We start from the raw sequence: 144,179 nt of genomic DNA, 5'->3' as shown, positions 1-144,179 counted from the left end.
TTCAATCAGCATCTGTAACCAAACATAAACAATTGAACAACTAAACATAATAACTAATGAATACATGTTAGAAAAAACATGTAAAGAAAAACATATGTTGATATCTCCTCCTCTATTTACTATTATATGTTGCGTTACTTTACCGAGGATCAGCTGGTCAACATGTCTGCTTATTATGCGCTTATCATCTAGCTGAGCTTCGTATATTGTCCTTGCTTTTTTATTTAGTCATTGGCCCAAGTACCACTTGGATGATCCATTGACGTATTCCCGAGCTTGCACTTTATGTCCAACTTTATTAAACTACATGACACTGTATCACTACCTGAATTAGACGTTTGATCGAACTAAGTGTGACCTTTTCCATTCGTGGAGCAGGGAAATAACTATAGTAATATCATAACAAGTATGCTTGTATTATTACATGTCATGAAGAAAGAGGAATTTAAAAATTTTGTATAAATGTGCAAGATGTTTCTGCAAGTGGGTGTATGGAATATATATTTTTTAATTGCGGATTTGAGTCACACTTGTGTTGCTCTACCACCCGAAAAAAAACTTTAACGCTAGGTCCAGACCACCCTGTATATTTTTTCCTTTGAGAGTAAAGAAGGGATTTATTGAAACCTAGACTTTACTTTATTACAGACAATGTTAAAATCATGAGAAAGATTCACATTCTCTTAGGAGATATTTCAGTAATATATCTGTAGGTGAAATGTCTTGGTCTTATACCTTACAGCGCTGGTTCTTTAGCCCGCCGACAAACGACAACGCCGTAACGCTGTAACCCTGTAACGCTCTAACGCTGTAACCCTGTATCGCTGTAACGCTGTAACGCTGTAACCCTGTAACGCCCTAACGCTGTAACCCTGTATCGCTGTAACGCTGTAACGCTGTAACGCTGTAACCCTGTAACGCCCTAACGCTGTAACCCTGTATCGCTGTAACGCTGTAACCCTGTAACCTGTAACCCTGTATCGCTGTAACGCTGTAACCCTGTAACCTGTAACCCTGTATCGCTGTAACGCTGTAACCCTGTAATCTGTAACCCTGTATCGCTGTAACCCTGTATCGCTGTAACGCTGTATCGCTGTATCGATGTATCGCTGTAACGCTGTATCGCTGTATCGCTGTAACGCTGTAACGCTGTAACCCTGTATCGCTGTAACCCTGTAACCCTGTATCGCTGTAACCCTGTATCGCTGTAACGCTGTATCGCTGTAACGCTGTATCGCTGTATCGCTGTATCGCTGTAACGCTGTAACCCTGTATCGCTGTAACCCTGTAACCCTGTATCGCTGTAACGCTGTAACCCTGTATCGCTGTAACCCTGTAACGCCGTAACGCTGTAACGCTGTATACTGTGAGAACGTCTGGTCAGGTAGGCTTACTCTATATTTTCCAGTCGACTACAGTAGAAGTAGTTTGACTTGACCTTGACCCTGAATCTGGGAGGAACCCAAACCTTGGAGAAAGCGGAGTTTGGTATAACGGTCTAGACTGTAGTTAAAACAGTATTTCAACTCCGTTAGATCCAATCTGACACGAGATTTTCTTGGAATATAGAATATCTCAATCACCGAAAATTAAAACAGGACCTGGAACCGGTTGATGTGTACATTGAAACAATTGTCGAAAAGAGACTACATTGCGGGAAGTATGTTTTAAAGTTAACTGAAGTGTTTTGGGATTACGCCTGTTTACGCCCTGCTGAATTAAACATTATTGAAGAGTCTGTATTTACTTTGAGACAAATAGTAATATAGCATACGGTATAAGACAAATGGGTCGCGTATACTCAGTATTCCTCTTTGTACATAAGGCTTAAAACTAAAAACCACGTAAGCACCGAGTTGGAACGAGTTTAAACTAGTTTTAGAATCAATAACCTGCATACAAAACAGTGCTAGTGCAAACTTGTGCTCGTAAATAATTAGCTAACTGCTACAACTAAACTGTACAAGAACATGGTTTACTGCCCTTGTAAACCTTGTTTGTGTGCTGTTAAGGGCTAAGTTTTTAGTAATGAAAGTATATTGAGCTAAAAGACTAATAGGCATTTAAAAGGTATCAAACAACTGTAAAATGTTTTAACTGGCGTCTGAGGATCAATTGGATTACACACGCGATAATACGATAGTCTCTAATTTTACATAACTACTAAGGTAGTCTAAAATAATTGATTCACATTGTTTTAATAAGTTGCTGAATGTTGGAACTTTACCAAAATCCAAATTGCAGGACACAGTTTTTACCTCATAAAGGATATTAAATAAACTAAGCAAATGCTGTGCAATTAATTAGGTTTTTTTGTGGGAGGTAGATCTGTTCTTTAAATTTTGCATCTTACAATTCGATTATTATAAGGCCAAAATAAATCAGGATATTTAATAAATAGGTAGTTAATGATATAAGTGATGAAGTATGTAAATGTCTTCATCAGGTTAATTTAAAAGTGTAGAAATCCACAAAAACAGATTAGCAAATATTCAATAACTTCGTATGCGTTTAAAGTAGACTGATTTTATATTTTGCCTCCTTCATTAATTGGCAAATATTTTCTATGTCTATTCTACAAGGTCGAGCATATTTTATATTCATAAGAGTACTATTCTCAAGCCACGTAGATTCTTTATTAATTGCACCTCTGGTTAGGGGTTTTGCATGTTTAATATCTATTGTTATTGATTGTAAGTAATGGAAGGCGGGTTTTCGAAGAAGGTCATAGATTTTGAAAAATATTTAAAAACAAATAATTATAGTACCTGAAAAAGATTGAACGGTAAGTAATGTTTTTGTTTGTTACACTTGATCCTAGATTATTTTGTTAATAAGGTAGATGGAAGGTAGCTAGATTTTCTGTGTTTGTTGTATACATAGTAGGCCTATGTATACAAGGATGAATACAATTATCCCAACTCATAATTGATGGTTATGGAGATCACAGTACAGACAATTACCTTACACACCTCTTATACAGTTTCATACTGTGGCTTAGCTTGTTGGATATCAGAGGAGGCCCAACAGGGGCTGTAAGCTCCTAGGGAGTCCTCCGAGGGCGGACCTTCGGTTAGAGATTATTATTAAGAGGGTACCACCCGCCGGCTATATTACAACGTAATCATTGTCCTACAAAAAAGAACATCATGGCATTATAAAGTGTTCATCGAGTTGAAATTAACTGAAAGTTAAAAATTAAAAGGTTACAATACCTGATGATGGTACCTGGTTTGATGATGGTATAGTAATACCGAAACGCGTTATCCTGTTGGATGATCAAGGACCACTACAGGCAGTCTGCAGGTATTGTAACCTTCTTATTTTGATTTGCATAAAGTGGCCTAGAAAGACAACTACCACATGATAACTGTTAAGACTTTTACAAAGATCCAAACTATGCACTGGATGAACTGAAACTTTGTAATTGTTTTTTAAAGTACTTACAAAATAATTTTGAAAATCAGTAAATTAGTCTTTTTCACATGTGATTTTAGCTTCTAATTGATAGTTAAAATTAGTTTTCCCCCACCTATTGCAAGCTATGGCATGTTAAGAGCACAAAAAGCACACAATCATTGGAAACAAATTCGTTTTAGAATGTTGAGAGCTTTTAACCCCCTTAATAATTTACATTGTTGGAGAACTCTATTCTAGAAAACCATTCTTTTATCCTGAATCATGAAATAACACAAAACAAATGTAGTTTCAAAATTCAACTCGATTATTTGTATCATTCATAGGATGAAATTAATGAAATATTGGTGGGAGTACATAGCCTGGCAACTACTACTCTCAGTGATACCTTTGCGTATCCGTTGTCACGTAACAGGTAAGTACCCATAGTAACTACAATAGCCAGCTCTCCCTGGTGTGGGTGGCTGGAAGCGGATACAGAGCCAGGGTGACGGCCGCGGTCGGGGAGAGTGCGAAGTACTAGGTCATTGCCAGTGAAAGGTCGCTCCACTTCATGATGCAACAACTTTCCCCTGCCATGACGCCGCGCCGGTTCCGGACATCGTACGGCGGATAGTAGATATGCGGTGAAAATCTCTGAATGGGCTGTGGTTGTGATATGCTCTTCACACGACTGAGCTGAATAGAGTTTCAATCAGGGTAGAAAACCGTTACTTCTCACAAACTAGATCAGATGATGCGAGTGACCTTTAGGAATCATTTTATTCACGAGAATTTTAAGAGAGATTATTTCTCTTAGAGTCCTTCGAACTCAGTTTTGTTGTAAACAGCTGGCGTGTTGTTGGTAAGTGAGTTTTAACCATCGAGCACATTTTTGTATTATGTGCTCGATGGATTGGTGGGTTTTCAAATCAATATGTGTGACATGAAAATGAATTAAAAATGGGAACTGGATTGAGAAGGAGGTTCTCTAATCCAGTAAGTGTGGTAATTCATAACGGAGTCTTACATTTTTATCAAACAAGTTGGTTAGCTTAAATATGGTTCAAAATCGTAGTTTTGAGTAATACAAACTATAGATTTGATCACACACTTAAAACAGGTCGTTGGACCGAGCGAGTTTATGAGCTCCACTAGTGGTACAGCGGTGAATACTACGTGCGTGCATACAGATAATGTTTGAGGTTTTGTTTACGAATTCAAAGTATGGTGGTTAGTAATCAAAATGGAGTTGTCACGGATAGTTATGGTTATTACATAGCCGGAGAATAATAAAGTAAACAAATAACAAATAAACATAACACATGATAAACTGCATCTGTTGTTCCCTTACAACAATATAGTGAATGATAAAATAATGAACAGTTTTATATTTTAGCTGTATTTTAATTTCAACATGTCCCAACATTGATTAAGGCTTACCTGGGTAGGTAAAAACGCACATTTCAAACACTCTTTTGTATAGCTATTCATTTTTAATACAAAGACTCCCTTGCATGTTTTTAACGCTCTTCAACATTATTGAATTAATACAATTAAAATAAATAGTAATATATGCTTGCGTGGTATAACCTACCTGTAATGTTAATTAGAATGTTTTGGTTTGATAATTGATAATTGATACTTGTAAGAATAAATAAAACAGTACTTAAACCATATAAGGTAAACGCACCAGTAGCTGACAGTATAAGAAACTATACGCACTTAATAATCCGTAGTTTTGAATAAATAGGAACTAAAGAGATATACCGATTTTTATGTGATTCTAAATTTAGTGTAGTTTTCAAATTTGTCATACAAAAAGGGTTTTTTAAATATATTTTATAACATTTTTAAACTTAATTCAACCTTTGTACGTGTTCCAGTGGCTGACAGTGAAAAAAGTGCTTGTACCAGTAGCTGACAGTCAGTTGTCCCAGTAGCTGACACTGGAACTATACATGTACTAGCTGCTAAACCTAAGGGTTTTATAATTTATAAGACGAATAAAATCTAACTTAATAATTAAATTATAAAATCATGTAAAACGTTATTAAGAAAATTTATTTTACATATTTTAAAATAAAAAATATTTACATTAAAAATATATATATATATTTTTATTTATATTAAAAACATATATACATTTTTTTAGATAATTTGGCTTATTAATTAAAAAATTAAAATCATTTTATAAAAATGTGAGATTACATAAATTATAAATAGCATGCAAATTTCGATGGGTAAAACCAATTTAATATTGTGCAAGTAGCAAATATCCCCTGTCAGCTATTGGAACTTGTATGGCTTTTGCGTACCAAAGCCTGACATTGATATAATTTTTAATCCAAAACCCCTAACACCCCAATTTTATCATGAAATTGTCAACAAAGGTATAATTGATAAAAATAATGAGCCTAATCATTAATACTATTTAAGAAATTTAGCGAAATGACTAAAAACCAAACTTACCTTCTTAACAATTTCATTAAGGGAATCGACTAAATGTGATGTGTACAGACAGGGTCGCTTTCAAACCACCACCATTCAGCGAGTATGGGCTAAATTTCACTGATTTTTTTGTAAACAAATCAAGAATAAACGTATGTTCTTCTAACAATGCAATCATGTGTAAATATTTTTAAGAGACCACATTATAATGTAAAGAAACTCAAACTGTCAGCTTTTGGAGCACTGTCAGCTACTGGTGCATTTACCTTAAGTATTTTTTATGATTGCCTAAATAGATTAGGTATAAATCAATTTAAAAAATCCTAATTTCTCTTAAAATGTAATTAATACATGTATTCATGAGTAAAATAGGATATGTTTGGAATGAACGGTAATTATTCTGAACATTATTATTTATGAACTATTCCTTCGTTACTTACTTATTGTGTAAAAATATTTGTAGAGTTTTGAAATTATTTAAGGTACAAATCAAACAGCTGTTTACGAAATAGGCCTAGTTGAAACTTTGATTTGCTGCTCGGCGGGTGCTTACGACTATATATCTCATAAGGCATATAATAATATGGCTGGTGTTTTTTTGTGTGATGAAGGTACAGAGGCCATCTCAAGTAATTACGTCTTCACTTAATTTATATTTAGGTTAAAATAACCACTTATAGGTGTGTTGCTTAGAACAGTAAAGTAATATAAACTCACCCTGCGAGCACCAGAGCAAGCACAAACCATGCATGGCCCGCGTGATCGAACATATTTTACAATAAGAGGTTCAGGAGTTGGTTTGTATAGAGGACGAGAGCCTTGCAGACTACGTAGCTCCACTCCGCTAGGTCCTCTAGGTCGCACTAGGTCCTCTCCGCAAAAATCGTTAAACATGTACATATTTCAGCTGCTTGTATACGAAAATATGTAAAATAATGTATGGTCACGGTTCAAGTAGCAAAAGTATTTGTCTACATTATCCTGAGTAAATATCCTATAAGTTGAACCCATAAGGGCAGCGGAATAGTTTTAGTTGGTTCAGATATTATACAGTTAGGCTAAAGGAAACAGATAGGTTTATAAACAATTATATGAATTAGGAAAGTTCCTATGCCATACATACATAATCAATTTGTCTCTTAAATTTTCATTGATGTAATTTATTTTTGTGATGTTTTATAAAACTATAGCTAGTTGTAAAATCTGTAGTTTTAAGGATTTACTACACATTCACCTTTTATTTTAATTTACTATTTCAAACTTTTTTCGTATACATGTTTAAAGTATGTTTTCTTAAAACATAAACATACAATATCACCACAGCAACAATAAAATATCACTGTGTGCACTGAAATGCCACATTAACAGTCAAAGCACAGTTTGAAAGCAGCATTCCTTAGTTTTGTCGTGTTTCCAAAACTCTCGGACTTGGCCACACGGCCAAAATGCTTATCTAGAGAAATGCTAGAAGTAGGATACCTGAACTATCAGTCTAGTGGATGATAGTTCACAGGGAATTTATTTTTACACTTTACTCAAAGAATCCGAGAGATATCACATTTTACTTAAAAGTTTATAAATTAGGCCTATTGTTTGGTATTCACAAAACTGTGCATATACAAAGTTGCATATACAAATAACTTGTGTAACAAAGACATACACAAACCTAACTTGATATAAAAAGTGAAAGGGGTATGAAGTGTTGTATACTACCTTAAGTTACAATTGTACGTTTGTTTTCCTCCAAAAACGGCTCGTTTTTATGTATATTATTATAACTATTTTTTTATGACGAAATACAGTTTAGAGAAAATAGCCTTAAGATAAATATTTTTAATGAAAACAAATCTGTGTTGATTTTTATAACTTATAAGGTTTGTGTGAATAATCTTACAAAGAACTGAATATTGGACAATGCGTTGTTATTATTGTGAACATTGTTAGTTCACTGTGTCAGAGTTATTATTCAATAAACGTTGAAACTGAGGCCTGTAATTACATTTGACCTGAATAAAAGCTTGGCCCCCAGATACTATTGTATCTTCTTGTACTTCATATATTGTATACTTAAACCAACCCTTGGCGATTTCTGTAAACGGAACTATACTTTTAATTGAATCCTTGTGCTATCTGAGAGGATTCATTCAAGTTATATACGTCTCCATGAAGTTAGCATTGAGCTGGCGGCATTGTAATGATATATTTTACTAACGATCTGAAAACATGTCACGTTTGGATGAAGTCGTTGACAATCATTAGAAGGTTGGTGTAATCATCCTCCTTAGTTTGTATAAAGAAGGATGGCTCAGTTTTGATTTTGAACAACCCATGCACTTGCATACCTAGTTCTAAGCTATGTTGCTTTGTGGAACCCAAGTTGAGATTCGTCTTATTCTTCCTAGGCCTAGATCTAATAGAAAGGCAGCTTCGAATCACCGTCAAGAAATAACCTCAACCGCAGTGGAAATAGAGAAAGGGGTAAGTTAGCGAGAGAGATGTCCTCTGCCTGTACAGTGTACAGGTATCGGAGAAAGCTCACGTAGGATAAGGAACAGTTCTGGCAGTGTCGGCTAGCGGCTAGCATATAAACTACCTCTACCTCTATCTCTCTCTCTCTCTCTCCCTCCCCCCCTCTCTCTCTCTCGCCTGCTTTGTATGGGATGACCATGGCTCATGATGGGTTCACGTCCCCTTTACCACCTGTACTATATCGTCGTTACTGATAGTCACGTATATGAGACATCTGGATGTGATATCACGTACCTTCACCGCATGATGTATATGCGTTACTCCTATTCAATTGCTAGTTGTTGATTGCATATGGTTTCCCTTTTGTTTGGTGGTTTGGTTTGGATTTTTTCTATTTATTTAAGTAAAACCAACTACTGCCATATTATACCTTATTGTTTTTACCTCTCATTTTAAAATATTTTCAAATCCATAGGGGTTTATCTAAAACTGCCCTTTCACTTTATGCGTTACTTGAGCTAGTAGATTTAATGTTCAACAACTCTTAAACTCCTCTTCAACCAATCAACTCTCAGAGAATAAAATAAATTAAATGGTTAATTAGTCTCGTTAAATAGTGGGTAACTTCAATCTGAAGTGGGCCTTGAATTGAGAGGCTCTTGTTAGCTACGTTTGACCAAATCCCGTGTCTTGTGAGCCGTGTGGTGTGGGGGTGCTAATTATCTACCGGCCTACGGTGCTGTGACGAGGCTAACATTTAAAAGAAATGAATTTTAAGTATTAGAGTACTTGCATGAATGTTGAATTAAAGTAAAAAGAAAGCAAACAAAGTTTCCGACCAAGCGTAGCATTCCTGTTAAAATTCCAACTGTAAAATCAAGACCATTTAATACAATAAAATCTTGATTTTAAATAAGATACACAAAACAAAATGTAGGTTGTATTAAAGTTTAAGTTAGACACTTTGGTCACAGACACTCTCTTGTATGTGCTTTTCTGCCTGGTGGTTCTTCTTGGTGGATTTCGTCAAATCGTGGAATGCCTAATTACAGAATGAGTAATATTTAAACATATATAAAATCTACATGACTTAGCACAGACACAACAGTAATTCAAAATGCAATAATGCAATTTAATAAATACTATGCTTAAATATTTGTACCAATTAAAAAAAAGACACCTAATTAATTTTTTCGATCACAAAACAATTTTCAAAAAAGCTATTAACATTAATAGCAAGAACATTTTAGGAAAATTAGTTACGGCGTAAATACGCGTATATTGTACATAAAATAGTTTTTTGGCTGGAGATGAGAGTAAAGTTATTTATGCAATATGGTTAGGTATTAAAGAAAAAACTCCAATATCTTCTGTTTCATATCCAACTACTGTTTTTATCTCAAATACCCCGCCAAAGCAAACCTGCAGACTAGGAGGATTTCCATTTGCCTAGTTGGATTTTTACTCAAATATACTTTCAACATGTCATACTTATTCCCTAGGCTTATTTAAACATTAGTTTAATGACTACTTAGGTTTGCTGCTACAGGGAAGGTAATAAAGTGTTTTTATGGTTCAATCTTAATAAGTATAGTATGAAATAAATAAATTTTCCAAATTTAATAAAAAAAGTGTTCATGTACAAACTAACTACAGCAGTTTACTTATTCTCCATAAGAATAACATGCGAATTTGTAATTTGCAGTTTTTATTTTCCTTTAACGGTCAAGCGCATAGTAACGCTTCAATATACTACTAGTGTACATGTTGCTCGAATTCGAGCAATTGTAAAGTATTAAAGGAGTTATTTCAAAATGAATAACAGTCATATTTACAATGAGTTTAAAAGAGTCAACTCAAAGATTACCGGTGTGTAAGTTAACTCAGCCCATGTTTATCTTCGTTATTGAAAAACCTAAAGCATTCCGGCCGGTTGTACAGGCAACACAGGTCATTGATAGAGGGCCAATAATTGAGAACGCAAAGTTGTTTTGGGGTAGGGTTAGGGCGCATTTGTAACCTAATAGTTGAGATTGTCCAGGGTCAGGTGCTGACTGTGATGAGAAGCCTATTACGTGCCACTGTTCTGTAGCTGCGGTCGTTATCACAATTACGCCTCCTGTCTGTGTTTCGTTGTCGTCGCGTCGGAGGCATTTAAAAGAAAAAAAAACAACAAATAAACAAATTATAGCTACACAAAACAATATATGCACAAATTTAAGTTACAATCATGCTAACACGATCCGTCATAGCGACACAAAACAACGATAAAACACAAATTTAAGATACAACACAACCATACTAACACGATCCGTCTTAGGGGTTATGTTTGCACAAACTCAAATAGTAAATAAATGAACTCAATGCGTTTCATTGAATTGAAAAATAAATAACAGCAATTAAATTATACAGCTGATCAAAATGTAAACAATTGTGTTCTTCATAAGAATAACATGGGAACTTTCAAAGCCACTGGGGCAGAGCCCAAGGGACTTTTGCAAAAATGTAAGGCCAGTTTGCAAATGTACGCGACACGCTCTTTCCAATGAGACGTCAATGGATAAAATCGGTTTAGAAATGGCGAAGGAGTTGAACCGACAAAGTTTTATGTAGCGTATTAATTATATAGATTACAGTATTTATAATTACTAATATATTAATGAATTTTTAAAGTTCTGGTGGAAAGAATGGTTTGGAAAGAAACTGCAAAAGTTTATGTTTTTATGGTGAAAATTGGGGAAATCCCAGTTTTACCACATTAAATTCACCATAAACCCCGTTCTCATACTCCGATCAGACAGGTTCTGAAACTAGTTCAAATAAATGTAGATTTACAGTTTTTTTTTAATTTCATCAAAATCGGTCCCGGGTCCAGTCTTACCACGAGACCTACGATAATAGCTTATTCCCTATATGGGAAATTCGCTAAAATGACTAAAAAATTATTAATGTCATGTCACCGATTCCCGTTCCTAACAAGTCAAAAGAAACCTAAACTATGATTCAGATGAGGAATTTCAAGCGGTCCTACATTTCACGGCGTGGTTTAACTATGCAATTCACGCATTTCGCGGCTCACAATGACTGGTTCCAAAGCAGCAGACGTCACGCATAAACCACACTTGGCTATTGTCGGAGAGATTGGGTTGGTTACTGGTTAGGCTGGGAAAACATCAGCAGTTATAACAGACCCTTATTCTTAAACTCATTACTGCTCACTCTTCATACTCACAATGGGGTTTGGGTGATAGGACTGTAATCGGAAGCAAATAATTTACAACTGCTTGTGGTCATCATTACTCCAAGATTGCAAAACAAATGGAGTTTGAATGTTGGACAAGGAATTCTTTAATTTGCATATAGTTTAAACATTTGATGATTGTATGATACCAGTCACAAATAATATTACAGTAATATTAAATAACCTAAATTTGCCTGATAAGATTTTTACAAACATATTTCACTAAACAAGGCATATTTTAAAATAACATTAGCTTTGACGAGTGCTTTGGGTTGTTCCTACGGGAAGGCAACAGTGTTTTATCGATAAAATGCCAATAGTATGGAATGAAATAAGTAAATTTGATCAAATGTGATCAAAATGTATACATAAACATTTAAAATACAACATTTCCCATTTCCTCTATCAGAATAACATAAGCATTTAAAATGTAAAGATTTTTGGAACTTACTTTGTATTTAGTTTTGTACAGAAATGCAAAGAATACAAAAATGCAATATATAAATGCAATATATGCAATTCATATGTATATTTAGCGCTGTACATGTTGGCTGCAATGAAAATTGGACATTTCCATGTTGTAAGAGTAAACTTGTAAAAACCTTGATAAAAAAATCATTAAAATCCCATAATACTTTCTTTCCATCATCCTATATTGCTGGTGCACGAACTCAATCAAGGGGGGGGGGGGGGTACACTTATTATAGGATAGAATATAGAATAGTGTATTTTTCCTCTGGGGACATCAAAATGAAAAAGTAAATCGGTCACGTGTCTATGTCTTTCCGTGTCATCTAATTTGATAACTAATTCCCCATAGGAAAATTCGCAAAAAAATAAAGACAAGTTTTCGCATATTTTTCTAGACCTTTATTATTAATTTACCATTTACTATACAAGGTTAAAAATTTGCTGTGATAAAATAAAGCAGGGTTTTCATACGAACTCTCTTCATAAATGTATAACTCAAGATATTTAAAGTTAAAGATAGTGCTACCACATACAGTATTACAGTTCTCAAATATAAGACCTTTGCTTGGATTCAATATGCACAAGCAACTTCAATCCAGTTAATAGTAGTTTAAGCAACGATTGCGTAAAGATAGTGTTAACGACACGAGTACAAAATTATACCTGTAGGTACAAGCCTTGGCGAGTGCCTTAAAAACTTCTACGAATGTTGTTAACACTATTTTACCTTCAACAGTGTTTTCATTACTAAAAATCACTATTCATAATTTCTAAGAGAGGTTAAGTTTTCGTTTATAACCTCTCATTGCCACTGACAGTGATGCAACGAAACATTGTACCAAACATTAATTATACCTCCCAACAATTAAATTAACCTAAACAGCTGATTAGTTGAAGTTCAAATAATTACAACTGTACTTATTCTCTCTCAATCCTTGAACCTCATTGGTCCGTTACTTGTGTTGTTATGAGTAAAACTATGCTGTTATGAAAGGAAACAATGCTGTTGTAGGAAAATCATCTATTCTAAGAACTGAACTGAAACGGCTACTTTAACGGTAGTAGGTAAAATTATTTTACAGTTGATATGTTATTTCCAACAGTGTAGGCTATTCTGTATGACAACCAACACGCCACTCGGTCAGTGATATCGCACTGAGGACAGAGGACGGTGGACCGCACGGTTAAGGCAATATCCCTAGTCTATCATTACCTCCAGTGGCTACCTCACTCATCTCACTAGAGATTGTATCTCTATCTCAGCTGCTCACGGAGATACTGTATCTCATCCTGTTATCTTGTTGCGGTCTAAGGTCAATACAGCTTCATGGCTACCGCACTATTTTCCTCATTCTACTGCTTGTGGTCACGCCGAGTCTGTACAGTACCTACAAACCTACTAGATGATACCCCACCTACCTGTCGCTCCACTAAATAATTTCTTTATCTTCTTAACAGTATGCTTGATACATTCTTCATCAACCAATTTAATCACTCATAAAATAAAGACTCTCGAGGAGCTCAAGAGTAATTATAATTGTTATAATCTAATTAAAACTATAATTATTCATCTACAGAGTGGTCATAGATTATTGTACAAATTTTAAGATTACATAAATAAATAACCAAGCAACTTAAAAACATGAGAATTGTTTTATTAAATAGCAAATTCAAAACAGTTGTATACGGTAACTGCAAAAAATTGATTATATTTGTCAGCAATTATGAAAATTCGTTTTAAAAAGACTGTAAAATCACCTGAACTGTTATTGTAAGTTATGTTTCTTCAGAGAATACGGCCGTACTCTAAACAAAGCCTTCATTGCACAGTTATTACAGATATGCTTTCATAAAACCAAAGACTTTGCTTTTTATTGCACACTAGTAATTTTGTTACTTAAGTCAGTTTAAGGTTTGATTCGACAAATGTTCTACACAGATCCATTGTTGAAATAAAAACATAACTTACGCTCACAGTTTGGGTGATTTTTACACAATTGTACACATTATAGCCCCTTTTAGGGAATTTCCTTATAGGAAGTAGCAATTACCGTAGGTGGCACGGTAAGACCTAGTCCCGGGACCGATTAACTTTTCATTTTGATGTCACCAGAGACCAAAAACACAATTCGTTAAAATTTTTATATGTGTATATATGTATATGTATATGTGAGTGAGTCCGTGAACACGATAGCTTGAGTACGGTAGTTTTCATCCGATTTTGATAAAATTTAGTTTGAAGGTGTAAGGCGGGATAAACCTGAAAGAGTTCGCGATCTAGCATGATCGGACCATGGGATCGGGGTTTTATGGGTTAAATTTGGTTTTTCTCATTTTTGACCCTCAAAACATAAAATTTCCCAAATATTCTTTAATAGCTTAAAAAACAAACAATTGAGCATATCAACGTGTTTTTGTACTTTTATTGGTTACGGAGAAAACTTAAAAAAATGTAAATTTAAAATTTCCATGTTATTCCGGGTGGTTAATACCGCAATGGAATTAGTAGCGCTAGAAATATTTATATTTGTTAAAAACAAAAACAAAAAAAAATGTAAATTTTGTTTGTTAAATTTTTGTGAATCAATTGGAGTTTTGCAAACTTGGCGAGGCCAAGATTTTGTATTATCACAAATAAATATATTTGAATTTGAATTTGAATTCCTATGGAGAATATTGTAAAATGTTGTAGTTTGCTTGTTTATGGATATATTTCGATCAAACTTGGCAAAAATATTGATTTTATACTAAGCTACAATTATTTTACCTAAAACACACTTTATTAGTTTCCTTGAAGCAGCAAACCTAGGTACTCGTTGAACCCAATGTAATTTAAATAGATCAACTCAGCAAAATGGAAATTCGCTTAGACGGCAGGTTTGCTGCGGTGCGAGTATTTATAATTAGTGACATTTTTATAATGATTTTTCTGCAGTTACTGTATAAAACTGTTATAAATTTGCTATTCAATGAAACAATTCCCATGTTTCTAAGTTGCTTGGTTATTTGTTTATATGATCTTAAAATGTGTCCAATAATTTATTGGATGTACATCAAGCTGTAGATCCACTATCTAGAAAAAATTATGGCTTTTTTGGATGAGAACAAGTTTCTCAGGGATGAAACACTCCATCCATTAATATACATAGGCTACAACCATGTATATATGTAGAACAACGAAAATGGGGAATAGGGAAAATTAAGAAAAAGTGGCGCATGTTTTCATAGCATATTAAGGAGGATTTCGTGAAGTAAGATTTTGTGTATTTGAATCTACACAGACGATCTTAGTATAACTTGCTACAACTAAACAAACATATCTTTTTGTTATATTGGTGGTTAATACAAACTGTATTCAATTAAAAGGAAAAGTTTATTCATAACAACGTGACAAAGAAATACATATAGATTGAAAATGACAAACTCGCTTGAATGTTGTTGGTTGGAAAACTGATATTGTTATTTTTTTCTTACATAATTTGAAAACTACACTTTTAGTATGATAAAAAATTTAATTTGTTAATCTGTTTTTCCAATATTGTTTTTAGTTTAATTAATCAATTCATAAAAGTACAAAGCACTATTATGTGTCTGAAGAGCGGTTATAGCTATGTAACCCTAATATTCCTCAAACACTCATGAGTACATATTCGGTTGAATGATAGCAAAGAAAACACAAATTGTTATAAATAAAACTGTTTATTACATCTATGTCAAGATAGCTTACATCTCATCTACAATACATTCGTTTTGTCTTGATTCTTCAGAGAGCGAGTCTTGTTGTTGATCCTACGTATGAATCCTTCGCATCAGGATTTCTAAAAGAAAAACTAGAATGTAATTAGTACATCGTTGAAATTATATTATATTATTAGGATGGGTTAGTATTAAAATAGGAAACTTTTAACTTGATAATGTTAATTGCTGTAGAAAATATGAATGTAATTCATTTATAGTAAAATTTAATCTTTCAATGTCTTAAAAATCCTTATGAAAATTCACGTACCGGCGATAATCAAACCTATTAATTAAATGGATTATCAATACATTGTAACTGGCTGTTATGATAGGACATAGGAGGTAGTGTATGCGAGTGACGGACAGTGGTAAACGTTATATCGCACTGCACTTACTGGGAGATTTACCTGATCCAAGCAGGACTAACATTAATTTGTTTCAACAAGGCAGGATAGGTAATCTCATCACTAACGTGGAGTCCAGATTGGAGCTCTCTTGCTACTTTGGTTATCAATTTATCATTGAGTATGACGAGGACGAGTACACATGAGTCTAAACTTAAGATAGCCTTAAGTATTTTAGCAACCCATATCTAGTTAATTTCATATACTCATTCTTACGGATGAAATATTTTATGGGAAAATGTAGTTCCTAACATGAATTGTATTGGCTTTGATATATTTGAAATAAGTTTGAACAGGTTATTTTTTTTAATAAAGCTTATATTTGAAATGCATATGTTGGATTCTAGAAAAAAAACAATGGCTTGGGTAGTAATAACCTTATGTTATTACTCGCACGAATATTTGACAACCGACTCTTGATCTGTGGCCTTAAATCCAAGTGGCATACCAGCACATTTATAATTCGTTATCTACGGTTCATACCAAGCCATACATTTAAAACTAAATGTATACTCATCATCATAAAGGAATTGAATCCACCCAGACGATTTAGTGTAGCATGATACCACTTAGCATAAAGTGCTTTCTTTGTTGTTAGCTTTATATTATATTTCAAACATATAGTTGATTTAAATCTTGAATAATCTGTAATTTTTCCAAACCACTGAGCCCATTTATACACTATACATTTTAGAGGAGTATTTCTTAGTAGGCCTACTCCATTTTTATGAAACAAGAGCATTACTTCTTTATCCACTAAAATGTAATCAAATTACATTTTAAAAACTATTTCGCATTTACAAAAAAAATTAAGAAGTAAAATATAGGCTACACTAAAAAAATGTTCAAATAGTTCTTTCATTAAGCAAACTAGCTGTTACCCACTACTGGCTTCACCCTGTTTGACTTCATAAGTATTAATGAAATGATTCATTGTTAAGCTGAAATAAACAAAACAGAATACAGTAATACAAACAAATAAGTACTGCTGAGGTATTTTTAACATTAGGTACATGGAAAATTCTCTTTAGAAAGGAATTACGACCTTAAATGGCAGTTTGGCAATTTATGAAATAATGGATAGTTTTGCGCAAGGTTTCTCGTCATGACGAACATTTTAAGTATATGGTTTATGGGGGTGTGACTTGTAGTTTTCTCAAACGTTCATGGGTACTTTGGGTTTTATATATAGAAGATGTAGCCTAAAAAAATATGAACAAATGCGTGATAAACAAACTGTAAGATATGAGACAGACTAACTGCTTTACTAATCAGCTGTTGTTGCATCGGCTCAGTTAAGTATGTTACGTTTGAAGTTACCGACTAACGGTCTGGGCTTTTATGATCTCTTGGAAGATCGGTGGAAGGAGACTGGGAAGATGAATCGCCGCAGATTAGCATAAGGCCCCACCTATCATCTACATAATTCAGTAAAGCATGTGCGTACTTTCTAAACTTGAACATTCTGCAACCGACCCTACTTGTGATTTGGCATGCATCATGATTATTTTGCAAAAATACGAAAAAAAATTAATATCAATAATTTTATCACACTTAAATACGTAATATCATAATTTGTGACTTAAAAGGTTTTATAAGCTTATTAGAAGATGCCAACTATGATAATTTACCTGTTTTAGAAACACATCCGTATCCATATCTTCTATTCACGATGGTTTTGAACACTGTCTATAGCCATATAAAGTCCTTCACTGCAAATCGCAGCAACTGAAATAAGACAAAACATATTTTATAACTAAAAGACATACAATTTATCTCCACAGACCTACTAGAAATAACTTTATTTTTAGGAATAAATTATTTAAAATGTGTATGTACATAATTGTAATTTCTTATGTACCAACGTTAATTAAATAATGCATTTAAAATTCAGTATACGGAAATTAGTAAGAAAATTTGAAAAAAATAATTAGATTATTAGGTTCAAATGATAGAACACAACCAGCACAAAAAGGCAAAAAGCAATACCGTTGAATGAATTCATTTGATCAGAATTTTTAACCATTAGAAATAAACAGTATAAGCAATATGACACATACTTTCTCCCTTTATCTGGTCAACAACGCTTATCGTGGGTAAGCGATGGGAGGAGTAACTATGATATTTTAAAGGAAAAATCAACAGTAACTTTTGAACAGCAATTTTTCAGCATTGGGAGTTAAAAGGACTACAAACTACAAACTTTTTCTTAATCATTCGAGCTGATTTGACAAAATTCGTGTTTTGTGAAAATCACAATAACAAACCCAATTTACCAAAAAATAAAAACTATTTAAATGACATCTATTATCCAGATGACACCATAATTTGTTACACTAACATGTGGGCTATCATACTTTTAAAATTAACAAATGAATTCAATTATGTTTTAGAGAATCACTGACGACTAAACGAAAAATACATGATCCCTTAAAGAGCAGCAGACAATAATAATAAAAAAAAACCTTTAGCGTTTGGGCAGATGAATTGGTTTTAAAGTATTTGAAAAGTTGTAAAGAACAATTTATTTTTAGAAAAGAAACCAATTGGAATAAAGGAAACTTCCTTTACTAGAGTGATACAATTCTGAACATATTACTTGTTTCTCTCATAATTGCTTTTTGATATGTAACGGCACTTCCGAAAGTGTTACACGTGAGGAAATTGAGCTTTGGCAATTTTGAGGTCACCGAACTGTTTTAGGAATCTAGTTTGCCGTGGACCAATTAACAGAGGGTAACGGTTCGCCATATTTCAGGCCAGCGTTGTTCAGAATTCGCAGAAAGATTTGCGCGACGCTGCCAAGCCGACCACGCTATCTCTGAGCGAGAGTTGAATCTGTAATTAGTGTGAATATGCTGCATTCCTACGAAATCTGGAGGAATCACTCCCCTGCAATATGACGTAGAAAGTCTGGCCGAGCGAGTGAACATGACTTCGAAGGTAATGGGGCACGGGGGGCCAGGAAAACTAGACGATGTGCAGGTTCGTTTAAACAAATCGAACAAATCAACCAACTAGAATCGATACGATAAAAAGTATGTTTGGTGTAAACAATTATTACTTATTGATCTATAAACATACAATCCATACAATCTGTACTGTAACTCACAAATAATATTGGGCATATTAATGACTATAATTTATAGAATGATTAATGTAAGTGCAGGGTTGCCTTAAGGGAGTTTTGTTGTTTTATATTTAGCAAAATATCCCGAATCTAATATATAAAATATTGTATACTATAGTGAAGAAATGGTAAAACAGTTACCATAAAACTCTTTCAGGGAAAAGAAAAAGTTCTAACCGTACGTATGAACACTCTAAGGTCGTTCTAGCCATGAGTAAATTTGACGATTTAAAGGAAATACGGAATTTAAAAATACTTCCAGCACAGGTAACCTGCAGAGTAAGCGAATTTCCATTTACCTGGCTAGATTTCCACTAACATATTCCCTTAAAATTGTCAGGCGTATTTTCTTTTTCAATAGCATTATTAATTTTAATGAGTACTTAGGTTTGCTGCTACAGAGAAGGTAATAACTTAAGCAACATGTTTTTTACTTTTTTGTATCCTCTTTTTTATCCCTGTGTAATATATTGCAATGCAAACTTATACCTTGGTATAATGGTTGGTATGATAAGAAATGCAATCAACATTTTATTCTAAGGACCGTCCTTAAATTTAAAACAGTATTTTAAACAGTCTAACCTTTGGGACGCTCTGGCATAAGGCATATCCTTCGACACCATCTTTGCCCTTTCTCTTCTAGGAAGTAAACTTCTAGTTTTACTATTTCAGTTAAGCACTTTTTCATCTTGTATTTTAAGTCCATCCAAAGTTGTAAAGACGAAGAAGTAGAGTCCTTCTACGATGGTGTCTAATTCTGTAACGAATCAATGATTTGCTAAAGGTAAATTATGCTCAAAGAGTTTTAAACATTACTCCATTTATAAGGTAGGTTGATTTTTAATTGTGAGAAAATCTGAGCTTCATTAAGTTTTTCAAACACTTTGGCAGCATATTGAAATTTTTTACCGATTAGCTTCCTTTAAAATTACTTTCTTAACTTATTAAATCCCTAGCTGCCATACCCGTGCTTAACCATGAGAAGGGAACGCTTAAGAGAATAATAATAATGTTCTATAGATCTGCTGTATGAAAAGTAATTAACTCATAAATAGACAATGTCCACAATTTTGATAGGGCACGAAAAAATCATTTTCAAACACGTGGTTTATATAAATTTGTCAATTCTAATATTAACTGTATTAACTGGAAACTTTGCAAGTCACCAGGGCAAAGCTCTTAAAGAGTATTAAAACGAATAAATGACAATGGTCATTTTAAGGCTGGAGTATTTTAATTCTATTCAGAGGGAAAATCAGCTCAATTAGTCAAGTAGTTTTCACGTTATTGGCATACTCTAAACAGTCTAAACTATCACATCTATAATATTAGTCCCTTCCATCCGAGCAGTTGACTTGATCAGTAATCCAATAAAAGTATTTACAGGGCACTCCGTTTCCCAGACATAATTTTTGGGGATAAAAAACATAAAACACATTATTATGAAATTTTGAAAAACAGAAAGCTATACAAGTTGATGAATTATGCACTTAAAAAATAAAACTGCCCAATTCGCACAATATCACAAACTATTTATTATATTAAAAACATAAACATAACTGTAAACAATCCTTCTTTGAGAGTTCTCATTTTATATCACAGCTTTTTGTTGTGGCATATTTAAAATTAGCTATTGTTCTAAAAAAAAAAAAAAAAACAATTTTAAGGCTGTACCCTGTTGGTAAACCTTGCAATTTTTTAAATGCTATTAATGTTATCATATGACTTGTTTAGTCAACCTGATGCCAAGATTTCTTCAAACAACCACATAAACGTTCACATATACAGGGTGAGTTTCTACTGACCGTGTTAACTTCGCCAGTGGGTTCTACTCACTAAAAGGAACAAAAAAGTTCCTATAAACCCATGTCCGATTTTCGACCGTTTGGCTGTTTTGGGGGATTTTGTGTTTTTCTTATTTTATTAGACTTTGCTCCACAATTTATGTAATAAAAACTTAACCAATTACTTTAGAGAGTTATAGTTAAAATCATTGGAAAGAACATTAAATTTGCTATAAATCAAAGGTTTCATTCAACAATTATACCATTACATGGTCCACGTTATAACCAAAATAAAGTAAAAATGTCATTAAATTAATTAATTACGATAATTTTCATGTGCCTCCTTTGATACATAAACCTCCATTTATGCAATGTTGAAATGCATAAAAAACTTGGCATTTTAATAATCTTTCAAATGATGATATGCTATTCAATACTATTATTGATATAAATCAGTGAGAAATTACTAATAAACTACAATAAAACACGGATTACAGATTTTGTTTTTTCACAGTTTTACTGTTAATAATAATTACTGTACAGTATACTCCATGATGTATTTTATTGAACTATCTGATAAAATTTGTACATTATTTTAACTTTTAAATATTTATTAAAATTATCTGATATAATGAAATTTATAAACTCAAGGTTTTTCACATTTTCAAAGATGTAGTATGTTTGATTCTTAAATGCTGAGTAATTAGTTTTACCTTGTGCTTGATTAAGTCAGCTTTTATTGATTTGTCATCTATAGCTAGATAACTCAGCTGCTTGAACATCACCTTGTTGAGTAATTTGCTGTTTTAACTTTCCAAGTCAATTAAGAGTTTTTCAACATTTATTAAAATATGGAGCCCTTTACCAATCAAGATTATGCCAACATGATGAATACAGTAATTATTATTATTTTAAGCCAAATTTAAGCTACATTTATTGAGTATTTTCAAGATATGCGTAATAGTAGATTGTAGGAAATTTTATTCTCTTTCGGAATATTACCTTCCACTTTGGTCGATTTCCTCACCATTTAAAAGTTATTTGCAAAAACGTCAAGTAACCTCCAAATTTTTAGTGGTAAAAAAGTTGGAGATTACTTTTTAACTTCGTACAATTAAATCTACAGTTCTGTTGGATCGATATTGTTAAATGATGTGTCTTTGGAAGGCATAAACTCTTTGAGCTGCTTTTTCGTTTGATGTGTATTTTGTAGCAGTAAGTTTAATAGTATAAAAATTATAAAGCATTAAAAATGGGTCCATCATTTAGAATAACCCTGTAGTTTAAATTGCAGGAACTCTTGATATTCTAACAATTATTTAATAATCAAACTACTATAATAAAAAAAAATATATTTCAAATATAATGTCCATACAAACATAAAAAAACTAAATAATTGTAATAGAAATATTTTTAAATCGTTTTATTTTACAATTCCAATAAAAGTACCTAACAGGTTTTCAATGCAGAACCAAATATTTATTAGGACAATTGCTGAAAAATTAACCATCGTGTCTGAAATGAGTATTTACATTCCTTTGATACTTTTTTGTACTTATTTGAACATCGCAAATATAAATTTCTGGTACAATTACCATTCTAAAAATTGAAAGATATTATGGTAATATACTTTATTAAATCAATGCTTTGTATTTGTTATATTTTTTTTCTCCGAAACTTTTATGTTTTCATATTCAGATTATAAAAATAATTTTAAATCTTAACACATTCGTATAAGCCTGAAAGTTATTTCTGCGAGTCGTGTTTGGTTAAATATACACAATTGGTATTAAGTTTTTTTCCGCATAGAATAAAATGTACTATATTATAGACATTCAAGTTGATCGCGAGATTCCACTCTTTACACTATTTTTAATGTAAAAAATGTCTAAGGTATTCAGTAAGTAACATGTCAAATGATGTGATGAAGCTTACCTGTCTGACATGATGTCACCCGAAGACATGGTGGCGGCCGCGGCGGCGCGGCGTGGCGGGCAGCGTGAGGTTTCACTGGGCGGGATCCTGCGCCAGGAGGAGGAAGGATGTACGATCAAGGCCAAGGACAGGCCCAGCCCCACACCCCTCTCCCCTCCACACACACGCACTCCCTGACACATATACTAGTTTCTCCGGTAAAGAATAATCAATCGCCATAGGTATTTCGGAGGAAATAAAAGGTGGGAGCTGGTAAGAGTGGTAACAGTCAGAGCAAAACGGTGTTCGAGGATGGTGCGTCCGGGGTTTGTGGTTATAGCGGTGTTGTGCGGTATAGCGGTGGCTGCGGGTTACCCGGCAGCGCCGGAGACCGTGACCGGGGGAGAAGCCGACACGTGGACCGATGGAGTGGATAGGGTATATCGGTTCCTACAGGGGTGCGGTGAGAAGGACATGTCTTTGTGCATCAAGATGAGAGCGTTGACGTTCGTGGACCGCGCCTTGAGGCGTCCTGACGACATCTCCCTGGTGGACGGTGTCAAGCTGGTGCACACCTCTGGAGACAGCTCACGGGACTTGAACGGCCGCGCTCTGTCCGAGGCCGAGCTGGACGCTTCTCTGCCCGCCGACGCTGAGCAGCGCGACGCCCAAGTGGAGACCCTACTGGTGGACCGTGTAGCCAGGTTCCTGGAGTCTCACACTCTGCAGCTCAAGGTCCCTGACTCTACCATCTCCGACGTCAGGAAATCCCTTGATGAAGGTTAGTAAACTATGTTATCAATACAATTGGCTAAACAATATTGATCGCTCTTACAACTTAGTTTAGACATTTATAATTTTTTAAACTTTAAATTTGATTTATTATGGAAATATAAAAAAAAAAACTATGCCAAAAATTATACACCAGTTATTGGTCCTACTATTTAAAACCATTGATGATTTATAAGCTAAATTAAATGGATTGCTGTGATTAAATTATCTCTTAGGATTTCCGAGGTATTCCGTGAATTTAATTACAATATCTTTTACCATAAGTAAATATAAACTTTCCAATATTAAACATTGATTTATTATACCTTGTTATCAGTATGGCAAATTGAATTTACTTGTCATTACAATTGACTCAAAGCTGATTTACTTCAAAGGTATCAGGACTTGTATTTCAAAAGAGTGCTCAAATTAAAAAAACAAACTATTTTCATTGATTAAAAAAATGAAACAAATAGTATAAGAAGTTTATGGACTACAAAAGAACAGAAACCTACAAAGTTTAACACTTGCACATAATATTGCATTACTATCAGGAACAAAAAGTACGTCTAAAATACCTTTGGGAAAAGCGTATTTTTTTTATAAAGAACAGTGTGAAGAGAATGGTTTAGATCAATGGAGTTTAGTAGATTCCAAATTTAAACAGTTTCTTTCTCATGAGAAGTCAAAGTAACACGTTTCCTATAAAATATTTTTACTTGGCCAATTTGGCTGCTGTACAGTTTTGTATGTTAGTTGTCTCTGGTTAATCAGATCTCGGTTTGAATTCTAATGTCTGGAATAAGTATGCTATCAGTCCAGTAGAGTCGCCGTGTCGGCTGTAGTACAGGTGGTCGGCCTCCACATACGTTAGACCGTAACGCGGTGATATGTCGACCGGTAGCAATTAACTGTTGCGGTCTGTGCTGTAGCCGGTCAAGGGCAGGTCGGCGACCGGTCACTGTCACACATCCTCACACACACACACGCACTCATACATCTCACATGTCATGTAGACAGATCATCGACCTGGATTAATCATGACATGAGAATTGAAACCTAGAAGTATAAACTACAAACAAAGATCATCATTTAACTATGTTGGAGGGATAATATGAATGTCCTTAACATATTTTAAGCAAGGATTTATGGAGGAGGGCTAACTAGACAAATGTAGGCTTTTAAGGGATGGTTTACATATTTGGAGACGGATATAATTGGTTTCCAAATAAATCGTATTTTCAACCCTGTAGATAAAGGGCATGGCGATTGCTTAACTAACGATTTCCGTAATTGTATTGCAGCTCGTGGCAAGAAGAAGAAGGCGGCCAAGATCCTCCTTCCCCTCTTGTTGCTGCTGAAGCTGAAGGCCGCCGCCCTCATCCCCTTGGCTCTGGGAGCCCTCGCACTGCTGGCCCTCAAGGCTCTCATCGTCGGCAAGCTGGCACTCGTGTTGGCCGGTCTGATCGGTCTGCAGAAGCTGCTCGGCCAGAAGCAGTCCACACAGAGCTACGAGGTAGTAGCTCACCCTCACTACACGGAAGAGCACGGCCACGGCTGGGGACGCTCGGCCAACGACGCCCACGACCTGGCCTACCGAGCCTACAAGGAACCTTCCAAACAAGAGTAGAGTCTATCCATCTCCCTTCTATCTTATGTACAAATAGAGTAAGTCGTGTGGCCGCCACCAGAACCAAAGCTACTCAACACGAACATCACCCTTACCCACCTCTCTGTTTCTGTCGAGAAGCGAGAGAGTGAGGCACAAGACAATTAGTGTTAGGAACATCACCTCGTAATAGTACCATACATACCAACCATTCACTTTCACGGAATTGTACGTTACGTCACTTGAAATACTCGACAACAAACCCTACAACCATCACACAATAGACTGAAACTACCGATAACACTCACTGGATAGCGAACCAAAGATAAACACCACTTACAGCCACAAACCTCGAGCCGTAACAACAACTACTCCTCTCATCTTACTTTACTTCACCTCACTTCACTTCACTTACCTCAACCACTTCACTGCGGCCACTCTTATCGTAAGGGCTCTTTAATTTATTTTTTATTTAATGTTATTTATTGGATTAACCGTTATTCTTGTTTGGCTGTTGACGCGACTGGACTGACTGTAGGCTACCGCGTAGCTAAGGCTGCTAGTCACGACCTCTCATTCTCAGTTGTTAATACTTGTAAGTACTTGTGTACTACCCAGGAACGAATATCTCGCATTATAAGTTTCAATAGTTGCATATTGTGATTAGTCTTTGTACTTTACTTTACTTGTACTGTTACTCGACTTTGAATGCCAACCTGTAAATATTTTGTTAGTTGTTATTATAAAATGTGAATACTGAACTTTGATTCATTTACCTACTTTCCTCTTTCTCTGTAATCATATAAATTTAACCAATTTATTAATTAAATAAGATTTAGTGACAACATCATTGTTACAGATATTTTTGTGTGTTTTAGTTTGATTAACCTAATAGTTCAAGGTTAGATCAAATTATTTAGGTACACTTTCTAATTCGTTTAGTGACAGCGTCACTTAAATTTTAAGTTCAGGAATCACAAACACTTTCATGTGAATATTTGAACACAGTTACGACAAAACTTATTCACTCAAGACAAAATCGCAGTTTTAGAATGTTATGAAATAGCAAGAGTAGTAAAAAATAAGTCAATTAACGAAATAAGAAGCTATAGAACTCTGTGTTTTCATACTCGTCCATCATAATATGTTCAACGAATATCTATATAGGCCTATAGCATTAATTTCGAAGGAGTTATTTTGTGAACAGAACTCCTCCTAGAGTCTTTAATCGATTTTGACGTTTTTGGTGTCATTGTTTAAATCACTCAGCTTTGCTCACCACAAAATGAGCTCAATGGGGGGGGGGGGGGGGGGCTCAAAGGGCTTTCAATTAAGACCCTAAGAGTTTGGTGGAATTCCTGTATTAGTGTTTGGTAATTCTAGACAATCATTGCCCAAGACTGTACCAAATTATAGACACACTTTTTCAGTTTTAAAATAAAACGGAAATAGCATTCAGTGAAACAACAGCAAAATGAGAGTTAATAATTCTTTTTCTCATTTGGTAAATTTATAAAATGGCGTAGGGATAGCAAAAACTTATTTAGGCCCTGATATTATACAGATACCTACTGAAAAAGTAGGTAGAGGATCTAATGTTTATTTTAAGTATGGGAATAAAAAAAAAACTAAATAATTATTCATGGTTTAGATATTGATCGACTCATTAACACAGTGCAGGACGAAGATTGCTTATAATTGAACAATAGTGTAGTATCTATGATCCCAGGACTTGAGAAAGTTTAGATTGAATATCCATACGGTAAACAGGAAAACATCGATGCCCGACAGAATATTAAATAGTTTGTACCAATACTGTATATTGTCTCTTGTCTAAGTAAACTGTCACCGCATTGGCTATTACAAAACATCAAGGATCGTGTTTTAAACATACTATCAAATTTATCGATAAATGGAACGTAGTTACATGTGAAATATTTGCGTAAGCTTTAGAGACTGTAAGGTTTTGACTGGTTTTCCAAGTAAACCTAAGCAACGAACTATGATACCCAAAGCAAATTTGAAGCCAAAGTACTGACATTCTTAATTCAATGAACAAAATTTTTGGTAATTTCAGCTATAGCTATGGCACTAAAGCTCAGAGCTAGCTCTTAGCTAGGGTTTATTATTACCTTTACTGCATTTTCACATTTTTATGCGGTTGCAAGTCAGGGAAATTCCATTGGAGAGCTTGAACTATTTTTGTAAAACACTAATAAAGGTCACATCCCGAAAAGTTATAATATACTTAAATAAACCTAAATATTGTGAGAGAGCTTTTATTAACAGAACAAGTACTTCCAAAAGATAGGTGCCGGTACATTTAATAAGTCGAATCTGATAATTTAACATAACATAATTTAGAGAGCTATTTATTGTTAATTCATTCCGTGTTAAAATAAATACTGTAATAATTAGCAATTGTTCGATTTCGAGCAACGGATTTAGTTTGTTTTAGTCGGATTTTGTTGGTTATTAAAATCTCTGACGGACACATAAAACCCAAAATTATTGTGTTACAGTATTATCTAGCCAGGTGTGTTGATTACATAGGAAATTAAAAAATAATACTGATATAATTTCTTGCAAATGTAAGTGAGTCTGGGATCAGCCCCCAATGTTAACGAAAGTTCTTTTGATTTCCATGATTACCAAAAGCTTAGCAATGTTAAATGTGGTAATCATTTGAAATTAATACGATTGAATCCGATATTCGTCAAGTCCTTTAGTTGTCCGCACTCTTAAAATATGACGAACACAGGTCTTAGTAAGATTTATGTAGACCAACCACACTTGTCATTCCTTTAACAATCAATAGACAATCATTAGGAAATAAGTTTCTATTAGGATGTCAGCAGTAAATAAACACATTGTAATTTCTGCTAAAGCGTATAATATTAGATATTTATGTTACCGCAACAACAGTTATAGTCTATATTATATGTATAGGTAGATGGGTTGCATATAATGGTTACATTCCAGTACAGACAGACGCCATCTTCCTTGCACAGCCCTTCAGTACCACAATGTTGGCACCCTCAGACACAGAGGCACTGCCTGTGATGTTGCGATACAGCCCTTCTATCCAGTTGTTAGCCAGCGCCCACAACCCTCCATGACAGTCTTCCTGCAGATCGTTAGGTGTTCGATACCAAGCGTCATCTCGCAACACCAACCTCTGGGTTTGAGGAGTCAACCCTTTACGCCTGTGAAAGCTGAAGGTTAATCTTACAGTAGTACATGTCACACCAAGGCTGTGCATTCTAGAAACCGTGTTTTAGATTCCGAAACGTCTTGAAATTACCGCAGAGTTCCTTGGCTAGTGAATGCTATGTTAAACCATGCGCTATAAATATGAAAAAAAAATCTCGAACAAAAATCTTCAAACTATAAAAAAATTACTGCATTTATTTTTTCCCCAAGTTAGTTATTATGGTTGCTAAGAATGAAAGAGTATTTTCCTTCAACAACACCCATGTATTTCACTAGCACTACCAGTACCACCCTCCTGATTCCCAAAGTAATAGAGACGTGACATGGCTTGGTTATCCTATATATAATACGAGTAAAGTTTGAATAATTGTCAACTAGATCTGGGAATCGGCCCTAACAAAAACGTTTATATTTACGGAATAACTACGTTCTGTGTCAAAAATAAGTTCTAGACTAGTGGTATAGCCAGGAAAAATCTATTTTTGCCATAATATGAGTACAAACTTTTGAAAATTTAACATGGGCCTTATGAGAAAACATTCCCCCATAATTGTAATTTTGTTTACATTTTAAGACATAACGTGACGTTCTGTACCCACGGGCACCTCAGCTTGCGCATGCGCAGAAAGCTCTTGAAGCACTTTCCGAGGTCCAGGTGACTGTTACTTCTGAATCTGTGTGTATTGATTCATTGATTGGCTTCTGACATACAATTTTGTCAACTTGTGACAGAGAGAAAGAGAACGACTCGACTTTGCTCCAGTTCATTAAATCGTTTGATGTATAAGAATTTGTATTATATTATACAACTTGAGAGAGTAATGAGTTTTTAATCCATGACAAAACTATTCTTATATAAGCCTCAGCCTCAGCTTTATTACTGTTTATTTAATACTTTTGCCAATATAAAAGAGCGATATATCTTATTTTTTATATTTTTAATGGTTTTAATAATAATTGTCATCACTAAATTACTCTTTTCGTTGGTTGTCGTGTCGTGTCGTTGTCAATAATGTCGTCTGATTCTGACTGATGTTACACTGAATCGGTCATAGGGAAAATAATGAATTGTAACCTAACTTACTACTAGCACCAACTAAGAGTATTGCAATTAGCAGTGTGGGATGATTGCACTGGATAATTTAGCTATCTATTTCAGAAAAATAAAATTTAAAATAGATCAAACACTAGTATTTGTTCTAAAGTTTAAGCCGTATTGAGATGGATCCTTTCAGGTTATCCTAGCCTGAACAACTGGGTTAGTAACTTAGCTTGACTTGGTTGTTCATCCATGTTTTGTTTATAATCAATGCCTATAGTCCTCGCCACACTAAGTTGAGGCAGCCAAAGGCCGTACGTACTAGATACACGCCGTGCGGCTTTGGGCTGCCTCAACTTAAGGCCCCCTTCACACTGGGCCACCATGGTGGTGACACTGGTGGCGACACCATGGTGGCTACGTTACATTAGCATTGATTTAAATGGGACATCTTCACACTGAGCTTTGGTGGCGCGTTTGGCCGCGCGACCAGAAATGCGGTGGCTCGGGGTTGCGATTTTCAGAGACACCAGTCTGGTGGCGCCACCACGTCGTACCATGGTTTCTTATCGGACTGTTCACATTGGAGCGACTGGCAGCGCCACCAGTCACTACCAGTGGGCATTACTCAGTATACTAGTTTCTAATCTTTTGAAGTTGTTAAGGTAATAAATATGGGGAAACGATTTTATTGATATAACAAAATGTTTAGGTACTCTATTTCATTTACATCTTTTCGTCATTGCAATATATACATTGAGTCAAGGTATTGCAGTGTTATTAATAAATGGTATATTAACTATGTTTTTATTTAATTTTCCACAACAATAGTAGAAGTTTCTCTTCTGGAGATATTTTATCTTTCAGACGTCCCAGAAGCTCATCAAAACTTAAAACACTCATTCTTGAGTAAGTAGTAATTGTGAAACGTGTCAGGGTTATTTCTAAGGTCTTGGTAGTGAATGAAAAAAGTCTCTCTGGTTCTTATATCTGATAAAAACGGATGAACAAAAAAATACGTTTTTTTCTTATGTTTTCACAATTTCAAAAATAAATATACGCTAAGCATCTGCCTCTTCGACGTCCAACTGTGAGCTTTGTGGCTGCAGCTGCACTGGTGGCTGAACTGGTGGTCCATGCGCATTTTGACTAGCCACCAGTGTCGCCACCGGTGTCGCCACCATGGTGGCCCAGTGTGAAGAGGCCCTTAGGGTGGCGAGGACTATAGTAGATTAAAAATTCCTTATTCCGCTATGTTTTGAAACTGATATCCATAGGCCTTAAGCCTTAATTTTTGTTTTAAGTACTGGCACTGGGTACATCATTAGGTAACTCGGTAAGGTTGGTTTTTATAAATGGATAATTTCATGAATCACTAATGCCCTATATCTAGGTGTGTTCAGTACATAATGAAACTCTCAAAAAATTACTTATCCTAACCCAAATAAAATATAGGTAGCTTTATTAGGCCCACAGAGGATGAGTGTTTATATTACTTCTCTGTGGTGTAAGTTATGTATGCCTTAAGATGGCTATAAGTTTAGGACTAGATATCAAATAAACTCCCAATTAACTTATAGGTCTAGCCTGTTATTTGTCAGTGTCAATAAAATAGTGCAATTAGGCCTATATCGAGGACAGCCAAACTTGGATATACAACCATGTTTTTACCTAAGTTTCCTTTTTGGTACTCACCAACAAGGATCAACCCGGGAAATGTTTACCCCTTAGTCGAGGTAGACCTAGCCTATGTGGCTTAGCTACAAAACTTTACTTAAATAGGTTATACGTTTTAAAACTGAGCTAAGTTTGGCAAATTGATATGATATAACATATCCCAAGTTAAAACAAAGTTTTAAAATAGTGGTGTAGCTTGCGTTGCCTGTCATAAAATGTTGCAAACCGACAAATGTCACCAGCTCGAAATTTCTCTGGAGAGTGGAGGCTATCTATTTTATTTTAAGCATTATAGCCTATGTTATCTGTACCCAAGACTGCGATGATTTTGAAAAGTGTGTAGGGACTTTTCTCCTAAACTGCCTAAAAAGTTTTAAAATGTATGTGTTGCAGCGTGTCGTGTGTCGACAAATGTTACAAAACGACAAACTTCAAAACTTGAATTTGCTCTGGAAGCTATCTATCCTTAAGCATTATAGCCTATATTATCTGTAGGCATACACAAGAGTGTGATGATATTATAAGTGTCAAGGGTTTTTCTCCTAAACTAGGCTAGGCTACCTACATTTTTGTGTGAATAGGCCTAAGGAATACAACTCAACCAAGCCAAAACAAAAACTAAATATCCAGGAAATATTCGTCAATGGAAACCCCAATCAAGAACCGCAAAAGATTCTTCAAGGTTAAAACTACTCATTATCCAATCCTAAAATGTCTTTTGTATAGATAAAATAAATACTTAACTCTTGATTTGATGTCAATCAATATTTTCATTAATTATGTATTAATTATGTAATGTAATTATGTAATTAATTTTCATTAATTACCTATACACCATAACGGTGTTGTTATTAGGACAATTTGTTCTATGAAAGCGTGTAACATAAGGTATTTTAAATTAAAGCTTAAATTTATTATTATTTATTCCTTAATGTTTAGTTTCCCGAGCAAAGCTCGGTCCCCAGGTACTTTTACCTAAATACGACTAACGACGAGTGTGTAGAGAATGTTATGCTTTGTGTAGCTTAAGCTTTAACTGACAAAGACTCCCAGCCGCAACAAAGCGACAGACGCCAGTGTCATTCAAAGTGGTTTGTCACTGTAGTTGTTCGTGCTGGGTAAACTTATCCAACATTTTAGCTTGACATAGACATAGATTTTGTTCCTAAACGGATTATGTGGTTAAAATTTAATATTTATCTTTTTATATGTTGTGTCATTTGTTTTTTTACATGCCAATCCGTAGGCATGTAATAAATACCATAGGCTTACGTGAGCCAATACGTAAGACTGAGAGCCAGTATATGACTTATGAGTAGCCCTTATACCTAAGATACAATTTGAAACTTGTTGCGACAAACAAAAATAACTTACTGTAACATTACGTTCGATAGCTCAATAGAAAAACAAAAATAATATACAATAAATAATTTAACAAAGAATACAAGAAATAAATATAACAATAGATAAATGAAGCAATTTAAAATATGGCTAAGAGCAATCATTTAACAGACTTCAGATACGGTTATTTCCTAGAAAACAAAAAATAAACATAAATTAACTTGTATAATGATTTGTTTTTATTTTGCTGTTCAGCCTAAAAAGTTAATTTTAATTAGGTTATAAATTAACTTGAAGGAGAAAGCACATTTATTTGTACAGTGCATAAAGCTGGTTTTGAACGGAAATTTTTGAAATAGGGCCTAAACAAATGTCTACTATTAGCATTTTATTAGCGAATTTCTCCATAGGGAAGTAGCTATTACCGTAGGTTGGCACGGTAAGACCTAGGCCCAAGACCAATTTACTTTTTCATTTTGATGCCTCCAGAGTCCAAATACTATTCGTTAAAATATGTTATATGTATGTCCGTGAACACGATATCTTGAAGGTGTAAGGCGGGATAATCTTGAATGAGTTCATGAACCAGCATGATCGGACCAAGGGAACTGGGTTTTATGGGGTAAAAGTTGGGTTTTCCCATTTTGTCCCTCAAAACATATTTTTTTATTTTCTTTCCAAACCATTTTGTAGAGCTTAATAAAAAAAAAACAAATAATTTAGTATTTCTATGTTATAACTACTGTTGTAGATTGCTCGTTTATGGGCATATTTTCATAAAACTTTGCAAATTTATTTATTTTATACTAAGCTATTATTATTTTACAAAAAAACACTTTATTAAAACTCCTCCCAGTAGCAGCAAACCTAAGTACTCGTTAAACCTAATGTTACTTAGATATATTTCAGTGAAAATCAAATCAGGCAAATGGAAATTCGCTAATTCTGCAGGTTTGCTGCGGCGAGGTATATTTATTTATTTTAAGTAGATCTAGTTATTGAAAAGACAGTATGCTAAACATGAGATATAAATAAATTTCCATAAAGGTTATTTGCAGGACATTTTAGTACACGTATGCCAAATAGGCCTAATTCACAAACAATTTTAACTCTTAAGCCAATATCTTCATCCAAACAGTCACACAGTTCCTATGTATCTTCCCTGCCAGCTGGAATGTCATATACTATGTTCTTATACTACTTGAAATGATCATCAGAGCAGAAGAAATTTCTGGACTTTTTTGTCTCTTAATGCTATGTCCAGGTAGAAAACGTAGGATTTGTCCTAACCAAAGTCGTAATGCATCAACTAAAAAATTTAAATGCCTCAAATAATATGCTTCTTGAACATTTGTTTTGGTAGTTGTTGAATTTTCTGAAGGTCAAAGCACAAACTAACAACATATACGTCAGTTCTTTCCTTCATTATCGAGTAAAATACATCCGTCGGTAATTTATGAACTATTTTTTTTTTCAATTATGATGGCCACACGTTTATCAGACCCTATAAATGATTTTATTATCTTCAGGTCCAATAAAGAACACGAGCTGCACACGTCACTAGCAGGGGATTTGAAGCCTATGTTTATTAAGTCTGATACGAACTCTTTTTTTTATCGTACTTTTACTGATAGGTTATGGATCAAATCGTATCCATGGCGAAAACGGAACTTAGGATTTTAGCTACTGTATACAATACTTTACCCTATAATTCTTGAAATATCACAAATTTGATCTCCTCTACGTCGTGTGTGGATAATGTATCTTTCTTTTATTGCAAACTTTACATTTTTCTGTTGAACAACCAATACCCAAGTAGCAAAAATCGTTGGCAAATCGTTGGCCCAACGTTTCTGTCGATCGTTGGCCCAACGTTTCTGTCGATCGTTGGCCAACGGTATGTTTTGGCACTCAGTCTTACGGTTGGCCAACCAACCAATTTTTGCGGAAGGGCCAACCATCCCATTGGGCATAAACATAAAAAACACAAAATAATAAAGATTTTGTATGAAAAGCATAATTATGAGTTGAGTAAATTGATTAAATAGTTAATAAAAGCTTATTTTGAAAATAAAACAAAATAAAATTTTTTCGGCCGGGACGGGTCTCGAACCCGGTACCTTCGTCATGTGAGCCTCACGCTTTACCTCTGAGCTAACTGTGCTTGCTGATTAAGAGTGTTTTCAAGTGGTGAAAGAGTAGCCGACAGGTGCAATGGTCACAATTAATACTTTAAATATTTTTTATGCTACAGTTTAATATGATTCTGTTAATCTGTTTAGGCCTCAAGTAGTTGAATTGTTTTTCTGGTAGTTGGAGAGGATAATAGCAGTATTTGAATATAGATTATTTAATTACCATTAAATTGGTAGGCTACTATTATAATTGATTGTTATATAATTAATTAATCTTTTCTCTATAACTATTAAAAACTTGCTTAAATAAGTTAAAGAATATTAAAAAAATAATAATTATAATAATTATTATATGTTAAGCAGGTGTTCCCCACTGTATCTAGTATTACAACATCATCTGACTACATTCATTATTGATCCAAATTTTTACAATATTTTTCTTATATTCTGCTGCCATACCATTTATGTACTTTTAAATAAATCAATTTGTTAAAATTCGTTTTAGAATGTTTTATACTTAAACCCAACGAATGCCCAACGAAGGCCCAACGATTCTTTCCTTTGTAGGGCCAACGAATACCAGTTTCCGTTGGGCCAACGTTGGCAAATCGTTAAAATTTCTGCCAACCATTTCCCAACCGTGCCGACCATTTCCCAACGTTGGGACAACGATGTGTGCTACTTGGGTACTTACGTGTTCCAGCAATATAGGGAATTCTCCTGAGTCGTCCCATACAGCATGACGTCGGTCTGGGTGTTGTAGACAAGGTTGTTGGACTGTGATCTGTCCCCTCTGTATCCCACGACACGGTACTTGCTGGTGTCCGAGCTGAGGGTTTTGTCTCGCAGAATGTCCGTGGAGACTGCGAACAGATGACGACCTCCGCTGCTGGCGAAATAGAGTGTTCTGTCACTCTTGTGTTCCAAACAGGGTGACAGTGCTAGGGCGGCCACTCCGTCGTTGAGAAATGTGTGTCTGACAATGGAATGTACCTTAGTTAATGTACTATGCTAACTTGGTTATAAGGTGGTCGTTAAGGTTTAGTTTACTCTTAACAAATAAAATATTTAATAGTCTACTATGATTTTTCATGGGATACGATGACAGATGGTAGTCCTAAATTTTATTAATTTGAAGTTATTATTTCACCCGTGTCTTTTTGTAGGTCTAATAACTTTAATTATGTGTCTATTTGTTTTTATTTTAATTTATTATCGAGAGAAAACTACAGAGGTACGAGAAATTGATCTACAAGTAGTTATACTGCATAAGAGTCATAGTCATTTTGCCGTTTTGACATTTTTATTTACGGTCGGTCGTAATGTTCTTCCAAAGTTAAGGGCGATATGGATTAGTCTAAAAATGTTATAAATAAAAACGAACAAGGTTAATATTTTCTGTATTTTAATTACATCAACTAAATTTCCATGAAGACAAATTTATCACTTCATATTCTGCCAAACAGTAGTTGTTCAGTAAACTTTAACCATTCATATTATTTAACACTCTATGTTTTATTTAATGTACATCTCTTTTCCTTGCAACTAACATGTGTTCTTAATCAAATTAAATTATTCTCTATTGCTAACACATGTTGCGTATCAAAAAGTAAATAAAACAGTGTGCTTGTTCTCCTATCCCAAAAGTGTGTTTATTTTTTTCTCATCTTATAATCTCCATTTAATTTCATTCTCTACAAAACATTCATTGGTCCTAATCGAGCCTGGATTTTGAATTTCAGTCTTTGGATTCAATTTCAGAACACTTTCAAGCTATCGAAATATCTTTATTTTATCATTCAATCTCTTTATGTTTCTCCCCACTCTCATAGTGTCACAAACTCTATCTAATTCTTAGTAAAGTTTCACTCCATCTGTTTTGTCCAATATGGCTACCAGATCAATTTCACTCTCAAACTTCAACAAATCAACCCTTCTCATACAAAATTCTTTTGAAAAGATTCTCAAATCTGTACAAGAGCTTGAAACACTTTCCCCCTCAATCTTGTCAGTGATACAAATCAGAACTTTAAACAACTTCTCGAACCAGTTAGAAAAGAAACATGAAGCCTATGAAAATTACCTGGAAAGAGCCTTGGAACATATATCAGAAGAATTAGATTTGGATGCAGTAAGTGACACTGAAGACAAACTGCGACTGCTATTCGTCGAAGCCAAGTCTCGGATTGAAGCCCTTCTCCAACAGCAGCCGCAAGATGTTCCAGAAGAAAGTAAAGATTCAACAAGAATTAGTGACATCTCAGCTTCATCATCTGCTCACGTAAGACTCCCAAAACTAGACCTCATCACGTTTGATGGTTCTCCTCTACAGTGGGTAAGTTTCATCAACTTATTTGACACTAGCATCCATCTGAATGAAAACATTTCAAACGTCACTAAATTTCAATATCTTCTCAGCATGCTCAAAAATGAACCACTAAATCTCGTAAAAGCTTTCAGTATCACTTCAGCCAATTACTCAATTGCCTATCAGCTCCTCAGAGACAGATACCACAACACCCGAAGGTTAACTACACTTCACCTAAACAAACTGATCGACCTACCGGACATTTCCTCTACCTCAAACAAATGTCTCAGAACGTTCCTCAACTTGTTTTATGAACACACAGAAGCACTTAAAGCTCTTGACTGTGACATTACTTCTAACTCTAACCCTCTGTTGTCCACCATACTCTTACGAAAACTAGACAATGACCTTCTAAAACAACTAGAGGCTTTTAGAATTAATATAAAATGCGAAACACATTCTCTACCAGAAGTAGTCGAAATAGTCAAGTTTCTTAATCAAGAGTGTAACCAAATGGAAGACGCTGTGTTACATACCAAGTTTGCTCAAAGTACGAACAACCACAATTCAAATTTTAAACCCAAATCTTTCACATCCAAGCCCTCTTTCATTCAAGCTCAGAAAGTTACAATGGTCTCTACTCCAACTCCATCAAATCAAGACAACTCAAAAAATCCTTTCTCATTTCCCTGCTTTGTCTGCTCATCAACTGGCCACAAGGTTTATGCTTGTCCTAGCTTTCTCTCTCTTTCTTCAAATGAACGTTTTAAAACCGTAAAGGACAACAACAGATGTGTCTCTTGCCTCGGAAAACATGATGTTAAAACATGTAAGTCTAAAGCATCTTGCTTCAAATGCCACAAACGTCATCACACCTTACTTCATTTTGAACATGACAAGACATATCAAGGTTCTACATCATCACAACCATCAACCACTCATGTTTCGAATGAAAAACCTACCGTATCTCTTTGCTCACAGGAAGCCAGTCCTGCTAATCAAATCCCTAAAACTGTAATTTTAGGCACAACACTGGTTAAAGTTACTGCTCAAAATAACGTTTCTCATGTGTTCAGAGCATTGATTGATAGTGGCAGCATGTGTGATTTTATTAGTGAAAAAGCTGCTCAACTACTGAATGCACCTCGTTTCAAATCCAACTTACAAGTAGTTGGTCTTTCTCAATCTCCAACTCTCACAAAGGGTATTGTGAACCTCACTGTTAACACACTGGCAGGAAAATTAGTTGCATCCAACCATGAAGTGCACATACTTGATAAAATATCTGTCAATCTCCCTAGATCTCAAATATCACAAAGAGTTCTATTGAAAGTAAAACCTTACCCCCTTGCTGATCCCAGCTTCCACTCATCAGGGCCCATTGACATGCTGATCGGAGCTTCTCTCTTCCCTCTTCTTTTAACGAATGAAAACTATTCTCTCGGCCCTAACATGCCTAACATGATGGGAACTCACTTTGGCTTTGTTGTTATGGGGAATGCACCTTGTTCAACCGATTCCCAGCCTGCCAACACTCCATCCATCTCTCTGCTCTCAACGGTTGACAACGAATTGCATAACTCTCTACAGAAATTTTGGAAATTAGAGGAATTATCTGTACCCTCAAAGATATCGGTTGAAGAGCAACAGTGTGAAGATCTGTTTAAAGCTACCCACTCTAGGGACGAAAATGGCCGTTACTTAGTTTAGCTACCATTTAAAGAAAATCATCCACCTTTAGGATCTTCCAAACTCATCGCAGAACGACGTTTTCACTCACTTGAACGACGTTTTACACTCTCTCCTGATTTGTATAAATCTTACTCTGACAATATAAATGAACACATCTCTCAAGGTCATATGGTAAAACTACCTCATCTAGATATCAACTCTCCTCACTATTTCTTGCCACACCATGCAGTTGTGAAACCATCCAGTACCTCAACTAAACTCCGAATCGTTTATGATGCAAGCTGCAAAACCAGCTCTGGAATTTCCCTCAATGATTCTCTCATGACCGGCCCTAAATTACAGACCAACATTTGTGATATATTGCTACATTTCAGAATACACAATATCGTTTTCACTTGCGATATTCGCCAAATGTATCTTCAAATCTTAATCAAACCTTCCGATCAACTGTTCCAACTCGTCTTGTGGCGTGACAATCCCTCTGAAGATATATCCACATACAAACTCACTCGAGTGACTTTTGGAGTAAATAGCTCACCCTACTTAGCGATTCGTACCCTCCACCAGTTAGCTGAAGACGAAGGTAAAGACTTCCCTGAAGCAGCAAATGTCTTGCGCACTCAGACTTACGTAGACGACATTGTAACTGGAGCAGACACGGTAGATGAAGCAAAGAACCTTCAAAATCAACTCATTCAACTACTCAACCGTGGACACTTTGAACTTCGAAAATGGACTTCAAATTCTCCCGAGCTTCTTCAGTCTCTTCCAGACACTCATAAAGACTCTCCAGTCTTTCTTGAAAATACACCTGATCCCCATTTCTCAATTCTTGGCCTACACTGGTCTCCAGACTCGGACAATTTTTCATTTCATCTCAACCTACCGCCAAAAACACTAACTAAACGTCACGTTCTCAGTCTAGTCGCTAAAATATACGATCCTTGTGGATTTCTTAGCCCATGTACTATGACAGCGAAATGTTTTATTCAACTTCTCTTGACGACCGGTCTACAATGGGATGAACCTCTAACTCCAGAACTTAGTGCAATTTGGAGTAACTTTATCTCAGCGATACCAGCACTTGCAGACATTCAGATCCCTAGAGCATTGAAAATCTCTCCAAATTCTAGTGTTGAACTTCACGGCTTCTCAGACGCCTCTGAACGTGGGTTTTCAGCTGTTGTCTATGTACGATGTTCCCAACCCAACGGAGAAGTGACTACACGTATGGTTTTATCTAAAACTAGAGTCGCCCCTCTCAAGAAGGTGACTCTTCCACGATTAGAACTCTGCGCTGCCCACTTATTAGCTCAACTCGTAAACTTCTGTTGTTCTTCATTCAAACCCTTAATTTCACTCAACCAATGTTATTTGTGGTGTGATTCTTCAGTAACCTTGACATGGCTTCAAACTCCATCTTACAGGCTAAAACATTCGTGGCTAACAGAGTCGCCCAAACACAAGAACTTGTCCCCTATCACTGTTGGCGTTACATCCCTAGCAAGGAAAACCCTGCTGATTGTGCTTCAAGAGGTATTCTAGCCACTGAACTTGTGTCTCACCCCCTTTGGTGGTCAGGGCCTTCTTGGCTTTCTCTTCCCCCTTCAAACTGGCCTGATGTAACTTTTTCACCTACAGATATCTCAACATTAGATGAAGTAAAACACACTCCTCTAACTGTACTTGTGTCAACTACCACTGATTCTACGCTGACCAATCTTCTCATTAAATATTCTTCATGGGAACGACTTCTTAGGATTTTTGCTTACGTCCTTCGTTTCATACACAACTGTAAAGGTTCTGAAAAACGCCAAGGTTTCATCTCAACACAGGAACTGAAAGACACAAAATATCACATTTTTAAACTTGTACAAAAAGAAGTATTCACAGAAGAAATCAACTGCCTCAAACGGAAATCATTTTGCTCCACTCGTTTACAACGTCTTTCACCTTTCATTGACTCATTTGGATTATTGCGTGTTGGAGGACGTCTTTCTCAGACATCACTTCCTGAAGATGCTCGACATCCCATTATTCTGCCAAAAAAGCATCATGTGGTAAATCTCCTCATTGACCACTACCATATCTACAATCTTCATTCAGGCCCTCAGCTTACTCAAGCATTACTTTACAAACATGTTTGGATACTGTCTGCCCGTTGTGCCATACGCTCTCGTATCCATAAATGTGTCAGATGTTTCAAAGTCAAACCTAGAAATGTGTGTCCTCTCATGGCTGATCTCCCTCAGTCTCGTGTAACTCCTGCTCGACCTTTCCTCCACACCGGCATAGATTATGCAGGGCCTTTTACTGTAAAAATCTTCAACCTCAAGGCAGTGAGACACATAAAGTCATACTTTTGTACTTTCATCTGCCTCGTCACGAAAGCTGTACATTTGGAAGTAGTAACAGACCTAACGACTGAATCTTTCATTGCTGCAATGACTCGATTTGTATCTCGCAGAGGACATTCTTCCGACATTTACTCGGATTGTGGGTCCAACTTCATTGGTGCTGACTCTACCCTACGCAAGATTGTTGAAAAATCTCTTTATTGTCAAGACTCCAAACGGAAGATTCAACGATTCTCTTCACTTAAAGGCATCAATTTTCATTTTAATCCACCAGCCGCTCCGCATCAAGGAGGATTGTGGGAATCGTCTGTAAAGAATGTGAAACATCATCTCCGTCGAGTAATGGGAAACTCAGTCTTAACACTCATTGAATTCATCACATTGTTGACCCAAATCGAAGCAATGCTCAATTCCCGACCACTGACACCTCTTTCAAATGATCCTTCGGATCTCGCAGCACTGACTCCCGGACACTTCCTGATTGGTGCACCCCTCACAGCAGTACCTGAACCTAATCTCCTGACAGTTCCTGAAAACCGTCTCAAGCAATGGCAGCTAGTTCAAGCATTTCATCAACGCATATGGCATAGATGGCACCTAGAATACTTAAACAACTTGCAACAACGTACCAAGTGGACTCGGAAATCAAAAAATCTTGAAGTGGGTGACCTTGTTTTGGTACATATGGACTCACCACCTCTCTCGTGGCCTCTCGCTCGAATTACAGCAGTTCATCCAGGGGCTGATGGGGTTGTGCGAGTGATAGACTTAAAAACATCAAGTGGCAACCTCAGAAGATCTGCCCACAAAGTGTTTCCCCTGCCAACTGTGGATTCGTGAACTGTTTTTGTTGAATCCACTGGGGATTCAAGGCCCCCGGTATGTTCAGTAAACTTTAACCATTCATATTATTTAACACTCTATGTTTTATTTAATGTACATCTCTTTTCCTTGCAACTAACATGTGTTCTTAATCAAATTAAATTATTCTCTATTGCTAACACATGTTGTGTATCAAAAAGTAAATAAAACAGTGTGCTTGTTCTCCTATCCCAAAAGTGTGTTTATTTTTTTCTCATCTTATAATCTCCATTTAATTTCATTCTCTACAAAACATTCAGTAGTTCTTAATAAAAAATAACATCTAACAAAAACCTATATTTTATGTTTATAAAAGAGGGTCATAGATATATTGCTGTTTTGTTACTTGATTTAAGAGTTTTTGTAAAAATTTAAGGGTTGACTTTTGAAGGGGTTTATTAATCAGTTTTAATAGCAAGGCAGACAAAAGAATCACTAAATGGGATAGAGCAATCTTTAAAAACCTATAGTCTCCAAAACTGAAATGATTTATTTTCGTGTTTGATGTAGTTTTAGGACAAGGATAGAGAAAAGACAAACTTTTCCTCAATATACATACACACCATAAATATTTCTTAATTTGAAATAAACTTGGAACGACCTTTGATTAAGTATCCTACCTATATCCAGCAGGAGTATCTAAGAAGGCAGAGAACGGATCCATTACAAAGTAAGGATGCCTGACCCGATGAGAGGCGTTCCTGTGTAAATCCACCACAACCACGGCGTAGTCAGTCAAGTCACATATATACACAACGTAGGCATCGCCGCATTGGTCCACCACGAGGTTGCTGAAGGCGGAGGTGTCTGTGTAGTCGTCAGGGGCGAGAGTGTACAAGTGACGAAGGGTGTCAGAGGGTAGGTGTACTTTGAACAGTCTAGGGGGATGTCTGCGGACCCTCACGTCGTAGAAACTGTCCACGCCGTCGTCCACGAAGTACATGTGATAGTCCTCGCAGGAGGTGACCGCTCGGAACACAGAGACAATACTGTTGAGAGTGGGAGGATACGGTCTTAGTTTGGGAGATTCTATGTTGGTTACATCTAAAACCAATCAGATAATTTGGATGTAATTTTTGTAAAAGAAAAGGAAAAAGCATAAAATAAACAATTTCATACAACTTTCTCCATGTGAATATGGACCAGGTAATTTTAATCTTGCTCATTCTTTATTCCTTTGATACAAAATCTCAATTAAAGGAATAGGGTGATTCACTTCACATAAGAGGGGGTCAGGTGCATGGAAGAACGCGGCTGCGTAACAGCAACGTTGTTAATATATAACTTAGAAATTAAAGGAAAAATATCTTGAACCGTTTCATGAAAAATATCACTACTCAAATAAATTTTAGAATTATAAAAAAAATCAGGTTAATTAGATACAACAAGAGTAGTTTTGAAAAACAGGTTTTAGTGTTGAAATTTATTTTTGACCGAATCATGGAGAAACATCCCAACACATTGCTGGAACTGTTTCGGAGGAGCTCCAATTAGGAGCCCCATTACATTGACAATTAATAATTCATTGTACTAGTTAGTTATAAGTACAATGTAGTTTATTCGTTCGAAGCTGTCATATTCGGTTAAATTTGCTAAAACTCTTAAAGAAGAGAGTTCTTTTTAGGAGATATATTCTTTGGTTAATTTTATCAAGTTATGTTATGACGGATTTTGACAAGTTATGTTATAGTTTAATTATTTTTTTACTCAAATAGATTTATGATATTGTACAATTTAAGCTCCGTAAAATTGTAGATTGTAAACTAAATTTCAACATTTATGTTTGAAAATGCAGTATTACTTACCATTCATGTAAATGAAATTAACAGTGGAATACGTTCCTTTAAACTGATTGGGGCAGAATAAGAACAGTCTGTCCCCATATGGAAGGATAGACCAAACAGTCATTTTGGAGGGATCGTATGAACCATTAGCAAGGGCGGCGTTTTTGGCAGCGTCAGAGGAAAAGAGTATATCCACCCCTGGCCAAGACACCACCACGTGCATACGGCCGTGGGTTGGGGGTGAGCTGCAAGCACATCCAAGGACCTGAAAATTATAAACTTGAAATATGTCAGATATGTAATTATAACATTTTCTACCGAAGATTATTAGAAATGGCAAGTTCGTATAAATTATTAGTTCAAACTTTACTGATTGGTTTTTGAAATGGTACCAGCTCCCCAAGGTTATTTATTACGAGGGATTTAGATCACTTATAAACCTCCTGCCATAAGAGAGAGTGTCGTTTGAAATTTAATAAAACTAGTGTACCTGTTGCTCGAATTCGAGCAATTGCGAAGCATTACAGGCGACTCGCGAAGATTATGGAAATACTCACGATCTACACAACAGTTAGATATAATCAAAATATTTTGTAAATATCTTGTCTTTTCTCAAAAAGCTGATCTTGTTTTTTAGTGTTTCTACAAATTTTTCCCTCTCATAGCCGCATTAGGTTGTCTATAATAACGATTATAAATGAAAAAAAAACATTATTTATTTTCTTCTACTTGGTTATGTTCTATGACTTTTTCTATGTTTCCATTGTTTGCAAATCGGTTATTTCAATGATTGTTCAAGAAATGTAGCATGTAGCATATTGTTAATTCAGTTTTATTTTTAGCCTATATCAAATTGTCCAGGATTTCTCGCTTTTTCCATTGTAATAATTTCACCAACCCAAGTTTCGTCTACAGATGCAATACGCCAAAGAATATCACCTACGTACAATCTCCAAGAAGTGGTAAAAAAGGCAGAAACCAAGCCATACAATAGATATAAGTTAACTCCATAATAAATAATTTTAAGAGTTACTATGATATTAGGATTTTCCACTGATTTGGTAATAGAACATTATATTGCAAAACATGACACGATGCAGAATAAAATCGATTTTAAAATCAGAAAAACCCATTGCAAATACTGTACTTTATTTTGAAAAATTCAATAAATCACAATTTAAATATTAACAGCTGTTTCATTAAAAAGTAGTGTAGAATCATGCATATGGTAAACAAATTTGAAGAGGCAACTTTAAAGGCTTCTGGGGCAGAGCCCCAAGGGAATTTACCTCGTTCCTCTTTTGATGGCTCATCTATAGACCAAGACCTTTCTTTAGAGACCCCTACCAAGTTTCTACGCCCAGCCGTTCTCTCAAATTAGCTGGGACAAAAACCCAGTTTTTCCTCCATAAGAATAACATGGGATGGGAATTCAAAGGCCACTGGGGCAGAGCCCCAAGGGAATTTACCACGTTTCTCTTTTGATGGCTCATCTACAGACCAAGACCTTTCTTTAGACACCTCTACCGAGTTTCTACGCCCAGCCGTTCTCTCAATTTAGCTATGACAAAGAAAAACAGTTTCAAATTAATATATAGATATTTAAAAAAATAAAATGTAAAATGAGATTGGGTAAAATAAAATAAAGCATTTAGCCTTTTATACACCTTACTAATCTAATATCTAACTACAGTAACATCAGAAGTAGACTTACACACTCTAAAAGAACGAACCATATCATTGTAACGTTAGCACAAACATGTATGGTAATCAGCTGATTATCATAACACAACGACCACGACGATTTCACACTCACGAGCTCGCTTAAATATTTATCGCAGCCACGACCTCCACTGCTACTGTCATGCAGTTTGTTTCAATTAGTCATCTTAAGAAATTAGATCCTTCCATACCGCACCGCTTGATAGTAACTCCATAAATAGTGAAAATTTAATATAAAAAAAAACGTTTTAAAAGAAGTGTGATTAAGTGTTTGATTAAAAGAAAAAGAAAGTAGTCAAATCATCTAAGAAGTATTAATATTATTCCATTTGATGTGGAACCCATAAAAATATTTGAATCAAATATTTCAATTATCATGGATTGTAAATTACATTACATGGACGATGGATAATTTTGTGGCTACTGTAAACTGGTTGGTGAGGACTCAGTGAAAATAAATTGGCGTAACCAACCTTAATACTTAACTTACTGAACTTACGTGTTACGTTAAAAACTAGTTATTCTTCCCACATCTAAAAGTTGAACGGTAAAATAATGTTTTCAACATATTCGTTAGCCACTGAGCTATCTTAAATTGGTCCATGCCTAAGTTATTTGAAAAGCAATTTCACAAGTATATGATTTAATTTTTTATTGCATTCAAACAAACAAGCAAGTTAAGAAGAATGAAAGCTTAAGCTTGAATTGGATAAAAACAGGTAACCATAGTAATAACAATCTGCTAACCAATCAGCAGCTCTCGCTCGTTCTGTTTTATGATAGCGCTTCCACATTATTATGCATATATTATGACGCCACAGCTTTCCTTTGCCGTACTTTCTCATCACTACAAAAATTTACAACAATCAATTAATTACATGATCAGTGTTTTTACTATCTTATCAGTTCCACAAGACTGCTGTACTCAAGCTTTTAGTGGATGATGATTCTCAAATTCAAAAATAGTTCTGTTCTTCTAGCTGTTTAGTTGGGTTGCAAACTATCATTCCACGTCATTATTTTGCATACACATAATATACCTATGTTAAAATTTACTTTCGAATCCTAATTAACTTATAACTCGCAGTTAACAAACAAAAATCAATCGTTCACTTACAACAAAGGAATGATTTTTCTTGATGAAATATGTTTATTTTGTAAACATTTATACATGTAAAATTTTATTAATAGAATATTAAGAATGAGTTTGAAACAAAGTGGTTGTATTGCAGAAGCGGTAAAGTGCCCTAAGCATCTCGCTAATCGGCCTTAATCCATTCAAAGCTTTTTTTGTGGCTGATCATTCTGAGAGTCGGGCAAACAGCTAAATTAAGTCATACATATAATTAATTTACTAACTAAATTAAAAAGTGTATACCAGCAATATATAACTACATCATATTTATTATTTTACAAAACTAAACTCTTGGTCACTACAGTACTACACAATCTAAAAGGCAAAACAGAGGTGATTTTCTTGTTACAGCCTAATATCGTGCACACTAGATATACAGCAACAATCCAACCTCCGCACTCCGAACACGCTTCATCTACATTCGTGCTGCAGCACACATGGATGGTCGCTTTCTTTGTTCATGGAGTCGGAGGAAATTAGACGGAAGGTTCAGCAATCAGCAATCAGCAACTAACATCAGCACTTTCACTGCAGATCGTGCTGATAGTCGGGTAGTGTGCACCGGACGGAAACTGAAAGTGAATACATTTTAGTGGTCAGCTCAAATATATACCTTGAGGCAGTCCATGGTCCGCTTCATGTCAGTGAGAGTGCTGCGTTGTTCTGGATACTCTGCCCAAGGTATGTAAATTGTTTGTCATTTGTTTCGAACTAGGGTTAATCATTTGAATTGATGATTAGTATTAAATGAATTATATGATATGTGAATGACGTGAGCTCGGACATTCTAATTTCTATAATGTGTGATAACCAGAAATCTTTTTTTTAACTGGAACAAAAGGGCTCACTTGAAAACTACGTACAATAGTTTCAATTCAAATACGATTTGGAGTGAAGCCATTATACGTCGACTCGTATGCATTTCATCATAAGCAAACTCCTCCTAACTGATACGCGGTCAGAGGGTGGTTTTAAAACATCCAAACTGATTCGGGGGTCTGTCAGGTACATAATATGGTCGGTTAAAACTAATTGATCCGAGGGTCGTTGAGGGAGGGAGGGGAATTATCCCTTTCCTCTACGGGTAAAATAATGTGAATAATACACTAAGAATTTCCTTACACCTACTATTTTATACCGTATGTGTAATTGTGTATGTACCGGATACGAATGGAAGAAAAAATATATTTATTTAAACAGATGTAAAAAAATATATATTGATTCCGGCATTGGTCTTGAAGTAATAGGTCCTACAGTCTGTGGTTAACCTTAAGAACTATTTCAAACCATGTTAAGTTGTAAAAAAAGTGAATTGAGTTTGATCCAACGTCGTCAGAATGCACAACCGTTCCGAAACTTAAGCCCTTAACTGTACTTTAGTGATGTTTTTTTTATTTATGTGACGTATATGTACATACGTGAAAATGTCTTAAATTTGACACCTGAAACGTTAATACCCGTTCCGTTATCGAGTTATGACTGTGAAAAGAATACTGCTTGCGTTAATTAATGATAATCTATTATATTATTAAAGTGATAGAATCAAATTTTATGTAAACGGTTATACCAAATAAAAATATAGGCATATGGCACATCAAAATGAAGCTTAGAGTGTGTAGATTTGCCGAAAAGTATTGATATGGACGAATTTCCTAAGGGCTCTGCCCCACAGGCTGATTTCCAAAGTGCTACGCCTGGCATGCTTTCAATGTTTAAATGATTTAATTTAATTTAGTTAATGAAAAAGCTGGTCAGTACAATGAACTGGTGTTTGTTTACTCGAAAAAGATGTGTGTGTTGTGAGCTATATAGATTGAGGAGGGTTATGTTTGGTTTCAAAGTGAGGTTCTATACGTTTTGTAAAGTATTGCTTAAAGTTTCATTTTATAATTTAAGAGTAAGCTACATGTCAAGAGGTTTGACTAAAATTGAAGAATTATGGTAAAACATATCATTCATGAAGCATCAATATGAAGCAATTGGTGCTATTGCTACACTAAGGTATGTGGTCATATTCTAAGGGATCTATTCTATTAACATAAAAATTAGGGGTTTGAAAGTAAGTAGGTTTACGCTTTTAAATCGGTTCATATTTTCAAACTAAATCATAGAGTTGCTGTATTTTAAAACACACATCAGCACCACTTTAATAGCTCTCTAGGTCACATTTTCTTCCCGTTGCAAAGCACGGGTATAGCAGCTTGTACATATATACAAGCTAATAATGTGACAGCTGACGCATATTTATCCGAACTGAGATTAAACACACCCCTTTGAGGTTCGTGTCCTTAGAAGAAGGACGTATTTTTTACTAGGAATTCTTCTTAACGACATTCAATCTAGTATGCGATTTATAGGGGTTAAGTATACCTACAGCTTAAAAAAAATCCTCACTCCCATGAACATTACGTATTAAAGGTAGATCTTGTTGTACAGGAGGATGCTCACACCACGATGATGGTGACACGGGTGTTGCAATGTGTGGTGTTCCTGAGCCTCACATGGAGGTCTCTGGCCGTGATGTCCCCAGGACCTGACGTTGACCCCGCAGGAAGTGAGAACCGGGTAGACCACTGCCTCAAGGATGGTCCTGTATTACCTTGTCTCAACGCTGGCGCTCTAGAGTACCTGGAGGAGGCCAACCAGCGTGGGGGCCTGGAGGTGGTAGAGGGTCTTCAGCTAGTGCAGGACGTCGGCCAGGCAGCCAGAACAATAGTTCCTATAGGTGAGATGGCTTAAAAATGATCTTTCTTTGTTAGAAAATAAGCAAATAGCAAAAGTTTTAACAGGGGTTCTTTTGCAAGGACAATATTAAAATATATTTACTAAATGCTGGTAGACAACGTAGAAAGCTGAAAACTAGATGTCAGATACCAGTAAGTAGGAAACAAAAAACTGATCATATGGTTACCGTTGGTTGTATGATACCATTTTTAAAGTATTTATTTAAATATTTTTACGATAAAACGTTTACGTTTTTTGTGTGTGACAACGAAGAAAATCGATTATTTTTTATACATTGTTATAAGCTAAATATAATACATGTTTAAACTCAGGTTTTAAAGATAGTAATGTGGCAATCAGACAATTTTAGCGAATTTCCCTATGAAGTAGCTATTACCGTAGGGTCTCTCTCATATTAAGAGTTGAGCCCGTGACCGATTTAGTTTTTCATTTTGATGTCCCAAGAGGGGAAAAAAACACTATTCGTTCAAATGAGTATATATATATATATATATATATATATATATATATATATATATATAGAGAGAGAGAGAGAGAGAGAGCATCATCGGACTATGGGAACGGGGGTTTCTATGGGGTAAAAATTGTTTTCTCATTTTTTACCATCAAAACACAATATTTTCCATTTTATCTCCAGACCATTTTAAAAAGCTTAAAAGTCGAATAAGTTATTATATTGAAACGTTTTTGTGTGGTTTTATGCTACGGATAAAGTTAAAAAAAATTTAAAATTTAAAATTCCCATTTTATTCTCATCGATAATATTGTAAAATGTTGTAGATGCTTGTTTATGGATATATTTTGATAAAACTTGGCAAAATTATTTATTTTACACTGAACTATTAATATTTTATAAAAACACACTTTATTAGCCTCCCTTTAGCAGCAAACTAAGGTACTCGTTTGACCTAATGTTATTTAAATATATTTAATTGTACTGTATATCAATTCAGGTAAATGGACATTCGTTTAGTCTGCAGGTTTTCTGCAACGGAGGCATTTTCTTAGTTTTTGTTAGTATCTTGAAATATTGTTCATACTCTCTATAAACATTGGTACACAAAGATTAACCTAAACAAAGTAAACATATTGACAAATCAATATTTTACTAAGTTTTGAAACAACTGTTTATTAAAAATTTAATAATTTGTAGATCACGACCCCAATGACTTCCGTTCCTTGTGGGACGCGACGGCGATGTTCCTGGAGCGACGGTCACTACGCTGGGATCTCGGACTGGTGTACCCAGGACTGACCCTCCGTGTGGGACCTACCCTCACCGGGCACGGCATCCTAGAGTTCCTACTGGACCGCCACAAACATGTAGATGACCGTACTCTGGGCACAGGTAAGATACATGTAGACCGATATCCGTGTGAAATCGATCGTTTCTTAAGTTAAAGCAGTGCCGGGAATGATTACAGCTGTGCTTGCTCATAAATGACATGGTGTTGATATTTTTGACGTAACAACTATTGTTAGTAGAACTTGATTGTTCAGGTTGCTAAGTTGTTCGTCGTCGACTAAAATCTATGTAAACTCTACATCGTTCCCATCTTGAAAACTATCATGATGTATTTTAAAATTATTTCCTAAGACCTTTCATGCTTTGCTAGTATTACAGAGATAAATTTGTAAGAACATTTTTGGACTCTTTCATCATAGCTAAGCGCAATGAACTTCGCATAGCTATGATCGTAATGTTAAATAAACACCAAAACAAGAACATTAGTTGTAATTTATGACGGTTTCATTGTACTCTGAAATTAGTTCGTCAAATGTTACAAGTACGAATATATATAATCGTTATTGTCTTATTGCTCTAGCAACATAAACAAAATATTTTATGCAAGCGGGAATTTTATGTTAATAATTATTTTTAAATAAACGATGTAAATAAATAAACATATCCTTATGGTGTTATCTTAAATGGTGACGATTAAAACATTACCAAGTCCAACATAATCTATGTAAAACATTTATATGACATATCTGGCTTACAGGTAGGCTTATCTTGAAGAAAACGTTGCTGCCCATTCTCCTGGGCATCAAGCTGAATGTGGTGACGCTGGTGCCTATAGTGTTCGGAATCCTGATTCTGCTGATCAAGAAGGCTCTGTTCATCAGCAAGGCTGCGTTGCTACTGTCTAGCGTGTTGGGCTTCAACAACCTACACCAGCATCAGCACCTAGGGGCGGGTCTGGGTAGCTACGCCGGGGCCACGGGGGGCTACGGCCTTCATCAGGGCCTCTCTGTAGCCTCTGGGCATCACTTCGGTAGTCTTGACGCTCTCGAGGACGCGCTGTACAAAACACAACGCAAATATCGCCAAGACGTGCCTTTCGTTAGCACGGGCTCCAGGGACTTCTCTTGGTCTGAGAGGGACAAGAAAAAGTCCATGTGAAAATAAACACATATGAAATCTAAGAAACTTAAATAAAACTTCCTTTTTGCTTAATTAACTATCCGAAACATAATATTGCCAAATAAATTTATACTCTAAATTAACATAATTAAAACAGTTATTGTATTGCTGTATAAAAAGAACCACTACATATCCGGCTTTGCTTCGCGTGGCTCGACATGATTTCAGAGCATGACAATAACGGGTTATCATGCCTAATTTGATAAATCCATCGCAGCCTCCAACTGTAAAATTGTTCACTTTTTTACGCCAAGTACTAGAAGGATGTGATCAACTTACCACTAAGCTACAGTGACCTGACACAATTCGTCCATATATAACTTTGGGTAGGATCTAGTAAGCAGCAGTGTTGAAACATTGTGCTGAAGTGAGATGTTCCCAGACATGTGTGTGCGTGTTCTTTTGTCGTTGTATATAGCTTGTATTGTGTGCGTGTATTCCTCAAGTATCATCACTAAAGATATGATAAGAATGTCTAACAACCGATCACCATTAGAAATTATCTCTGAAGGTCGGGCAATAGGCTCGAAAGAGTTAAGGACAAACCCTGACAGTACAGCTTATCAACAGATATTCCCTCCAAACAATCAAGAAAGTAAGGATAGCAGTGCCGAAAGTATACACTCAGTTCCTCCTAGAATAACCTCAACACTGCAAGTAAATTCAACGCCCCTTAAGTCTATCCATCCTCCTGCTAGCTCTACAACCAATACTATCACCGATAATCAACATCTGAAGTCAACACAAAATGATTACACCATCAAAGAAGCTTGGCATGCTGACAACAATGATATATATTCAGGAAATTACAAAGCTCAAACCAACAATGAATCTGAAAATAATCTTTCTTCTGAAGATCTGAGTAAACAATATTGGGGACATTACCAGAATTTATCTATGAGCTTTTTCAATTCATCTAATTTACTCCGAACCACCGAAAGTGATTTATTATACCAAAAGAGTTATGACTTAAATGTCTTGGAGGTTTTGCAGAGAGTATTCGAGTGTCCCTGGTCTCTAGGGATTTGGACCTGCGTTAGTGAAAGTTTTAAAGACAAAATCACACCTTCTTTACAAGCCTTTCAACTGCATTATCCTCGGTTCAACCGTGAAGAAGACAGGCAAGGCTTCGACATAGAGGGTTCTGATATTGATGAAGGTAATTGAAATGCTACTTATTTAGAATACATTTAACATAAACTAATAACCCTATAGGTTATTGTATATATATATTTTGTAAACACTACCTCCTAGCTTAGATTAAACATGGTAAGGCTACTAGTATCATTTAACTTATAGATTTTAAAAATCTAGATAGGCCTATGTATTAAAGAATCTGATTCCTCCAGGTATATACGAATGGCATAGTATGGAGAACCAAATCAGTTTGGACTGTTTGAAAGAAATGAAAGTAAATTACTGAATTTTTACAGTTTTGGATATTTAAATGCAGTGGTACGGGGACAAAATCAGACATGTTTATGTTTCAAGGGACGCGCATATATAAAGCGTTATAACACAATACTGTAGTTATAGTATGAGAAATATAGTGTATGGCCTTAAAAAAGTTGCAAAAAAAGTTTTATGGTTTTATTTTGTAGTATTTGGTGTGCAGAGTGACATACTAAAAGTTGCCAAAAATCGGTCCATGGGAAAACCCCTAAAATCACGATTAAAAGTGGCGGCTTTTCCCAACATTGAAAAATGTTTGAAAAAAGATACTACATACATTTAGTATGCACATTTTACGAGAGATTGACTTTGGACCACTGCCGATATTCGGGTGGTCAGTACTTCATTTCGATAGGGAACATGTTTTTGGCTGCTATCTTGAATCCGCTATATTGGATATAAATAATTGTTTCATGAAATGATACTGTTGTGACACATCAACTAGATTTTAACGCTGATTTCAATGCCGAAATCCGTTTTTAAATATATTTTTTCCGTTTTCAAGATATATTCAAACGAATACTCTCCCCCATACACTTCTTAAGGACTTTTCGCACTTTAAAGTATATTGAAACGTTTTAAAGTTTATTTTTCTTATATCTCCAGTCATTTTTAACGCTTGTAGTTCATTCTTGCCTTAAAATATTCAATGATGAAAGGACTGTCATTAGAGCTATTGATCAATAAAATCGGACGAGTTAGAGACGAGCTAAGAACCCCCAAAAAATATTAAATTTAATTTTTAGACACCAGTTTTTATTAAAAGATTTATATCTCGGGTTGTTAATACGTCACCAAGATTTTTCTGGTCTTAAATTACTCAGTAAATGTTTAGCTTTAATTTTATTAATCACTACATAAAATCTGACAAATTTATTATGAGTCATAGACATTCAAATAACATTAAATTATTTTTATAGCGAAATTTTAAAGATGAAAATGCCCTGTTCTGAATAGCTCCCAATAAGTAATACATAGCTAAAATAAAAGTCAATACTTTGATAAATAATTTAAGTCCATAAAGAGTTTCGGGATTCATTTAGAATTAGGGATATATGTCTTTAACCAAAGACAAATCCTGAAATAAACATAATTTAAGTTAAACGAAGGGCCATGACTAATATTAAATTTGTTAGATTTTATTTAGTAATTAATAATCAAATCAAATCAAATATGCTTTATTCATAAAGGACAGTTTCGTACATCGAATGGCGTCAACTAAATCTATCTTAAATTAATAATTTACAAATTTGCATATCTTGGATCATTATCTACATTAAAAACCAAGAACCAGGAAATGAAAATAATCAAAACTGAATCAATTACTAACGCTAAGAGGGGAGGTGGAAAAATACTCTTCCAGGGAATAGAACGCTTTCTCTACTAAATAAAGTTTTAGTTTTCTCATGAAATTCTTCCTGCTTTGTTAATTTCTGATTTCATTAGGAAGATGCTTAAACATTTTTAATCCTATATAGGATGGGTTTTTCATAGAATTTTAATTTATGTTTACTTGAAAGAAGGAATTTTTTATGCAGAGTGTTGTATGGGTGATAATTTGTCTCAGAGGTGCTCAAGCAGTTTTTTGCTAGAATAATTGTGTCGTAAATAAATTGGCCATATACCGTAAAAATTTTCAGTTCTTTGAGTTAGTTTTTGGTTGTTTCGTTGTGTTCTAATTTAAAATTATTCTTATTGCTATTTTTTGAAGTTTAAGTATCCTATCCAAATTTTCTATTGTGGTTGAACCATAAAGGCACAAACCATAGGATAAATGCGAATGGACATTAGCATAATACTGTATATGTTTTTTAATGTTTTATGGTTACAAAAATAAAACATTCTAGAGAGTAAATATAGTCCTGAAGATAATTTTGAAAGAAGTTTATCAACATGTTCATCCCAGTTTAAATGTTGGTCCACAGTTAAACCTAGAAACTGTGTACTGTGTTTATGTTCAATTTCTTCTGCATTATACATGATATTTGGTTTAATTAACTTTTTATTTTGATTTGTTTTAAAAGTTAAACATTTTTTATTTTGCTCTAGAAAGTTTCCAATGTTTGCCAATTCAACAAAACTTAAAATTTCAACTTGTCACTGACTCAGCCGATACTTTGAGATTTGTATCGTCTGCATAAAAACAAAGATTGTTCTGAGGTAAACATGAGAGTGCACCACCAGCATCATTTATATAACATAAAAACAAGGGGGGCCAAGAATTGACCCCTGGGGTACACCACATTTAACCCTTTCAGTTTAAGAAGAAAATGTTGTAATTCTGTTATCATAATTATTTGTGATTTCTACAAACTAACAACAATTATTTAGGTATGACTGAAACCATTTTATTGATTTTTTTGTAACCCCTAAAATGAGTAATTTATCTATCAGTTAAGTGTGGTTGACACTATCAAATTCCTTAGTTAGGTCCATGAAAATTCCAATTGTGAACTCGCCTTTATCAACCTATTCAATTATAGATTCTATGAATGATACTGCTGCTGTAATTACAGATTTTCCAGGCCTAAATCCATGCTGAGTATTATTTAATCGTTTAAATTCTTCTAAATGATTTAATAACTGACAGTTAACAATTTTTTCATAAATTTTTGATATTACTGGTAAGAGAGAAATAGGACGGTAATTTGACACAGTTTCTAGGTCGTCTTTTTTATTATTGTGGTATTATTTTAGATTTTTTTAATTGATTTGGAAAAATTCCTGATACAAAAGATGAATTTATTTAAATGACTTAAAATATAGCTCAGGCATGTTTTGGCATGCTTTATAACTTTAATAGGGACATCATCGTGTCCAACATAATTTTTGTTTTTTAAATAGTTAATTACTTTTTCCATCTCCCCTGCATCAATAAATTTAAAATAAAAACCTCCTTTAATACATTGCTCATTTTCAACAAGACTTTGATTTTCAATCTTGCTCTCACATTGGTTGCCTCTGACATCCTGATCAACATAAAATATTTGTTGAACATGTTAGCAATAGTTCTAGGATCACTTAAGCTACAATTTCCTTCTTTCAAAGTAATATTTTTATTTCTTGTTTCCTTTCCTTTCCCAACTTCAGAATTTATAATCTGCCATACTGTTTTTTGTATATTGGCTGATTATTGTATTTTATTTTCAAAATAATTTGTTTTAGCTCTGACTAATTTTACCCTATATTTCAGTTTGTTTTGTTTCAACTCGTATTTCAAGGCAGAATTTTCGTTCCTATGAAGTTTTAAGGCCAATTCATTGTAGTAGTTCTTTTTTCACTTTTCAGGTCTTCTGAGATCCAATTTTGTTTGCGTTTCTTTTCAGTTACAGTAATTTTGGGAAACGACAAGTCAAAAAAATGTCAAAAAATGAATTTAAAGCCAAACATTTACCGTGTAACTTGAGACCAGAAAGATCTTGGTGATGTGTTAACAAACCGAGATATAAATCTTTTTTAATAAAAACAGATTTCTAAAAAGTTATATTTAAAACTGTGTTGGGGTTCGTAGCTCACCTCTAACTGTCCAATTTTAATGATCAATAACTCCAACGAAAGTCCCCACATCACTGAATATTTTAGTAGTTTTTGTCATTCCAATTAGATGCGGTTTATAGTATATGTATTTTATATAAGAAGTTCGGTTATAATAGAAAATAAAGAATTCTTGCCCTTATGTATAGGTTCATAGAATGTGTATGTATAATTAAATCATTGATTCGTAAGATTTGTTTTTAAAACCATTAACCTTTTACACTACTTAAAATGATAAGATTTGCTACTATCAAAAACATATCGGTACACAACAAAGTTGCAGTGCAAAATTAATTAACGTTACTTTTATGACAGCAATACTGTAAATTCAAATGACTCCCTACACATCGTTGTTAAAATCATAATTTCTATTTTGCATTCTGATTTAACTACTATCCATTTAAATTGATTATGTCCAACTTCCCCTTTTCAATATAAATGTTTACAGGCATACACACATATCTCACTTATACTTACAAGCCACACAATCAAATCAATTTTTGTGGTTTCGTTTTAGAAATTTGTCCATATTATGTATATTTAGAGAGTTATAATTTATTAAATAGTATTTTATGAATGAGTTTTCATATGTGATAGGTATAGTGTTTTTTACGTTACAAAACATATAGTAGAAATTATAATTTGTATAAATGTATTTGTGAATGATCTTAAAGTTTATACGTTTCAGAAGTGTTACTCATATATAGAAATACTTTACTGACTATATAATATTTATGATAGTTTATGATTTCTTTTTTAGCCATCCATTACTGTAGTTAAAATACTGGGCGTCCGTCATTTGACTAACAAGCCACTTGATCAACAAGCTAGCTGACATTCAATAAAAACTCAATAAACTACTTAATTTTACATTACTTAAAAACTAGTTTTATTTGGTCTACATTTTAGTTAATCATCATGCCAGTCGATCCATATCAGAAATTAGGCAAGCAAGTACAAATGCTTAACAGTAAACACGATTTTGGTCAACTTTACACCATGCCATTGGGCAATGTGTTTTCTTTTATTGGTATATTTTTTGAATCTGCTAACTGGCATGATGGGCAATGACATATCGGTATAAGGGGTCTCGTAACATTCTTGCTTAAACAATTGAAATATCTAAACAAATTTTTATATTTGTACTTAGGGAGAAGAAAACTTTCCAAGAAACTTCAACTGCTGTTACCTTTCCTGATGATGCTTAAGATGACGATGCTTCCTGCGCTAGCCGTGATGGCGCTAGTGTCCGGCAAGGCATTCTTGATAAGCCTGCTGTCGCTAGGTGTCGCCCTGTTCGCCGCTACAGTACACCCTACAGCTCTAGGTGCCTCCAAACGTCAAGAAATCACTCCACAAGTGCCACAACCACCAGACCAGCTACCCAGCAACTACTACTATGTCATGTGAGCCTCCTGTCGCTAGGTGTCGCCCTGTTCGCCGCTACAGTACACCCTACAGCTCTAGGTGCCTCCAAACGTCATGAAATCACTCCACAAGTGCCACAACCACCAGACCAGCTACCCAGCAACTACTACTATGTCATGTAAGCCTCCTGTCGCTAGGTGTCGCCCTGTTCGCCGCTACAGTACACCCTACAGCTCTAGGTGCCTCCAAACGTCATGAAATCACTCCACAAGTGCCACAACCACCAGACCAGCTACCCAGCAACTACTACTATGTCATGTGAGCCTCCTGTCGCTAGGTGTCGCCCTGTTCGCCACCACCCCCCAGCCACCCTACAGCTCAAGCGCCTCCAAACGTCATGAAACCATTCTTAAAGCGCCACAACGCGTAACACCAAAGCGCTACTATGTCATGTGAGCCTTAATTTATAAACTTTCGGAGCCTATGCAATAGGTCAAGTTATTAACCATACTTATTGAAAAATTGTTCACAAACAAATTTATCTGCATGTTTTACTATGTTTTGTTGATTTTTTGTTTTATTATTTATTAAATTAAACCTTTTGTGTATACAAATACGTGTTTGGATCTTTATACATACTGTCTTAAAGGGTCAAATGCATACATTATTTAATAATCATTCCGCAACTGAGCAGACCGGATTTGTTCATGAATTTGTTAACTAATCGTAAAATAAAAGGTAAACACGAACAAAATATTGTATTACAGAGGGAAAACAATTTACTAAAGATAGAAGTTTGAATAAAATACGAATATATCATTGCACGTGTCCAGTTACAAAAATTGAAAGCATTTAAAAAAAGTGGTTGGTAGTAAACGTTTCTTAATATTTAGGTAAAAATACCATCTGGTTGAGAGGATTTTACTATGTTATCTTAATTAGTTAAATTGAACTACTTTAAATTACCAAAACTCTTATATAACGATTTAAGAAACAATCTATAAATAAAACCATTTAAATTATGTCTATTTATTTTTATTTTTTTTGTTTTTAATACCTACTAAGTTCTTTTGAAAACATACACGTTCAAAACAGTTTCACAACCACTTAAATGAATATTAACTAGATCATTTAACTTAATCAATTGCTTATGGGTTGGTTATATCTAATAACTTATTTAGTAAATGATTTACGCTCAGGATAACTAGTGGATACAGACTTCATTCTGTCATTGTACGAATTTATTGTAAGGACTTACAATTATAAATAAAAGACCTCAATATGCCTATGTAAAATAGATACTCAATTAGGTAATTCGTGCATCTATTTTTTATTGACGCCTTAATTAGGCCTGAGTGTAACATTTTTTAAACTAGTATGAGATTATATTTTTATAATACATTTCAAAAGTTTGGGAATCGTAAATATTTAATTGGGTTTCTGGAAAAATATAGTTTTCTAAAAATTTACTGATAAATATTTTCCTTATTTCCCGCTCCCCGTGAAAATCAGACAGCAGTCATACACACAGTAATGGAATGCCAGTGCCTCTACCGGATTGAAGGCAGATCTATCCAAATTCCATTGTTTGATTTTCTTCAAATTTTCCTTCGTTCCCATACCTAGACGAAGTACTTGCAAAAACACTAATGATGTTTAATTTACATAAGGAATGTTCTGAACGCCAATTAGACTAACATGATGGTAGTATAGCTAAATATACAAATATATATGGTATTCTGGGGAAAGGTTATTTTAAATTATTGGATTGCTATTATTAAACAACAACAATGTTTTCAAAACAACCTTTTGACCTCAAATCAAAATTATGACTAATGTTGAATTTGTTGTGTGATAATATTTTTTCGTATTGTCAAGGTAACTAATTTTCGTTGGATGAATAGTGGATACTAAACACTGTCAATAGCTAGTAAAAGAAAATATATTTGTTTCTTTTTAAATAAAAGTTTGCGTAGTTAATGTTCTGTGTTTTTGACTAGCTTCAAATGTCATTCATTCACTAGTAATGTTAATAATTAGTAAGATGTATTACTCACCAAACCGTGACTCAGTATTATGTAAAGAACAAGTTCTGGTGTGTAAGTTAATCAGAGCGAATTCTAACGGTTTGGTGTATGAATAAAAATGGACAGTTAAAATAAATGTAAATTAAAATTTTATATCGGTATATTTACAGGCAGAGATAAAGGGTTAGATTAATAGCTGTGTTCATAGTGACCGCGATGGTTGGCCTTATACAGCGCGTCTAGGTGATGGTGCTTGGCAGCAGCGACCTCATGAGTGTCTGCCAGGTATCCGGACTTGAGCACCACGGGCTTGGCGAGAGGTCCATGGTAAGGCGCCACATGATATGAGTGTCCATGGTCGGCACCGTAGTCTGAGGCGTATCTGCCACTGTAGTGGTCACCGTAGCCTCCGTGAGCCTTGGCCTTGGCTACGGCGGCGAAATGCTCAGCCTTAGCAGCGGCCACCTCGTGAGTGTCTGCGATGTGTCCGTCATGCAGGACGTGTGGGATGGCGGTGGGACCGTGGTACCTGATGTCTCCATGATGGCTGTCATATAAGCCACTGTATTCCTGGCCATGACTGTATTTGTAGTCTCCTCCGTATTGAGATTCCTTGGCTAGAGCGGCGAGATGAGCGTTCTTGGCTGCTGCTACCTCATGGGTGTCTGCCAGGTAGCCGTTGTAAAGGACGACAGGATTGGCGGTGGGTCCGTGGTAGTAGCTGCAGTACACGCTGTTGGTGTACAGGACAGCAACAAGAACATGACCCTGTGAACACGATTATAAATAATGCAGTTTTGTAGGTATTAGGTAGTACCTTAGGACTCCCCCGTTTAATGTACAGTAAACATATAAATCTCATAAACAATTGTTACATTTAAAAAAATGTTACAACACATACAAAACCTGAAAAAAGATCAATCATTTGAAGGATTCTGTGTAAGCCGCTGAAGAACTAGAATGTGAAGAACTAGAATGTATCAAAGTGATATAACCCTTGAGATACTGATTGAATTTAAATGACAAAAATAGTTTAAGTAAATTCAAATACACGAATTTCTATAACAAATATTACACGAGAACTGTATAAGTTAAACCATGCTACAGCTTTCATTATACATGTCTTAACACACGGGAAACTATCTTATCGTACATTTCTTCTTCAACAATTATTTTCCATAGGTATAGTTTCTTGTTTTTCATCATTGTATAAAGGAAAATAATTAACTAACACTAAAACTTGGTTAGATATTGTAACTGTTTTACTATATTTTACTAACAATTTTACTATAGAATGATGTTCTATAGAATACAGTATTGTCCTTGATAATACATTTTAATGCATAGCAATAAAAGCACACATTGAACACGTTAAAAACTGTGTGAATTAACTATCAAAGTCGAGCAACTCATTACTTACCCAAGCACTGTACATTGTTGAACCGTCGTGAGGAACTGATAGCTTCGACACTGCAACTGGAGGTTTAAATACAACATTGTCTGTAGCAATACATCCTCACAAACATGAAACATCGGAAACGCTTCACATAGCCACGTATTGTTCGGGTGGAACCAGTTAATAAAAACCTGGTCACAAACTAAATGATTACGCTATAAACATTTTAAATCTGATACCAATCGAATTACGGTTACGGTAAGGATGGTGCATTGAAATTTAAAAGAAATGAAACTTTTACACATACATTAAAAAATATGATTGAAGCTTTAAGTTTTTTTATTGTGAATATTACAGTAGCTACAGTATACAATATTGTAGCATCGGCTGGATAGTCAATTTCTCTGTGCAAATAGTTTGACTTAGCACTTTTACCATCTCTTGTATCTAAAATTGTATTCAAAACTAATACCTAAATAAATGGTATCAGCATTCATACACATACTTTCTTTCATAAGCTCGTCAACAACCTTTATTATGAGTAAGCGGTAAGAGTAAATATGATATTTTATAGTTTAAAATCACAAAATTTGCAATAACTTTTGAAAAGTAATTTTTACAGCAATGGGGTGTTGTGCCTTTTTTATTATAAGGACCATAACATATTAATTTCTTATTTTCCGTTATTTTATAGAGTTTTATGGGAAAAATCCCCATTAAAATTCCAAATAAAAAAAACCTTTAACATTTTTAGGAACCTAACATCGAGTTAAATCAAATTGAGTTAAATCAAAACCAGCTTTTTTACAAAAATCTTATTTTTTGTTATTTTATGGGGTTTTTATGGGAAAATGACATAATTTACAATAACTTTTGAACCGTAATTTTTACAGACATGGCAGTTGTATCATTTTGTTCAGAATTATAATATGTATTTACAGTTAAACTTTTCACTCCCAAGAAGGTAAATAAATATAAAAGATAAGTGGTAATCGATTTCAATTGGAAACTCAAATCAACAACAGATTCAATAGGCTAATCTCATTAATGATTGGAGTGTCCAATCGAAATCGATCACCACCTACAATCATTTATATGTATTTACCGCCTTGTGAGTAAACAGTAAGTGTAAATATGTGACGTATTTTTTTATTTTTAGGTAATTTAATAACACACACGATCAAGGAGTTATTTAATATAAGTAATATCAACATTTTTAAAGGATAAAACCTACATATATCTTAAAGTTAATCATATCCAAACAAAATTACTAAGTAATTTTAAACTAAACAAATTCGAAAGCAAGAAGCTGGTTGTTGCAGTCTATTAGATAAGAATTTAGAATATAGAAATAGTACTACAAGATTTTGTTCAAGAATATGGCAACCATAAGGTAAACCAATTTATTAAGTACTACAAGGTTATATTTTCTTTTAAATATATTATCAAGAATAATAACATTGATTTAAGAAAATCCTAGCCCTTATAACGTTCACGAAAGAAATTGTGTTTAAAACCAGTTTATTGCTACCTAATAAGGCTGTTGAATTGAAAAACTACTTAAATTATTAAGATTTTTATTGCTATATATCGACGAATGTTCTTACGGTAATTGTAAGAAGAATGGTTTGAATTCCTGTTCATAAGCCATTTTCGTTATTTTAGGGGATGCTATCGTTTTGTGACAGTTTTTAAGTCAAATTTTTTAATTGGCCTTAAAAAAGGACCATTTACAATTTCGTACATGTTGTAAATGAGATGTAAGCCTACAATGCTTCAGTTAGGAGTTACATTTATGTGTAGAAAATGTATTATGGGATCCACGAGAGCCTGCATTGTGAGTGAGGCATCTGCAGTACGAGAGAGTAAAGTGTGATATCAGTGACGTAAAGAAGGTGCATCCGAACACACAACTACGGTAAGATCTGAGTAAAATGGCATCTAATACAATCATAATACAACTGCTCATTCGTTGTAGGCTATATAAACCTGCTGGGATTGAAAATTATAGGAGGCTTTATGACATAAACTCTACATGTATTAGTACAGCAAGTTTTATTGATTTAGTGTTGACAAAATTGCGACAAATCGACATCACTTTGAAATAGCCCAACACAAATTCTAAATTTAACTTGACTGAAAAAGATGGTTGTTAATTGTTAAGTTTTGGCTAAGACGGACCTCTTGAGGTCGAGTTTGCAGCACTGTGTTTTCCCACTAGAAAACTTTTTTGAACTACTCGACCTATGCTCTCATGATTTCCTTTCGACTACTTGTGGATCTTACCAAGTATAATGTAAAAAATCATATTTGCTAAAAAAAAGTAGATGAACACAGATACGTATGTACACACTTAGGCATAGTACTTACAATCACAGCTTTCTTGCAATACATGCAATAATTGTTTGAAAATGCCGTTCGTTACTTTTGATGACTCTGAATGAGGTATATTGTTTTAATAAAATCATTAAACCCCCTTTCTTATTATCAGTTATATATTCAGACAGAGAAAGAAAGGCACCATTCCTCACATACTAATATTATGATTATTTCATCTATAGTTACAGTAATTTAGGGCACTGACTATACACAGAATAGACTTCCTGAGTAATGTAAACATTTGAAGCCAAAAACGTGGGACAATCTGTTGAGATGATCTACGAACCAATGACAATATTGTGTGTCAACTGATAAATCAATCAGCTGTTGTTATGATACTGCATTTATTTTAATTATTATTTAGTCCAATACACTAGTTGACTACCCCCTACTCTGGTGAGATGGTCCTGAACTTCATCTATTTTCTTGGTTTTAAATTATTACACTACACGGAAAGTCTATTTTGTGTAGAGGCCCTAGTCAAGGTTTAGTGATACAATTTATAAAAACATTGCAAATTATGTTACACGATAAAAACAACTTTGTAACATGTAAATAATTGAAACAAATTGATGCATTATATCACTGCTGTTGACCAAGCTGCACTATTAACTTCTGCTATATTATGAAATATCTCATATTGTACATGCTTCATATCTATTGTATTATACAATGAAGGTGGTGTATGCTTGTCTGCCTGTCTACCTGTCTGTCTCAATGTCACGACTAAAATACTAAACGAACAACCCGTGTGGTATTAAGGTAGCAAAAACTAAGTTCATAGATGTTCCACATACCTAAATAAACGGTATCAGCATTCTGACGCATACTTTAAGCTTGTCAACAACCTTTATCATGGGTAAGCAGTGAGAGTAAATATGATACTTTACAGTTAAAAATCATACAAGTTGCAATAAATTTTGAACCGTAATTGTTACAGAAATGGGTTGTTGTACTATTTATTTTAGAATTGTTAAGAATTCAAAGGACTATAACACACTACATTTTTTAGAAAATCGTTCGGATCATTTTCAAGAAAATCCGATTTTCCGTTATTTTGTGATTTAGTAGTTTTGAGTCAAATTAAAGTCTTCTATTAATAATTGGCTATTTACACTCTTAAGTAAGCATTGAAACTTTGAATGACCATGGAGCTAGCATAATAGAAATATTATAAAACAAGAAAATACCTAAGTGTTATCCAGGTTTATTAGACTACAGTCAAAGCATCAAACTTTGACACGTGGTTTGAGTAGATTTTAATTTCGATGAAAACCTTCATTGACGAAGTTTATGGTTTAACTCTGAGAACACTCTGCGAAGGATTAGTAAGTGTCTTTTTCCTGTTGATCAAAAGTTAATTCATGTTATAATTTTTGACATCATGCACGCGATGGATATATAATGAAAATTCGTCGTTCTTCACCGAGCCCTAGCTATGTAAGCTGTTTCCGATGTTTCAGGATTGAAAGGATGTATTACGAAGTCCAGTCTTGTATTTAAACCTGAAGTTTCAATACTAGGATTAACAGTCACCAACAACCCTCCAACAATGAACAACTCCTTTGTAAGTATCTCATTTACCTTGTTTATTCAAACATATTATCCTAAAATATATGACCTTAAATTCGTTTCGATACAGGTTATTGGACACATACCATCATTGTAATATGCAAAGTATTTCTAAATAATGATTAAATATTACTTTAAACAAAGTAGAGACACTTGGTTAAGAAATTGAAATTGGCCTCAATCCTAAGAAACTTAGTAAGTTACTATTACTGGCAGTACTTCAACAAGTTATAAAGTCTTAATTATTTAAAGATATAATACATAAACGGCTATTTTAAGTTATTCTTAATAATCTCTAGATTCTTAAGATATATCTTAGGATATTAAATTTTTTGTCGGATTATTAAAACAATTTTAATTATTTTAATGTATACGAGGTGTTAGCCCGTCCTACGTACGGGAATTCAGTAGTCAGTTAAAACCGTGTACAATTCAGATCGACTAGTTTACACATATAGAGACAAAGTTTCTTGCAGATTTAATGTGAAAAACCATTTTGTAAACAAATGTTGTGTGACCAAATATGTTTTTATTCCATCATATAGCCTATACGTTATGCATTTTAAATCCTATAATTTTACAATTAAACAGCAATTCTGCAATTTTTACGATGTGAAAAGCGTTTAAGTGAGATTTGCAGCCAATTCGCACAGACGCACACTGATTATAAGTAGCCTACAGTAGAGAGAGTAGCCTAATAGTCAATTGAGAAGTGTATAGACCTAGTCAACGATACCACCTTCCATAGCATACCTGCATCTTCCATAATTATTATCACCACAATATAACTACTATACACAATTTTCAGTAGGTCTCAATAGAAACGACCTAAAATAAAACGATAATATCCAATAAAATTCACAGTACACATAATTTAACTTTGGTGTCCTAACATCAAAACTAATCGTCACACCTATCCTTTATATCAATTTCACTGCATTAATTGCTAAATAGATAAGCGTAAACAAAGAAAAGTTAAAACAATAACAGTTTGTTTTGAAACAGCTGTTTGGTTCAAATAACATTCATTTGAAAAAAAGAACTGGTCACATGTAGCAGGAATATAAAAAGTAAACATGCTAGTAAAGCTAATGACGTAATTGTCAATTGTTATCATCCATACCGTTATCAGTTCTAACCTTGATAATTACCCACCCTCATTGAATAAATGAGCATTGTAATTTCCCATATTAGTTAATTTAAACTACAATATATTCATAGTTGAAATAAAAGTGATATTTTCACGGTTGGGGGCGCTGATATAGGCGCCCCCAAACGTAACCACAACTGAAAACGATTTCATAAAAGGATGGTTTGTCTAATTGCAGTATCCTAGGTCAATGTTGACGTTGTGTTCAATCTATGTCATCCATCTGTTTATCTTTGTATATAACCCAGCTGAGGTTGTGGTGGTAATTTAAAATCATAATTCCTGATTATTCTTGATCTTTTTTTATGACATAAATATTTCCGGGCCTAATCCAAACAAAGTTAAAGCAGACAAACATTATTGTAAATGAAAGCTACCATGAAGAATTAAAACATGTAAACATTGTTATTTTTTTATCTTTCCTTGAAAAGTGTAGCAGTAAAATAATTTGCATTTATCCTTTTTTATTAAGACTCGTGTACAGAGTCTCGGTTTGTACTGTGGTTTAATTAATTTTGGTTAAAACTGTGGTCTAATTATCTCTACTAATCTTACTTATTTCCTATAATCAATGACAAAATAAGAGTAAATAAAATAACCTCAAAGTTCCACAGTTTATATTTAACCAGCTTTTAGTTTAAACAAATTATATTGCGCTAAAACAAATCGAAGATTACAAAGATTGCTTTAAAAAATAATTTGAACATCCTAATATTTTACTATGTATATTTAATTAATCTGTCCTCCTCTTACAGAAGAATTGAACGTATCAATGATTAGCATTACACATCGTATAAATAAGTCAACCCTAAGTATGTCTTTACATTTTTATCCAAATGCTGAATTTGTGACACAAAAGCTGAATGTTTACAGCTGTTATGTTAAGCAAATCATTTTATGCCAAAAGCTAGTTTAGAATATTAGAGTCGGCTGCTAGACTTAAAAAAAATTAAAACTTAATTTCTAAAAAACTGAAACCCTAAACTAATATTATGGCTTCGACATTCCCTAGTTCTCAAAATTATCTTTCTTTCAACACAAAAATCATGAAAATTCGTCGAGTGGTTGATTCAGAATCGTGAAATAAAAAAAAACACTGTTTCGTTTTAATAATATAGATGAAGGGAATAAAGAATGTAATAAAAAAAAATACTATTGATACATTAACACATTACTCGCAATACTTTTATTGCAAATTTGAGCGCAGAAGATAGTAATTAATTTTAACACGGAATTTTCACCCTGCCTTATTAAGAAAAATAAAATGTATGTCGCAGGCTCTTCTACAGCTTCTGGCTCTGTACACCAGCAGTGTGTACTGCAGCTACTACCACGGACCCACAGCAAAGCCTGTCATCCTCCACAACGGCTACCTGGCAGACACCCATGAGGTAGCAGCAGCCAAAAACGCTCATCTCGCCGCTCTAGCCAAGGAATCTCACTACGGAGGAGACTACGAATACAGTCATGGCCAGGAATACAGTGGCTCTTATGACGGCCATCATGGAGACATCAGGTACCACGGTCCCACCGCCATCCCACACGTCCTGCATGACGGACACATCGCAGACACTCACGAGGTGGCCGCTGCTAAGGCTGAGCATTTATCCGCCGTAGCCAAGGCCAAGGCTCACGGAGGCTACGGTGACCACTACAGTGGCAGATACGCCTCAAACTACGGCGCTGACCATGGACACTCCTATCATGCGGCACCTTACCACTTCGACGCTTACCACGGACCTCTCGCCAAGCCTGTGGTGCTCAAGTCCGGATACCTGGCAGACACTCACGAGGTCGCTGCTGCCAGGGAACATCATCTGGAAGCTCTCCATACTGCCCATCGAGCACCGCATGATTATTACCACTGATAAAATGTTGAATTATGTAATAAACTATTGGTCTTCACTATTTGATCTAACAAATTATCATTCCTTGGAATCTCTTTTTTGGACTCAAACTAAAAGTTGAATAACAATTTGGACGATTTTGTTTTCCTTTCTTTTTGGATGAATGTTATTTAATAATAAAATGGTACATTATTAGAAAAGTTTTTTGTAAAATCTTTTAAATATCTTTCTTATTATGAAAACTACTTACTGACCACACTAAATTTTAGTTTTATATAGAAAACAAGGAAAATATCGTCGTTGCATTTTATTACAATCCTTCAGTAATGAGGTTAAGCTATTAAAGGTATGCTATGCTACTAACGATTACAAAGTAACACAGGTTTCATAACCTATGGTGTCTCTATAAGGTAAAAGGTAATATGTCTAGAGGGATTTAGAATTTTGGGAAATTTTATCATGTTGGATCTAATAAGTACCGTAATGGTGTTAAATGTAATAGTGGTACTAGCTGTTGCCCGTTGGCTTCGTCCGACATTCTTTTGGATTTTACGTGACCTCGCCACGGAAAAATTATCCATGCATAAATTTTATATTTAATTTTTTTATACTGTATCCTTTTTTAAATTTTATTGCATAAAATTATGAAAACCAATCAGGTAGAAAAACCGAACCAACTCGTAATAGAAAAATAAATATTTTAAATATATAGATCGCGCTTAAGACTTGAGCAAAAAAGTTAAGAAAACACGAGATGAGCCTTATGATCTTATGTTGGTCAAAATATGTTGGGAATCCGTTGAGTATGCAGGTTTAGTATAATTTGTCAAAAAATAACTTCTTTATCAGCATCATACGTGTTATTAAATTACCTGCAAGCACAAAACATACGTCAAATAACACTTGTAATAATATTTATAATATATATACTATAATATAATAATATAATAATAATACACATTTATACTGTTTACTCATAAGTCGACATATAAAATACGGTGATTGGTGATCAATTTCGATTTTGAACACCACAATCATCAGACCCAATAGGAGATGTTTCCGATGATGATTGGACAAGTGAGCGATGATTGGGCGTTACAAGTGTTATTTGACATATTTTTTGTGTTTTCTTTTAATTTATCCTTGTATTAACTTTTGACGTTTGAGTTATATTTACAACTAACGTTACGGCATTTTGGCTAATGGTACCAGCTAATACTAAAATAAAGTTTTAGAATAGAAAATTTCTAATTTTGTTTAGTTTATGGGTTTAATTCGGTACGTATTTTCAAAGAAACTGCATAAGCAATATCTCCTAAAATGGAATAAAGTGCGTACTTTAAGCACTTGTACCACATGTTTTTAATAGCTTACTAATTTATGCGCTTTTATTATGCACAATATACTGCATTTTAATTAAATAGGAAGTGTGGTAATCGTAGTTAAAAAGGCATTGCTTTGTTTTCTGGCACAAACACTAGGAAAAAATAGATTTTCACAGTTTTGGCTTTTAATTGGTTTTACTCGAAACCCGTTTGAAATAAAAGATAATAAAAAAGTTGTAGATATTCATAATTTAATCTCGTGCTAACAATTTTCCATAAGATATGACCCAAACATAAATATTAATCGTATTACAAATTAACTACAAATTAACACGAGACATTTCTTAATCGCCATTGAATACCAGATCCTCTATTGCTGGTAGCATAGCTCTAGAAGGATCGGGACGGGTATCGTAGCGAACCAGATATTGGAATGTGAGAGTAAAAGTGAGAGATGTGGACCAGTGAAGGTGGGACCAAATGGCGTGTGATATCTTCACAATATAAACACCGTGACTATAGTGCGAAAAATGACGACTGGGATAGCTGCGAGACCCGGGCTTCGAAACTTTCAAATCAAATGAGTTCAGTAGACCTAACATCGTTTGTAAAAGTTAACATTAAAAAAGAAAACATTATCAATATGGAACATAAATACTACATACATAGTAATTAAGTGGCATTAAATAAGTGGAAGAATATATTCATGCAATAAAGAGAAAGTCTAAACCCTTGTACTAACACTTGGGAGTGTTGGTAATTGATTCTTTGACATTCAATTACCACAGCCACAGACATCACCGGTATGTTTGGCTAATCAAAAGTTAACCGGTTCGATTCAGAGGAAGGCCTCTAGCTTATTAATGACCTACAATTGAACCTAGCTGGCGTTGGTAATAGAGATATAAGTAGAATTAGATACATTAAATTTGGAAATAAATAAAAATAATTTTGAAGCTAAGTATCTGACCAATTAGACGTGTTGTTTTGAATACAAGATCGCACCATTCATTAAGGCCAGTTGAGCCCAATTTTGAATAGTTTATGAACAAGAATCATTTTTTTTATCGTACCCCAAACCTTTGAATATTAGGCGAGCTTTCAAAATAGTAAACGCTGAAATCAAGTTTAAAAATTAAAATATTTTTTACCCATAAATGGTGTGTGATATCTTCACAATATAAACACAGCGATGGTGCGAAAACTGACGAATGGGATAGCTGCGAGACCCGGGCTTCGAATTTTTATTATTATTAATACAGTTTTTATTCACATACCAGGGAAAAAAACAGCATGTAGAGTGCGGGACTTTATTCTGGAGGAGGTACAGCTCCCACTAATTACAAACACCAGTAATTTTGTGATAACGCCCGTGTTTTTTCTGGACCTTAAGCCGTACAGATTTTTAATCAATTAATTAATTTACCTATTAAATTATATGTTTAAATTATAAATTTACTATTAAATTAATTTTAATTGGTTAAAAATAGATTGCCTCGTGGCTTTCGTTTTCTCGGTGCTTTTGTTGTTTTTCTTTGCAGGTCTATAAACTCATGACTAGATGGCTGTGTGGTTATAGTGCATAAAATGTGAGGGTTGCTGGTTCGATTCCAAGCGAGATTTATACCAGACCCAGATGGCATTTGTCATTAGGCCAACAATTAATGGAGAGATCTAATAAGATGTTGACTTTTAATAGCAATAACACCAGAACCAGGGATTGGACCGTCCCTCTACAAAATCGTCAAGAAATCCAAATGAGTGGAAAAATATCAAAAAATGTGTGGAAAAATGTCAAACACGTATAGAAACGGTCGTAATCGAATATTTGATTTCCGTGCGTAGGGCATGCCGCAGTTAGCATTTGATTAAATTAGAAACAAATTAAGCTAGACCATTATTAAATTTGAACTATTCTACACAACGCAACTGTTTTACCAAATATAATTGCTAGAAAAACAAGAAACTATACAGAGGATCTATTTTTCCTGGTTATCTCCCAAAACACCCAAAATATCAACCAAAATACATTTCGTCAACTTTCGCCCACACAGTTATGCTTTCTAACGAAAAGGTGTAGCATTATAAGCGTTGTCGGGGACATGGTTCCTGTACTAGCCTAGAGAATATCTGGGGCAAAACTAATAACATGTGTCAGTGATAATAACACAAGATGGCCCCGAGGGCAAAGCTGCATTTTAATTGGCTCGGAACTGCTCACTATGCGATAATGATCGCGTTCATTATGTTGTGTCGATTTAGAAAAAAACTAATTTCATTAAAAGTAACGTTTTTAGATTCTAGTTCATTATTTTTATTAGTAAGGTAAAATAGTTCAACGACTGTATTAAAACTAATGTTAAAAGGACAATAATAGGCAACATTTATAACTAAATTATATGACAAAAAATAGTTAAACCTTAACATTAAATGTTTATTTGTATAAAATACTTCAGAACCCTTATTACATATTTTTCCGGAATTGTAGTTCGTTTATATGAAATGAAAGAACGTCATTTACGGTCCCTTTCATTCTCGACGACGGCGCTTGTAGCCACTCATAGGTATAAAAACAGAAACCAACTCTGTTCTAGAACTGGGGTAGAAAAGAATCACCTAGGCTTGGATACTAGATTTTGTTTGTGAGTTAGTAATTTTTACGATTAATTGTAAACATAATGTTTTAATTTTCTGCTAGAAAGTTTATGGCTTGAATGATTGTTGTTTTATGGAAGTAAGAAATCCGTTCTATTTTTGCAAACAATAAACATGTTAATTGGAACTCAATACTTCAGTGATTTGGAAAGTGGTTGTTGATTCTTATAAAAAAAATTTATTCTTTAGTTTGACCCTTTGATTTTGCCATAAACACATTTGAAAGCATTTCTAGAAACTTTATTATTGTATACCTCAATGGCAATTATAAACAATGGCTAATACTTATTTAAATAGTTAAATATGGATAGGATTGATTATTTAGTGATTCTAAATTAATTCGTTCATGGCTAAATATCAAGGATTATGTATACTTTCCTGGTTACCCTTGTGGGGGCAGTTACCAAAATATCCCCATTCAATATTGTAAGGAGTTTTTATTAAAATAACTAAGTACCTTTAGTATATGTCCAATACTAACAAAAATTGTGTTCTGTTCAGAGTGAGGAATAAAAGGAGCATATGAATTACTAAGGCAATATTCTCTACTTAAAATAATATTTCACAGGATGGGTTAATGCAAAACACTCCCCAACTACTACCTCTCATATTTGGAACAAAAGGCTTAATTTAAATTTGAAAACAAACAAACTGGATTGGCTTATCGGTCGAAATTCAAAATTATCTGTTAAACACAAATTATTTCTATCCAACATTATATTAAAACATATTTGGACTTACGGTATTGGACTTTGGTGAACCACTTCAAACTCAAATATATAAATAATTTAAATATTTCAATCCAAAACACTAAGAACAATTTTACAAGTACCTTGGTATATGTCTAATAATTTGTTATTCATCAAGATACGAAGATACCTTTCATTACAAGAGAAATAAAAAAAAAAACTAAGCGAAAAATGTAAAAAGAATTAGAAAACCGTCCAAATTTCCTGGCAGTTAACCTCCTCGATAATAGTGAAGCTACATATAGGCTCAAAAGAATTAATCCAATTGACCTTCCAAATAGTTTCTAATTCAATATTTTTACAGATGTTTTGTTTTGTATGTTAGTGCACTTGTTGGGGTGTATTAACTCATGTTAAGTTGTCATTAAATTTACTTAATATATAAATACTTGTAAAAAAATGTTTCCCTGTACCATATATTATATATCCATTTTTATGTAAAATTATGTTAACCAAGTTGGATCCCTTACATCCATAATTTCAAAATTTTAATATGTTCTGGTTGAAACAGTTAACGTTCATGTTGTATCTTCATTAATAAAATATATTTGATGTATCTTTTTCTTTTAATGACCTGGAAATCTGATTTCATATCTTATATAAAACAACGGTTTTTCTTATAATGATTCCAGTAAAATCCCAGAGGGAACAAATGTCTGTGCAAAGTCGCTTTTACAAATTTTGTCAAAGGTAATGGTGTAAATTTTATGTAGAGTAGCTCAACGATTAAACTAAATACATCCTGAAAGTCTTAGTTGTTGTTAACAAAGGAAGTATTAGGTGAGAGAGAGCTGATCGAGAGGAAGGATATTCCTGAGCCATGTAAATGTTAATGTTTCCGCAGAGAATATGGAAAATACGTTCAATTTTAATTTATCATATGTATTGCTATATAATATTATATGCGTAGCAATGGCTACGTAGTACCTTAATCATGGGTGTAATATAAGGGGTAGTAATTGCAACTAAAAACATGATTTGTTACTTTTTGTATTCGACCAGTTTTTGTTTTTATCGTATTTGTCCATACCGTATGGTATGCAAATAAAATCCATTTAAACCACAAAGTATTTATGCTATTTATATCTTAATTACAGACATTATTGTAGGCTACTCATTTAATGATTATCTAAACAAGTCCCGAATGAAAAATATTCATCTCAAATATTGTGTGACTGCTAAAACTTATAGGGTAACTAATACATCCTGCGTAAAACGTTCTCCACGTCTACTATGGCTTACACGATGTAAGTGAATTAATTGTATGGACATTTATTTGTGTTTTGAGTTGAAGAAACCCATTTCTGATGAGAGATTGACGTCGCAGGAGAAACTGACTGACAAGCCGGAATGCATGAATGGCTGAGGCGAAGATTCGTTAAAAACGTTTGTCACGGAAGGAAAAGCCGTGGAAAGGGACAGTCGTACACGGTGGGGAGGGGGGTCACAATAACTATAGGTGGTGTCTGTTTTTTATGGTTCAATGTCATCGCACGGTGGCTGCAGAAGAGGGGGCTGTGATTAGTTATGCTCTACATCTCCCCTGTGTCCGTATGAATCCTATATAACAACCTAGCGTCGCACAAACGTAGCGTAGTGAGCAATAATGTCTGTCGCGAGGACAACACTGGTCCTAGTCTGCTGCCTGGTGGCAGTCCGTGCCGACGGCCTGGGCGTGTTCTCCCGCGTGCTAGACAAGTGTGGTGACGAACCTGACCTTTACTCCTGTCTGAGGCTGAAGACAGTAGCTCTGCTGGACCGGGCGCTGACGGTGGACACTCTACCTGTGACTGACTACCTGACCATCACCAGGGACCCCGCGGTGGACAACGCCACCCCCAGGCAACCTGTCAGGACCGAGGGTGAGCTGGAGGCGTCCCTCCCCCGCGACCAGCACAAGAGAAGTGCAGCTCTCGACCAGATGTTGCAGGACAGAGTGTCTCGTTACCTCGACACCAGAACTATCCAGATCTCCATGCCGGCTCATGTCTTAGAAGGTATCTTTGACACTGCTATAGTCTAACATGTTTCTTTTTTATATATTTTATCATAACTCAAAGCTTACAACATTTTAGAAACTTAAGTAATACTTTGAAATTGTTATTGGAAAGTGTCATCCAAAAACTGAACATTTTATAATTGCAAAAAAAGCTTATTTTCACATGTATATGTTAAAGTAGTTGTATATCTGGGTTTACATAATTCATAATAAATTACCAACTTATTTAAATTTACTTTAAAATTATGTATTTTTTTTAACGCCGTTCAATGGTAGAGGTATTAAAGGGTAATAATTGGAACATAGTTTAAAATTAGATTTGTAACTAACTTAAAGCCTAAAAATAGAAAATACTGTTATCGGGTTTATCTCGGGAATAAGTCTCACATGACAAATGTCTCAAAATTGCTTGATAATTTGTCCCCAAAGTTGGCCTAGGTCAACGATAAGATTTAGCTGTCAATTGAAATTTCTAGCTTCTGGAGAGAACTCTTTCTTAGAACATTCTCATATTCACTTTAGTCAGACCAAAATTAACATGCATTAGTTATTTACGAACAGTTTTCTACAAAATCATTAGTTTTAAAGGAGTATCAACATGACACTCATCAAAATAAATATTTTTTCAAAGACTTCTCTAATAATTAAATGGCTAATCTGCTATATTTTAAGAATTCTTTTGCAAATAATTTACTTTTTGATAATTTAATAATTTAAAATAATAATTTAATTTAAAAATTAAATTAAATTAATTTAAATTTAATGATTTAATTTTTTTAATAATTTAATTTTTGAGCTATAAACAATGGTTTATAACTCAATGAAGCTATACTAATTTAGTTACTTATTGAACGCTTCAATCTCATCACACTCTTATCATTTTGGTTTGACACTGTAACTGTAAAAAAGTGAGAATTTGAATATCCTTTTTGCTACATAGGCTACTAACAAAATTAATATTGTATTTCAGCCATTCTCTCGTAATATAAAAAGTGATCAAAAATATTCATAAAACATAAAAAAACTATATAAAAAGTTTATTACATGAGTAGCTATTACAGGAAATTACGGCCAATTCCTCAAGCATAACAACAGGATCTGTTCACAGCAAACACAATGACAATGACCGTGTAAATGGTTGTTGTCCGGTGACCAGCCAACCCTGGCATGCTGAGTAGGCAAAGTGCCTGTTGTCAGTGAGATGTTAATAACCATATTCCAGGTACTGAAACGTCACAAAAACACAATGGCAATTGTTTTTTGAATGGTTATTAACCATTTAACCAATTGGCCTATGATCGGCTAACTCTGATATGCTGAATAGGCAGAGTTAATGCTGTATAGCAGAGTTACTTTTGCTTTTTAAATGTTGCTTATCACAATCAAGGAATTCAAACGTCACATCATCAGCACGCATAGTTGACAACTACTGTACCGTGTAAGTCATTGATACCTTTCGGTCAATTCTGAAAGGCTGGGTGGTTAAAGCACCTCTTTTCATTGACTTATTATTAGTTACCACATTCAAGGACTTAACCAATACAGCAAGCACAATGACAATTATTATTAATGTAACTGGCTAGAGACAACAGGGAGATTGACGTCTTTCTTCGTTAGTTTAGGTAGTATATTTTCCTGATGAGGAAGATAGAAATTCAGCTGGGTTTATAGCATCGGGCTCTGTTACGCAGACACCGTGGCAGATGTGATGCAGCGAGGCGAGAAAGAGTGGAGTGCAGTTTAATTACATGTTCCCATAGTCCTTTCATTAAAGCGAGATGAGGGATGCCTTAGTCACCACGATCCCAGTGGGGGGGTGAGTCCCTTTACTGGGTTCGTGCTATATGCATGAGTCTGTGCCGTTGGTCAGGCTAAGTGATGTAGTCCTACAAGTTAAATGTTTTGTTCGTTGCGTGTTACAATGTGTAAATGTAAATGTTTCAACCTAAATTTCTACAATTTGATGAGTCCAATTCGGATATAATGTTTCTGTCTAGCACTTGGAAAATTCCATATTCGGGGAAAGATATGTAGTATGGATTATAAAACACTAAATTTTAATTGCAAGACGAGGTATGTGATGGTTTACTCTATAATGCATTCCTCATACTGTAAACAATATTTTTAAATTGCTGCAGACCAGCAACCTTGATATGAGGAGTAGTCAAATGCAGGATTAGTTCACAACAAGTATAATAATGAAGGCTGAAAAATAAATATTTTGACAGGATACGCATAAGCATGTCTCATTATATAGTAGCTTAAAGTAATAGCGCCTAAAGTTAATGTGATAATGATGGCCAGTCTGGGTAATTTGATTAACTATTGTCTAACAGAGGCATTTTTTCCAGCTGGGCGCAAGAAGAAAGACAAGGGTGGCATGATGATGATGGCGGCGGCTGCTATGGGTGGCATGATGCTGCAGATGGCTATGGGCAAAATAGCGCTCATCGCTGGCAAAGCCCTGCTCATCGGCAAGGTATAGTAGACAAGTTGTTAATACGTCTACATTTACACCTACAATAACATATTCGAGTGGCCTGCAACTTCACATTTTTGATAATTAACAATTTGACAAATAAATGTCATTTTTAGATAACAAGGTTATTTAAATATAAACAGATCGACCGATACATGATATAGAAAATACGTACAAGCATATGGTTATACGTAATGTTACCCTTAGACGAACTTCATATTGTTTTTGAAACTTTTTCATTTATTAAGTGACTATTAATCACTAATCTAGAGCTTAAATACCTTGTTGCCAACCACCAACGTAATCCTTAGTATCAAGGATTAAGTTGGCAACAATGTATTTCACAAAAAATATCATATAGCTAGACTCATGAAATGAGTGTAATATCATATTTAGGAACTATGACATAGGTTTGGGTGATATTTGAACAAATAAACATTGTCTTTTTCTAATCTTCATAGCTTTCAAAGCTATCTATACCCTTGGCAATATGGGAGTGCCCCTGAACTTAGGTGTTTTACGTTCTGGCAGTCAGGAGCACTCCCACATTGATATGTCAGCCTTAGGCAATAACAAGACTACAAGATCCCGCCACTCATCCTACACTTATCTCCATCCATACTTGGCTTAAAATACCTACTTTGTATGGTCGCCATTTCACAAGAAAGTATTAAAGAAAGGAATAAGAGCTAGACTACCAATGATTAAGTAGATGGGGTACGATTATCAATTGAAAGCATCTTTAATCACATGGTTATCTTACCCATACCATCTTCATGGTTCTACATAGCCACAACATTTAACAAAAATCTTCAGACCAGAAACCCGTTTAAATTTTATTTAGAAAGTTACCAATTTTCTATTTAACAAGCCATTTAAACCGGTCCTCTATGCATATTATGAAAAGTATAATTTAAAGTTAAACAAAAGTATTACTACTCTACTAATTCTGCTCAGGTGGCACTGTTGCTATCAGCGATCGTAGGCCTCAAGAAGCTGGTAGGCAGTGGAGGCGGAGAGAGCCACCCCCAGGTTGTGTATGCCGGGGGTGACCATCATGGTGGTTGGGGGCGGAGTCTGGAGGCGGCGTCCACGGAGGCGGCACAAGACGTTGTCTACCAGGCCTACAGACCGCAGTCGTAGCCTTAACTCCACCTTACTTGATATACTGCCAACCGTTTTGAGTTCCACAGTTTATTTTGTATATAGTAACCGATCACCTGGATAAATCTGGGCTGATGTATTTAACATGATATCAACTAATTTATTATTCAATGTAGCTTTCATAAAGCACTTTTGATACTTGTAAGTCAATCGAGACCAAGCTCTATTTACAATGCATCAAAGTTAGTAAATGTCTGGTATGTCCGTGGTAAATGTTATATTATCATACTGTACTATTACACAGATCCTCATAATTCAAACTCCTAAACTTACGAAGATAGGAAAAATAGTTTAGCGTTGAATATTTCGGTTAAAAGTAGAACTAAAATTTGTGACTTAGTACAAAATGTCTACATGGGAATAATAATGAAATGGGAAATTAAAAGTATTTGCATACTTATGAATCAGAAGATTTTATTGCAATCAAACTGACTTTTTACTCATTTAAGTGCAGAATATAATAAATCTCAACCTACCAAACATTTAAAATTAGGAAATCTCCATGATATTAGTTAATATAAAATTAAAAGATTAAATGTTTTTATTTCATGTTTCTTTTACTGGGAATCTTTAATAAATGCATTTGTAAATTAATAAATGCTGATGTATACCTGTTTGAGTACGAGCTAAATGCCAAAGAGAAATATCGATATTTTGTGATTTATTGTTTGTTATTTTGTGTTGTTTGTTATCGTTGATACGTGATTGTTCCTGTTTATTAAAGATTTTATCGAAATGTTTCTTTCATTTTGTTATCCTCAGCAACCTTTAGCAAAAGCAGTTTTGTGTTTACAAATATCATCCCCATTGTTTTCTATAGGCGCAAAGAAGCAAAGTGACATTTAATATTTAAAATTCACCGACAAAAGAAACTGAGTATATTTGATTACTGTCCAAACCCGCAGCCCCAATTCCATTTCATACTCTCTCCCCGCCTAAAATATGTATTTAAATTATATTAGACTAAGAAGTGTAATTTTTTTCTTTTTTGTGTGTAAATAGTATCAAGATTAAGCAGCCAGTGATAAACTCTTATCACACACAGGCAGAACCCATGTGATAATTTTTATGTTATATATGTAATGCTGATCTATTATTTGTTAAAAATTAAGATTGATTTGATTTGACAATCGGCTATTATTTACGTACACTTATGCATTTTTAGTCTAGGCATATTAGGAAAGTTAGCAGAAAGTTTAGGTACAGTCCTAATCATCACTTTTCTTTGTGTTTTTTGGGTCGCTGAACACGAATATGTGGTTTGCTGACAGATATTTTGCCCGGAACATTGGTTATTTTGTGAAAAACCTTAAAATGTGGGCACTTTTTTGGTTTTTCGGGCAAATCTCGGTAAGTATGGGTTTTTGAGAAAATCCTACTTTGTAAAATTAAAGATGACAAAATTTACTACAAGTTTCCTAGATAATGTTTGTTTCTACGACGAACCGTTTCGCCACTACAGCACACTAAAAAAGGCCAGAAGTACAACAAATTAAAAACATTGCTAAATGCTGCCGTGTTACATTACGTTTCCATGGAAACAACCCATGTTACGATAATTTTAACCATTTATTCATGATAACAAACTGAAACACACTTAAAAATACCCCCGCCGCAGCAAACCTGCAGACTAAGCGAATTTCCATTTCCCTGATTGGATTTACACTAAAATGTATCATTAGAAAAATCACATTTATTCCTTATTTAAATAAAAGTTTAACGAGTACTTAGGTTTGCTGCAACAGGGAGGGTAAAAAGGTGTTTTTTTATTTAAAATTTTATAATTTAGTATGAAATGAATGCATTTTCCAAATTTGATTAAAATATGTTCATAAACAAGCAAACTACAACAGTTTACTTAGTCTCCATAAGAATAACATGGGCATTTTAAATTTACAGATTTTTGGAATTTTCTCCGTAACCATTAGGCGCATAACAACGCTTTAATATACTAAACTATTTGTTTTTTTAAGCTCTACAAAATGGTATGGAAAGAAATCGCTAAATTTTAAGTTTATAGGGTCAAAAATAGGAAAAACAAATTTTTACCCCATAAATCCCTGTTCCCATAAAGTCCGATCATACTGGTTCGCGAACTCGTTCGAATAGACGTAGGTACACGTTTGTTTCAATTTTCATCAAAATCGGATGATTTTTTCTCGAGTTTTCGCCCTAACGGACACATATATGAATTTGAACGTATGGTGTTTTTGGTCACTAGGGGCCTCAAAACGAAAAAAAGTAAATCAGTCCTGGGTCCAGGTCTTACCATGAGTACTACGGTTATAGCTTATTCCCTATAGGGGAAATTCACTAATAAACTAACTAGTGTGTCTTCTGACCACAAAACTCCACCTGAAAGAAATATCCGTCTTTTAGGATTAAATTGTGGAAAATGGAGACAATCTTTCTTTTTATAATGTTAATAACCTCTTTAATAGGTTGGTTGGTAGGATCATGTAATTCACTCTCTTCGGGTTGAAGTTTGGTATTCCATCCATTTTGTTTATTGGCCCAAGATGAGAGAAAAAACGTCTTCTTCCACATCCTCATTCGCTTCTAAGGCTTCCTCAAGGGTAAGAAACTGAGGACCAAGTTTATCTTTGAATATTCTCAGCTGCCTACAGTATCTTCTTTATAGCAAGGCAAGGAGTGGTGAGTATGTTGTCAATTAAGTTTTTCTTGGTTGATGCTTGGTTTTTTATGGTTGAAAGGTTGATGCTCTGGCCATAATTTTGTGTAGTAGGAACCCACCATCAATAACATACTGCACTTGACCATGGAAGTGCTTGTTTTCAATGGGGACAGGGGCTTTAGGCCTTTAAAGATTTGATTTGGTTCTTTGTGCAAACCGTTATTATCAAACAACGAGAAAGAGAATGGACCCATTTCGTAGGACAAGAAGTGTTTTAGTTCTTCATCAGAATTCTTAGCGATGCTGATACGTTGAAACAAAGTGTTGGGGTTTACGGGTAAGAATTCTCTACTTTCATCGCGTAATTTACTATGGCAAGTGGCTGGACACGGTCTGCTCATCTGAATTTGACGTTACCAAAGTTAAAAGTTATCTACAACTCTTCTAATGTAATTCATCCTTTTTTCTCAACCACTATAGCAGTCAACCCTGTGGCCAGCAAAATCCCTGTGCTGAGAAAATAAATGGGGGTTTTGTGGGAACGGGAAATGTTCCAGCAGTCAGTCATACATCTTGGCATAGATTTATCAAGTGTGTTTCAGTTCATTATCATGAATAAATAGTTCAAATTATCGTAACATGGGTTGTTTCCATGGAAACCTAATGTAAAACCTTTGCAAAACGGTTAGGGTTTATTTTCGTTTTCGGTTTTGTTCAGTATTATCGTACTATGGGAACAGGAATTTATGGGGGGTTTTATGGGGTAAAAATTGGTTTTTCCTATTTTTTACCCTATAAACTTAAAATTTAGCGATTTCTTTCCATACCATTTTGTAGAGCTTAAAAAAACAAATAGTTTAGTATATTAAAGCGTTGTTATGCGCATAATAGTTACGGAGAAAATTCCAAAAATCTGTAATTTTAAAATGCCCATGTTATTCTTATGGAGACTAAGTAAACTGTTGTAGTTTGCTTGTTTATGAACATATTTTGATCAAATTTGGAAAATGCATTAATTTCATACTAAATTATAAAATTTAAAATAAAAAAAAACACCTTTTTACCCTCCCTGTTGCAGCAAACCTAAGTACTCGTTAAACTTTTATTTAAATAGGGAATAAATGTGATTTTTCTAATGATACATTTTAGTGTAAATCCAATCAGGGAAATGGAAATTCGCTTAGTCTGCAGGTTTGCTGCGGCGGGGGTATTTTTAAGTGTGTTTCAGTTTGTTATCATGAATAAATGGTTAAAATTATCGTAACATGGGTTGTTTCCATGGAAACGTAATGTAACACGGCAGCATTTAGCAATGTTTTTAATTTGTTGTACTTCTGGCCTTTTTTAGTGTGCTGTAGTGGCGAAATGGTTCGTCGTAGAAACAAACATTATCTAGGAAACTTGTAGTAAATTTTGTCATCTTTAATTTTACAAAGTAGAATTTTCTCAAAAACCCATACTTACCGAGATTTGCCCGAAAAACCAAAAAAATTTTCCAAATTTTAAGGTTTTTCACAAAATAACCAATGTTCCGGGCAAAATATCTGTCAGCAAACCTCATATTCGAGTTCAGCGACCCAAAAAACATAAAGAAAAGTGATTATTAGGACTGTACCTAAACTTTCCGCTATCTGTCACTTATATTCCTAATATGCCTAGCCTATTTGTCCGAAATTATTTTTAATGGAATTTTGTTGTACCTTCCTCACTGCAGTTACTTGAGTGGTTTGATAGCAACACATTGCTTTAAGTAGTCATCATTTGGAGATAGTCTAAGGAATGTTAAATGTAACTATGTGTATAAATAAATAATTTTACATCACAAACTGAATGGCACAGCCTCAACATTAATTAACATTATTTTTTAGCTTATAGACTCTTTAACCAATGAGATACGTGCATACAATGTTTGATAAGTATAAAATAGTAGGTAGTTATTTTCATAGTTTATTTTATAACTACCTTATCGATCTACGCTAGGGGAAAATATGAGTAATTATGCAGTATTCCCTCGTAGGACTTTATCCAAATAGGTTAAGAGTATCTTTTAATAATACGTTACAGTAGTATAGTGTGTAGTAATCCAAGCTGATAGTAAAAACATATGCTTTGTTTATTTTTAACATTGTCATTTTTATTTTCATGAATAACATTGCAACCCTAGTTATTGATAATATTGTAAACAGATTTAAAAATTTTACTTTTTGTAAAATACTATGATAGATATGCCCAGAGACCTTACAATACAGGGCTATACAATATACAGTACAATAAAGAGCCTAACTTGTTTATAGACAACTTGAGGACATTTTTATTTCACTACCGAGCTACACACAACGATATAAAAAAACTCAGATAGTACGTTGGCTACACCTCACACTGCAACTAGGCAAACACCTCCAGTTTTGTTCTTGGGGTGTAATCTGCGATCTAAATTATATTTTATCAAACCTTCTGAAGAAATAAACAAAGGTGAAGTGCCACGATCTAATAAAGCCAAAGGGTTTACTATTAAGAGTAAAGTGTACATACGTACTTTTGTTGGAGGGAATGTAAAATGGAAAATAAGAACCATACTTAGACAGCTGGGTAGGAACATATGGCTGATTGATTCTGATGGACAAACTAAAATACATACAAGTCAAATTCGGAAATATTACCCGGACAATGAATTGGAAGAGGAAGAAGAGGGAGAAGAGGAAGACAGAACCTGCATTAACCGATATCCACAGATTTGCAAGTACGAATTCCAGAATTACAACTAGCCCTCGAACATCCCCTGCAGTAGCCTCAAAACACCCGGAGTACCTCCTCAGCTGCAAAGATTAACCAGAACCTTCAGGCCACGGAGGAGGTTGATTGAAGAAGCGTAAACTTGGTGGGACGAAGTCCTATGTTTGAATATTGTTTAAATTGCAACTTAGCTTATCTTGATTATTATTGTTTTTGTTTTTGTAGTGTTATTACCTGACGAGCTGTTTTGCCCGTCCTACGTACGGGAATCAAGTAGTCCATTAAAACTGTATATAGTGTGTCTATTCAAGCATAGTTTAAGAAGTTCAACATTTTTATTTAGTAAAGAAAAAGCTACCAAGATGAATTAAAACATGTAATCATTATTATATTCCCAACCTTTCCTAAAAAAAATCAAGTAGAAAAATAATTTTCATAAGCTTACTTTTGAAGATTCGTGAGCTTCGATTCATATACAGCAATGGTTACCTATAGAATCTTACTTATTTCCTATAATCAATGACAAAATCACAGAATAAATAAACTAACCTCATAGTTCTATATAATATTTTTTTATTAAACCAGCTGTTCGTTATAACAAATTATATTGTAATAAAAAAAGCTAACTATTTTAAAGACTGCTCAAAAAGATAAATTAGAACATCTAGTATTTTACTATGCATATTTAAATAAATTCTCATCCCCTTACCGGATAAATGAACGTACCGTATCTATAATTATAGCATTACACATAGTATAAATAGGTCAATTCTACGTATGTCATTTCATTTTCATTCAAATGCTGAATTTGTATCGAAAACGCTGAATGTTTACAGCTGTTATGTTAAGCAAATGTTATTATACCAAAAGCTAGAGTAGAATGGCTGCTAGACTTTTTAAATTTTAAAACTTAATTTGTAAAAACTGAAACCCTAAACTAAAGTTATGGCTTCGACATTCCCTAGTTCTTAAAATTATCTTTCTTTAAACACAAAAATCATGAAAATCCGTGGAGTGGTTGATTCAGAATCGTGAAATAAAAAAAAACCATATCACGTTTTAATATATAAGAAGATACTAGCAGAGTACCCGTCCCAATCCGTCCAGTGGTTTATGCGTGATTGAACTTCAAACACACAAACAAACAAACAAACACACAAACTTTCACATTTATAATATTAGTAAGATAAGATAAGATAAGATGAGTTCAGTACTATTTTTTACCAAACCAATGTCACTATACTAATTCGCGTATTTTATTCAAACAAGAAACAATCTACCAAATTGAACGAATAGTGTTTTTCGCCTGCTGTTGACATCAAAGTGAAAAAGTAAATTAGTCTAAAGTTTTTTTCAGTAATTTATATCTTTGTTATGGAAATAGATCTTCCCCGAGTAAACCATTACATTTTAAATAGCCTAATAACCTTTTTGGATGAGCACTAAATACTTTAAGAAAATTGATTGAAATACTTTATTTAACATAAACTACATTTCACGCTAATGTTAATTTTTAATGCTGGATTCACTGCCAAAGAAGCATTAATAAAGTAAAACATGTTTACTAGCAAATAAAGCTTTGTAAAAAAATCATATACTTCACGAATGTTATGAAACATTCCATCCCAAAACCAACGCTCATAAAAAATACCTCCAAGTATTATTTTCTTAGTTGTATTGACGGGATATTTTTGTTTTTTGCAGTATATTCGGAGATGATAATGTGTAAGTTAATATGGAAACAACGCGTTGCTGAGGTAATTTTTATACTCTTGGAGCAAACTTTGCCTGATGATATTCAACGAAAGTAATGTTAGAATTTTTAAAATAATTTAATTCCTGATCACAGAAACAACTGGTCAACTAATAATTCTACGCAATTCAATCGTCTCGCCCCTCTCCACAATGATCTTTAATTTCTATTTGGGTAAAATACGCCTTAGTTGCACCCTTATCCCTTAATATGGATTCATTGATAATCCGTCTATTACATTATAATAGTTTCCTGTAGTTGGCTTCCAAGCTTTTCGAAATAAGTAGCTAATACGTTTTTTTTTGTTTATATTTATACTTTCAACCCATAAAATAATTTTCAAATTTAGAAATTCACTAAATTTTTTAACTAAAAGGTAATATTTAACATTTAAATAGACCACATTTATTTATTTTTTTCTAGGACCCTAGGCACGAGCCTGGGATTATTTTTCACATTACTTCAGGCTAGACCTAGGGGTTGCGGCATCATCACTTAGATAAAATCCTATTTGGCGAATTTGAACCCGCGACCTCTTGGACCGAAGTCCCACACTCTAGCCATTAGACCCGCTCACTCCCCAATTAGACCATATTAGAATCAACTCTTTAAGTAAAAGCAAAGGCAATTTGTAAAGCCTTTGATTATATTAGAAGACATTTTTTGGAAAACGGAAAATATAATAATCATATCAAATTCTATTAAAAGATATGCCAGGTAAAGAGTGATTAGTTGGTGTAAATGAGTCCTTTCTATGATTCTTAGGCTTATTATCAATCCGTAGTTTTAAGTTAAGATTTGGTTAAGATTCATTCTAAAAATTCAAGCAATTTCATTTCATGGTTATGCAGTTTGAGTGTTAAATAGTAAGTTGTTATGTTATAAGTGTTCATGTAAGAGTTTTAAGCGAATAGTTTGAATAATAGTTTGTAGCAAGCTAATTCATATTCAAATATTGTGCATTTTCAGCAAGGGGATTCAAGTCCATTGTAACAAATGTTAATTATTTACCAAATTTACTGAAGTGATACAGCCAAGCCCATGCATATACTTTCAGCCCACGCTCGCTTAATTTCTGTAAGTTATTCTGTCCAACATGCCTTTCTTGAATACCACAATATTATTTTATTCAGCCTTTATTCATTTCAAAGTAAATTTTCTGCTTTTAACAAGCTATGTACTGATTTTCTATCAACTAGATTATTTGTAACGTACTTTTGTTCAAATATTTTATATATTTTTTTTATTTAGACTTTCATTCGACCGAAGTGTTAATATTTGTAATTTTAATTTGTTCATCTAACTCTATGAATATCCGGAAGAAGGTCACTCCATAATCACTCATGTGGATGGTTACCATAGTCTAGTTCGTTATCATAATACATCAGAAGTTAAATTAATTGCTACTTTCATCGAGCCCAAACGTTGCAAACCTAATTGAAATGGTGAGGCTATCGCCCGTCTGGCGGAAGCTGAACAAATGGTCCATAACATGCACTTCCAGAATAGTTGAAGAAGCCGACGATAAGCATAATGAAGAAATGGAATATCTTGACAACATTGGAAAATGTTGTCGTTATTTTGAAAGAAATGCATCAAATATGCTAATAGATAACAACGGATAAAAACTAATAACTATGCTCTTATCTATATTTTTAATATTTATAACTACATACAAATCATTTTTTGAGTTTTAGAGGCTAACTGACACAAATTAAGGACCTTGAAGTCATATGTTTGCCATAATATTAACGATTTTCATTTAATTTAATTTAAATCACAATTTAATAATTTATACACTTAATACTGTACTTAGTACTGTAACATTATGACACAATATTACATTATGAAATATTGTCTCAACCTCTTACTTTGCAGATCTACCACCACCATTGTACCAGTTTAAAACTTATTATCTAGCACACAGGCTAATGGGGTAGGTAAATAATATATCCCCACCGCAGCAAACTTGCCGACTAAGCAAATTTCCATTTGTCTGAATTGATTTTAAATTAAATATATTTAAATAACATTAGGTTTAACGAGTACCTAGGTTTGCTGCTACAAGGAAACTAATAATGTGTGTTTTTTTAGTAAGATATTGATAGCTTAGTACAAAATAAATAAATAGGGAAATTCACTAAAAAGGTAAATTTCCCCAGGCTTCACCCTGCTGGCCTCTGCTTTATTTCTACAGGGCGCTTCCAAAAGGTCCAGTGTTGCTGCCCAACACTATTTGTAACGATTATAAATGTTTATTGTAATTTAACAGCTCGTTGCATTCAGTTGAAATAAATCGTGTTGAACTAAAATCTGATTGTAAACAAGAGACTACAGACAAAGAATCAGTTTTAGAAAATGTATTTCAATATTCTTTTAATAATAATTTTAACCTGATCGAGGAAGGTTGAAGGAAGATCACTCTTTATGGTATAGATACAATTAACATATTTTAAATATCGTGATATACTGATTCGGAAGTTGCGGTTGTATGGTATATCAGGCAGTCCATCCTTGGATCCTTACTCTTTTTAGTTTATGTCAATGACTTGCCCATGACATTAAATTCCAAATTAATTAGGTTTGCTGACGATATAGAGCGGAGGCTGGCGTTTACCCCCCCTTCCCCCCCAGTGGGAATTTTCGACATATACATTTTTTGGTTTGTATTGACATGTACTTTAAGGTTTTAGGTGTTTGCCACTTGTAAATTACAGCATGTTCCGGAAAACACGAAAATATCATGAATATATATATTGGAAAAATGGTTTTTCTTTAGCGAGTTCGTTTGGCTCTACAACCCGACCGATTTTCATGATTGAGGTCTCAAATTGAAGGTATTAACGCACAGATTTCACATCAAGCATCGGCATATAGTTGCCTACAGTCCCACTCGGCTTATACGTAAACAACATTTTTTCCCATGTATTTCTTATGGGAGTTAAATTTGGTTTTTCTTTTCCGAGTTAGTTTGGCGCTTCTACCCACCCGATTTTCATTATTGAGGTCTCAAATTGAAGGTATGCACGCACAGATTTCACATCAAGCATCAGTATATATTTATCGAGAGTCCCACTCGGCTTATACGTAAATTAAATTTACCCCCCATCTATTTCTAAAGGGAGTTAAATTTGTTTTTTTCTTTTCCGAGTTTCTTTGGCTCTTCTACACGTCCGATCTTCATGATTGAGGTCTTAAATTGGTAGTATGCACACATATATTTCACATCAAGCATCGTCGTATATTTATCTACTTTATTACTCGACCGAAAAACATAGGTTTGATATATTTTTTAATTCGTATTTCAATTTAAATTGTACAGTATTTTACCATTTGTAATTATATAACCCTATATATTTTGGTCTAAGAACCTTCAGTGAAATACCGGCTTGCATTTAAGATATTAGTTATTCAAATCGGACTGTTTTCAAGCAAACGCAAGGTGAACATCCAACATAAAAAAAATTATAAGGTTTTTCTATGATTGAATATCAATAGCTCCAGTATTGTTTACGTTTTTTTATATGTTTTAGACTCAAAATAATCAGTCAATTATAGGCTTTAATTTGAGCTATTGATCGTTTGAATCAGTTAAGTTTAAGATACTGTATTACACAATCAAAAATCTCAGATATGATATTTATTTTAACGCTGCAGCGCAGCATGGGTCCTTTAGTATAGATTTTTTAGTTTGATTTGATTTGAATAGTTGATTTCTGACGTAGGACGGGCCCACAGCTAGTTAGAATTTGAAAATGCAAGTATGGTGAAGTCATCAGATTGTTCTCACAATGACATGCAAGCAAATAAAATGAATTAAGTGAGCAAAGTATTTTGCAAGTACTGTACTTGATGCTTTTGAACAATGCATTATTCTGCTTGAAGTTGAAAACCGTGATCAGAATTCCTAGATGGTCTGTTTATCAGCTGGAAGACCTGTACCCGAATCGGTGGAAGACAATTTACTCAATGTAGATAATCTAGGGAAAGCTGATTGCAAACAGATTAGTTGAGATATGAGCTAAAAGAAATATTTTTCTGGAGTTTTACTGCTGTCCCAGGAATGTGATATTAACCTTGAGAAGCTGATGACATACCCATTAGATCCAGGACCATGGGCATTACCCACTACCGATGGATGCCCAACAAAAACAGAAAAGGCCAAACTGCTCCATGCTTTGGAGAACAAGGGTATATAGTAGACGAACCTTCCAAGATTGAAGAATGTATGTATGTAATTGACGGTATGGCTTACTTTTAGGTTCTTACTAATATTCCAGAAACCTCTGGTGAACTAGCACAGATTGCCTTCAGCCGTTTTCCGAAATTCAGAAGGATATACTTTATTACGGATACCTATTTAGGTGTATCTATTAAAACATTGAAAGGGAGAAGGGGATTTGGAGACACGTTTTTAATGAGAGGTCCAAAATCAAGATCCCACGGGATTGGAAAAAAATCCTAGCTAATGGTAAAAATAAGGAACAACGGGTTAACCTGCTAAATAATGAATGGTCTCAGCACAAATATGCATAAATTCAAACAAGCTTCAATACACGTTTCTAAGGTTCTTTTTGGTGATATTTTGAAATTCACCCCCCACCTACAAACAGGGTTGCTAAGAGTAACTTAAATGTTTGTAAAGGCAACCCATATCAATCAGCACATTATTTTAAAGAAATTTAAAAAGAAAATTACAGTCGCAAATCCGATTTTGATACGAGGAAAACAAAGTTTTATACGTTAATTTTACTGGAACCTTACATTCCAGTAAAATTTACGTAAACTATTTCTCAATAAAATTTATTTAATTTAAATAGAATCTCTTAAAATCTCTTTCCTAGAGGTACTCGTTAAATCTAATGTTATTTAAATAGATTTAATTGAAAATCAATTCAGGTCAATTTGAAATCCGCATTGCCTGCAGGTTTGCTGCAGCGGGGGTATTTTATTAACTTTTTTTATTTTCATTTGAAGCCTTTGAATACATACTGAAGAAGTCAATAAAAAAATATTTCCCCAGTAATTAACGCAGGCTACCCTTATGTAATTTAAATCAAACAGTTTTTAAATTTAACAGTTTTTCTTTATTGTCCGGAATACGCTGTAATTTAAAAGAGGCAAACAACTGAATTCTTAATCTGGTAGGTAATACCAACAAAAAAAAGTATAAGTCATAAATTCCCACGGGGGGGGGAGGGTTTCATATTGGTGGCTCATGGTCTAATACTTCTGCTATCTTCAACCATTATGATAAATCAATGTTTCCAACGCTTATGAAACAGGAATTACAAAAGCTTTAAAGTTCTTTTCTACCTAATCGACATTTACTAAATCAATCCAAGTATTTTTTAAAGAATGTAAAATTTTTGAAAAAATAACAAAATACTGTATTTTTTATAACAAAAATATTTTTTCTTTCTAAACAAGAAAATATAAAGTTTTAAGTATTTCTAAATTTGTTTCGTGAAGAAAATAAATTAAACATTTAGCTGGTAGATCTTTGCGGAGTAGTGTTGGCATACTATCACATAAGTTTCATCAAGTTATGATCCGTTCCCCGCAAGTTTGAAATTTCCTTGTTCTCAAATGCATAAGTCTATACATCTCAAGACTGAATAAATGCTGAAGTTTTTCAGAGATTGTTATGCATATTTACTGTACAAAAAGTTTTTGTAATGTTAAAAATTTTCAAAATGTTAGTTAATTTTTTATTTTGAAGGGCAACAGTTAAACTCAGACGTATGAGTATACACGAGTTTTTAGTTCAAGACCAAGCCTATAATTAAAGACGAAGATAATTAAAATGGGACAAATGGTACTAAAGTTGTATCAATAAAAAAATATATATATATAAAACACCCTTGATTTTCTGCTAATCGTTATATACTATAGTGATATAATACATTTTAACTATATCCCTTTACGATAATCCAATAACAACCTAAATATTTTTCATTTAAAAGGTTAACGGTAAAAATAAAAAAAAATACCGTTAGGAGTGGCAAACCCCATAAAAATGTAATAAAATTTTTTTTACAAAAATATAACTCTACCTTGCAACCTTGCTGACTGTGCAAAATTTTTAGGAATAACAGTAGGTCATAAATTAACCTGGAGAACTCACATAAGAGACGTCATCATAAAGTTAAATAAAGCATATTTTGTAACTCAGATTCTTTCTAGATAAGTTGATGTTTCCACTCTTATGATTGTATACTATGGATATGTTTATCCTATTCTAAACTGCGGTATAATGGAATTCCGACAAAAGGAAAAAAGTATTTAAAATGCAAAAAAAATCATTAGAACAATTTATTCTATCAAAGCAAGAGATTATTGAGAAAATATTTTTAAAAGTAACAACATTCTTAACTTTCCCAGTTTGTACATCTAAATGTTACAAGATAAAATTAACATATGTAACAAAATAGTTCTAAACTTTTGTCAATTCGGACAGTCATAATTATAATACCAGACACAAAAGCTGCTTTTTATACCCTAAACGAAAATCTTTAACTTTCGAATCTTCTCCCTACTATTCTAGTGTTAAGTTTTACAATACCTGCCTGAATCGGTTAAATCTGTCCCAAAATCTTCCCAATTTATCTATAGACCATTTTGAAGATCTTAAAAAACAAATAATTTAGTATATTGAAGTGTTTTTGTATAGTTATTGGTTATGGATAAAATGCAAAAAAGGTAAATTTAAAATTTCCATGTTATTCTTTTGGAGAATTAGTAAACTGTTGTAGTTTGCTTGTTTGTGTCTATATATTGCGATCAAACTCGAAAAATGTATTTTTTTATACTGAGCTATTAATGTTTTACCAAAAAACTCACTTTATTATCCTCCCTGTAGCAGAAAACCTGGGTACTCGTCAAACCTAATGATATTGAAATAGATTTAATTTAAAATCAAAGCAGTTGCATGAAAATTCGCTAAGTCTGCAGGTTTGCTACAGTGGGGGTATTTTATTCTTATAGTAACTTTTTTAAAGAGTCCTGCCCTTTGCTGATTTTCCCACCCACAAGGAAGAAGAAGTTTTATAAAAATGATACCATAAACCAGTCAAACAAGTTTTTTTCCCAAGAAGATTAGGAAACTTAAATAAATATTAGTTCAGTTTACTATATTATTCGTTAGTGTTACAGTTTTTATGTGATGTACTGTATGTGACGTACTGTATTGCGTTAGTATGCTTAAAGTTAACACTACTTAGTAATAAACAGTAATAAAAACGATTTCAACCTTGGTTATCAGTTATTCTAGAAGAAAGGATTACTTTAAAAAATTGACTTTTTGATATTAAACGCTAGAATAAAACTGCTTTGTTAATTAGGGGACACGTCATTCTTGATTTTTTATAGAGGGAAAGAATTAGTGTTTACATCAAATGACCTATCACGTTTTTTTAACACCATCTGAAATCATAGGTTGAATTGATTACTTACAAAAAACTCTTCTCCCATTTGGCGTGTCTCCTCCCACTGTTGACGAATGGTATGACTACACTGTTTTAGGTTACATTTGAAAGTTACACATGCTAACAGGACTCTTCTTGAGTTTATTAAACGGCCAATTGAATATCAATTAGCAATGCTAAACAGGTCGGTTTGATTAGTTATGCTCCAGATCACGGTGCAATGATCAGTATATGGTATATATCGTGTGTTATGGTGGGGTACGGTCAGTGTGTGCTGCCGCCTCCACTCACAATGTTCCTACCCCTGGTCCTCGCACTGCTGGCCGTCCTCACCGCCCCCGCCGCCGCCTCCACCGCCCCCACCGACAATGATACGACGGGGCCCCTCAAGGTCCTGTCACGAGCCTTCGACAAGTGCTCAGCTGATCCTGATATGTACTCATGTCTTAAGGTAAGCTAAAGAAACACCAAAGAAATAAACCAAACCAAAGAAACTACGGTACAAACATTTCCACCCTACATTACAGCGGAAAACAGCAAAATGTAGCTGTGTTGATTAATATGTGGAGTTATTAGCAATCATAAACATAAACAAATTTGCATCACACCTAATTGAATACGGTTGTTATTTATAAAGGTGGGAAATTCAGTTTTACAATAAAAATTAACAGAAGAGCTAGTGTTGAGCCTAAATAAATATTATACTGGAATAACTACATGACTATAGTTTACAGTATCCAGTGTACGACGGAGATTCAAAGGTCACTCCCCATAGTTTGCCTACCTCTGTGATATACTTGTACAGTATCCTTTCCCGTATTTTCTAAAGAAGATCTATTATCTCATTATTTACTTTAATCTAGCATTTTACGTACGATAAAGACTTGCACATAGATGCACATGGTATTAAACATTTTGATTGACAGGGTAGGCCTATTCATAGACCTTATGACCAAGGCTAAAACGAAAACAAAATATGCAACATTAACAATTAATGAAAAGTGATAGATGCACCATAGGCTGTAATTTTAGAAATTGTACTGTTTTCAAATAATGCACCGAACGTACACAGGATTATTACAAAATTGTGCAACACTAAATGCTTGGTACGTCCGTTTCCGTGATTCCATACAGCAATGGACACACACCAATGTAAAGGGCGTGGTTGTACATTTTTTGACAAGCTTATGTTATATCTCGCTTGCTTAGTTGAGTCATGCTATCATGGCGAAAATCTGTGCGTTTAGGCTAGCGATTAAGGTTAAATGCTTTTAATAACTGCAGTTTGTAAGGGTTTGATCTCAAACGCTTGCGTAAGACAGTAACTGCGGTGAAGAACCTTACTGGCGTTGACTGTCGAGGTTATTGGACTCCGCGTAAACATAGCATCTATTCTTTCCACATCATCTGGCGGAGTAAGTCCGATAAGGAGCCTCTTTCCTAAATTTGGTCCGAAAGATCAGCTGAACGCAAACAATAGGAGTTGTACGAGAAGATTCTAAAACATAAAATGTTTTTTCTTGGTTTTTTGGTAGTCATTTGTTGGCAGGCTTCGTGGTAATCCACTAACCAACTGAGACAAAACATAACAATGTCAAATCAAACTTATGAACACGCTCTTCCCATTGGTGTAACAATGAGCTGTTTGAAAACACGGAATCGAACGTACCAACCGTTTAGTTTTCCACCATTACTTTTTATAAACCTGTAGTATAAACAATTTTAATTTAATTAAATAACGTATAGTTATAAATAGCCGAATTACAGCAATATTCTAGTATTCTGTCCACCGTATATTCTCAAGTGAACATTTTAATTCAAATTGTCTTTTCTTCCCTTTGGTTGAGTTAAATTTGACATGTAAAGCGTCTTTCCATTACCTAAAATAACACAAAGTTAAAATTTAAACGCTAACACAAAAGTAACAAGTATATTTTTGTCAATGTCGCTAATCTGTAAACTGTTAACCAATGCCATAGATATAACATACTATGTTTTATCCATGCCAATACGTATCACTGCTTTATTTAGCTGAGAGCAGTAAACCTCCTGGACAGAGCGCTGTCGTTGGACTCGCTGCCGGTGTCCGAGTTCCTGGCTGTAGTCAAGGATCCCAAATTGTCGGACGCTGGGGCAGACCCGAAGGTCGCCGATGTAGAGGCCTCCCTCCCTCGTGACCTGGGACAGAAGAACTCCGCCCTGGACAAGATGATCTCTGACCGCATCAACAAGTACCTGGAGACTAGGACTATCCAGCTCAACGTGCCCTCCGATATATTTGAAGGTAATATAATTCACATGATTTGTTACCAACAACAAAACTTTTAATAAATAAACTATAAATGCTTAAACGTGTTTGCATGTTTGCTTTTACGCATCATAACACTTAAATTATCCAAACATTCATTTCTCATGTATAGTAAGTAGCCAACTTATATAACACGCTATTACGCTGCCCATATGATATAAAGCTAGCTGTAACGTCTTAAAAATAATATGTTAGTTCTCTTGGTTTTAGGCAAGGTTGAATCCGGTGAAGCTACATTGACCGGACTAATTCCTCGCACAAAACCAACCACACCTTTTTTAGAAGATTTAGTTTTAATCAAAATTCCTTGATAATATAGCAAATGCATGATGGTATTTTTCAAAGTTTTCATGGGCAAGAGATATTACAGAGATGTGTTTCTGTAAGTTGTTGTTCCAGCTTTACAGTGATTAAACTAGAGATAAAAATAACAGAATAGATTATACCACTTGGTTGGGTTGGTTTAACAAAACTATAGCTGTTGTTAAATATGTAAGTTTAAACATTTATCTCTAAAATAATTGTGCACTTTAATTAGGAGAAAAACTTGTGCTTACTGTACAGACACTAGACTATGGACACATTTATTTTAGACTAAGTTACACCTAATGTATCCTTATACAAATATCAATACAAATAATTAAGAAACTCACGTACACAATTTATGTTTGCCAAATTTATTATCAGTTACTAAACTTAGTTATTAGCAGATGGTCAACACTGCAGCATTCTGTGTCTTGTGTGGTAAATACTGACTAAATGTTAAGGTATGTTTTTGTCGGATTTGGACAGGGCGACAAAAGGTGTTCAAGGGCTACAAGAGCAAGGGTAGTGGCGGAGTGTTCTTGGTGTTCGGAGCGTTCGCCGCCATGTTGCTGCAGCTAGCGCTAGGCAAGATCGCGCTGATAGCAGGCAAGGCGCTGCTGGTAGGCAAAGTCGCGCTGCTGCTGGCAGGTATCATCGGCCTCAAGAGTCTTCTCAGCCACAATCACCAGCCACACTCTTCTCAGGTGATCATTATGATTCTTGCTATTAAACTTCTTCACTCTTATCCTTCAGCCATAAAAAAAAAAAAAACAGTTTTTGAATGAAGATAATAAAAGCACAAAGTAATTTTTTAAAGCACAAAGTTAGTGAGTGACTCAGATCAGTGGTTATACTTAATTTTTGCATTGTCTTTATATAACCAAGATTTGAATGGTAATTTTTTTAGGTGAAAGAGGCATTTCAAAGCTTATGCAGAAATGAATCTAATGTTTGATTAATTAAAAAATGTCTCATAAACTTCCTAGGCTTTCCTCATTTTTACTTATATAGTTATGTACCATCAGACACTATTTATAAAAAAAAAACATTCACAAATAAGCCCAGTGGGTTTAATTTATTTCGCACTGCATGATTTTGTTTCATTGAACGTATTTTAAATTACAAATCCAACCCTTTATTTCAATATTATTTTTAGCTAGTTAATTATAGGACAGTGACCACCTAATCCTTACTTTCCTAGTAATGAGCTCAAATATATTGTGGTGATTTCCAGGTAATCTACGCTGAGCCCGAGCATCATGGGGGATGGGGTCGTAGCATGAGTAGTGGAGCCCAGGAGGTAGTGTACCGCGCCCACCGCCCTACCAGCAACCATCACAACCACCAGAACAACCAGAACAACCAGAACAACCAGAACAACAATGGATAGTGTACGCCGCGCCGAGGAACCAGCGGCTACAATGGAACACATAAAACAAATACAAATAATCACATGTCATCGTGATACAAACTTACGACAACAGCTTCAACAAACCTATTTATTTAATTTATTGTTATTCTTGTTAATTATTCTATTTCATTTGTACAGTAGAGTTTCTTGTTGAAATAAATCAATATTATGTTAGCAAATTTAAAATTAATGCTTATCGAATTTTTACCTCTAGTTTAGCCTGTTGAGGGAGTACTCTTTTTCGATCAGTGGGTTTACCTTTTCTAAGGGAATTGTTAGTTAGACTTATGACGTTTATTTATGTACATTTAGTCATTTAAAGAATATATTAATCATTTTATGTCCAAAATTAAGTATTTTTATGTTATTTTTCGTTGTTACATGTTTAAATATTCAGCAGAAAGGGCGAGTTTTTATAAAATCAATGGTTGATAGTTCCTGTTGTTACGATAATGAAAACAAAAACGAAAAACAGACGATCGATTGTACACTACAATTAACGAATTGTACTTGGTTGAAATGTAAACCCTTCTGGTACAGTATTATTCTTTAAGAAATGCTAAACTATAATGATACTATTAGAAGTAACTATTAATACAATCACCTATCTCAGTATGCCAATAAAATAAGATTTTAAGGAATTACAAAAATCGGACTACTGCAGATTCGTAGATTGGAATACACAGTATGATCAAAGGGTAAATTTTTAATTTAAGTAATGTGTGTTGAAAGTAAGTCTAGTATGTAAATTTGTAGTGTTTTACATGAAAAAGTATGTACTTCGACAATATTCAACAAAATATCATGGGATCCTCATTGATAAACCACAAGGGAGGAAAAACTTATACAGAAAAAACTTCTTAAATACGTAGACAGTTTATAGCATTAATTTTCATACACGCGAACAATGATGAAATATTTTGTAAAAAAAGGTAAATCTGGGTAAGTTTTTTTGGCACGGATTTTGCGCTAAAAGCCTTCTACGAACTCTTTTTACGAGTTGTATACAAAAAGAGAAGGGAGAGAATCATGTACTTACAGAGTAAAATTTTTTCTAATTTACATTGATAGTCATACTTTTAGTTTAAGCTAAACGGCTAATGCACTCCTAGTATAGGATAGGTTAAAATGCCCCCCCTCACTATAAAAGATAACGTTATAACAACTGTCCTAATTTACGGTTTACAAATATAGTACCGTCAAAGAACGACAAAAGAATCGACAAAAGAATGGCTATTTTAATAATCTGTTACACATGGACAATTTTGCCCTTTGCTGATTTTCCCACCCACAAGGAAGAAGAAGTTTTATAAAAATGATACCATAAACCAGTCAAACAAGTTTTTTTCCCAAGAAGATTAGGAAACTTAAATAAATATTAGTTCAGTTTACTATATTATTCGTTAGTGTTACAGTTTTTATGTGATGTACTGTATGTGACGTACTGTATTGCGTTAGTATGCTTAAAGTTAACACTACTTAGTAATAAACAGTAATAAAAACGATTTCAACCTTGGTTATCAGTTATTCTAGAAGAAAGGATTACTTTAAAAAATTGACTTTTTGATATTAAACGCTAGAATAAAACTGCTTTGTTAATTAGGGGACACGTCATTCTTGATTTTTTATAGAGGGAAAGAATTAGTGTTTACATCAAATGACCTATCACGTTTTTTTAACACCATCTGAAATCATAGGTTGAATTGATTACTTACAAAAAACTCTTCTCCCATTTGGCGTGTCTCCTCCCACTGTTGACGAATGGTATGACTACACTGTTTTAGGTTACATTTGAAAGTTACACATGCTAACAGGACTCTTCTTGAGTTTATTAAACGGCCAATTGAATATCAATTAGCAATGCTAAACAGGTCGGTTTGATTAGTTATGCTCCAGATCACGGTGCAATGATCAGTATATGGTATATATCGTGTGTTATGGTGGGGTACGGTCAGTGTGTGCTGCCGCCTCCACTCACAATGTTCCTACCCCTGGTCCTCGCACTGCTGGCCGTCCTCACCGCCCCCGCCGCCGCCTCCACCGCCCCCACCGACAATGATACGACGGGGCCCCTCAAGGTCCTGTCACGAGCCTTCGACAAGTGCTCAGCTGATCCTGATATGTACTCATGTCTTAAGGTAAGCTAAAGAAACACCAAAGAAATAAACCAAACCAAAGAAACTACGGTACAAACATTTCCACCCTACATTACAGCGGAAAACAGCAAAATGTAGCTGTGTTGATTAATATGTGGAGTTATTAGCAATCATAAACATAAACAAATTTGCATCACACCTAATTGAATACGGTTGTTATTTATAAAGGTGGGAAATTCAGTTTTACAATAAAAATTAACAGAAGAGCTAGTGTTGAGCCTAAATAAATATTATACTGGAATAACTACATGACTATAGTTTACAGTATCCAGTGTACGACGGAGATTCAAAGGTCACTCCCCATAGTTTGCCTACCTCTGTGATATACTTGTACAGTATCCTTTCCCGTATTTTCTAAAGAAGATCTATTATCTCATTATTTACTTTAATCTAGCATTTTACGTACGATAAAGACTTGCACATAGATGCACATGGTATTAAACATTTTGATTGACAGGGTAGGCCTATTCATAGACCTTATGACCAAGGCTAAAACGAAAACAAAATATGCAACATTAACAATTAATGAAAAGTGATAGATGCACCATAGGCTGTAATTTTAGAAATTGTACTGTTTTCAAATAATGCACCGAACGTACACAGGATTATTACAAAATTGTGCAACACTAAATGCTTGGTACGTCCGTTTCCGTGATTCCATACAGCAATGGACACACACCAATGTAAAGGGCGTGGTTGTACATTTTTTGACAAGCTTATGTTATATCTCGCTTGCTTAGTTGAGTCATGCTATCATGGCGAAAATCTGTGCGTTTAGGCTAGCGATTAAGGTTAAATGCTTTTAATAACTGCAGTTTGTAAGGGTTTGATCTCAAACGCTTGCGTAAGACAGTAACTGCGGTGAAGAACCTTACTGGCGTTGACTGTCGAGGTTATTGGACTCCGCGTAAACATAGCATCTATTCTTTCCACATCATCTGGCGGAGTAAGTCCGATAAGGAGCCTCTTTCCTAAATTTGGTCCGAAAGATCAGCTGAACGCAAACAATAGGAGTTGTACGAGAAGATTCTAAAACATAAAATGTTTTTTCTTGGTTTTTTGGTAGTCATTTGTTGGCAGGCTTCGTGGTAATCCACTAACCAACTGAGACAAAACATAACAATGTCAAATCAAACTTATGAACACGCTCTTCCCATTGGTGTAACAATGAGCTGTTTGAAAACACGGAATCGAACGTACCAACCGTTTAGTTTTCCACCATTACTTTTTATAAACCTGTAGTATAAACAATTTTAATTTAATTAAATAACGTATAGTTATAAATAGCCGAATTACAGCAATATTCTAGTATTCTGTCCACCGTATATTCTCAAGTGAACATTTTAATTCAAATTGTCTTTTCTTCCCTTTGGTTGAGTTAAATTTGACATGTAAAGCGTCTTTCCATTACCTAAAATAACACAAAGTTAAAATTTAAACGCTAACACAAAAGTAACAAGTATATTTTTGTCAATGTCGCTAATCTGTAAACTGTTAACCAATGCCATAGATATAACATACTATGTTTTATCCATGCCAATACGTATCACTGCTTTATTTAGCTGAGAGCAGTAAACCTCCTGGACAGAGCGCTGTCGTTGGACTCGCTGCCGGTGTCCGAGTTCCTGGCTGTAGTCAAGGATCCCAAATTGTCGGACGCTGGGGCAGACCCGAAGGTCGCCGATGTAGAGGCCTCCCTCCCTCGTGACCTGGGACAGAAGAACTCCGCCCTGGACAAGATGATCTCTGACCGCATCAACAAGTACCTGGAGACTAGGACTATCCAGCTCAACGTGCCCTCCGATATATTTGAAGGTAATATAATTCACATGATTTGTTACCAACAACAAAACTTTTAATAAATAAACTATAAATGCTTAAACGTGTTTGCATGTTTGCTTTTACGCATCATAACACTTAAATTATCCAAACATTCATTTCTCATGTATAGTAAGTAGCCAACTTATATAACACGCTATTACGCTGCCCATATGATATAAAGCTAGCTGTAACGTCTTAAAAATAATATGTTAGTTCTCTTGGTTTTAGGCAAGGTTGAATCCGGTGAAGCTACATTGACCGGACTAATTCCTCGCACAAAACCAACCACACCTTTTTTAGAAGATTTAGTTTTAATCAAAATTCCTTGATAATATAGCAAATGCATGATGGTATTTTTCAAAGTTTTCATGGGCAAGAGATATTACAGAGATGTGTTTCTGTAAGTTGTTGTTCCAGCTTTACAGTGATTAAACTAGAGATAAAAATAACAGAATAGATTATACCACTTGGTTGGGTTGGTTTAACAAAACTATAGCTGTTGTTAAATATGTAAGTTTAAACATTTATCTCTAAAATAATTGTGCACTTTAATTAGGAGAAAAACTTGTGCTTACTGTACAGACACTAGACTATGGACACATTTATTTTAGACTAAGTTACACCTAATGTATCCTTATACAAATATCAATACAAATAATTAAGAAACTCACGTACACAATTTATGTTTGCCAAATTTATTATCAGTTACTAAACTTAGTTATTAGCAGATGGTCAACACTGCAGCATTCTGTGTCTTGTGTGGTAAATACTGACTAAATGTTAAGGTATGTTTTTGTCGGATTTGGACAGGGCGACAAAAGGTGTTCAAGGGCTACAAGAGCAAGGGTAGTGGCGGAGTGTTCTTGGTGTTCGGAGCGTTCGCCGCCATGTTGCTGCAGCTAGCGCTAGGCAAGATCGCGCTGATAGCAGGCAAGGCGCTGCTGGTAGGCAAAGTCGCGCTGCTGCTGGCAGGTATCATCGGCCTCAAGAGTCTTCTCAGCCACAATCACCAGCCACACTCTTCTCAGGTGATCATTATGATTCTTGCTATTAAACTTCTTCACTCTTATCCTTCAGCCATAAAAAAAAAAAAAACAGTTTTTGAATGAAGATAATAAAAGCACAAAGTAATTTTTTAAAGCACAAAGTTAGTGAGTGACTCAGATCAGTGGTTATACTTAATTTTTGCATTGTCTTTATATAACCAAGATTTGAATGGTAATTTTTTTAGGTGAAAGAGGCATTTCAAAGCTTATGCAGAAATGAATCTAATGTTTGATTAATTAAAAAATGTCTCATAAACTTCCTAGGCTTTCCTCATTTTTACTTATATAGTTATGTACCATCAGACACTATTTATAAAAAAAAAACATTCACAAATAAGCCCAGTGGGTTTAATTTATTTCGCACTGCATGATTTTGTTTCATTGAACGTATTTTAAATTACAAATCCAACCCTTTATTTCAATATTATTTTTAGCTAGTTAATTATAGGACAGTGACCACCTAATCCTTACTTTCCTAGTAATGAGCTCAAATATATTGTGGTGATTTCCAGGTAATCTACGCTGAGCCCGAGCATCATGGGGGATGGGGTCGTAGCATGAGTAGTGGAGCCCAGGAGGTAGTGTACCGCGCCCACCGCCCTACCAGCAACCATCACAACCACCAGAACAACCAGAACAACCAGAACAACCAGAACAACAATGGATAGTGTACGCCGCGCCGAGGAACCAGCGGCTACAATGGAACACATAAAACAAATACAAATAATCACATGTCATCGTGATACAAACTTACGACAACAGCTTCAACAAACCTATTTATTTAATTTATTGTTATTCTTGTTAATTATTCTATTTCATTTGTACAGTAGAGTTTCTTGTTGAAATAAATCAATATTATGTTAGCAAATTTAAAATTAATGCTTATCGAATTTTTACCTCTAGTTTAGCCTGTTGAGGGAGTACTCTTTTTCGATCAGTGGGTTTACCTTTTCTAAGGGAATTGTTAGTTAGACTTATGACGTTTATTTATGTACATTTAGTCATTTAAAGAATATATTAATCATTTTATGTCCAAAATTAAGTATTTTTATGTTATTTTTCGTTGTTACATGTTTAAATATTCAGCAGAAAGGGCGAGTTTTTATAAAATCAATGGTTGATAGTTCCTGTTGTTACGATAATGAAAACAAAAACGAAAAACAGACGATCGATTGTACACTACAATTAACGAATTGTACTTGGTTGAAATGTAAACCCTTCTGGTACAGTATTATTCTTTAAGAAATGCTAAACTATAATGATACTATTAGAAGTAACTATTAATACAATCACCTATCTCAGTATGCCAATAAAATAAGATTTTAAGGAATTACAAAAATCGGACTACTGCAGATTCGTAGATTGGAATACACAGTATGATCAAAGGGTAAATTTTTAATTTAAGTAATGTGTGTTGAAAGTAAGTCTAGTATGTAAATTTGTAGTGTTTTACATGAAAAAGTATGTACTTCGACAATATTCAACAAAATATCATGGGATCCTCATTGATAAACCACAAGGGAGGAAAAACTTATACAGAAAAAACTTCTTAAATACGTAGACAGTTTATAGCATTAATTTTCATACACGCGAACAATGATGAAATATTTTGTAAAAAAAGGTAAATCTGGGTAAGTTTTTTTGGCACGGATTTTGCGCTAAAAGCCTTCTACGAACTCTTTTTACGAGTTGTATACAAAAAGAGAAGGGAGAGAATCATGTACTTACAGAGTAAAATTTTTTCTAATTTACATTGATAGTCATACTTTTAGTTTAAGCTAAACGGCTAATGCACTCCTAGTATAGGATAGGTTAAAATGCCCCCCCTCACTATAAAAGATAACGTTATAACAACTGTCCTAATTTACGGTTTACAAATATAGTACCGTCAAAGAACGACAAAAGAATCGACAAAAGAATGGCTATTTTAATAATCTGTTACACATGGACAATTTTACATCATAGCGCGATTATAATAAGTAATTAAATGAAAAAAAAAATATTAATGAACTAGTCTGGAGCTTCATTTAGAAAAAAAGTTTAACTAACAGTAAAAACTAGGATCGCTTTCATAGCAGTGAAAACCACATGAGCGGAGCGATTACGTTTCATGGTTTTTGATAAAACAATAAATAAAAAAAACCCATCGATATAATACAAAATACAACTTAGCTTACATACATTAATTTACCTTATCACTTTCGCTAAGATATATCATCATCTATAAGAAGTTTCATAAGTAAAGATGTGGACATTACATACATATCTATTGTATCGGCATTTTACCTGTGTTTGCAAGCTAATGTAATCTAGTCAACCCAGAGTTGTGGTTGAACCCGACCTTGAACCTAAACCAATCTAAATTTTCTCAATCTTAGCCAGATTTTGAAATTCAGGCAAAAATAATCCTGCATGGATCCATACGATTAGCGGGTGTAACTATTTAAAGACTTGCCTGCTTAGAGAGAATTGCACAGTTTTCTCCATGACTTATAAGGTTTGTTTTCTTAAATGTTGTACATTTAACATAATCATGAAAATCATTGTTTTCAAGCAGGTGTTCTACATTCAACTATCTCAAAACATTGCCAAGTAGTTGTTCGTGCGTTTATTGCTCGTCTTCCTTTTCTACAAAAATCAGGCAGTTTTTGAGAATAGACTCTGAAATTTTCCTTAATATGACATTGTTATGCGAATTTGGTATTTTCTTTTAAAACGAAAACACCAAAAATACCCTTCTTGGGCAATAATATACCCCTAGTCGTTGCCAACACAACAATCAATACAACAAGTGTGTTGCCAACACGATGATACATCATCAAAAATATTTCAAAGTAACTAATAAGAAGGCATGTTCATAATAACCTATATAGATACCCCAGCCGCAGCAAACCTGCAGACTAAGCGAATTTCCATTAGCCTGATTGGATTTACACTGAAATGCCTCCTTAAAAATATCAATTAAATAGAATTAGTCTAACGAGTACTTAGGTTTGCTGCAACAGGGATGGTGAAAAAGTGTTTTTTGTTTGTAAAATGTTAATCGTTTAGTAAGAAATTACTGTATTTTCCAAATTGGATCAAAGTATATTCATAAACAAGCAAACTACAACAGTTGACTTATTCTCCATAAGAATAACATGGGAATTTGAAAATTACAATTTTTTGGAATTTTCTCCGTAACCATTAGGCGCAAAATAACGCTTCCATATACTAAATTATTTGTTTTTTAAGCTCTACAAAATGGTTTGGAAATAAATTGTAAAATGTTGTGTTTTTAGGGTCAAAAATAGGAAAAACCTATTTTTACCCCATAAATCCCCCCATAAACCCCCGTTCCCATAGTCCGATCATGCTGGTTCGCTGGTCGCGTTTGAATAAACGTAGGTTTACACGTTTATTCCAAATTTCATCAAAATCGGATCATTTTTGCTCGAGTAATCGTGCTAACGGATACATATATACATATGAATTTAAACGGATGGTGTTTTTGGCCTCTAGGGACCTCAAAACGAAAAAGTAAATCGGTCCCGGGTCCAGGTCTTACCATGAGTACTACGGTAATAGCTTATTCCCTATATGGGAAATTTGCTAATACAAATATTGGTTTGATAATACCATAGACTAACATGTTTTATGTATGGTAATACCTAGTTATTTAAAACTGCAGAATCATAGAGACGTTTTAATTCCCAATAACATACGATAAATGTTATTTGTTATAACCTTATTTAGCTACGTTAATCAAATCTGTAAAAAATCTTGTGCATAATGATCTATTTTCACCCCACGCTGTAAATAAAACATGTGATAAGAATTTCTTCCATTTGTTTAGATTTTCTGTTTATATTTTTTTGTTATTTTGGCACCAACATGGCAACCCATAAGGCCTTTTTTAATTGATTTTTTTGTGCTTAGTTTTGAACCTCTTTTAATTTATAAAGTGATTCTTGCACATCTACAAGCAAATATATTTCCAACAGTATGCGTAGATTTTACCTGCGATGCACAGGAGCTGAGAAAACAGGTTTTCAGTAAATATGCTTGTCTGTTAATATATAGAATTAGTCCCATGTTAAATCTTTATAGGAAAAGTTGAATTTCCATTTTTGACCCAATTAACATAAATATTCTGAAAATAGAAATAAAACCTACACATGAAGAACCGATAACCTTTCTTTTGGTACAACCCGCGTGTTATTCGGTCCAGAAGTATGGTCAGGCTAGCTATAATACGTTTTACTAAAGTTTATTGATATATATGATATACGCATTTGAGAATGAAGCCTCAAACATTTAATTTAATTTAATTTAATTTAATTTAAATTTAAATTTAAATTTAAATTTAAATTTAATTTAATTTAATTTAATTTAATTTAATTTAATTTAATTTAATTTAATTTAACTTGTGAGTCTGGTACAAAAATTAATACAGTCATGATCCAATAATATAATAGGTTTTATTGTATAGCCAAAAAATACTTACAGTATATTTACGAAGTTGATCAGATGTTTATTTATGCAAGTAGGGCCTCGTTCTTGTCATTCAATTCATCGGCAGTTTGACATCATACTTAATTCATTCGTTTGAACAGTTCTGATTTCATCTACGTATCCAGAGATAGATCTCTGCCTCAGAGGTGAGCCTGTGGCTGTGTTACCAAGGAATTATAGATGTATCTATTTTTATATGAGTTGCTATTTCATTCAGCCTTTAAGGACGTTCTAGTGCTAACTTAACTATACAAACTACCTCTTGGGTGAGACTTGATGCCTCATGGGGAAATGCAGTAAAACGCAACGATATCTTGCAACTATCAGCCCGGCGTGTAATGTGCTGTTTGCGATAGCGAAAATACGTACCTATTTAGATATGGGTATGAATGTGTTATTTTAACTCAGTCTTATCAATGTTGTTTCATGGTAGTTCATGGAACCCTTTGTTTAGATCAGACGATCGTGTTTTATAATACTTATTTTGCTTTAAATAACAAAATATGTTAGCTTCATTTTAAATTTAGAAAATTCCAAATGATCGAGCTTAGGGTATCTTAATAAAGGAATCTTATTTTACTCATAGGCGACCTATATCGATCATCGATATATAACTACATCGATCTAACTCCTGCTGAAGAAATCCACTGAGGAGAACCCTACTTTACTGTTGTAGAAGGGCCTATGTATTTTTTTTTATTTTAAATGAATTTTTTGTTCTTATTTTTGTGTCTATTTTAATTTATAAAGGGATTCTGCACAGCTACGGGCAAATATGTTTCTAACAGTATGCGTAGATTTTCCCTGCGATGCACAGAGCTGAGAAAAAAAAGTTTTCAAGAAATACGCTTGTCTATTAATCAATGTATAGAATTAGCCCCATGTTAAATCTCCATAGAAAAAGTTGAATTTCCATTTTTTACTCAATTAACATAAATATTCTCAAAATACAAATAAAACCTGCACATATAGGACCGATAACCTTTCTTTTGGTATAAAACCGCGTGTAATTCGGTCCAGTAGTATGGTCAGGCTAGCTGTCATAAGTTAGTTTTGCAAAAGTTTTTTAGTAGATAAGATTATTAGCCTATGTACGTATATTTACGAAAATCTTTAATGAGAGTGATGATTCTGATCACGGGTATATTTTCTTTTGTGGTTTCTATTACAGCTGTTTTATTGCCACATTACATCCGATCAAATGTCTCCCAATAAGTTCAGAACCCTGGGTTTTAGTTGCAATGTGACTTTAGATTAACAATTACTTTTTCTACGAAGTAAATGTTGAGTAATGTTTTGGCTCGAGAGATATGTAAATAAATAACTTCTTGATCAGCATTGTACGTGTTATTAAATTTACGGAAAGTAAATAAAAGAAACGTCTTATAACACTTAAAACATATATTTACGCTTATACTGTTACTCACAAGACGGTAAATATACAAAAAAGGTGGTAAGTGGTGATCGATTTCGATTGGACACTCCAATCATCATCAGGCCCAATAGGCGAATGACAAGAATCTTGAATGGCGTCCCTACTTATACCCTATTGGCTACCGGAAGCACCGGCCAATACATTTTTATAAGTACAACTGGAATCAAAATGTATTTGTTCATTAATCAACTTATTTCTATCTTTACATTTTTCCTTATAAATATACAATTCTTCCCAAGCATTCATTACATATCCTTTCTTACAATTCTTTAAAATAACTAGACTATCCTCCATTTTTCCTAGTGAGTGCCCATTTTGTAACAGGTGTTGTGCGACATTTGATCTTTCCGGTTTGTTGTTCCTCCATGCAGATATGTGGTTTTTGAAGCGGTTAACGAAGTTCACAGTCTGTCCAATGTAGAAGCTATCACAATCGTTACAATTGATTTTATATATGCCTGAAGTGTCGAATTTGTTACAATCTTCTATTTTTGGATGCAGTATTTTACTCATGGTGTTCTGAGTCCTATAGGCTATTGAAACTCCGTATTTCTTGAATCTGTTAGCAGTCCTTTGTGTTGTAGTCCCCGTGTAGCTAAATGTGATATATCTAGTGTTTTCCTCTTTTATCTCTTCTAATGTTGTTCTGCTGTGTAGTGTATTCTGTCTATCGATTTTCCTCCTCGTCTTCCTTGCGATGTCCTCTATCGTCTTGGTCCGAAATCCATTCACTTGAGCGATCTTCTTAATGGTGTCCAGTTCTTTTTTCCTATTGGCTTGGCTAAGTGGGATCTTATAGGCTCGGTACAGCATAGATCTAAAGGCTGCGGTCTTGTGGATTGTCGGATGGATAGACTTGTTGTTGATTGTAGTGTCCGTTTGCGTAGGTTTCCTGTAAATGTCAAACTCTATCTTGCTGTCTTTTCTCTCTAATGTGAGGTCCAGGAAGTTGATCTTTTTGTTTTCTTCAAACTCGTTGGTAAAGGTGAGGTTCGGGTGGTGGCTGTTTAGTGTCTGCATCATCGTTTCGTGCTCCTGCTCCTGGGCTTGTCTGAAGATAACAAGAATGTCGTCTACATATCTAACATACAGTTTTACATCATGATTTTTTCTTAAATTCGTTAACATTTCTTTTTCCTGATGCTGTAAAAATATTTCTGACAAAATTGCCGAAAGTGGACTTCCCATAGCTAAACCATCTGTTTGTTCCACCTACAATTTTTGAGATCATACGGACTAATAGCATGGAATTTACTACACGAAGTCGTCAGTGAAGAGGTTGAAGATGCCATGGACAGTAAATATTTACGGATAAACGACAAATTAGACAAACTCGTAGAGAAGAATACACCTAATGAAGACTTAGATAGGACCAGTACAGAACACAAATTCCAGAAGAGAGTCATCAACCTTACAGACATTCAATTCAGTGAAGAAGAAACGAAAATACTGAACTACGGAATGAAGTACAATTTCCCAATGAAGAAGAAGGACGAAAACGAACTACTAGCTACTGGAGTTGAAGCAAATGTAAAATCACTCAGAGACGTAGACCATTATGCCGTTCGGAAGGAAGTAACAGCCAACGATTTCACCAGCCAAGGACCCATAGATCCCAGCAGAAATGAAGAACTGAAGACGTGCAGCAAAATAAAGAAGAAACTGGAAGAGAATAGCTCAATCGTTGTGAAAGCAGACAAAAGCAACGCCATTGTAGTGCTCGGAAAAGAAGAATATATAAAGAAGACGGAAGATTTCATCAAAGAAAATAACTTCAAAGAGCTGAAAAAGGATCCAACGCAGAAGTACCAAAGAGAGCTGTCCGACGTCGTGAAGAGATGCACCAGAGTGATTCCCGAAGAATGTCGACAGAAGATGAACATCCTAAATTCTAAAGCGCCCGTGATGAAAGGGATCCCAAAAATACACAAGAAGAATGTACCCATCAGACCATTAGTTAACTTTATATGTGCTCCTACCTACAATTTTTCAAAATTGTTAGCAAGTAAGCTCAGCAATGATTTAGAATTAGAATATGTATACAATGTAAAGAATAGTTATGAATTTGTTGAACGTGTCAAGAACATAGATATAGATTCGAATAGTAGGCTAGTCTCATTTGATATCGCAAATCTGTACACAAACATACCTGTATCCGAAACTGTAGATCTTGTTAAATGTAGGCTTTTACAGAATAGTTTAGACGATGAATATTTCAATCAGATTGTAAAATTACTTGTGACTGTTTTGAAGCAAAATTATTTTAGATTTAACAATAGATTTTACGAACAAACAGATGGTTTAGCTATGGGAAGTCCACTTTCGGCAATTTTGTCAGAAATATTTTTAAAGCATCAGGAAAAAGAAATGTTAACGAATTTAAGAAAAAATCATGATGTAAAACTGTATGTTAGATATGTAGACGACATTCTTGTTATCTTCAGACAAGCCCAGGAGCAGGAGCACGAAACGATGATGCAGACACTAAACAGCCACCACCCGAACCTCACCTTTACCAACGAGTTTGAAGAAAACAAAAAGATCAACTTCCTGGACCTCACATTAGAGAGAAAAGACAGCAAGATAGAGTTTGACATTTACAGGAAACCTACGCAAACGGACACTACAATCAACAACAAGTCTATCCATCCGACAATCCACAAGACCGCAGCCTTTAGATCTATGCTGTACCGAGCCTATAAGATCCCACTTAGCCAAGCCAATAGGAAAAAAGAACTGGACACCATTAAGAAGATCGCTCAAGTGAATGGATTTCGGACCAAGACGATAGAGGACATCGCAAGGAAGACGAGGAGGAAAATCGATAGACAGAATACACTACACAGCAGAACAACATTAGAAGAGATAAAAGAGGAAAACACTAGATATATCACATTTAGCTACACGGGGACTACAACACAAAGGACTGCTAACAGATTCAAGAAATACGGAGTTTCAATAGCCTATAGGACTCAGAACACCATGAGTAAAATACTGCATCCAAAAATAGAAGATTGTAACAAATTCGACACTTCAGGCATATATAAAATCAATTGTAACGATTGTGATAGCTTCTACATTGGACAGACTGTGAACTTCGTTAACCGCTTCAAAAACCACATATCTGCATGGAGGAACAACAAACCGGAAAGATCAAATGTCGCACAACACCTGTTACAAAATGGGCACTCACTAGGAAAAATGGAGGATAGTCTAGTTATTTTAAAGAATTGTAAGAAAGGATATGTAATGAATGCTTGGGAAGAATTGTATATTTATAAGGAAAAATGTAAAGATAGAAATAAGTTGATTAATGAACAAATACATTTTGATTCCAGTTGTACTTATAAAAATGTATTGGCCGGTGCTTCCGGTAGCCAATAGGGTATAAGTAGGGACGCCATTCAAGATTCTTGTCATTCGCCTATTGGGTCTGATGATGATTGGAGTGTCCAATCGAAATCGATCACCACTTACCACCTTTTTTGTATATTTACCGTCTTGTGAGTAACAGTATAAGCGTAAATATATGTTTTAAGTGTTATAAGACGTTTCTTTTATTTACTTTCCGTAAATTTAATAACACGTACAATGCTGATCAAGAAGTTATTTAGTGAAGCTAGTCAAGCAAAATTAGCAGCAAAATATAGGGATACAAGAATCAAGATTTCCATGAAGATTGCAGATATTTACTTCAACAAAGAATGTATCAAGAAGAGAATTACACCACAATACGCTAAAATCAAGGTCATCTGTAACACTACTGCCGCTAAAAGAACCAAGGAACAAGGAGAGGTATTATTCATCCAAAATATGATCAAACAACTTTACTGTGAAAAAGAAGAACTGAACCAGATTGCTTACGACATCCACCTACAATTTTTGAGATCATACGGACTAATAGCATGGAATTTACTACACGAAGTCGTCAGTGAAGAGGTTGAAGATGCCATGGACAGTAAATATTTACGGATAAACGACAAATTAGACAAACTCGTAGAGAAGAATACACCTAATGAAGACTTAGATAGGACCAGTACAGAACACAAATTCCAGAAGAGAGTCATCAACCTTACAGACATTCAATTCAGTGAAGAAGAAACGAAAATACTGAACTACGGAATGAAGTACAATTTCCCAATGAAGAAGAAGGACGAAAACGAACTACTAGCTACTGGAGTTGAAGCAAATGTAAAATCACTCAGAGACGTAGACCATTATGCCGTTCGGAAGGAAGTAACAGCCAACGATTTCACCAGCCAAGGACCCATAGATCCCAGCAGAAATGAAGAACTGAAGACGTGCAGCAAAATAAAGAAGAAACTGGAAGAGAATAGCTCAATCGTTGTGAAAGCAGACAAAAGCAACGCCATTGTAGTGCTCGGAAAAGAAGAATATATAAAGAAGACGGAAGATTTCATCAAAGAAAATAACTTCAAAGAGCTGAAAAAGGATCCAACGCAGAAGTACCAAAGAGAGCTGTCCGACGTCGTGAAGAGATGCACCAGAGTGATTCCCGAAGAATGTCGACAGAAGATGAACATCCTAAATTCTAAAGCGCCCGTGATGAAAGGGATCCCAAAAATACACAAGAAGAATGTACCCATCAGACCATTAGTTAACTTTATATGTGCTCCTACCTACAATTTTTCAAAATTGTTAGCAAGTAAGCTCAGCAATGATTTAGAATTAGAATATGTATACAATGTAAAGAATAGTTATGAATTTGTTGAACGTGTCAAGAACATAGATATAGATTCGAATAGTAGGCTAGTCTCATTTGATATCGCAAATCTGTACACAAACATACCTGTATCCGAAACTGTAGATCTTGTTAAATGTAGGCTTTTACAGAATAGTTTAGACGATGAATATGTCAATCAGATTGTAAAATTACTTGTGACTGTTTTGAAGCAAAATTATTTTAGATTTAACAATAGATTTTACGAACAAACAGATGGTTTAGCTATGGGAAGTCCACTTTCGGCAATTTTGTCAGAAATATTTTTACAGCATCAGGAAAAAGAAATGTTAACGAATTTAAGAAAAAATCATGATGTAAAACTGTATGTTAGATATGTAGACGACATTCTTGTTATCTTCAGACAAGCCCAGGAGCAGGAGCACGAAACGATGATGCAGACACTAAACAGCCACCACCCGAACCTCACCTTTACCAACGAGTTTGAAGAAAACAAAAAGATCAACTTCCTGGACCTCACATTAGAGAGAAAAGACAGCAAGATAGAGTTTGACATTTACAGGAAACCTACGCAAACGGACACTACAATCAACAACAAGTCTATCCATCCGACAATCCACAAGACCGCAGCCTTTAGATCTATGCTGTACCGAGCCTATAAGATCCCACTTAGCCAAGCCAATAGGAAAAAAGAACTGGACACCATTAAGAAGATCGCTCAAGTGAATGGATTTCGGACCAAGACGATAGAGGACATCGCAAGGAAGACGAGGAGGAAAATCGATAGACAGAATACACTACACAGCAGAACAACATTAGAAGAGATAAAAGAGGAAAACACTAGATATATCACATTTAGCTACACGGGGACTACAACACAAAGGACTGCTAACAGATTCAAGAAATACGGAGTTTCAATAGCCTATAGGACTCAGAACACCATGAGTAAAATACTGCATCCAAAAATAGAAGATTGTAACAAATTCGACACTTCAGACATATATAAAATCAATTGTAACGATTGTGATAGCTTCTACATTGGACAGACTGTGAACTTCGTTAACCGCTTCAAAAACCACATATCTGCATGGAGGAACAACAAACCGGAAAGATCAAATGTCGCACAACACCTGTTACAAAATGGGCACTCACTAGGAAAAATGGAGGATAGTCTAGTTATTTTAAAGAATTGTAAGAAAGGATATGTAATGAATGCTTGGGAAGAATTGTATATTTATAAGGAAAAATGTAAAGATAGAAATAAGTTGATTAATGAACAAATACATTTTGATTCCAGTTGTACTTATAAAAATGTATTGGCCGGTGCTTCCGGTAGCCAATAGGGTATAAGTAGGGACGCCATTCAAGATTCTTGTCATTCGCCTATTGGGTCTGATGATGATTGGAGTGTCCAATCGAAATCGATCACCACTTACCACCTTTTTTGTATATTTACCGTCTTGTGAGTAACAGTATAAGCGTAAATATATGTTTTAAGTGTTATAAGACGTTTCTTTTATTTACTTTCCGTAAATTTAATAACACGTACAATGCTGATCAAGAAGTTATTTAGTGAAGCTAGTCAAGCAAAATTAGCAGCAAAATATAGGGATACAAGAATCAAGATTTCCATGAAGATTGCAGATATTTACTTCAACAAAGAATGTATCAAGAAGAGAATTACACCACAATACGCTAAAATCAAGGTCATCTGTAACACTACTGCCGCTAAAAGAACCAAGGAACAAGGAGAGGTATTATTCATCCAAAATATGATCAAACAACTTTACTGTGAAAAAGAAGAACTGAACCAGATTGCTTACGACATCCACCTACAATTTTTGAGATCATACGGACTAATAGCATGGAATTTACTACACGAAGTCGTCAGTGAAGAGGTTGAAGATGCCATGGACAGTAAATATTTACGGATAAACGACAAATTAGACAAACTCGTAGAGAAGAATACACCTAATGAAGACTTAGATAGGACCAGTACAGAACACAAATTCCAGAAGAGAGTCATCAACCTTACAGACATTCAATTCAGTGAAGAAGAAACGAAAATACTGAACTACGGAATGAAGTACAATTTCCCAATGAAGAAGAAGGACGAAAACGAACTACTAGCTACTGGAGTTGAAGCAAATGTAAAATCACTCAGAGACGTAGACCATTATGCCGTTCGGAAGGAAGTAACAGCCAACGATTTCACCAGCCAAGGACCCATAGATCCCAGCAGAAATGAAGAACTGAAGACGTGCAGCAAAATAAAGAAGAAACTGGAAGAGAATAGCTCAATCGTTGTGAAAGCAGACAAAAGCAACGCCATTGTAGTGCTCGGAAAAGAAGAATACATAAAGAAGACGGAAGATTTCATCAAAGAAAATAACTTCAAAGAGCTGAAAAAGGATCCAATGCAGAAGTACCAAAGAGAGCTGTCCGACGTCGTGAAGAGATGCACCAGAGTGATTCCCGAAGAATGTCGACAGAAGATGAACATCCTAAATTCTAAAGCGCCCGTGATGAAAGGGATCCCAAAAATACACAAGAAGAATGTACCCATCAGACCATTAGTTAACTTTATATGTGCTCCTACCTACAATTTTTCAAAATTGTTAGCAAGTAAGCTCAGCAATGATTTAGAATTAGAATATGTATACAATGTAAAGAATAGTTATGAATTTGTTGAACGTGTCAAGAACATAGATATAGATTCGAATAGTAGGCTAGTCTCATTTGATATCGCAAATCTGTACACAAACATACCTGTATCCGAAACTGTAGATCTTGTTAAATGTAGGCTTTTACAGAATAGTTTAGACGATGAATATGTCAATCAGATTGTAAAATTACTTGTGACTGTTTTGAAGCAAAATTATTTTAGATTTAACAATAGATTTTACGAACAAACAGATGGTTTAGCTATGGGAAGTCCACTTTCGGCAATTTTGTCAGAAATATTTTTACAGCATCAGGAAAAAGAAATGTTAACGAATTTAAGAAAAAATCATGATGTAAAACTGTATGTTAGATATGTAGACGACATTCTTGTTATCTTCAGACAAGCCCAGGAGCAGGAGCACGAAACGATGATGCAGACACTAAACAGCCACCACCCGAACCTCACCTTTACCAACGAGTTTGAAGAAAACAAAAAGATCAACTTCCTGGACCTCACATTAGAGAGAAAAGACAGCAAGATAGAGTTTGACATTTACAGGAAACCTACGCAAACGGACACTACAATCAACAACAAGTCTATCCATCCGACAATCCACAAGACCGCAGCCTTTAGATCTATGCTGTACCGAGCCTATAAGATCCCACTTAGCCAAGCCAATAGGAAAAAAGAACTGGACACCATTAAGAAGATCGCTCAAGTGAATGGATTTCGGACCAAGACGATAGAGGACATCGCAAGGAAGACGAGGAGGAAAATCGATAGACAGAATACACTACACAGCAGAACAACATTAGAAGAGATAAAAGAGGAAAACACTAGATATATCACATTTAGCTACACGGGGACTACAACACAAAGGACTGCTAACAGATTCAAGAAATACGGAGTTTCAATAGCCTATAGGACTCAGAACACCATGAGTAAAATACTGCATCCAAAAATAGAAGATTGTAACAAATTCGACACTTCAGGCATATATAAAATCAATTGTAACGATTGTGATAGCTTCTACATTGGACAGACTGTGAACTTCGTTAACCGCTTCAAAAACCACATATCTGCATGGAGGAACAACAAACCGGAAAGATCAAATGTCGCACAACACCTGTTACAAAATGGGCACTCACTAGGAAAAATGGAGGATAGTCTAGTTATTTTAAAGAATTGTAAGAAAGGATATGTAATGAATGCTTGGGAAGAATTGTATATTTATAAGGAAAAATGTAAAGATAGAAATAAGTTGATTAATGAACAAATACATTTTGATTCCAGTTGTACTTATAAAAATGTATTGGCCGGTGCTTCCGGTAGCCAATAGGGTATAAGTAGGGACGCCATTCAAGATTCTTGTCATTCGCCTATTGGGTCTGATGATGATTGGAGTGTCCAATCGAAATCGATCACCACTTACCACCTTTTTTGTATATTTACCGTCTTGTGAGTAACAGTATAAGCGTAAATATATGTTTTAAGTGTTATAAGACGTTTCTTTTATTTACTTTCCGTAAATTTAATAACACGTACAATGCTGATCAAGAAGTTATTTAGTGAAGCTAGTCAAGCAAAATTAGCAGCAAAATATAGGGATACAAGAATCAAGATTTCCATGAAGATTGCAGATATTTACTTCAACAAAGAATGTATCAAGAAGAGAATTACACCACAATACGCTAAAATCAAGGTCATCTGTAACACTACTGCCGCTAAAAGAACCAAGGAACAAGGAGAGGTATTATTCATCCAAAATATGATCAAACAACTTTACTGTGAAAAAGAAGAACTGAACCAGATTGCTTACGACATCCACCTACAATTTTTGAGATCATACGGACTAATAGCATGGAATTTACTACACGAAGTCGTCAGTGAAGAGGTTGAAGATGCCATGGACAGTAAATATTTACGGATAAACGACAAATTAGACAAACTCGTAGAGAAGAATACACCTAATGAAGACTTAGATAGGACCAGTACAGAACACAAATTCCAGAAGAGAGTCATCAACCTTACAGACATTCAATTCAGTGAAGAAGAAACGAAAATACTGAACTACGGAATGAAGTACAATTTCCCAATGAAGAAGAAGGACGAAAACGAACTACTAGCTACTGGAGTTGAAGCAAATGTAAAATCACTCAGAGACGTAGACCATTATGCCGTTCGGAAGGAAGTAACAGCCAACGATTTCACCAGCCAAGGACCCATAGATCCCAGCAGAAATGAAGAACTGAAGACGTGCAGCAAAATAAAGAAGAAACTGGAAGAGAATAGCTCAATCGTTGTGAAAGCAGACAAAAGCAACGCCATTGTAGTGCTCGGAAAAGAAGAATATATAAAGAAGACGGAAGATTTCATCAAAGAAAATAACTTCAAAGAGCTGAAAAAGGATCCAACGCAGAAGTACCAAAGAGAGCTGTCCGACGTCGTGAAGAGATGCACCAGAGTGATTCCCGAAGAATGTCGACAGAAGATGAACATCCTAAATTCTAAAGCGCCCGTGATGAAAGGGATCCCAAAAATACACAAGAAGAATGTACCCATCAGACCATTAGTTAACTTTATATGTGCTCCTACCTACAATTTTTCAAAATTGTTAGCAAGTAAGCTCAGCAATGATTTAGAATTAGAATATGTATACAATGTAAAGAATAGTTATGAATTTGTTGAACGTGTCAAGAACATAGATATAGATTCGAATAGTAGGCTAGTCTCATTTGATATCGCAAATCTGTACACAAACATACCTGTATCCGAAACTGTAGATCTTGTTAAATGTAGGCTTTTACAGAATAGTTTAGACGATGAATATGTCAATCAGATTGTAAAATTACTTGTGACTGTTTTGAAGCAAAATTATTTTAGATTTAACAATAGATTTTACGAACAAACAGATGGTTTAGCTATGGGAAGTCCACTTTCGGCAATTTTGTCAGAAATATTTTTACAGCATCAGGAAAAAGAAATGTTAACGAATTTAAGAAAAAATCATGATGTAAAACTGTATGTTAGATATGTAGACGACATTCTTGTTATCTTCAGACAAGCCCAGGAGCAGGAGCACGAAACGATGATGCAGACACTAAACAGCCACCACCCGAACCTCACCTTTACCAACGAGTTTGAAGAAAACAAAAAGATCAACTTCCTGGACCTCACATTAGAGAGAAAAGACAGCAAGATAGAGTTTGACATTTACAGGAAACCTACGCAAACGGACACTACAATCAACAACAAGTCTATCCATCCGACAATCCACAAGACCGCAGCCTTTAGATCTATGCTGTACCGAGCCTATAAGATCCCACTTAGCCAAGCCAATAGGAAAAAAGAACTGGACACCATTAAGAAGATCGCTCAAGTGAATGGATTTCGGACCAAGACGATAGAGGACATCGCAAGGAAGACGAGGAGGAAAATCGATAGACAGAATACACTACACAGCAGAACAACATTAGAAGAGATAAAAGAGGAAAACACTAGATATATCACATTTAGCTACACGGGGACTACAACACAAAGGACTGCTAACAGATTCAAGAAATACGGAGTTTCAATAGCCTATAGGACTCAGAACACCATGAGTAAAATACTGCATCCAAAAATAGAAGATTGTAACAAATTCGACACTTCAGGCATATATAAAATCAATTGTAACGATTGTGATAGCTTCTACATTGGACAGACTGTGAACTTCGTTAACCGCTTCAAAAACCACATATCTGCATGGAGGAACAACAAACCGGAAAGATCAAATGTCGCACAACACCTGTTACAAAATGGGCACTCACTAGGAAAAATGGAGGATAGTCTAGTTATTTTAAAGAATTGTAAGAAAGGATATGTAATGAATGCTTGGGAAGAATTGTATATTTATAAGGAAAAATGTAAAGATAGAAATAAGTTGATTAATGAACAAATACATTTTGATTCCAGTTGTACTTATAAACATGTATTGGCCGGTGCTTCCGGTAGCCAATAGGGTATAAGTAGGGACGCCATTCAAGATTCTTGTCATTCGCCTATTGGGTCTGATGATGATTGGAGTGTCCAATCGAAATCGATCACAACTTACCACCTTTTTTGTATATTTACCGTCTTGTGAGTAACAGTATAAGCGTAAATATATGTTTTAAGTGTTATAAGACGTTTCTTTTATTTACTTTCCGTATATGTAAATACAAAATACTCCGCAGTTGTACTGTCTGCGGATCTGAGTTTCTCACGCCATATTGAGGAAATTTATTCTAAGGCCACCAGGATATTGGGACTCATCATGAGATCCTCTAGATGTGGTCTGAGTATAGAGGCGCTTCGCACACTGTACATTTCTTTGGTGAGGTCAAGACTTGAATATTGTAGCTCTATATGGTCACCCCACCAACAGTGCTACATTGATCGTCTGGAGAGTGTCCAGTGCCGATTTCTACGTCTTATTGGGTGTAGGATGGGTTACATGTACCGGGATGTACCTACCCAGGACATCAGAAGGTTTCTTGGACTTGATACCCTGGCCAAGAGGAGGGAAATCAGTGATGCCATGTTCCTGTTCAAGATACTAAATGGACGAATCAACTGTCCTGATCTGCTTGCGCTGATTGACCTGCATGTTTCCCCACCTAGATCCACTCGTTCCAATGTGCTGTTTGCTCGCCAACACTGCTCCACGAACTATGAACTTTATAGCCCTCTGCCTAGACTGCATCGACTCGGCAATCGTCTCTGTCATTATGTGGACTTCTTTGACTGCTGTCCACGGGTTGTCAAGAGGATTGCGTCTTCGGTTCTTGAGGAACAGTAATCTCGTTCTGCTGTGATTTAATTGTACAGGTCTTGTGTAATAATTTAATTCTCTGTCAATGCTTCCTTATCAATGCTCCCTAGTCATTATTGCCGTCTGTCACTAGTTTATTGATATTGCTTGTACTATTGATGTAGTTTTATCTCTCTTGTTATCTAGTTGCATGTTTTCTTGTAGTATTTTATCGACTGTTATTGTTTCCAAATTTCTATTTATTGTTATGCTTGCTATTCAACTAGTTTTTCTTTTCTATTAGCATGTGATGTTAGTACTGAATTGATGTATGTATTATCTTTCTGTTATCTAGTCGCATGTTTTCTTGTAGTATTTATCGATTGTTATTGTTACCTAATTCTATCCTTTGTTATGCTTGCTATTCAACCAGTTTTTCTTTTTCTATTAGCATGTGATGTTAGTATTGAATTGATGTATGTATTATCTTTCTGTTATCTAGTCGCATGTTTTCTTGTAGTATTTATCGATTGTTATTTTTACCTAATTCTATCCATTGTTATGCTTGCTATTCAACCAGTTTTTTTCCATTAGCATGTGATGTTAGTCCCTATCTGCCTTTTAATAAATCCTGCAAAAAACAAAAAAAAAGTAAAAGAGCATGAGAAAAGGCAGAAGGGAAGAAAATTTAATTAGGATCTTTCAATATTGTATCTGATCAGCATGTCAACCCTGTTATGTCAACCCTGTAAAAATGGTGTTATACCGTAAACAAATAAATAAATAAATAAAATCACATAAATTAATACGGTAATACCAATATTACTACCCTAGGAACGTTGAAGTTGTACTAACACTGATCACCATGATGAGGTAGCAGATTTTATTCGATCCTCACCTTAGGAATTAACGATGGTGATATATCTATCAGACTGCCTCTCTTCCTGTATAAGGGTAGTGCACTTCCGCTAATTATGAGAAATGATGGTTGATGGCCAGGAACGCATGTAACGAAGAATATGCCTCATGTGCAATGCAAACCATCTTGTATGGATATAAAATAATAATTGATGTTAGAGGAACCAGTGCGTGTCTTTGTGAGAAGATAAAAATACCCCGGCCGCAGCAAACCTGTAGACTAGGCTAATTTCCATTTGGCTGATTAGCATTTCACTGCATTTCACTGCAATATATAGTGCAATATATACTGCTGATTAGCATTTCACTGAAATATATCCTTAAACATGTCAGATTGATTGCGTATTTAAGTAACGGTTTGCTATCCACTTTGGTTTTTTTAGTAAGATGTCAATACAGTTTATTATACAATAAATAAATATACAATAAATATACGTCAATACAGCTTATTGTACAATAAATAAATTTGCCAACTTTTATCAAAATATATCCATAAACAAGCAAACTACAACCATTTAAGTATTCTTCATAAGAAGAAGATTGGAATTTCAAATATATACTGTATATATTTTTTGAATTTTCACTGTAAAATAAAACTGTGCAAAATTAGTTCATAATACTGTACAAACTTATTTGTCTTTTAAGCTCAACAAAATGGTTTAAATAGAAATCGAATATTTTTTGTTTTTATGGCCGAAAGTGTGAAAAGCCAATGAATACCCCATAAAACTCACTTCCCTTGATCCATGAGTTTACCATGCGAGTTCGGTTAACACATTTTGGACGAGAGACGTACAATATTGTACGCCATACCACTCTAAGCTAACTTAACAATAAAACATCTCTGCACAAATTCTTATACCACCGACTAAAGAACTAACAATCACCACTCATGACCTCTAGGTTTTCTTTATAACCACTCATTGCCAAAAATAATCGGCTGGTTGGTGTCCAGTAAAAACTCATTACAGTACAGTGGTATCTAATGAAACTGCTTTTGATTAAGCTGGCGGCAAACGGCTGTTTTCTTGACTACATCCTTGCGTGGGAAGATTGTTTTAACACAGTTTAGTGTTCCGTAAAAGTTTTTTACTGCATAAAACAATATTTTTAATAGTTAAATTAATTAAAATATCATTATTTGCTCTATTTGTCGTGGTTTTTAAAATACGTGTGTTCTCTGCTATCTGTTCAGATTGTCGATGTCAAAGGAACAATTATTTCTATGCCAAGTCTATTATTTGAATAACGGATGACATCTACATTCTCCTATCACTTAAAAACTATTTATAATTGGTTTTCAATAGAAAAGATCAAAAGTTTTTGATAAGTACAATCCCGTCCATTCATAGCTAGACTTTTTTGATGTGTAGACATTTATTTATGATATTAAAGCTTAAACCTAGATAAAACATACTGCATTTGTGTTTTGGTTAGTCTATGGTTTTAATCATGCATTTTACTGTAGATTCCAGAAAAGCCAATTTTATTTGTGTACATTCAGACACATAAAAACGTGATTGGTGAAACCATCGTAGATACCTACTGTAGACTTGTAACTGTTTAGAACCTTTGAGGGTTTGAGAACCACAATAAAACATCGTGCAATGTTTTACATTACTTAATATTGTTTTAAGATACTACTTTTAAATATAGTTATGGCAGAACTTGCTGTACTATTGGAATCTTAGGCTTAAGCATGTACGCCTAACTGAAAAGAGATGAAGAGGGGATAGCATCCTGACCAAAGACATATTTTGTAGGTGGTTTCAGAGTGAGTAGTCAGAAGCTCTTGGTGGAAGGTCTTTTGATTGTTGTAAATAAGGGTTCCCTTAGTTTAAACTTCGTCAGTCACTTGCTTAACTATATTACGTGATAACATATATCTAATATGTTTTTCTAATTATTTGTTGGCCTATCAGATTAAACATTCACTTTTTAATGTAAATTTTCGTTATCGAAGTCACGATGGTTTCGCTAGTACATGCATATGTATATAAAATATATACAGCGTAACTTAGATAACAAGTCACCTTTAAGTATCATTTACTAACAATCCGGAATTTATTTTACACGTAATCGAATGTTTTTACAAACCTCGATAAGAAGTGATCCTTGGCACTACCATGAGACCTAATCAGTAATATCTTATCCCCATACTGGGAATTCACTAATAAAAATCAAACTTGCGTTGTGCTTATTTATAACATGTTAAAATTTATATAAGAGAAAACGCTGTTGGAAATTCAGCTATAGGGAAGTAGCTAGTACCTTGGATAATGTCCTTAATTTTGTCTTAGTCAAACTAGCCTACTACAGTGTTACCGTTTGACTGGAGCACCTAAACTGCCTATATAATTATAATAATCACAACATTTGTTGTGGGATAATTAACCACCAGAGTACATCTACTCTGCACGCAACGTTCACTTCATGGTCAACTGTCAGTAAAATATTGTTTCAGTTACAGATGTTGAAGAAGTAAGCTAATGTATGAACGCTACCCCCTAATTTGCTCACCTCCGGTACTATTTCACTTTCTTACTTTCCTTACAAGGTCACTTACCCTTGCGGTTTTCTAAATCCTCGTAGAGCTAAGCTCCGTGGAGCATATCGGAGTATTTATTCAACTGGGGATAATGTTAAGGAATCTATACAGAAATTATGACTACATTTGTCTGCTTGTCTCATTTGCTTTTTAATGTATTGAAGGGCTAAATGCTAATACAAAGATGTATAATGTCAAAAATACACCATCGTAATTTCAAAACAACTACTTTGAAATTATCCACATTTAACATTGGATTAAAATTGTGCTTTAACATTACAATGAATAAAACTCAGTTAACGGATTTTACGTCAATCAGGCAATCATTTTCACATAAATAAAGGGGAAAACTATACGATGCACATCATTGTTGATGGTTTAACAATAAAACCTTATCCAGCAGTGGTTTGTCGGTTTTGGAGGTCTTAGGAAATACAGTAGATGATCGAATATAATATACAGACAAAAATCTGTCACGATTCGATTCATCATGATTGTCCAGTTTTCAAGGATGTAGCAGTACAATAGTGTACAAGTGAAACGGAGGATCTCTCTGTACCTGTAGCCACTGAAGTGAACTTTCTATTTTACGTCCGCAATATCTGCACGGATGTGGTGCAGTAAACTGAGAAAGAGCTCGTAAATACTTGGCTTAACATCCAAACCACCGACCATCAGCGTGTAGTGGGCAAGGTCATGGTAGAACAACTCACAACTCACCGTCTCCATCAACAATAGAGGTGACACTGAACAACTACAAGTCACCGTAGCTGAACTGGAGACATTTGTAGACAGGGAGAAAAAATCTAGAATTTCAGTTACTAAACAATTTTGATAAAAGGTCATGCGAGTATGCAAAGTGACATGTAAAGTTTCACAACAAAACTTTGAAAGATCATGGCACACTTATCGATTACATTAACAAATAAGTCACCGCAGATTTAGGTGTAAATATAAAGAGAGCAAGAAATTGAGGATATAGTTACTAAACATTCCCATAGTCTTTAGAATTTACGCAGTGGGATTATCTAAAATTCCATAATGGTGGAAAAACCTCACAAGCTTTATCATCATCCATAAGAAACAAATGTACTTGTTACACCTGCGACACATACTGGTTTGCTATTGATTGATTGTGACTATTCGTTGTGTTTCTCTAGTAATTATGTGAGGCACTATGAATGAGAGGCTCTAGTAACAGTGGTTTAAATCGTGAGAAGGGTTAAATACCACTAAAACGGCATGTGAAATTTATTAACCAACATTTTAATCATGCAAGTGATTAATAATTATTGTGATTTACAGTAACGCCTAAGCTACTGCAGTATATATATTTAGCTAAACATATTAATTCCATAGCCCAAAAGTAGTATACAAAATAGTCGTTGTTTCTGTGTTTTAATCAGTGTTTCCCACCAGGCCTTTTAGGTCCTCGTGTTAAGCTTATGGAAACTACATTGCTAATTAGAATCCATTGTAAGAATAGTTAAACTACAATTTTTACTTTTGAATAATTTAAACTCCAAGCTCAGAAATAGTTCAATGTTTGTTAATGCTATCGCAGAAAAAGGGGACACCGTTGTCTATCTAAAAAAGTTGACGCCATTGAAAACAATTTGTAATACTTAGTAGTAAAGATACAGTAGTTAGATTTGTTCATGTTTCCCTGAAACGTGAATTTATAAGTATAATAATGTATAAAATATTTCTTTTGTGTAACAATAATGCAATATGATTTATAGTCTGGCCTGCCTATGCTAGCAGAAAGATGAGAAGTGACTAACTCATTGCAATAATGAAATAGACTGTTACACTTTGAAGTAGGTGTCTGGCATTGTATTTTGCATTAATAATAGTCTATATTTGTTTGAAAAAGTGAGTATTATAAAAAAAATCTTCATTCCAGACTATGATTGATTATATAATTTAATTTGAATTTAAATAAGTATAGTCCTACTTCATCTATGCTAATAGCATGATCATAGACACTGCTTCAATTTTACACCTTTTTTAATCCAAATCCTTGCATTGATCTATTTGCTCCTGAAATTTGTGGGCATTAATCAGGAGTATATTTGCTTTATTTACTAGGGACAATTTTGTATTTGTCAAAATTAAGTGCAAATTTACCGTTTTTAAATAATAAAAGACTTTGTTGTCTGTAAGAAAAACAAATACCAACTCATATATTATTGTTTTTATATAATTGATTTCGAATACATTTAACGGCAACTAACACCACCCAACGTTAGTAAACTAACTGGTATAAAACAGTACTAATATATTTAATCTGTGCAAATTAGTTTCGATGTGTGTGAGTTGGGACTTAAACCCGGATCCTCTGGACAGAGGTACCACAATAACCACCAAACTAGCCAAACAGTGTAAGGTAAGTGGTATACAGCGGTTAGTGATGGAGACAGGAGCTGACGCGCTTCGCTGACTACAAATTGCTCAGTGGTTCTGAAGTGAAGCGAAGCATTTCTATCTTCTTCACCGCCCCATAATAGACTAGATATTTTTATTTCACTTCCTTTCAACCACTGCATAAACTAGATACTTACATACTTGACGATATTCAAAGGATTGAACAAGTTTGAAAAAAATAAAAATGTAACTGTCCGCTTTCATATTTAATGATCGACGAAGTAAGAGGTAGCACTTTAATTAAAACATGTAAATCTTGAATTTAAAACATAGTTGGAAACCATAAACATTGTTTTCACTGGTAAAAAAGAAACAAAAGATTTACAAAATACAAATTCTAAAAGATCCGTCTATTCTAAAGAATAACTTTATTGTAAGGATTGTATATTGAAATTGGTCGGTGCAATGTATTGTTAAGTGTGTATTTTATAGAACAAAATCTTCACATGACATATCAGATAGGAAAAAATGTAAAAGATGTCATGCGAAACAATTTAAGTGAATTGAAGAAATAATGGGGTCTATGACGAAAAATCATTACATACATGTTTACTAAAAAGCTTTGTATCAATTAACAATTATAATATAGTTTTTGGTTTAAGCCTTCGCTACTTGTGTTTCTGATACAGGTTTCCTAAAAATGCAAACATAGTGAAGTGCTTTAATTTTGTCCATCGTCGGCCAGCTAAATAAAACATATCCAATAGGAATTACACAATATTTAAAACGTAATCAAGCCCTGACAGATCCACAGACATCTAACAAAACGGTAGATCATCAGAACTAACACGAAAAGTAAAAAACCAATTCAATAATCGCAACTTAATTTCGCATGGATACAACGGTTAAGTCCACCTAATCACCACATTTCATGTATAATTGTTTACGCTTTCGCCTTGTAGTGGACAGTATAATTGTAGACGATATCTCGCATGCACGTTGCACGTAGAGAGATGGCCACTGGTCAGGGGACGGTCGGCTGAACACACCACACTAACAACGAGTGTCTAGACTGCGCTTTAATGACCGCTTCTTTCTTATAATTAATTACATTGTTTTCCCCAACTGCACCAGGAATAGGCTGTGGAATATTTTTTTCAACAAAAATACGACTATACTTTTCGCTACGATGTCAAATTTATTATACTTACTGTTGTTTACTAATGTAGTTGTAAATTGGCAAAGTATCAATGCCCATTGAAAATAATTGATGTATTTGAGTATGGATATCCGGGATAAAAAATTTTCAAGGCTTAAAACTCTCCAACTGGAAATGAGTGAATTCTTTAGTCTGTAGTGGCAAGGCATTTTTGGTGATTATGCGGTCATATTAAAAAAAATCATAAACACTAAACCAACAGAGCAAACCTATTGAACCGTATACTTGAATTGTTCGTAATGAAATGAATAATTTAAAAATGGCAAAAGAACTATTTGACAGTAAAAGTATTTAGAACACCTTGTATTGGCATTTCGTAAAAAAATTAGTTTTTAAAATTGAAATTTTGAAAGTAAAAATTTGCTGCAAAAACAAATAATTGTTTATTTTATATAAAAGTTAAGATACACAAAATGTTTCGCTTCTATTTATCTACATAGAAATGTAAAAATATGTAAATTATCATTTTCTTTTAGAAAGTTATGCTCTGAAAACCAAAAAATACCAATATCTACACAAATTTCAAACAAAAACCAAATAAATTTTTTCTCAAGAAATGTAGTAAAAGTACACATTTTTGTAAAGGCAATAACATTAGTTATTTCTAACATTAGTTAACTAATTAACATTGACATTAACATTATAATAACTAATTGACATTAGTTATTATATTATTACTTTCTAACTGAAGTAAGAATTGTTCATGGAAAATGATCATTACTATAAATCTTTATGACTTTTATAAATCTTTATTTATTTTAGGGAAAAATATTTTGTTATTCTAGCATGTATATTATTTTTCAAACACATAAACCCCAAATACCAACTATAGAAAATGAAAGTAAATTTATTCCCTTATATATATATATATATATATATATATATATATATATATATATATATATATATATATATATATATATATATATATATATATATATATATATATGAATTTATATATATATATATATATATATATAGTTATAAGGGCAAATATAAAGAAAGAAATATTTTATAGTGTTTTATATAGTATTTTATATTTTGTGACGATCAAATCGTTCCTTCACAATTACAAAATGTTTCAAGAACGGGCTAAATGTACATCTCAAATTTAGTAGGTCTATGCTAAAAAACATTTTACAAACTAAATGTACAAATTTACAACTAATTAATATGATTCAATCAAATTGATAAGGTCACAGTCACACTCGCGATATTTGTTGTTGGTAAACAGTCAATAAAGTAAAAAAAAAAACCGGCTAAATACAGTGTTCAAATTTCTAAAATTAAAGTCACATTTCAACCAAGGCGACAATAAATAATATCCAAACCAAACATTTACAAAATTTACAACTCATAATCACGATTTAAACTAATATACCTACCTAAAGTTAAATCACACCAAAACTCGACTTGTTAGTTGTTGGTTAGTTAGTCCTTAGTCTGACAAATATTCACGAAAAGTAACAGATGATAGCTTGAGCACAAGTGGTAAAATCTAAAACAATTAAATACCACAATGCACAGAATTTCATGATCTTTTGAATGAAATACATATATCATGAACCTCAAGTACAAAGCTATTTAGTTAAAGTGGTGTTTCACTGTCTTAGATTAGACCACTTTGGGTTGAAGTGTAGATTTATTGTTTACCTTACTATACGTACCATACACCCATTCAACATATAGTTCAACTAGTCTGTAATATAAGGTTTAAGCTAGTTTACCATGCTGGACAATAACTTGTTATGTCACACAACATTGAACTGCAATCTGTTTGTTGACAAACCAACAGTATCTAAAGTAAAACTAATGGGTCTTCTCCTGGTCCTCTAAAAACCATTGTCCTCATGAACAGCTTTACGTTTTCTATTTTTTTTTATTTGCAAAAAGGCTTAGTCATTAAGCCAAAATAGTTAAGAATAAAGTTGTCTCAGTAGTTTTATGGATCTAACCTCCCCTCTAAAGGTTTCCTATTACTTAACCACTTACTTTTAACCAAGCTCTAAAGAAACGTTATGTTTACATTTGCATACTTCATATAATACACTGGATATAAATAACTTCCATCATTGCATAGCAGAAAATGGTTCTTTTTAGAATAACACTTACTTATTTATAACTTTAAAAATAAAATATTTTTAGATCCTAAAGCTTTGGTTGAGCCAAACTATTCACTTTCAAATACTGAAGTTTTATCAATAGTCAAAGCCCAACGTAGGCTACTGTACTGTAACACTTCGTCCCACTCGCTATTACAGTTGAATTAATAAGATAATGGAGTAAAATTTCGGCCCGAGGAAAAATCGACAAGGGTTGAGGAACGTAGTTCAGGAAGTAAGCGGACCATGGCTTGTATACTTTGCAACCTACCAGTAACCTGACCTATCGTAACCTGACCTGACATAACTTAACTTAACATAACGTAGTTTGTGGTGAGTCAATTTGAAATTTAGTGCCTTTTGTTAGTTTTAAGTGTTGCTAGTTTTTTACTATCCTCCCAAATAGTTCGTGAAGACCTAGAGAGCAGGTAGAGAGTTGGACCTCAGGCCACATCTGAGGATTTCGGGCCGAAATGTTACTTGGGCTAAAGTGTTACGACACGGCTGTAATTGAATGTGGCAAAGATAACTTAATCGTGAATAATTCCTTAACATTGATAATAAGATTAACAGTGATTCATACGGTACTGTACTCAAGCCACACTTTTGTTTTCAGTTGAATGTAGGGTTGGATCAGCTATGAAACAACCATAAATTTTTATCGAACGACAGTGAAATTGTTGTAGTCTATGTTCAGGATACTCGAATTATTTTAGAGGATGGAGTGTGACGTTATAACGCTATGACTGCAATAATTGCTCCACTTTTCCCATAGTAGGCCAGGAATCCCCTGAAAAACTCCTACGTCCTAATGTGATTAAAACTGCACACCGCGCTGACAATGAGGGCCAATATCGAAGCATTGTTGGGCGTCAAAAGCAGATGATGAGGACCGAAATTCTAAAGAAGCTCATAACTTTCGTTATTCATCAGCCGTTATTTTTTCAATATGATAAAAGTTTCCCTAGCCTCAATTGGCCACGGTCTCTTAAGCACCCGATGCACACACGTGCTATCAGACTATGTGTCACGCTTTTGCTTTCCGCCCGCCGCGCTCTACCTACCTCTCCCTTCTCCCGGGCTTAAATACAATGTCCGGCGCCCACCGGACGTCAGTCGTTCCTTCTCCGATCCACCATGTATCAGTATCTGTCACTTAGGTAAGGAAGACTAGTGTTGTGCAGTGTTTGTGATCTGTGTGCTTCTTGGGATACTCGCATCACCGACCGGAGCATTGGATTTATGTTTTGTTTGTTTTTCTTTTGATAAGATTTGGTTTGTTTAGATATTGTCAATGTTGATTGTTATATGATCGGTTACAATATATATTTATCAGTTGCCTTAGGTAGTCAATATGTAAATTCAACATTTTTTGTGCCCTATGTAAAGTCTGAATTACCTACCTTGACTCGCAAGGATTGCAAACAGTGTACATTTTCTTGGAGTTTTAGATTCATTTATAGGCACACCCCTATTCTTTGACAGTTGGCATAGACTTTTTGGAGGGAAACTGGGACTGTTGGATCCCTAGGCAGATTAGGTCTCAAATAAACAAAGTTCCATTTTCTCATTGTGGTTCTAACAATCGGAAATGTCAGAAGCACCATGAGGGATCCTTAATTAGCTGATGGTTCATCTAACTGTTTATGAATTTCACCAAACTCAATTCTACCTTATTGATAGATGTTCAAAAACTATAATTCTGGCATAAAACATCTTAATTGGTTCAATTTTATGTACAATAGCTTAGCACAATTCTTATAAGGACAATCTTAAATGCAATTGAGTAATCCTCGATTGACAGATTGACAAAGAAATTTAATTTTTTTAATGGGCAAAGCGTAGCTCGTGTTCAAACCCAAAGTCCGTCGTAGTGACACCAAATTTAGATATCACCCGGTTTAAAACTCAGGCAATTATGATGCTCATACCTGTGCACTAGCAACGTTAGGGGACGCGTGCAGATTGACATTTCCACGTTGAGTAGTACTGTAATCAGTGCGCTCCGTGTACCAAACCTACAAGCAGTGTCAGTAATCAGTTATTGTTGCAGGTTACTGCTGGTGTGCTCATGCTGTGTGCTGAGTCTAGCACAGTCCGGGGAGCATGAGGGTAGTACGACGGCCAGTGTACTGCAGGGGGTGCGCTCCGTGTACCAAACCTACAAGCAGTGTCAGTAATCAGTTATTGTTGCAGGTTACTGCTGGTGTGCTCATGCTGTGTGCTGAGTCTAGCACAGTCCGGGGAGCATGAGGGTAGTACGACGGCCAGTGTACTGCAGGGGGTGCGCTCCGTGTACCAAACCTACAAGCAGTGTCAGTAATCAGTTATTGTTGCAGGTTACTGCTGGTGTGCTCATGCTGTGTGCTGAGTCTAGCACAGTCCGGGGAGCATGAGGGTAGTACGACGGCCAGTGTACTGCAGGGGGTGCGCTCCGTGTACCAAACCTACAAGCAGTGTCAGTAATCAGTTATTGTTGCAGGTTACTGCTGGTGTGCTCATGCTGTGTGGTGAGTCTAGCACAGTCCGGGGAGCATGAGGGTAGTACGACGGCCAGTGTACTGCAGGGGGTGCGCTCCGTGTACCAAACCTACAAGCAGTGTCAGTAATCAGTTATTGTTGCAGGTTACTGCTGGTGTGCTCATGCTGTGTGCTGAGTCTAGCACAGTCAGGGGAGCATGAGGGTAGTACGACGGCCAGTGTACTGCAGGGGGTGCGCTCCGTGTACCAAACCTACAAGCAATGTGAATCACAAGACAACAACGCCATGGTGGGCTGCCTTAAGCTGAAAGTCCTGAGGCTTGTAGAGCGAGCTATCAAGTTGGACAGTATACCCGTAGCTGACGGTGAGCTTTGCATATTTCATTTTTAGGTTCAAGTCTAATGCCTTTGCTGTAATTATTTTGGTCGTTGGCTTATTTAGTTGAAAACAATTTACACATCTTTAATTCTATAATTTAAAGTGGTATCATAAGCTGCTCCAAACACATAAACCATAGAGAAAGAGGTTTGAAATTATTTTCCGATAAACGGAAGCTTAAAAAAACTCTTTACAAAAATTGAACTTCTCAATTTCTTTAGTCACTTACTCTCTATTGAGTTGGATGGTTTCATCTTTGGGAATCCAGTTAACCTATTGATATAACCTTTGACTATTAATACTACTATAGTATTCAATAGTCAATAGTATTATAACTGATAGCATTATCCATTTAACTTAATTACCTTTTCTAAAATTAGTTGTACATAGATTGTTGACATCGATTGAAAATTTATCACCCTACTAATTTGGCATTGCTTATTTTACTATAATTCAATTACTAATGAGAATTCGTAATAGACGGTTGTGACCGTGACCTTGGATGAACAGGTGCCCGTGTGTCCTACATTTACTTGCTAGAATGCAGACACTAATAACAGAAGAGTCATCAGTCCGCTGAGGCTCCAGCACGGAGAGTACGTTTCTTTACGATGTATTGTTGGAAACTTCAAGGCGGTGCAGCTAACAGCAGACTTAATGATCCTCAAACGATATGCTACAGACAGGAGAGCTGCCAATGTTTCTATTCTAATGATTTAAACTTAGAATATGGAACCGACCTAATTGAAACATTAATTTCATTGTGGTATGTAAGAGTTTCTTCTGAGACTAACGTAGGATTTGTGGTTAATGGGTTTAAACATTTGAACCTTTTATGTAAACTGTAAAATGAAATGAGGTGTTGGTAAGCTGAATATTATTGCTTATTGTTTACACATCCTTTAAAACTGGGCATTAAATATTATTGCATTCGGATGGTTACAATTCAATGTATGATTTCAAAATTCTGGAAAACACATAATGATCTCTCAGAACAAGGGGAATATGAAATAAAATAAGTTCCAATAAAAATTACACGAAATTGCTAAAAATAACAGTTTCCCTGTACATAAACTAACAGTAAACAGTTTTACAACAATAATTGCAGCTACAACTACAATACTGAATAGGTATTTAAGGAATAAATGTGACATTTTAAGGAGTAAAATATTCAAATAAGGCAAATGGAAATTCACTTAGTCCACAGGTTTTCTGCGGGTATTATCAATTATTTGTGGGCTTATAGAGTTCACAATAAGACTAGACTAATGACGTGAGCCAAACCTACAAGCAATGTGAATCACAAGACAACAACGCCATGGTGGGCTGCCTTAAGCTGAAAGTCCTGAGGCTTGTAGAGCGAGCTATGAAACTATGAGCTATAAAACTGTGTTTATGATATTTACCTACGTTTTAAAAAGACTGATTCAGATTTTCAAGCAGATATGATAGCCTATAAAAGTAGGATAAATTTAATTGTTGAATAAGATTGAAATTGACTACCTCCTTATCTAAGTAAAGTCTTCATCATTGTTTTTTTTTTGTTTTTTTGTTTGTTTTTTTTACTAATGACGTGTTAAAGTTAATCGAGCTCCTATTATGGTTAAAGATAGCCTGCACTATTGTATACAGTATAAACTGCAAATTTTTGCCTTAAAAGGATCTCTCACCACGGGTTTTTCAGTTTCAGTGTTTTGTATATAATTTTCATGTGTAGGTGTAACATTCGTCAGCAAGCCGGACGCCGGCCAGCGGTCGCTGAACGACTTGTCAGTGGACGAGAACTCTCTACCCCAGGACCCCGAGCAGCGTGACCGCAGGATAGACGCTCTGCTCTGGGAGAGGTTCGGCAGCTTCTTCCAGACTCATTCTGTCCAGCTGCAAGTGCCCAAGCTGGTCGAGGAGTCAAAGGCGCTCCTGGACAATGAGATCGAGGACGAGGAGGAAGAAAGTATGCTATTTTAATTTACCATGCCGTGTTCATTGCTCATTCATAAGTCTACTTCTCATGTTGGGGTTGCATATGAATACAAATTACCTGGTTAAACGTAAGTCTGTAATGTTTCAATATTCATTGCAGATCAATGTTTTAAACACGATAATCAATAATACACGCAGTATGGTTTTTGACTGTAGCTGTATGAAATCCATATTTAAAACGATATGAGTGAATCAATATTTTTGTAAATTGTTTCCCAGTCCGTCTGCAGGCAGATACAGTCCAACAAATGGCTAAACAATGGCTTTATTAACATGTTATGTTCAGGCAGAGGAAAGAAGAAGAAGTACGCTGGCCCCCTCCTGGTCGGGTTGATGATGAAGGGTTTCATGGTCGCCCTCGCCTACAAGGCCCTCGCCCTCCTGGCCGGTAAGGCGCTCATCGTCAGCAAGCTCGCCCTTGTGTTGGCCGGCATCGTCGCTCTCAAGAAGCTGTTCAGTGGTGGCGAGCAGAAGACTACGTATGAGATCGTGAAGCAGCCCGTGGTGACTCATGCACACCAGTACTCCAGCAGTCACGAGCTAGGAGGCCACGGAGACTGGGCTAGCAGTGCCACCGGCGGCTACGGACGCAGCATCCAGGCGCAGGACAGGATGGACCTGTCCCCAGCAGTCCACGGTCGTGCCCTGGGCGCCGACACTGTGCCGCCCTACCCTCACCTCATGGCCTACCGGGCACAGATACCTCAACAGTACATTCAACCCGCGCAGAATGCTCAATAACTTATTGTTAATATTTATTTATTTAACTGTTGTAATTTATTTCGTTACTTTGTTAATTATATTGGCAATGACTGAAGTTTATGTTTATTTTCCTAGTGGACTGTTTCTAGATTGTAACTACTACTACTTAAATAGTTATTTTAAGGAATTCTTGAGCTTAGAATATTATGCAAGTATATAATACCACGAGAAAACTGTGTAAAGACTATTTCATAACGAACAGTAGTGTGTGCAAAAAAAGAATCTGAATGTTATTCTGTGTATACAGTTTACTCATCAAATTTACTCGAAGATACAACAAACACGTCCAATCTTCGACTTTTAGAATTTTGCCTCGTTTGAGTTGATTGCCTTATTGTTGGTGTTTTTAAAAGCAATCATTAAAAGTGTAGGGAATAATAATTAATGAATACAATACCTTGTAAGAACACAATTTATTTCGTTAGTCATATCAAGTAGTGAGGAGATTAATATTGCTATTTATAAAAATACGAGTATACAGGGTGTTTTTTTTTAATCACAGACCAAAAACGGAATGAGATAGGACACATGTTATGTTATATTTTTTGTTTCTTTGGACATGCTGAATAGCCTTATGGCAAAGATAGATCATAAGATTGCAAGACTACAGTATATTGGCTAGAGTACACTTAATGCTTAGGTTACTATAGGTGTAACCCCAAAATAATTGCAACAATAAAATCACTGATAGCTATGGCAGCAAAACAATCCCAAGTCTTTAGTTGTAAATCTTAAAGAACACACTTTAACTTTTCCAGTTTACAATTATTTAGAATTTTACCGGAACATGAATTATCCAAAAGAAAAAAATAACACCGACAAATTAATCTCTTTCTAAGATAACAGGGTAAATACAAAGGTTATATACTAATGGCCATAACAGTTGAGCTACCAGAATATATTAAATGCCTCAGAATATATTTATCCAACTATTTTTTATATTGTTAAAAATTATGAAAATAGTATCATTTGCGTGCAATTCTAGAGTAATAATAATAATGTCAAGTAAATAATTATACTATGTTTACGCAGGCACAACAGTTTCCACTTGAGTTGGGAGTTGTTATGTGAGGCATTTCCGATATTTCTCATTTGGGAGGATGTGTTGCTGAATGCTATCTTGTATTTAAACCCCAGGTTTCACTGGTGTAGCTATTAGTTACCAACCAACAAGTCAACAATGTACAGTGCTTGGGTAAGTAGTAAATGCACATTTTAAAAATATTACCATAAACCCGTATTGAACCACAGTACCGTAATTCTGTTATAACCCATCCTTGCTAAAACATTATTAAATCAATTAAGTGTCCATTGATCAGTATTTCTATCAAATGATTATAAACCTATTAAAAAGTCTTATAAACAGTATTTTAGTAATAGGAAATGAATAAACCATAAAACTTATCAGAAATAAAATTGGTCTACGATCAAACTAAGTGATAAATAATCGCAGTTATAAGGTAGAACTGACACATGGTCTGAAACCAGCGTATCTGGCACATTTAACTTCGAACGACCAATCTCTTAATCAACTTGTATAAACTAAATTATTTTTTTAGAAAAAATGAGTTTGTTTTTGTTATTTACATATTGCTAAAACGGACGATATAAAGAAATGTCGGTGGTAGAAAACATTCATTGGATGTGATTGAGAGCTCTCGAATCGGATAAATTGTTGGTTTTTTATAACAAGTTACATTTACACTTCAAAATAATCAAAAGGGACGACGCTTACGGTTTAACTTTTTTAGTTTTTCTTATGAACGATTCTATAGCCCCTTTTCAATACAAAACCAAACTTTTCAATAGATAACCTTTTGCTCAGAATCGAGCACAATTTTATAGATTTTTAAAATTATAAGATCTAGTTGAGTAATGTTTTTATTGGGAATTATTATTATTGTCAGTGCTTCGTATTAACATAGACAATTCCAAAGACTTATTTCACTTGATTTTCTTACAACTATTAATATTATTTCCTACCTATACACAATAAACATGTTATGTGTTATTAAGTGAGTTCTTAACCAATTTAGTTGTGTTACAACTCTTTTTATATCAAGATTTTAACCAATTTTTGAGTCATTTTAAAAATCTCGTTGGGTATATCAGCACAACAATATTTCCAAATAAGGGGTTTTATGAATAGATAATATAAGCTTTTTTACTTGAAGTGAAAACTCTTGGTAATTATTCAAGTCTGAAATTCGCTGACGCTACAGATGCCAAATTATCAGTTATTACAGTACACCTAGGATTAGCGAACTTAGGTTGATAGTTAAGCTGAAAGAAAGTTTACATTGGATAAAGAAAATGGGTTTTCGGTGGGCGTTATCGTCCCCTGTTTTTTGGAATCAATATTGAGATTCTAATTAATTATTCACTTCTTAACTTTCTAATTTCTTATTCTTAAGCGTACGATGGTTTTATTTCCTCTAATAATCTATGTAGATATGATGATTTTAATTAACCTCTTTGATAGTTATCCGCTTACCATGATTATTTATTCTATTTAGTGAGATAGATAAAAAAGAATGTTTCAAGCGTTCTTACTCCATCAGCTCTCCCCATAATCCAGATTTGCGAGTAACTATCCTTAAATTATACTGTATTTAATTTAATCTAAAATCACAACTTTTCATTGTACAACAGTAATGCATCTATACTATTATATACAAAATCTAATGGTATCTGTCTGTATGTCTATTACTAATAGGAGCAAAAACTACTGAACCGACTGGGCTTACATTTTACAAAAATATAGCTACCATACCAAGAATGGTAATAGGGCTATCCACATTTCAATACTGACCATGGGCCCCTTTGGCTTTAAAAGTTCTGAGGGGAGGATTTTAAAAGTAAATATTTATTGGTTTTTATGGCTGTAACGAGAAAACTCACAATGTTTACATTTGCTTTGACTTTTCAATGTAAACCAGAAGAACTACCAAATTGCGTAAACTGAAGGTTATTTAAACTTTACAGAAAATAATAAAAGTGATAGAACGTCAAGTTCCAGTTAAATTAACGACTAACATATCTTGCCATAAATTTTGGAAAATTTGTCATATCAAAGTCAGATTTGCGGGATTAATTTCCTTTTTATAAGTTCTTTGAAATGATGTGCTGCCGTTCAAGTGAGTTTATTGATGCAGTTTAAAGTTTTTAAGTTATCCAATCAACCCCTATTTGGGGTGGGGGTGAATGTCATCACCAAAAAGTATTTTACATTATCCTAGTAACGGTTATCGAAGCTCGTTGGAATATTTGCAGCCGCTCAGAATTAACCAGGGGGGACTATTATGGGACACCCGATATATTATAAAATGATATTATCCTATAGGTAGGAGTTATAACCTCCTTATTCCCATTTACAGAAATACAGACTTTTGAGTAAAGATTGAAGAAAGATTCTAATACAATTTGAAAAACTGCTTTAACTTTATTGTTGAATGACGTTTTCATTGAAAATTGGTATTTACAATTGAACTACGTAATATAAACTTTTATTTTCTTAAGGTTCCATTAGATGGACGATTGTAGGACTGAAGATCCCAGGGTAGCCCAATCAAGGGTCGGTCGTAAAATATTTTGGCGATGCTTGACCCAGGATCCCCTCCTTAGCCCTCATTAGTCCTGGGATCTTCAGTCAAGCCTCGAAAAACAGGTATACAGCACTCGGGCCTCCACCTCTACCTGCCAGTGGCGGAGAACCGCTGGGACTAGCTATGACTATCTGTCTATATCCTCCTTCATAATTAGTTCCAAGCTCACATCCGTGATATATGATTTGTATTGCAAATCTTAGACTAACACTTTGTTTTCCTGCTAGTCTTAAACCATAATTATTAAACTAAACTAATATATTTGTTTTAAACAGACAACAAAATAACAGTCTATGTGTCATTTTTTAGCACCCAGACTATGATTAAATTTATATAGCGTATAACTTTATAAAACTGCAAAAGCATAACCGCACGAAATTAAAACTGAAAAAATTGAACACAATTCGTTTTTAAATATATTTAGTTGAAATTACAGATAATTTTCTTCCCAGCATGTGTTTTTCCCACGAAAATCAGTCTTTTGGGTTTTCGTTATACTTGTAAACTATTTATAACGTAACAAACGCGTATTCAGTAAACTTAATATTTAATATTAATTACATACTATACAGTTATTATGCAAATACATTTTATGTTCACATCCGTCTTAAAAGTTTAAAATTATGTCACAGAAATAGTAACTCTGGGGCTAATATAATAACATTATATCCTGGAATGTGTATTTAGATTTTTAATAAAACGAGCCGTTGGCCCGTCCTACGTACGGGAATCGAGTATTCAAGTAAAACGGAATAGTTCAGAACATCTAGTTTACACGCACAGTGACAAATTCTGGCAGTTTTAATGGGGGCCAACTGCCCTAAAACAACCTAATTAACAATTAATTGTTATTTTTTAGTTGTTGAACTTATTAACAAATGTCACGTGACTACTCATTTCTACCATCCGATTATAGACCTAAAATATAGCGATATGCATTTTGAATTTGATAATTTTACCATAAAATAGCAGTTGCGTCGATTTGAAAACACATGAAGTGAGATTGGAGACCGATTCACACACACTGGTATTGAGTAGAGTTGCTACAATTGCATATACCACTTATATATGTACTTACCGCACCTTTACCTCCGTGACCACAGACTGACACCTTATGAGGATTGTATTATTTGTTTTTGTTCTCCAGTACGTCTTTTAGATTGTAATGGTTCCTCAACACGAGAAAATGTGGAACCTAACTATTCATTCTCAATTTGTATTGGTTATAACTATGTCTTGTATTCTATGTAATGTATATTAATTGTCAATTGTTATTTTCTTGTATTGATGAATGAATAAAGATAGATTGAATTGAATTTGAATTGAATATAACTAGAGGATGATTTATTAATTATGATTATATAGTTTTATTTGGTTAAACGGGGGTTTAAATGACTGAAACAACAAGAAATGAATTGTAAACAAACACGACATATACAGTGCATCGAACGGTGTCCTACTATTTGCCACCAGTAGGGTCAGAGTTCCCGGAATTCCTGCCTTGACCGTTCCTATGTGTCACAACTATATAGTTGTACTTATATTTGTTTGTATATTAAATTAATGGTTATAGGCTAACTCCAGTTACAACTATGAATTGTGAAAATTAATTTTACCATCTTGTTCGGCTAAAAAAGACGCAAAAAAAGTTCACATAATAGCAAGTGAAACAGAATAGGCCTATCTATGTCAAGGTATTTTAAACTATTTGAATATTCCTTATAGGGCCTAAGATTAGTTATCACAATAGATAATATAGAAATGACATTTGGCACAGTACATGGTGCATCTATAAGATTAAATTTCATTAAAATACTTGAAATATTACCTTAATAACCACAGTTTCAGTGTTTAATATTCTGCGAATATACAGGGCAACAAACATTGTATGGGGAACTCCAACTTTTATCTTACAACATACAAGAATATGAATTTCTTTTTTTAATGGCTGATATTTTCAATATGGCAGGTAACTTACAAATTTCTTATGGAACACCTTGTATTTTATGACGAGTTTAGACTGTAATTTTAAAAACGTTTTCATTAGTTGAATTTCGTCTATAAAGCTACGTTTAGAAGGTACAGTGTGTTACATTTTGGGAAAAGTGGCTTTTTGGTACATTCTGCATGATAGCTCCTGAACGAGTAAGCTTTGAGAAGAAATGCAAAGAATAAATTAGTCTTAAATTTGAAAATTGCATATACATTCTAAAAAGATCATAAAATTATTCCTTAAGGTTTTTACAAAATAGCCACAAAAAATGACAACTAGACTTCAAATATCTTATGAATCTCCCTGTATTTTATCATCTTATTCTTATATGAACTACATCATGCAGAATGTTCACAAAAAGCCACTCTTTTCCAAATGTAACACGCTGTAACTCCTAAACAAGTAGCTTTATGGAAAAAATGCAGCTACTAAAACGTTTTAAATTGCATTTACATTCTAAAATCATCATAAAATAGGTTACAAGTTGTCTAATAAGTAATTTTAAAGTTAACCTCCATATTGGAAAATACTGGTGATTTTTAAAAAGTGGAATTCATACTTTTGTATGTCACAAGAAAATAGTTGAAGTTCCCTTTGATGTTTTCCCTAAATCTAATAGTGTCTTAGATAGCAATGGTGGTTAAGTTGTTCACCCTGTATTCACGTAATATTTATTTAAGATGTCATTAAAGCAGTTTTTAAAGACAATCTTATTTTTAATTCATTACTGATTCAAAAAAAATTCTGGGGTCTTAACTCTACTTTGGTGACTGCATTTATGAAATAATCTTATGGGGAGTTTTAAGAAGGCTCAGGCCTCGAGGGGTGATAACCGACGGACCAGGGTTGGGGCTGATGACTCACGCAGCCAGGTATACAGTGATGGCAAATGACACACATTTGCACAGAACAGAAGTATAAAATTGGCTTCAGCTGTTCCATAAGGTTGAGAAATCTACTAAGGGAGTATGTTTCATCTATGGAACTACCCACATAAGGAAATAATTCTCTACTCTTTTATGATCAATGTTTGCGTGATTGGTTGGTTGCACAATTATCGCGAAAAAGTCTACGAGGATTTCCTTCATATTCGCCGCTACTAATAATACTAAGCTAAGACCTATAAAATAAATAATTGCATAATCTGCTCATAATCAATGAGGGATCTGTCAAAGTAACATATTTTTGTTTGTAATTGTTGGCATATTACTCCAAGTCATATAAATAAACTGACTGCTGGCCTTCCCATGGCCCCCAACCATTACTTAATATTTTATTTTAAATTACTGCAAAATGTAAGTGACCCATGGTGTGAGGTGTTATCGGCGCCCCTTGTCAACCCTCATCAAACTCGATGAAGATCCCAGGAGCGAGGCTTGACTGAAGGTCCCCGCTCGACCCCTCATGGTGCTGGGATCTTCGGTCAAGCCTCGCCAAAACAGGTAAACAATTCTCAGGTCAATTTTAACCCTAGGATCTTCGGTCCGTCTACCTAGATGGACTGCCTACTGCGGCTGCTTCAGAGAATGTTGATTTTTTTGTCAAGCCAGATGTTATTGTTAACCTTGAAACGTATTCTACAGGCTATCGTTCTCTTTGCTGCTCTGTACACCAACAGCGTGTACTGCAGCTATTACCACGGTCCCACCGCCAAGCCTGTCGTCCTCCACAACGGCTACCTGGCAGACACCCATGAAGTAGCAGCAGCCAAGAACGCTCATCTCGCCGCTCTAGCCAAGGAATCTCACTACGGAGGAGACTACGGATACGGTAATGGCCAGGAATACAGTGGCTCTTATGACGGTCATCATGGAGACATCAGGTACCACGGTCCCACCGCCATCCCACACGTCCTGCATGACGGACACATCGCAGACACTCACGAGGTGGCCGCTGCTAAGGCTGAGCATTTCGCCGCCGTAGCCAAGGCCAAGGCTCATGGAGGCTACGGTGACCACTACAATGGCAGATACGCCTCAGACTACGGTGCCGACCATGGACACTCCTATCATGTGGCACCTTACCATGGACCCCTCGCCAAGCCCGTGGTGCTCAAGTCCGGATACCTGGCAGACACTCACGAGGTCGTTGCTGCCAAGCACCATCATCTAGACGCGCTGCATAGGGCCAGTCATCGCGGTCACTATGAACACAGTTATTAATCTAACCCCTTATCTCTGCCTGTAAATATACCGATATAAGATTTTAATTTACCGATAATTGTCCATTTTTATTCATACACCAAATCGTTAGAATTCGCTCTGATTAACTTACAGACCAGAACTTGTTCTTTACGTAATGCTGAGCCACGGTTTGGTGAGTTATACATCTTACGTTACTCGTAGCTTAACAGTTAAACGCTGTTGTTTAACTAAACTCTATCTTGAACTAAACCCCAATAAAATGGGTATTACAAAATAATAAATAAACTAAAATCATCTACTGTATGGCTATGATATAACTTTTTAACAGACCTACCCACATACCCTCTAAGATGTATCTGCTACATTTAGGCTGCATAGATACAAATACAACGCTATATATCGCCAATTAACTATTAACAATACTCAATTAAAATGATCCAGTAATAACAACATTCCCCCGAGACTTATACCTTCCAATCCGTATGCTAATAAGCCACCACCCACCCAAGGGGGCCTGGGGAGATATACGTTTGTTGATTGACTTAATGCATTGATATCAATAAATATCACTATAAATAATAGAAGCGTTTGGTTCATCTTTGGAATTCAGCAAATATAAATTGTAATTACCGACGGCACAATCCATGCTCGATAAGGACTCGCAAATACGATATAATACAATTTGATGACAAAAACAAGTATTTTAAATTCTTATGTTAGCTGTATATTGCTTTATTTGGCGTAGTAAATGCTTTAGCTCAATTCCGTATTTTTTCTGTATGTTTGTGTGTATGTTTGTGTTGGTAACGCATTAGTGTCCTCATTTCTCAGCGTTTGACGAAAAACACAAGAGCGCCGTTGTTAATAAAAATGCCAACCGGTATAACGTAATGGTGAAGTAGTTTTAAGCTAATTTTAAACGGTGGAAAAGTGGCTTTAAATTTTACCACAGGGCTATGCCTGATAGATCTATACATCTTTTATTTTAGTTTATAATAGGATAAAATATACTAAAGATATATATATACGCGTAATATTTCTTTGCGAGGCATTTGGTTTGCCTTAAGGTTTGGCAAGTTTTAAAACTGTTACTGTTGTGTTTGCAACGCC

At 34.7% G+C, this 144,179-nt stretch overlaps 9 protein-coding genes and 1 long non-coding RNA gene across 10 annotated transcripts; 7 read left to right on the top strand and 3 right to left on the bottom strand.

The window, feature by feature from the left end:
• Nucleotides 1-15,708: 15,708 nt before the first annotated feature.
• On the bottom strand, nt 15,709-23,135 carry LOC129005431 (uncharacterized). Its single transcript, XR_008491826.1, has 3 exons — nt 23,020-23,135; nt 17,802-17,898; nt 15,709-15,846 (listed from the first exon to the last, which is right to left on the bottom strand). It is a non-coding gene; the product is annotated as an uncharacterized LOC129005431 (long non-coding RNA).
• A 104-nt stretch (nt 23,136-23,239) lies between these two features.
• Nucleotides 23,240-26,139, top strand: LOC129005420 (uncharacterized). Its single transcript, XM_054434311.1, has 2 exons — nt 23,240-23,779; nt 25,074-26,139. The coding sequence occupies exons 1-2, from the start codon at nt 23,311-23,313 to the stop codon at nt 25,397-25,399; spliced, it is 795 nt and encodes a 264-aa protein (XP_054290286.1). The 5' UTR covers nt 23,240-23,310; the 3' UTR covers nt 25,400-26,139.
• A 2,137-nt stretch (nt 26,140-28,276) lies between these two features.
• On the bottom strand, nt 28,277-45,532 carry LOC128982762 (protein yellow-like). The gene is made up of 5 exons (XM_054401723.1): nt 45,500-45,532; nt 43,807-44,050; nt 42,622-43,045; nt 35,478-35,759; nt 28,277-28,584 (listed from the first exon to the last, which is right to left on the bottom strand). Exons 1-5 carry the CDS (start codon nt 45,524-45,526, stop codon nt 28,350-28,352), a joined length of 1,212 nt encoding a protein of 403 aa, XP_054257698.1. The 5' UTR covers nt 45,527-45,532; the 3' UTR covers nt 28,277-28,349.
• Nucleotides 45,533-49,100: 3,568 nt separating this feature from the next.
• LOC128983638 (uncharacterized) lies at nt 49,101-51,865 on the top strand. Its single transcript, XM_054403008.1, has 3 exons — nt 49,101-49,367; nt 50,541-50,735; nt 51,391-51,865. The coding sequence occupies exons 1-3, from the start codon at nt 49,163-49,165 to the stop codon at nt 51,789-51,791; spliced, it is 801 nt and encodes a 266-aa protein (XP_054258983.1). The 5' UTR covers nt 49,101-49,162; the 3' UTR covers nt 51,792-51,865.
• A 118-nt stretch (nt 51,866-51,983) lies between these two features.
• LOC128983352 (uncharacterized) lies at nt 51,984-58,514 on the top strand. Its single transcript, XM_054402610.1, has 2 exons — nt 51,984-52,971; nt 57,949-58,514. The coding sequence occupies exons 1-2, from the start codon at nt 52,185-52,187 to the stop codon at nt 58,206-58,208; spliced, it is 1,047 nt and encodes a 348-aa protein (XP_054258585.1). The 5' UTR covers nt 51,984-52,184; the 3' UTR covers nt 58,209-58,514.
• A 1,868-nt stretch (nt 58,515-60,382) lies between these two features.
• On the bottom strand, nt 60,383-61,628 carry LOC128994671 (cuticle protein 5-like). Its single transcript, XM_054419375.1, has 2 exons — nt 61,614-61,628; nt 60,383-60,961 (listed from the first exon to the last, which is right to left on the bottom strand). The coding sequence occupies exons 1-2, from the start codon at nt 61,626-61,628 to the stop codon at nt 60,383-60,385; spliced, it is 594 nt and encodes a 197-aa protein (XP_054275350.1).
• A 3,881-nt stretch (nt 61,629-65,509) lies between these two features.
• On the top strand, nt 65,510-68,558 carry LOC128994662 (cuticle protein 5-like). The gene is made up of 2 exons (XM_054419362.1): nt 65,510-65,535; nt 67,968-68,558. The coding sequence occupies exons 1-2, from the start codon at nt 65,521-65,523 to the stop codon at nt 68,556-68,558; spliced, it is 606 nt and encodes a 201-aa protein (XP_054275337.1). The 5' UTR covers nt 65,510-65,520.
• Nucleotides 68,559-74,803: 6,245 nt separating this feature from the next.
• Nucleotides 74,804-79,461, top strand: LOC128983258 (uncharacterized). The gene is made up of 3 exons (XM_054402494.1): nt 74,804-75,263; nt 77,617-77,744; nt 78,702-79,461. The coding sequence occupies exons 1-3, from the start codon at nt 74,873-74,875 to the stop codon at nt 78,885-78,887; spliced, it is 705 nt and encodes a 234-aa protein (XP_054258469.1). The 5' UTR covers nt 74,804-74,872; the 3' UTR covers nt 78,888-79,461.
• A 14,285-nt stretch (nt 79,462-93,746) lies between these two features.
• LOC128983676 (uncharacterized) lies at nt 93,747-97,636 on the top strand. Its single transcript, XM_054403072.1, has 4 exons — nt 93,747-93,907; nt 95,488-95,740; nt 96,557-96,774; nt 97,305-97,636. Exons 1-4 carry the CDS (start codon nt 93,749-93,751, stop codon nt 97,458-97,460), a joined length of 786 nt encoding a protein of 261 aa, XP_054259047.1. The 5' UTR covers nt 93,747-93,748; the 3' UTR covers nt 97,461-97,636.
• A 1,782-nt stretch (nt 97,637-99,418) lies between these two features.
• Nucleotides 99,419-143,283, top strand: LOC128994654 (uncharacterized). Its single transcript, XM_054419349.1, has 12 exons — nt 99,419-99,619; nt 101,200-101,452; nt 102,269-102,486; nt 103,017-103,171; nt 120,181-120,615; nt 131,779-131,901; nt 132,065-132,152; nt 132,271-132,571; nt 134,303-134,536; nt 134,852-135,297; nt 136,487-136,522; nt 142,509-143,283. The coding sequence occupies exons 1-12, from the start codon at nt 99,419-99,421 to the stop codon at nt 143,085-143,087; spliced, it is 3,069 nt and encodes a 1,022-aa protein (XP_054275324.1). The 3' UTR covers nt 143,088-143,283.
• The last annotated feature ends 896 nt before the right edge of the window (nt 143,284-144,179 follow it).

Source organism: Macrosteles quadrilineatus, unplaced genomic scaffold, assembly GCF_028750875.1.
Source record: "Macrosteles quadrilineatus isolate MER2022 unplaced genomic scaffold, UCM_ALF_1.0 Scaffold_1__1_contigs__length_201487025, whole genome shotgun sequence".
Taxonomy (NCBI): domain Eukaryota; kingdom Metazoa; phylum Arthropoda; class Insecta; order Hemiptera; family Cicadellidae; genus Macrosteles; species Macrosteles quadrilineatus.
Note: the sequence above shows the minus strand (reverse complement) of the source record. Positions and strands in the feature narration are given on the sequence as shown.

Bases quoted from the DNA above. Each gene is read 5' to 3' on its own strand.
- LOC129005420 (XM_054434311.1), top strand. From the start codon at position 23,311: ATGGTGCGTCCGGGGTTTGTGGTTATAGCGGTGTTGTGCGGTATAGCG. The intron at 23,780-25,073 runs GTTAGTAAACTA...ATTGTATTGCAG, and splicing joins CAGGAAATCCCTTGATGAAG to CTCGTGGCAAGAAGAAGAAG.
- LOC128982762 (XM_054401723.1), bottom strand. From the start codon at position 45,526: ATGATATGGTTCGTTCTTTTAGAGTGT. The intron at 44,051-45,499 runs GTAAGTCTACTT...TATAATTTTCAG, and splicing joins GGTTCGTTCTTTTAGAGTGT to GTCCTTGGATGTGCTTGCAG. The intron at 35,760-42,621 runs GTAGGATACTTA...TTCCATTGTCAG, and splicing joins GATACTCCTGCTGGATATAG to ACACACATTTCTCAACGACG.
- LOC128983638 (XM_054403008.1), top strand. From the start codon at position 49,163: ATGTCCCCAGGACCTGACGTTGACCCCGCAGGAAGTGAGAACCGGGTA. The intron at 49,368-50,540 runs GTGAGATGGCTT...AATAATTTGTAG, and splicing joins CAGAACAATAGTTCCTATAG to ATCACGACCCCAATGACTTC. The intron at 50,736-51,390 runs GTAAGATACATG...TCTGGCTTACAG, and splicing joins TGACCGTACTCTGGGCACAG to GTAGGCTTATCTTGAAGAAA.
- LOC128983352 (XM_054402610.1), top strand. From the start codon at position 52,185: ATGTTCCCAGACATGTGTGTGCGTGTTCTTTTGTCGTTGTATATAGCT. The intron at 52,972-57,948 runs GTAATTGAAATG...ATTTGTACTTAG, and splicing joins GGGTTCTGATATTGATGAAG to GGAGAAGAAAACTTTCCAAG.
- LOC128983258 (XM_054402494.1), top strand. From the start codon at position 74,873: ATGTCTGTCGCGAGGACAACACTGGTCCTAGTCTGCTGCCTGGTGGCA. The intron at 75,264-77,616 runs GTATCTTTGACA...CATTTTTTCCAG, and splicing joins GCCGGCTCATGTCTTAGAAG to CTGGGCGCAAGAAGAAAGAC. The intron at 77,745-78,701 runs GTATAGTAGACA...AATTCTGCTCAG, and splicing joins AAGCCCTGCTCATCGGCAAG to GTGGCACTGTTGCTATCAGC.
- LOC128983676 (XM_054403072.1), top strand. From the start codon at position 93,749: ATGTTCCTACCCCTGGTCCTCGCACTGCTGGCCGTCCTCACCGCCCCC. The intron at 93,908-95,487 runs GTAAGCTAAAGA...TGCTTTATTTAG, and splicing joins ATATGTACTCATGTCTTAAG to CTGAGAGCAGTAAACCTCCT. The intron at 96,775-97,304 runs GTGATCATTATG...GGTGATTTCCAG, and splicing joins ACCAGCCACACTCTTCTCAG to GTAATCTACGCTGAGCCCGA.
- LOC128994654 (XM_054419349.1), top strand. From the start codon at position 99,419: ATGGTGGGGTACGGTCAGTGTGTGCTGCCGCCTCCACTCACAATGTTC. The intron at 102,487-103,016 runs GTGATCATTATG...GGTGATTTCCAG, and splicing joins ACCAGCCACACTCTTCTCAG to GTAATCTACGCTGAGCCCGA. The intron at 132,153-132,270 runs GTGCGCTCCGTG...GCATGAGGGTAG, and splicing joins CGGCCAGTGTACTGCAGGGG to TACGACGGCCAGTGTACTGC.